General features: G+C 36.5%; 7 protein-coding genes, 2 long non-coding RNA genes, 1 other non-coding gene and 1 pseudogene across 18 annotated transcripts; 5 read left to right on the top strand and 6 right to left on the bottom strand.

The window, feature by feature from the left end:
* Positions 1-18,193: 18,193 nt before the first annotated feature.
* LOC125223885 (copalyl diphosphate synthase 2, chloroplastic-like) lies at positions 18,194-32,694 on the top strand. 4 transcript variants are annotated; one of them, XM_048127196.2, is made up of 15 exons: positions 18,194-18,290; positions 28,109-28,198; positions 28,250-28,302; positions 28,375-28,669; positions 29,260-29,446; positions 29,527-29,741; positions 30,171-30,291; positions 30,527-30,639; positions 30,735-30,964; positions 31,040-31,155; positions 31,231-31,329; positions 31,423-31,662; positions 31,764-31,863; positions 32,051-32,251; positions 32,329-32,694. In XM_048127196.2, the coding sequence occupies exons 1-15, from the start codon at positions 18,194-18,196 to the stop codon at positions 32,545-32,547; spliced, it is 2,376 nt and encodes a 791-aa protein (XP_047983153.1). In that variant the 3' UTR covers positions 32,548-32,694. The 4 variants fall into 4 exon arrangements, with proteins under 4 accessions (XP_047983153.1, XP_088926280.1, XP_088926283.1 ...); XM_089070154.1 differs by lacking the exon at positions 18,194-18,290 and adding an exon at positions 27,355-27,451; XM_089070157.1 differs by lacking the exon at positions 18,194-18,290 and adding an exon at positions 27,355-27,454 and having other exon boundaries at positions 28,115-28,198.
* A 3,477-nt stretch (positions 32,695-36,171) lies between these two features.
* Positions 36,172-39,139, bottom strand: LOC125223970 (receptor-like protein EIX2; annotated as a pseudogene). The gene is made up of 3 exons (XR_016137803.1): positions 37,842-39,139; positions 36,488-37,775; positions 36,172-36,369 (listed from the first exon to the last, which is right to left on the bottom strand). The product of XR_016137803.1 is annotated as a receptor-like protein EIX2 (transcript).
* A 6,370-nt stretch (positions 39,140-45,509) lies between these two features.
* LOC148934415 (small nucleolar RNA Z247) lies at positions 45,510-45,645 on the top strand. Its single transcript, XR_016134824.1, has one exon. It is a non-coding gene; the product is annotated as a small nucleolar RNA Z247 (small nucleolar RNA).
* A 6,158-nt stretch (positions 45,646-51,803) lies between these two features.
* Positions 51,804-71,196, bottom strand: LOC125223082 (tRNA/rRNA methyltransferase (SpoU) family protein). Of its 2 annotated transcripts, XM_048126049.2 has the most exons (35): positions 70,993-71,196; positions 70,465-70,558; positions 69,755-69,843; positions 69,089-69,645; positions 68,798-69,008; positions 68,397-68,708; positions 67,604-67,754; positions 67,347-67,484; positions 67,173-67,254; positions 66,194-66,465; positions 66,005-66,118; positions 65,662-65,888; positions 64,542-64,787; positions 64,308-64,463; positions 62,821-62,958; positions 62,464-62,706; positions 61,003-61,130; positions 60,418-60,541; positions 60,120-60,281; positions 59,888-60,035; positions 59,656-59,756; positions 58,711-58,872; positions 57,961-58,008; positions 57,496-57,603; positions 56,955-57,029; positions 56,271-56,321; positions 55,281-55,421; positions 55,064-55,194; positions 53,950-54,037; positions 53,205-53,264; positions 52,889-53,138; positions 52,604-52,755; positions 52,453-52,523; positions 52,140-52,296; positions 51,804-52,045 (listed from the first exon to the last, which is right to left on the bottom strand). In XM_048126049.2, the coding sequence occupies exons 1-35, from the start codon at positions 71,143-71,145 to the stop codon at positions 51,869-51,871; spliced, it is 5,517 nt and encodes a 1,838-aa protein (XP_047982006.2). In that variant the 5' UTR covers positions 71,146-71,196; the 3' UTR covers positions 51,804-51,868. The 2 variants fall into 2 exon arrangements, with proteins under 2 accessions (XP_047982006.2, XP_088926260.1); XM_089070134.1 differs by lacking the exons at positions 69,755-69,843; positions 70,993-71,196 and having other exon boundaries at positions 70,465-70,553.
* Positions 71,197-73,416: 2,220 nt separating this feature from the next.
* On the bottom strand, positions 73,417-78,734 carry LOC125223170 (calcineurin B-like protein 9). Of its 2 annotated transcripts, none has more exons than XM_089070123.1 (9): positions 78,456-78,734; positions 78,163-78,241; positions 77,431-77,513; positions 76,791-76,850; positions 75,404-75,512; positions 75,218-75,270; positions 74,493-74,573; positions 74,015-74,127; positions 73,417-73,935 (listed from the first exon to the last, which is right to left on the bottom strand). In XM_089070123.1, the coding sequence occupies exons 2-9, from the start codon at positions 78,239-78,241 to the stop codon at positions 73,872-73,874; spliced, it is 642 nt and encodes a 213-aa protein (XP_088926249.1). In that variant the 5' UTR covers positions 78,456-78,734; the 3' UTR covers positions 73,417-73,871. The 2 variants fall into 2 exon arrangements, with proteins under 2 accessions (XP_088926249.1, XP_047982139.1); XM_048126182.2 differs by having other exon boundaries at positions 78,163-78,264; positions 78,456-78,732.
* A 5,432-nt stretch (positions 78,735-84,166) lies between these two features.
* Positions 84,167-88,642, bottom strand: LOC148934414 (uncharacterized). Its single transcript, XR_016137015.1, has 2 exons — positions 88,469-88,642; positions 84,167-84,340 (listed from the first exon to the last, which is right to left on the bottom strand). It is a non-coding gene; the product is annotated as an uncharacterized LOC148934414 (long non-coding RNA).
* Positions 88,643-90,455: 1,813 nt separating this feature from the next.
* LOC125218876 (putative plant SNARE 11) lies at positions 90,456-95,493 on the top strand. The gene is made up of 10 exons (XM_089070104.1): positions 90,456-90,819; positions 90,936-91,028; positions 92,055-92,148; positions 92,248-92,285; positions 92,731-92,819; positions 93,583-93,662; positions 94,145-94,201; positions 94,294-94,386; positions 94,475-94,549; positions 95,108-95,493. The coding sequence occupies exons 1-10, from the start codon at positions 90,758-90,760 to the stop codon at positions 95,195-95,197; spliced, it is 771 nt and encodes a 256-aa protein (XP_088926230.1). The 5' UTR covers positions 90,456-90,757; the 3' UTR covers positions 95,198-95,493.
* Positions 92,523-95,275, bottom strand: LOC148934413 (uncharacterized). The gene is made up of 2 exons (XR_016137791.1): positions 95,145-95,275; positions 92,523-92,880 (listed from the first exon to the last, which is right to left on the bottom strand). It is a non-coding gene; the product is annotated as an uncharacterized LOC148934413 (long non-coding RNA).
* Positions 95,494-96,408: 915 nt separating the features above from the next.
* Positions 96,409-101,180, top strand: LOC148934412 (putative plant SNARE 11). The gene is made up of 10 exons (XM_089070110.1): positions 96,409-96,768; positions 96,885-96,977; positions 97,994-98,087; positions 98,187-98,224; positions 98,348-98,436; positions 99,209-99,288; positions 99,771-99,827; positions 99,929-100,021; positions 100,108-100,182; positions 100,773-101,180. The coding sequence occupies exons 1-10, from the start codon at positions 96,707-96,709 to the stop codon at positions 100,860-100,862; spliced, it is 771 nt and encodes a 256-aa protein (XP_088926236.1). The 5' UTR covers positions 96,409-96,706; the 3' UTR covers positions 100,863-101,180.
* Positions 101,181-104,011: 2,831 nt separating this feature from the next.
* On the top strand, positions 104,012-107,305 carry LOC125217871 (putative serine/threonine-protein kinase PBL19). 3 transcript variants are annotated; one of them, XM_089070095.1, is made up of 5 exons: positions 104,012-104,204; positions 104,310-104,690; positions 105,195-105,455; positions 105,814-105,936; positions 106,443-106,934. In XM_089070095.1, exons 2-5 carry the CDS (start codon positions 104,337-104,339, stop codon positions 106,932-106,934), a joined length of 1,230 nt encoding a protein of 409 aa, XP_088926221.1. In that variant the 5' UTR covers positions 104,012-104,204; positions 104,310-104,336. The 3 variants fall into 3 exon arrangements, with proteins under 3 accessions (XP_088926221.1, XP_088926215.1, XP_047975396.1); XM_048119439.2 differs by adding an exon at positions 107,006-107,305 and having other exon boundaries at positions 104,013-104,690; positions 106,443-106,919; XM_089070089.1 differs by having other exon boundaries at positions 104,012-104,690.
* Positions 107,306-108,418: 1,113 nt separating this feature from the next.
* On the bottom strand, positions 108,419-110,901 carry LOC125219018 (beta-amylase 3, chloroplastic-like). The gene is made up of 4 exons (XM_048120857.2): positions 110,343-110,901; positions 110,013-110,223; positions 109,690-109,800; positions 108,419-109,612 (listed from the first exon to the last, which is right to left on the bottom strand). Exons 1-4 carry the CDS (start codon positions 110,867-110,869, stop codon positions 108,821-108,823), a joined length of 1,641 nt encoding a protein of 546 aa, XP_047976814.1. The 5' UTR covers positions 110,870-110,901; the 3' UTR covers positions 108,419-108,820.
* Positions 110,902-112,045: the final 1,144 nt, after the last annotated feature.

Genomic DNA, 112,045 nt, shown 5'->3' with positions numbered 1-112,045 from the left:
TCCTCCCCTTCTTGGAAAGGATTTGTCCTCAAATCCGAGCCTTCTCTATTCCTCGCATCCTCGGGAGACCCTCTAGCTTTATTGGATCCTTGGCATGTCTTCTCTTTCATCCTTGGGCCCCAATCAACCCATGGCTCACGTCTAGCACTTGTGGTCATATCATCCTCCCCTTCTTGGAAAGAATTTGCCCTCAAATCCGGGTTCCGTACACCTATAAAATAGCACGAGATCAAATCAAATATCCAAGTAGGATGATAGAGATTAATACCACTTACGACTCTAATAGAAGTCACCATACCACGCGGTGGACACGCTCTATCAAGCTCGAAACTAATACATAAGTAATGTGAAACAAATACCTAGGCAATCTTTCACATTGAAGTCCCAAACAAAACCATGTGATGCATAGTCTTTGACAAAATGACAATAAAAGATGCCAATCCCATTGAACGGCTTAATTGTCATGCGTGGAAAACAAGTATTATGCCACATCACACAAGTATCACACAATTTGACCATTTTTGTCTCAAGCATTCTTAACAAGACTAGGCATACACAAGAAAGGGTCCTCATATGGTGCAAAATGGAAAATTATCAAGAGAGGCTTAAGCACAAAAATCTTATTCTCATGCTCATGCAACAAACAATCATTTTCAATCATAAACACATCATTCTTGCTCAAACAAGGAATACCCTTCCACAAATTGACAAACTTAAGTTCAACATATAGGGTAGGTTCATCATAATTCACATCAAGTTTGCAAGAAAGTGTCTCAACCAACAAACCAAGTTTATTACAAGGGATCTCACTCAATTATCCCAACAATTTCAAGAAATGATCAAAAAAATATGAGCAATGCATCCGTATACCTTCATGCACAACATGTAGAGTAAGAACAATACCATGCATAGGAAACTTGTGAGAAGAAACATCAAGTATCAAGAGAAATGTTTCCAAATTACCCCCACACAATTGCTCCAACAATTTTAAAATAATACCACAAACATGAGAACGATACAATTTTATGCCATTAATCACAACACCATCCACAAGAGACATATGAGTGGAAAAATCTTTCACAAAACAACCATAGAACACTCCAATCTCATTGAAGGGTTTAACCACTTTGCAATGAAGACATAGCAAACACCAAGTTCTAAAGTTATTATCCATGTTACTCCTCTTGGTCCTACTATCCTCATCCACATACTTATGAAGCTCAAAATTACCTACAAATGAAAGCTTAGACATCTTAGCATGAAAGAAAGTCACTCCAACAATCAAAGTAGAAGCCACAAGATAAATGTCATGTCTCTCATTGCTTGGATTTACCAAGAAAGGATCAATATATGGCGCAAAGGTAAATTTAGCATTCAAAGATTCAAGCTCACGAGACCACTTTTTACACAAGTCATCAATAACAAATCTATCAACATAAAGGGGCTTCTCTAATGTAATCTCATTCAATGAAACATCACAAGGAGATAAGGATAGTGCACTTGAACCTTGGGCAAGGAGTTCATCCACTTGCCCTTGTTCCTCTTGTTCCTTCTCCGGGTGAGTAGTTTCCAAGCCATGTACAACATGATGCTTCACTTTCATGCCTTCAATTAAATTTCCTACAAACTCATCAACACAAAAAGACATAGAAGAAGTATTAGTGGGTAAGGGTTTAGTTTCCTCACCAAGGGCAAAAGGCAAAGGATCATTTGGTGCCCACCCAAGGTTGACCTTAGAATCTAACAAGCACCCTTTACTCACTTGTGCTTGTGGTTTTTCTCTCATTTGATATTTTTCATTTCTCTCACCCCACCACTCTCTCTTGACTTTTGTACCTCACACTCTTGTCTTTTATCACGCTCTCTTGGCTTTTTAGACTCACATTCACTCTCAAGCCTTTTCTCTCTCTCTCACATTTTTTTTCTCTACTAATTTGGATTAAGCTCATCGAAAAGGAGAAATTTCCATATACATCAAGAGGCTTATGTGAGAAATGGAAAGAAGAGGATGTAGTCATAAGGCTTGATGAGTTACCTCTTTGGTTTGTGTCAACACCACCATGTGGGTAGGTAGGCCTCAATCGAGCTTTATATGAGACTTCTTCTTCAATTAGCCTCTCAAACCCATTATGGCTATCATGGTCTCTCAACCTCCTAAAATGCCACTCTCCATGAGACATGAGAGCTCGTATCCCTCTACTTCCCTTCTCAAGTCCATCTTCATGGTACCTTGTTTCATAGTCACCTTGATCATCACCATAGAGCTCAACTCTCCCTCGTTGATTGCTCATCCCAAATCTTGATCGGGGTTCCTCTTCATAGTACCTATCCCTCTTAAACCTATCCCCATAAGGCTCCGTCCCTCCGTGTTGGTTTCTGATAAGGCTAATTTCATGCATTGGTTATGTAGTGAAAAACATCACATTTCTGCTGGATCTAACAAGTTTTGTTAAGCCAGGTGTGTGTGTAGCGCTAGATCCAGGAGATGCTGGAGGAGGATATCTAGCGAGGAGCAGGAACGGAATCACGAGGAAAAGCTAGAGGAAGGAAGCCAAAAGCTGAGGGCAATCAAGTCAATCAATACCTCGCTGGGCCCCACCTCGAAGCTTATAAATAAAGGAGTGCGCAACAAGAATGGCAGATCGGTTACACTCCACACACAGTCACGCTCTTAGCACACACACTAGGGATATGGGAAATTTGGGGTGGTTTTCGTTTTCGTGAATTACGTATCAGTGCACCACCGTCCCTTGAGGGCGAAGAAACAATTGTTCTCTTAATTTCTGTTTACTACTCTGTTCCGTCTCGAACTTCACTTTTGGAAGTCGAGCTTGCTGTTTTTGTTGCTGGATTAGTTTAACCGTTCTGTTTACGTTTGATTTGCCTTGATGAAGTTGGATTTCGTGTTGATTATTATGACGCTTGCTATTTTGGTTTGTTTATTTGAGATGTTCTCTTGAATTTGTTGCTGAATATTTTAGGAGATTCGAGAATCGTGGTATTGAAGTTGTGTTCGGTTGGATTTTTGTTCGGATGCTTGGATCCGGAGTGGATTTAGCATCCGAAGTGTGGATCTGAACAGGGGAGGTGAAATTTGTGCATGAGATTATGGGGATTTTGTTCTGCTTGGTTTGCTTCGTCTAGTAGTGTGATTTCCGTCGTTGTTTCGTTTACCGTTAAAATTATGTTTCCAATCTACATCTGAGTTTGTTTTTCTCGATCTCTGCATTTATTTGTGTTCGTTGAAGAAGATGAAGTCATTTTCAGTTGATGCTTTAGTTAGTTAGGCTGCAGATTCGATTCTGTCCGTACTTACCTTTTTCAGAGTTTGGTCCCCACTTGATTTAATCTCCTTGGTCTAGATATGTTCGTAGAAGTCCCAGATCTAGTAGTTGATTTGACTTAGTTCTTATGCAAAATTCATTTTCGCCTAGATCTAGCAGTTAGCATAGCGTACTTTATTTCCAAATTCACTTAGTTAAATTCCTCAACCCAAAATATGCGTGGCAGCAGCCAACCCAAAAATAGTTTCCAATTCTCTACGCATGTATTTTACGAGTCCATCTCTGTGGGATCGATCCCTACTTCCCTGTGCTAGTTTAGTATCTGTGGTTGAGGGTTTTGAAGGTTTGCTTGCGTACCAACGACCAGACTTCCAGTCTTGTGAGTCTCTAGACCTTGTGATCTAGTTGATTTACTGGATCTAGGAAGTGTGTAATTAGAAATTGATAGGATACAGCAAGCAAGAAAATCAACTCTTCAAATGGCGCCGTTGCCGGGGATGGATGGCGTAGTTTGTTTATGTGTTTAGAGATTTGGTGTAAATAGTTTTAATCTTTTGAATTTCGCTTTTGGCAGTTTATGAGCAAGGGCTCAAGGTCAGGAATCTGGAGCAACCCATCTTGGTCAAGGAACGTGCAGTTGAAGTGGCAAGTTAAGGAATCAACATCCGCCATAACTACCAGATCGGGGTTGTCAACTGTAGATCCATTTCCGTTTGAATCAGGGAGTGAAGAAGAGTGGAATTCATCGGGGAAAGAGGATTCACGGTCGTCGTCAGAAACTGAGCATTCGGAAAGGGAGGAAGAGGAGTCTGTAATGGCAAACTTAGTGGACCTAGACCCAGAGATTGGTTCGCTAACTGCACATCTCGACGGAGAGCCAGCTCATGCCATAGTGTCAAATCAACGTCAGCGGTCTATTGAGATCAAGACGAATGTGCTGGGCGTTTTACCTACATTCTCTGGACGGAGGAATGAGTGTCCTTATGAGTTTTTGAACGAGTTTAGTAAGCTATGTAGCATCCAGAAAAGGCCTAACGAAACTACCGAGGAGGACTATCGCCTGCGAGCGATTCCATTTGCATTGAAAGGAGAGGCAAACACTTGGTTGCTGAGGCTTCCACCTGACTCGATCACCACATGGAGGGATTTCAAATTGGAGTTCCTGGACTATTTCTTTCCGTCCAATAAGACAAACGCTTTGAAAAAAGAAATTCAAGAGTGTAAGCAGGACTACGATGAATCTTTAAGCCAATATTGGTCTCGGTTTAAAGGCCTGCTTGACGCTTGCCCAAATCACAGGATGACGGAGGCTGAAACATTTTATCTATTCTACGAAGGGGCAAATCCTGAGTCCAAGGACTTAATGAATTCCTCGAGCGGGGGGAATTTCACCAAGAATAAGGCAAGCGAGGCACGCGAGATTCTGGGAAGATTAATCGACGCGAAGAAGGCGTATGACTGCCCGCGTGCTATCATGAGGAGAAGCTCCGCGAACACAGTTAAGGAACGAGAAGGAGAAGAGGTTAGAGACAGAATAGATCGACTGGAGAAGGCACTGCTAAATGCCATTGAAAAGAAAAATACCCCTGGGTCGACTGATAAGGAAAAAAACTCAGGTCAAGAGGAACATCAGCTTCAATTTTACAATAATCCCTCACTCGATGGAGATTTCCAAGCTCAAGTGAATGCAATGGGGAATTGGAATCAAAGTAATCAAAATACCAACTGGAACCAGTGGAAGATTAAGGAGGCACCATGGAGGGACAATCCTTGTTTCAGATGGGCTGAAGGGAACCAACAACCACAGTCACAACACCCAGGTCCAGCGGAGAACCAGCAGACATGGCCCAGCCGGAATCAGGAAGGACCACAGCATAATTCTAACTGGGCAGGGAAGCAGCAAGAGGGGCTGAACAACTGGAATTTCCGTAACCAAGGGGATCAGCATAACTGGAACAACAGGAACCAGAGCAACCAAGGGAATTCTTATGTGCCACCGCATCAGAGGAACAATTCAGGAAACAATCAAAATTTCCAACAGAGTCACCCAGGTCCAGCAACCCAGTACAACAATAATCAAGGAGGTCAGGGAAATTTTCGCCAGAACCAGGTGGTTGGAACCAATCAAAATCAAGGATTTAATCCCAGTTCAATGCAAGGTTTCCGACCACAGCGGAATCTTGATGACATGGTGCATGATCTGGTAAATTCCCAACAACACATGCAGAATAACATGCAGGCTAACAATGACGTGGTGCACAAAATTCAAGATGCCCAGCAGGAGCAGAAGTCTGCCATGGACATGCTGGCAAAGCAGATGTCCCAGTTGGCCACGTCGCTGAACGAAATGCGGGGAAATGAAGGGAAATTGCCTGCCACTGTCAAACCACCAGACCGAGCAAATATTAGTCAAATTACCTTGAGATCGGGGAAAGGCTATGAAGGACCGAAGCAAGTGATAAACGAGGAGACACCCTCACAGATGAACGGAGAAAAGGGGAATCAGAAGTCTCGAGGAGATGATCCTGGACTCAGAGAAATTCCTATACAGGATGACCTCCAGGAGGGAGATTTAAGGGGATCGATGCCTCGACTAAGTGACCCATTTTTCCTTGATCCAGAACCTGAGTTGGAACTTAAAGAGGGAAGCAGGAAGACAGGTGCAGCCCCAGCAGGGAGTTCCACGAATGCAGTAAAGCGACCCAAACCATTCCCATACCGAGGAGAAGCCAAGAAAAAGAAAGATGATACTGAGGACCTTGTGGAAATATTTAGTAAGCTGGAGATTAACCTACCCTTTTTGCAGGCTCTGAAAATACCCACCTTCAGCAAGTTCATCAAGGAATTCATAGCAGGAAAAACCAAACCTGATGGGAAGATTGTTATAGGAGAAAATGTATCCGCCGTGATACAAAAGAGGAGGATGCCGTCAAAGTGTACAGATCCAGGTATGTTCACTCTTCCTATTTCTATAGGTGATATTAAAATTGAGCATGCCATGTGTGATCTAGGTGCTTCGATAAATGTCCTACCGCTGTCAATATATAAAAAATTGGTGGGAGTCAGTTTGGTCGATACTAAAGTAGTGATTCAGTTGGCCGATAGAACATGCATATCGCCTGAGGGAGTATTGGAAAATGTCATAGTCAGAGTGCATGATTTCCTATACCCAGCTGATTTTCATGTGATAAAAATGAGGGGTAATGAATCTGCTGAGTCTAGTGGGGTGTTACTGGGGAGACCCTTCCTTCGCACCGCGAAGACTGTTATTGATGTGTTTGATGGAACCATATGCCTGGACTATCATGGGGAGAAATACACCTTCAACATTGAAGAAGCTATGAAAAAACCGCTTGATGTTGAAAACTTGCATGTTGTAGATGTAATTAACCCCCTAGTCCAAGAATATCTTGAGACTGAACTAATGCAGGAACAGTTTGACAATTCGGAGCTGAGCCAGACTGTAGAAAAGGAGGTGACAGGATGGTGTGAAACTTTTTTCACACAGGACTTGACAGATGATCAGATCAATGAAGCGATCATGGCATTCTGCCACCAGCCACTATCATTCCAATCAGCCAGATCTGTTCAGGAGAAGAGCCCAGACGAGGGAGCGAATCTAGAGGAAATGGCGCCAAGAAGTAAGGCGGAGAACCCTTTACCTCAGGAAGCCATCACACCGAAGAAGGAGTTGAAAACTTTGCCTGAAAATTTAAAGTATGCATACCTGGAGGAAGGAGAAACTTGTCCAGTGATAATTAACAGCCGCTTGACTGAAGACCAAGAGAGTGCGCTGCTGGAAGTAATAAGGAGGAACAAGAAGGCCATAGGGTGGACACTTTCTGACCTAGTTGGAATTAGCCCTGATCTTTGCATGCACCACATCAGACTAGAGGAAGGGGCAAAGGCTCGGCGTGATCCACAAAGGAAACTGAATCCAAACATGAGGGAGGAAGTGCTCAAGGAAGTTCTGAAACTACTGTCCCTTGGAATCATATACTCTATTCCAGATAGCGAGTGGGTCAGTCCGGTTCACATGGTACCTAAGAAGTCTGGAATACAAGTGGTGAAGAATGACAAGAACGAGTTGGTGCCTACTCGACTGGTCACTGGATGGAGGATGTGCATTGACTATAGGAAACTAAATGAAGCCACCAAAAAGGATCATTTTCCTTTACCATTCATTGACCAGATGCTAGAGAGGCTGGCTGGTAAACAGTATTTCTGTTTCCTCGACGGATATAGCGGTTATTTCCAGATTTTCGTGGACCCAGAGGACCAGGAAAAGACCACATTTACATGCCCTTTTGGAACTTATGCCTACCGAAGGATGCCATTTGGTCTATGTAATGCACCAGGTACATTCCAACGTTGTATGATGAGTATTTTTTCGGATCTACTAGAGGTATGCATCGAGATATTCATGGATGATTTCACTGTATATGGAGGCTCATTTGATACTTGTTTAGCCAGCCTTGACCTAGTGCTGCAAAGATGTCAAGAGAAACATCTAGTCCTGAATTTTGAAAAATGTCACTTCATGGTAACTGAGGGGATTGTTTTAGGTCATGTGGTCTCTGAAAGAGGAATACAAGTGGACAAGGCAAAGGTGGAAGTGATTTCGAAGCTACCTTATCCTACAAATCAAAAGGAAGTTAGAGGGTTCCTCGGTCATGCAGGGTTTTATCGAAGATTTATCAAGGACTTTGCAAAAATTGCGCAGCCACTCACTCATTTGCTGCACAACGATGTGGAGTTCGAGTTTGATGAGGGATGCAAGAGGGCATTTCAATTGCTCAAGGATAGACTAGTGTCCGCACCAATTATCAGGGCACCAGACTGGAATCACCCTTTTGAGATAATGTGCGACGCGAGCGATTTCGCTGTGGGAGCCGTCCTAGGGCAGAAGATAGATGGGAAAAACTACGTAATTCTCTATGCGTCCAAGACACTAAATCAAGCTCAGAAGAATTACGATACTACGGAGAAGGAAATGTTGGCTGTCGTCTACTCGTTCGAAAAATTCCGCCCTTATCTTCTTGGGTCAAGGGTTATTGTTTTCACTGATCATGCAGCAATAAAGTACTTGCTAGCTAAGAAAGAATCAAAGCCAAGGCTAATTCGATGGGTCCTACTTCTACAGGAGTTTGATTGGGAAGTAAGAGACAAAAGAGGAACAGAGAATCGAGTGGCTGACCACTTGAGTAGAATTCATCAAGGAGATACGGACGAGGCTATTCCCGATGTTTTTCCCGAAGAGCATTTGTACTATATGGACGAACCACCTAGACCGATAAGCTGGGAATCTGTCTTAGTTTTAACCGGTCCAGGAGAATCTGATCGAGGAAAGCGCGTACGTAACGCAGAACCATGGTACGCCGACCTGGCAAATTACTTGGTCACGGGAGAGGTGCCAAGTTCAGAGGAAGCTTCCCGGGCCCAGAAGATGAAGCTTAAAAGCGAAGCCAAATATTACTTCTGGGATGATCCTTATCTTTGGAAGATGTGCGCAGATCAGATAATTCGACGCTGCATTCCTGAATGGGAACAAAGAGATGTACTCCATCATTGTCACTCCTTGGCGTGTGGAGGGCATTTCGGACCAAGGAGAACCGCAAGGAAAGTTTTAGACAGTGGATTCTACTGGCCTACATTGAACAAGGATGCCTTTGAATACTGTCAATGCTGCGAAAGATGTCAACAGACAGGGGGAATCTCGAGGCGAGATGAGATGCCCCAAGTGCCCATAGTGATTTGCGAAATTTTCGATGTCTGGGGGATGGATTTTATGGGCCCATTTCCGTCGTCATATGGAAATGCTTACATATTGGTTGCGGTAGACTACGTTTCCAAATGGATAGAGGCGAAGGCTACGCCCACTTGTGAGTCTAAGGAGGTGGCCAAGTTTCTAAAGTCAAACATCTTCAGCAGATATGGAGTTCCTAGAGCGATTATCTCAGATCAAGGAACACACTTTTGCAACCGCACTATTGAAGCGCTCATGAGAAAATACGGCGTGCATCATAGATTGTCTACACCATATCACCCCCAATCGAATGGGCAAGCTGAAGTCTCTAATAGGGAGATAAAGAGTATTCTGGAAAAATCAGTTAACACCACAAGGAAGGATTGGAGTAAACGCCTTGACGATGCTTTGTGGGCGTATAGGACTGCTTACAAGACACCAATCGGGATGTCACCCTATAGGTTGGTGTTTGGGAAAATGTGTCACTTACCCGTGGAAGTGGAGCACAAGGCATATTGGGCCATTAAGAAGATGAATATGAAGTCTGTGGCATGTGAAGAAGAAAGGAAGCTGCAATTACAGGAGCTGGAGGAACTACGGCTAGAGGCATTCGATTCAGCAATGTGGTACAAGGAAAGAACGAAGCTCTGGCATGACAAGAACCTCCGGGTCAAGGAACTTCAGGTGGGGCAGAAAGTACTTCTATTTCAGTCCAGACTCAAGCTAATGCCAGGGAAGTTGAAGTCAAAGTGGGTAGGTCCATATACCATCGTTGGCCTCCGCGCACACGGAGCAGTGGAAATCCAGGGAAGTGCTCCTAACTCGGTCCCTTTTCTTGTTAATGGCCATCGATTGAAAGTCTATAGGGATAATTCTGAGCTATGCGTAGTGGAGGAAATACCACTACGTGCGCTCTCAGTTATCACTTAGCCAGACAAAGGAATATTCTCGATAAACTCCTGGGTCAAGAGAAATGTTTATGTTTTTACACACTGATCCAGGGGATTCGAGAATATTCAAAGGTAATTGTACATAGTTTAATTGCTTTAGAAGACAAAGAAAATCCAAACAAAATAAAAATTCAAAAATTTCCAAAAAAATTTTCGAAGACCCAAACTCAAAGGGGGTTTATGTCTCGTACTTTAACCTTGACCCAGGAGTCTGGGGTCTTCATATTTTTTTAGGTCGCGGTCAAGGGAATCAATTAGAGGAAGCTGAGGAGGCCATGCCAAGTGAAGAGGTGGAAGAGCTTAGGAAGGAGGTGCAGGAGATGAGGAAAGAAGTGCAAGACGTTAGGAAGGAAATGCAGCTGATGAGGAAGGAGATGATGAAGGAACTAGGTGGGGTACGAAAGGAACTCAATGGGAGTCGGGAGGAAGTGAAAGGTCTGAGCAGCAACGTAGCAGATTTGGCCACGAAATGTGCCAAGCAAAGTGAAAGAGTGGCGGAAGCTGTAGAGATATCTACGAGGATGTTGAAATGGCTGCATCAGACGCTTCCCTTGACCCAGTCGAAGTCGACTCCTGGGTCAAGTGGCGAGGCACAGAAGATCATCCACAGCAGTCCCTCGATCAAGCCATTCCAGCAGTTGACCACCCCGACTATTCCCGAGAAAGTTCCAAATCCACCGAGGACGAAAATGCTAATGAGGAAACCAGGACTCGATCAAGCTGCAGAAGGAAAGGAAGAGCTGGAGCAACCAGCGAAGAAGAAAGTGAAAACAAACCGCCCCAGTGTTCCACCACCGTCTGGCTCTCGCGGGAGCCAGCCCCAGAAATGAGCAATTTCCCCAGACCAAGTAAATTTTAGTTTTTGTGTTTTTTTTTCTGTGTTTTATTTCCATGCGTTGCTGTGTTTTATGCTATCTTCTCCCACTTAGCCCAATGCTTGGTCTAAGTGTGAGAAGTTCTATGTTTTCTGTTGGTTTATTCTTCTCCCACTTAGCCCGTTGCTCGGTCTAAGTGTGAGAAGTGAAATTGTTGTTTAATTCTGCATTGAATTCTCTGTTTTCCCCCCTTCACGACGATGGCTTGAGGACAAGCTTGAGTGAAGTGGGAGGGGGAGAGGAATCAATGCAGTGTTATTATGCTTTGAGGAGTTGTAGGTCTAGGATTGTATCGCATGAACTAGTGGATATAATACGGCAGATTCCCTTAGGGAGAGTAATTGAAAATAGGAGGTATTCCAACTTAGAAGCCTGATTCTTTAGTAAGCCGAACCAATCTGAATGAAGCAAGAACGATAGTAAATGCCTTTACTTGCCTAGTTGTGAAGCCCTACTCTAGAGGTGAGTTATAAGCCTGTGATAACACTTAGAGCTAACACATGTCAAAAGTCTGCCACTGAATGCTGAAGGAAAAGAGAAAAGAAAAAAATAATAAAAAAAAGGGAAAGGAGAAAATATATAATCATAAAATCTGGAGGTATAAGCTGGACGAAGTCCAGAGGAGGAAATAAAAAGAGAGAAAAAAATCAAGGAGGTATAAGCTGGACGAAGTCCAGGAAATCAAGGAGGTATAAGCTGGACGAAGTCCAGAAAGAAAGAAAAAAAAAAAAAAAAAAAAAAGAAAAAAAAGGGGGATAGTGACGGAGGATAGAAGGAGGAAATTCTCATAACCCGAGGCTTCAGTGGTTTGGCAATAACTTAAGAGAGAATCGGTCCTAACATCCCTGGTAAGGAATGAGCGATCGAGTGAATCTAACAATTGGGGAAGTAACAGGCTATCTTGACGAGCTGACAGGTTGGCTAGGTAGAGGGGAGAAAAAGGCCTATTTGGAGGAGTGCAGCCTGTTGGATTGATCTTAATCTTGTGGGGACGGTTGTCTAAAAGTTGAAACCAGTTCATGCATATGTGTTTATATGTTTTCATCCTATGTGATTATGTACTCTTTGTTTTAGTGTCTAGCTTTGCCTCAGTTGTGTCTAGGTGTAGGAGTTTTGTCTAGAGTCTGTAGAGTCGGTCAAGGGGATAACCATGCTTGAAATTCGCCTTATTCTTCTTTTCTTCTTGTCTTTATACTTGAGGACAAGTATGGTTTAAGTGTGAGCAGTTTGATAAGGCTAATTTCATGCATTGGTTATGTAGTGAAAAACATCACATTTCTGCTGGATCTAACAAGTTTTGTTAAGCCAGGTGTGTGTGTAGCGCTAGATCCAGGAGATGCTGGAGGAGGATATCTAGCGAGGAGCAGGAACGGAATCACGAGGAAAAGCTAGAGGAAGGAAGCCAAAAGCTGAGGGCAATCAAGTCAATCAATACCTCGCTGGGCCCCACCTCGAAGCTTATAAATAAAGGAGTGCGCAACAAGAATGGCAGATCGGTTACACTCCACACACAGTCACGCTCTTAGCACACACACTAGGGATATGGGAAATTTGGGGTGGTTTTCGTTTTCGTGAATTACGTATCAGTGCACCACCGTCCCTTGAGGGCGAAGAAACAATTGTTCTCTTAATTTCTGTTTACTACTCTGTTCCGTCTCGAACTTCACTTTTGGAAGTCGAGCTTGCTGTTTTTGTTGCTGGATTAGTTTAACCGTTCTGTTTACGTTTGATTTGCCTTGATGAAGTTGGATTTCGTGTTGATTATTATGACGCTTGCTATTTTGGTTTGTTTATTTGAGATGTTCTCTTGAATTTGTTGCTGAATATTTTAGGAGATTCGAGAATCGTGGTATTGAAGTTGTGTTCGGTTGGATTTTTGTTCGGATGCTTGGATCCGGAGTGGATTTAGCATCCGAAGTGTGGATCTGAACAGGGGAGGTGAAATTTGTGCATGAGATTATGGGGATTTTGTTCTGCTTGGTTTGCTTCGTCTAGTAGTGTGATTTCCGTCGTTGTTTCGTTTACCGTTAAAATTATGTTTCCAATCTACATCTGAGTTTGTTTTTCTCGATCTCTGCATTTATTTGTGTTCGTTGAAGAAGATGAAGTCATTTTCAGTTGATGCTTTAGTTAGTTAGGCTGCAGATTCGATTCTGTCCGTACTTACCTTTTTCAGAGTTTGGTCCCCACTTGATTTAATCTCCTTGGTCTAGATATGTTCGTAGAAGTCCCAGATCTAGTAGTTGATTTGACTTAGTTCTTATGCAAAATTCATTTTCGCCTAGATCTAGCAGTTAGCATAGCGTACTTTATTTCCAAATTCACTTAGTTAAATTCCTCAACCCAAAATATGCGTGGCAGCAGCCAACCCAAAAATAGTTTCCAATTCTCTACGCATGTATTTTACGAGTCCATCTCTGTGGGATCGATCCCTACTTCCCTGTGCTAGTTTAGTATCTGTGGTTGAGGGTTTTGAAGGTTTGCTTGCGTACCAACGACCAGACTTCCAGTCTTGTGAGTCTCTAGACCTTGTGATCTAGTTGATTTACTGGATCTAGGAAGTGTGTAATTAGAAATTGATAGGATACAGCAAGCAAGAAAATCAACTCTTCAGTTTCCTACCCCAAAACGACTATACCCCATATTTCCTCCTCCAAACCTTCCATTCTCCAAGTTGTTAACTCTATCCCGAACATTCGCTCCTTGCCATCCCTCATAGGCCTTTCCTTCATCAACTTCCTCCGGGACCTCATTGGGCATGGCATTGCCCATAGGAGTGGGAGGTCTAGCCCTCCGCTTTTCCTTCAAAGTGTTGAACTCTTCAACTAGGGTGTTTTGGGCGGCAAGCATACGAGCTTCGAATTCTTTTGCCCGAGCAGCGGATTCTCTTGCCCGAGTATCCATTTGGGTCATCACCTCTTGTTTGAATTATTTCATCATTCGGGCCATCATGCTCACAAGGTCCCCCTCGGGTGTAGGATGGATCATGCTTGTTTCCTCCCCTTCCGCACTTGTCCCCGCCATTTTGTTGGACCGGGTGCGAGGAGGCATAGAGTAAGTACCTACAAATCAAACATACACTAGGAACTAGTCCTAGAGGTTATTAATAAAATAAAAGAAAATTTAAGAAGATGAACTCAACCTTGATGTCCCAAACCCCCCTCAATTCACTCCCTAATAACTCTTGACAATGGCTTAGAATATTGTGAGAAGGTGGATTCACTCACACTCACAACTCCAATTCCAAGAATTAAGTGCTTGAGGTAGATCAATCAAGGTATACTCCTTGGCAAACAAAAATCAAGAAGACAAATCCATAAACACATAGTAGCAAGATGCAAGTAGGTTCAAGAAACACAAAACAAGGGATGAAACTTTTGCTGAAATTTGGCTGATCTTTATGAATTTTTTTGGTATTGGTCCCTGCGCTCAATTTGGATGAATTTTGGTGGATAGATTCACAAACAAGTATAGATCAAGGGAAAAATATCCATATATAGTCAGATTTGATAATTTGATATGTTTTGTATGGTTTTCCCCAACTATGCCAAAACAGGGCAATGATGTTAATCCCCACAGTTAACTAGGAAAACGATTTCGATGAAATTTTGCAGGCAGCTAGATCACATAACATAGATCATACACACCAAATTTCAGCTTAATCTAAGCACATTTGATCAATCCGATCATCCCATCAAAAACAGAGCAAAACAAGGAATAAAAGAAAAACACAAGGAAGCAATAGATCAAACATCTAGTGGGTACTAGGCTCTAGATACCAAATGATGTGGAATCTTGTATTTTATGATCCATTAACCCAAGATATATACCCATTGTGATACTTGATCTAGATATTTTTTATTTTTTTTTTTGAGAATTGATTTTCTATTTTATAAATAAGAGCAACCCAACAAGAAATAAGGAAACTAAGATGAACAAAGAAGGAAATAACATTGGATAGGGTGGAAATTGGGATACATAGTCATTGATGAAGCAAGTTAAGGCACTTACAACATAGCTAACATGTATTCATGGCTAGATCTTCAAGGAAACCACAAACCTCAAAGCATACCTCTACTTGATCCATGTTTGAACGAACTAGCAATTGATGGAAATCTCATACTTGAACTAGCAATTGGTGGGAAAAGCAACCTAGAAAACTAGGAATTGGATAGGAAACCCTCTTCAAGAGGAACAAATCTCTCAAGCATCTATTTTCATCCAAGTCTAACTATGAAAAATGAGGAAAAATATTATTTAAAAGCTTGGGTGGCCCGTTGGGCCAGAATGGGGTCCGAAAATGTCACCCGGCCGCGTGGAACTTGTCTACACTGCGCACCTTTCGTAAAACGGCCATAACTCCCTTCACCGGACTCCGATTGGGGCGTGCAAGGTACCTGCGCGAATCTCTTTCGAAGACGAACACATTGGTAGTAGTTTCTTTTGGAATTCATATGAATAGGCTGAATACTGATTGAAGCCAGCTGCAGGTACAAGTTTTGATGCATGACTTCCATGATCGTATCAGTAACGGTCCGCTAGAACTTGAAGTTGTCATCTAATCTAATAACATATTCACAAAACAAAAATGACAAACTCACATTTAAAATATAGATAACATATATATTCAAATTCATCATCAAAACAACAAAATATTATAAACCAAATGATTAACTCCTAATCCATTGATATCCAATCACTATATATTAGAAACTCCAATTTATCACAATGCATGATTTATAAGGCCAAATTTACGTATAACTCCTAAATTAGAAATTCAAAATTCATTCCACTTAAATGTATATATCCCTTTTAAATTATTATCATAGTCAAATTAAGTAGTCATTGCAAAAATTACCCAATATAATCAAGCCAATGAAGATTAAATACAAGAAACATTTCAACCCCTACTCTCTTCTCCAATAACAACCAAAATCACAACACCAAGCATCTCTAACATATCAAAAACTATACAATAGAATGAATTTCACCAATAAAATCCATTACAATTAACAAAACAACAAAACATCGGCCAAAATTGAACAATTTGTTATAAATCCTAATTTACAAAATTGGGAGAATATTGAAAGATTGAAGAAAACTTACCGAAATATATCATAATATGATGGGAAATCGCCAAGAAATCGCCGGAAAATCGCCTGCCCCTTTCTCTCTTTTTCTCGCATTCGAAGAATGATTGAGTTACTGCCTCGCGTCTGTTTTGATTTAAAATAGAGACACATGACCCTCACGTGTTTTACCCTAAGACGCATGACTGTCATGCGTCGTCTAATAAATTTTTAAAAAAATTAAAAAATGCATGAAGGTCATGCGTCTTGGGCTAAAACGCATGATTGTGATGCGTTTCATTGAAAGGTGACGCATGACCCTCATGCGTCTCTCCCAAAGCCAGAATTTAAAAGAATTACCCAGGTAGATAGTTTTTTAATGTATATTAAAGGAATTTATACACCCCTCATCAAAAGATACTGGACACCTTATTGTTTAAATAAAGAGTAAAAGCCAAAATTGGTCCTGAACATATGGTCATTTTACGTTTTTGGTCCTAAACATTATCTTTTGGATTTTTTGGTCCTGCACATATGGAAATTTGATCATTTTGGTCCTCTGTCAATATTTCCGTTATAAACTAACGGTCAACGGGTTTAAACCCAATTTTGACCAAAATTAACATTTTAATTCTGATTTTCTCCTTAATTAATTCACTGACTATTATAATAAATATTCTTTTAAAATTGGAAAATTAGAATTAAATATTATGAAGAAAGGGCGGATCGTTGAGAATGGTCCAGCACAGCCGCGGAGAAGTGCTGGAGCTCCGGGTGGTGGTGGTCGGCGATGCTGAACAGCGGCGAGGCAACGGCGGAGGTGTAGGGGTTCGCCGGCAGGTGTGCTTCCAGGCGGCTTCGGCGGGGGTGATGTTGGGGGGAATGGTGGTGGGGTTGTGGCAGAGGTGGCCGGAACTCCAACGGCTCATGTCGGTGCGCTCCTTAATTTTGAAACCAAACAGGGCCTTGAGCCAGCGCGCTACTTTTCCCATTTAGAGGTTCAAGAATGGAGAATCTAGTTCTAGGTAGCTAAGCTGCTGGTGTTTCGTAGAAAAGCTGCTTTAAAAGCACACTGTGAGAAAAAAGCAATAATTTTGTTTTTATATCACCTGCCGGCGAACCCCTACACCTCCGCCGTCGCCTCGCCCATGTTAAGCATTGCCGACCACCACCACCCGGAGCTCTAGCACTTCTCTGGCGGTGGTGCTAGACACTTCTCAACGATCCGCCCCGAGTTTCTTCATAATATTTAGTGAATTAATTAAGGAAAAAATCAGAATTAAAATGTTAATTTTGGTCAAAATCGGGTTTAAATCCGTTGATCGTTAGTTTTTAACGGAAATGTTGACGGATGACCAAAATGATCAAATTTCCATATGTGCAGGACCAAAAAATCCTAAAGATAATGTTTAGGACCAAAAACGTAAAATGACCATATGTTCAGGACCAATTTTGACCTTTACTCTTAAAATAAGAGAACCGTATTTTATAAGTGGGAAATAGTATCATTTTATTTTTTTTAATTTTAGTTAATATAGATAATTATAAGTCGTGTTCCTTATTTACAATTAAATTGTTTGACTGCTATTAATCTTCTACACCACTTACTACGAAACACATAAAACTTGTGTAGAAATTGTCAAATGATATAAATTGCATACTAAAAAGTTAAATATCACAGTGAAATTTAAGTGAAATTGTACAATCATCAAAATCTATTCATTTCAATGGTTCACACACAGTCTTTAACAAAAAAATCCATTGGCCTAGCTTTTGTGGTCTCTATAAATTAGTTAAGTTACCACATCTAATTATTTCAGAGAACACTCAAATAGAACACTATTCCCAATTATTTTAGCTAATTCAAAATTAAAAGACAAACTTTAAAACGTGAAGTTAATTGCTGCCATGCTGTTGTTGACTAATTGCATTAATGAACCTATTATGGGCTTTGGAAAATAAACTAATCTAGTTACATTTCTAGACCTCGTCTAAAATGTTACCATGTCACAACTCTAGCCAACTATATATACTCTGATATATTACCATTAACAACACGTAATTTTATTTTGGTAGCTAAAATGATAATTAGGTAGTTAATTGGTAGCCGGATTGCTACAGCTAGCTATCTCAAGCAAGGAGTTTTGGTCTTAACTCTAATAGTACTACCCTCCCTAATCATATTTAAAAAGCACAAATTTTCGATGCTTGACCACACTATATAAACTGTTTTCGATCAACTTCCCTCCAAAACTCAGGTAAAAGAAGAATGACCACTATGTCCCCTCTAAATTTGGGCCGAGCACCGGTTACCAGTCGCAGGTTGCAGCAACCGGCAAAAGTTTACATGCCCGAATTTTACACCGGTAACGACATATATTTCTGATTGTTCACACCATGTTATGTTAGTTAGACTTAGTTATTTACCTACTTCTCGTCATAGAAAAAAAATCTCCTAGTAATAAGTACCTTAGTATGTGTAGGCTGATAAATTCCCATGAGAGCTTTTTACTGATCGGGTTGGACTAACTATTTATCGAATTGACATAAATTTTTTTACTAATCGGGTTAGATTAGATCTCTATCGACCTGACTTATATTGTAGCACAAACTAACACATACTGATGAGTCAGCTATTTTTTTTTATTTTCGGTCAGATATATAGTGTTAGGATCGTTGACTGCACATTAGTTTGATATTATCCGCTTTGGGTCGAGCCTACTCCGCTTTTGACCAGGCTCGCCCGCACGGATTTGTTTTCGGGTTAGTCCCAAAATGCCTCAAATTTGGAGTTGGACATCACTTAATTATAGCTTACAACTTCTCTCACTCATTCGATATGGGATGAGTTTGTAACCCAATATACATATAAATACTCTAGTTATACTATGTTTCATGAAAGAACAAAACACATAGAGATCGATTGTCCTCGAGCCTCTGCATATCCGCAACACGTGGTTGACGAATATTCTTATAAAGTCTTTGCCTTTGCCTACTGCTGCAAGGGATCTAAAAGGCGACGAATCTTACTCTGATGTATAGCTTACCATAAGGGAACGTGTAGGGGTGATTCATCTGAGGAGTTACGAGGTTAAGGAGCTGGTTAGAGTTTTTTAGGAAGTTATGGAACACTTGAGAAATACTAAAATTCCTTTCTTGATTCCTATCTTTTTCTATTCAATGTTTAGCTTCTTTACGCCTTTACACAGGAAAGTCAACTAATGTTCATTAGGTTAGAGAAGCCAACCGGCAACTGTGTTGTGGATACAACTTGTCCAAACGGTCATCATTCATCAATATGTTAACTATTGTAAAAAGAGAGATTAGGGTAATTCTTGTGTATTGATTGTAATCGGTTCTTCCCTAGTTATAGGGTGATACAAATTTATTTTTAGTAGAGAATAATCTATTCTAATGTGTATCAATTACAAATCAATTATCAATCTTCCCTTCTATACTCTTCTCGTCATTTGGTATGATTTGCTTTTGGTAAGTTTGACACTCCCCCTCAAGCTGAGCAACTTGAATATCTTTGGGTTGACGGCTTTGGTGAGAATGTCGGCAAGCTGATCTTTTGATCGTACAAAAGGGAGATCAACTACACCGGCCTCAAGCTTCTCTTTTATGAAGTGACGATCGACTTCCACGTGTTTAGTCCTATCATGTTGGACTGGATTTTCTGATATGCTGATCGCAGCTTTGTTGTCACAAAACAATTGACTTTTCTGACTAGGTGGAAATCCAATCTCTGTGAGCAATCTTCGCAGACAGAGTACCTCAGTAATGCCACTTTTAATCCCTCTGAATTCAGCTTCAGCGCTTGAAAGAGCAACCACTTTCTATTTCTTACTCCATGTGACTGAATTCTCACCAACAAATGTGAAGTACCCTCCAGTTGACCTCCTGTCGATAGGGTTACTCGCCTAGTCTGCATCAGTGTATCCATCAACTTCAAGATCCTCATTCCTTCGTAGTAATACTCCATAGCTGACGGTACCCTTAAGGTAGCGAACTATCCTCAATGCTGCATTCATGTGGTCTTCTTGAGGTCGATGCAAAAATTGACTGATCACTCCAACTACATAGGCGATGTCTGGTCTAGTGTGTGACAAGTATACCAACTTGCCCACAAGTCGCTGGTATTCTTCTCTGTTGGCTAGTTTAGCTCCATCTTCAAACTTCATTCCATGATTCACCATCATTGGATTGTCTGCGGGTTTGCAATCCAACAACCCTGTTTCAGCAAGGAGGTCGAGCACATACTTCTTCTGTCTCAAGAATATGCCTTCCTTGGATCGCAGTACTTCTATTCCCAAAAAGTATTAGAGCGGACCCAGATCTTTCATCTCAAATTCTTGGAATAAATTTTTCTTCAAATTCTGTATCTCCTCTTCATCATCCCCAGTTATTATCATGTCATCCACATAGATAATTAGGCAAGCTACTCAACCATCTCTCTTTTCAGGAATAGGGTATGGTCTGAGTTGCTTTGAGAGTAGCCATTCTTCTTCATGACTTGTGCGAATCTCCCGAACCACACTCTTGGAGGTTGTTTAAGTCCATAGAGTGTTTTCCGCAATCTGCATACTTGACCTCCAAATTCTTCTGGGTAGCCCGGTGGTGCGTCCATATAAACTTCTTCCTTCTTCTTTAGCTCTTCATGTAAGAACGCATTAGTCACATCAAATTGGTGTAGTTCCCAATTCTTACAGGCAGCCACTGACAACAATGTTCGGACTGTGTTCATCTTGGCCACAGGAGAAAAGGTTTCTTCATAATCAATTCCATAAACTTGAGTGTATCCTTTTGTCACTAGCCGAGCCTTATACCTTTCGATGGATCCATCTGCCCTTCTCTTGATTGTAAATATCCAACGACAACCTATTGGTTTCTTCCCTTCTGGTAAGGGACATTTCTCCCAAATTCCGCTCTTAATCAAAGCATCCATCTCCTTTTTCGTAGCCTCCCGCTAATGCTTGTGCTTCATTGCCTGTTCAGCTGATTGAGGTATCTCCTCCTCTTCATAGAGAGTCATCTCAAATGCTCGGACCATTTCAGTTAGTGGTCCTTGCATGAGGTTGGCAATTGCATATTGGGCCTTGGGTCCCTTTCAGTCCGGTGAATATCGTTTGGGTGGTACACCTCTCGTACTTCTTGGTGGTAATCCAAAGTCTCTCCCGCTTACTGTAGGCTCATCATTCTCCCCACTCTCATGTCTCACATGGTTAGTATCATCAACTTCATTACTACTAACCTCGGGATCTCTTAACGGGGTTGATGGTAAGGCAGTGTCACTAATCTTTGAAGGTGTATCAAGCGTATTGGGTGGCCCAGTAGTACTGCTACTTGCATCGTCTGTTGGAGCAACTTCTGTCACAGGATTAGGCAAAGAAACGGACCGACTAAGGTTACAGGAACAGGTTCAATCTGGGTGTGGATGTGGGTGTGAGGCGTAGGGGCTGAAAAACAACTTAGCGGGTCATAATTTGGTGTTGTATCAGATATTGGTCTCTCCCCCTAACTGCTAAGTTGGTTATAGAAATATTCATCTTCAACAAAGTCACAATTCATGGTGATGTAAAGACGTTTATTTTTAGGGTCGAAGCATCTATAACCTTTTTTATCCTTCACGTATCTGATGCACTATTTATTAGCACTAATTCATGGTGATGTAAAGACGTTTATTTTTAGGGTCAAAGCATCTATAACCTTTTTTATCCTTCACGTATCTGATGCACTATTTATTAGCACTAAAAATACCTACAAGTTTACAGGATAGATCTAGTGTAGCTAAAGGTCAGTACCGGGATATCGAACACGGGGAATAAGATTGCAACTGTTTATCATACTAAGCGTCATATACTATCTAGAGACACAGAGTTTTTGGGTTTTGGATTTTATAAACTAGGCAAAAATAAATAAACTAAAAAAAGAAAACAAAATAATACAAAACAGGCTAAATAATGTAGAGTTTTAGGATCCAACCACTACGGCCTAGTGATGATTAATCTCATAGAACCTTTACCTTTATGTGTCTCTAGGATTATTAGGAAAGTTGCAATTCTAGAATAAGTCCTCTCTCGAGTGCACCTATCCAGTAGATTAGATTCTAACTATCAAAGTCTCCTTCCAATAGATTAGATTCTAACTCCTTAAGTTCCTAAAACTCAAGTCCTCACAAAAGGTTCCCCTCTCTCGAGTACAGATAGACCTATGTGTTGTACTCGTTCCTTTTACCACGTAAAACTAGCTATCTCTCGATAATCTAGTTAAACGGACATAGTTCTAAAGTTGGCCAGACAAAAGAACAATAAAAGCACAAGAACAAGCAAAACAATCACAAGAGCTAGGAAAAAGTTCAATTCAATAAATCAAAACATGTTCATAATAGTCTTCACCAAAAACCATACAAAAGATATTTAACTACTCATGGACAAGTAGTAAAAATCAATAAAAGTACTAGACATGAAAGAAATAGATCAAACCCAAGGTTGAATCTTCAATCTTCAGTCTCTCTTGCCTGGATCTGCAGAGCTCCGCTCCAATGGAAGATGGATGAATTATGTATGAATTATGGAATGGAGGAATGTGTAGAGGGAAAAGGATTGGAGGCTCTGAGATGAATTATGAATTAGGTTAAGGAGGTATTTATAGGTTGGAAAAAAGGTTTAGAATGGTAAATAATATCCTCCAATTAATTAAAAATATGATATTTTCGGATCCTTCAAATAAAAGGAGAGATTTGGGCAATAATATATTCCTTCCTTGAATTTCCGCCAGCTTTGACTGCACTGAGCAACGTTCGTAGAATAGACATAACTTTCTCCATAGAACTCCGATTGAGACGTGCGAGATATCCACGCGAAGCTCTTTCGAAGATGAAGAGAATGACATGTAGTAAGCACTGATTGGACTTCAAAATCGCTGGAAGAATGGGCTCGAACAGAGGCTATTGCACTTTGGCCTTTTTTTCACCTTTTTCTATCTTTTTCTATCATTTATCAACAAACACGTCAAAAATACCAAATGTATAGAATACGCAATTACAGAACATAATTTGCATGATTGAAATTTAAAACAAGTCAAATCTAGCCCTTAAAAACATGCAAAATCCGTGTTTGTCAGTATCCCAAAAAAACACATTTAATAGAACATGAGGAGAGCTTGGAGCGATCTGATTTAGGCATGTGGACAAAAACAGAGCAGCCAAATATTTTGGGATCGAGTGTGAGAGGTGAAGGGATTTGGTTTTGTGTTGAGAGAATATCAAGCGGTGTTTTGAATTTCAAGATATATGAAGGAAGACGATTTAGTAGGTAGACTGAGGTGGCTACAGCCTCTGGCCAAAAAGATTTCGGAACCTGAGAGTCTTCAAGGAGTGCTCTAGTCATTTCTAAGATTTTTCTATTTTTCTGTTCTGCTACCCCGTTCTGTTCTGGAGTATGAGGACAAGTGGTTTGGTGCACTAACCCTTTTTCTATGAAGAATTGGTGCATGCTTGAATTCACAAATTCCCCCCATTGTCTGATCTAAGAATTTGAATTTTCCTATCATATTGGGTTTGTACAAGAGTATGAAAATGAGTAAACTTTTCAAAATCTTCAGATTTTGATTTCAAAAAATAAACTCAAGTCATACTCGTACAATCATCAATAGATAACAGAAAATACTTAAATTCATAATTACCCAAAACAGGGGCTGGACCCCAAACATCAGAATGTATTAGGGAAAAAGATGTGTTCACACGAGAGTTATTAAGCTTATAGGAATGTCTGTGGCTTTTTGCCAAATAACATGTATCACAATGAAAGGAAAACTGGGCATTGGAAAATTTGGTAAAGAGCAATCGTAAATATCCAATGGAAGGGTGTCCTATCAGAGCGGGTCGCTAACTGTGAGTCAAATTTAACTGATCCAGCAGTATATCTGGGCCAAAATAAAAAAAAAATGACTAATCCGGCAGTATATCTGGACATAAAAATTTGGGCCAAGTAGTCCAACCGATCAAAAAAAAATTGGGCCGATTGTCCAATCGATTAGAAAAAAGTCCAACCCCTCCAAGGTTCACATTAAAGGGTTTGAGGGAGGGTGCTGGCAATTGAAACAAAAAATATAACATATAACTGTCTCACATCGGTGTCAAGAGAAAACTGAAACTAGTATATAAGTCTCATGTGCCCTTCCCCTATCACCAATTGGCTTTAGGATGGAACTCATGAATTTCATTAACAAGTAGCGGTAGCAGTTACTACTGATTAACAAATAAAATAAATATAATGTTGAAAGTATTTTAAGATGGTAGTACGTATAACGTTTTCTGATGATGTTTAAAGTTGACTAAATACACTAAGGAGGGAGACATCCCATGGGTTATTTTAATAAGTACTATACATCATTATTATTGACTCAATTCAATTTTCAAAGAGTGAAATATTGGTTGAGGGTATTTTAGGAATTCAATATAACTTATTTAATAATGTATATATGATTCTCATTTAAAAATCTATTAAAGATTAAAGTTTAAGCTGAAAAATGTATAGTTTATTATGGAATTAAATGTAGATACTACATAAGATTTTCTATTTGTGAAGAATCTGAATAGAAAATAAAAGGTCTTATTATTTTATATAATTATAAGTCATGGACTCATGGTTACTCATGGAGCGATAAAGCAATTCCACCATTTAATTTCATATTCTCTTATCCGTTGTTCGTAATTGGTTAATTTACACTAAATAGCAACTCATTTATCATGTTCTTGCTTGGTTTATGAATCCAATCCACAAAACCTAAAGGTTTGTCTTTTGTGGATTTATTTGGTTGTTTTAATTAAATGTGCACACATACCGATGAATTCATGAATTGAAAACTATTCTTAATTGCTGAGAATTTTTGGTTGATTAATTCAAAGTTCAATTTAGATTTGAATCGAGAATATATTTAGTTGACATTTATTTTCCGCTGAATGATTTGTATGCCTACTGCCGCCGCATCAACATGGAGGAATGAATTAAGCAACTTTGAGTTTTGATTTATGAATACAGCTGTCGCATCCTTGTGGATAAGGCCATCTCCAACCATTTACGTCAAACTCAAACCTATTTTTGAGTATACGTCACACAAAAAAGTAGTTTTACTCCAATCATTTACACCATCTTTAAGTTTACACCATTTTTTAGTATTTATCTAACAAAATTTTGGAGTAAACACCATATTTGGTGTTATTCCATTGAAAACTCTAAAAATGGGTTTGGGCTTGGGTTTGGTGTACGGTTGGAGAAATTATCTACACCAAAAATGAGTTTTGGTGTACGATTGAAGATGGTCTAATGATTTGATTTTGCATGCTTAACAAATCTTGTTTGTTGTTGAATTGATTATCAATTCAGGATCGGAGCGTCTTCATCTTGTTCTGGTCAAACATATTTAATTATTTGATTCAATTTGATAATGAAGAATTACGCATGCATATTCTTTTTGGATTGATCGAATTGATAATTCAATTCAATTGAGAATTGGATTGATAAAAACTTTTGACTAACTGTTCTGTTCTTTTTCAGTCATCAGGTTGTACATGTGCCAAAGTGTGATTTTGAATTGAGAATTCTTTATTATAAATATAAACAATAAATATCGAGATTGACTTTTTATTAATGAGTTGAGATTTTGATTCTACTTTATCGTGATATTTTTATTGTTGATGGATCGTGAATCAATTGATGTCTTCTAGTCGATTAATTGTGAATTAACTCATAATTGTCAAGTTTCTCAAATATTATTTGGTCAAATAAATGAGGATTTTTCTGATAGTTCAATACAGGTTTTAAACTGAAATTATTTGATGCTATCTCATGTTCCTTTATTTTTTTAATTTATATATTCAAAATAGATTAGTTAAAGTAAGACGTTGCAAAAATAACATTTTTTGTCTAGACTTGTTTATTGTCAGTGGCGAAGCCAGAATATTAACACTGGAGGGCCCAAATTACCATTAAAATTTATTGAGTGTGTTAAGTTCTAACGACGCAGAAACGTGAGCAATATAAAAAGCCGCGCTTGATAAACGAATGCTGAGAAAATTAATAGTCAAAGATTTTTTAGAGCATCGCACATACTTTACTAATATTATATGAAATATTTTCATATATATTAGATTAAAGAGTTGTTTTCTATTACAGAACTACTAAAAAAACCCAGCAAATGAACTACTTGCATAGCTTCAAAATCAAATTTACTAGTATTATACTTATAATATACTACTTATAATCATAAGTTAAAATTATTTATACAAAATTACTAATAAATAAAGCAAGCATAGAAAAAATAGTGAAGGTTTTAGGCAAGAATCGAACTCAATATCTCATGAGGTAAAGGTAGAAACCTGGGTCAAATGCGCAAGCATTTCATACACTATAAATTTTCGCATAAATATATTATACACAGTACTTATTCAAATGTCCGAGGGGCCAAGGGCCCCCCGAATGTCCCGACCCCACCCTGCCTCCACCCCTGTTTATTGTGGATATTAAAATGTTGATGTGTGTATTTTAATGTCAATATTAATCGGTTTAAAGAAGATTAATATTTGGCACGCGATACGTACACACATAGTTGTTGTGACAAAAATGTGACAATTGTCCAAATTTTCAATTGTAATAGTAGATTGATAAATTAGAGTTGAATAAATATACTGTGGAGGGTGACACTTTGGGGTAATTTTAATAAAAATCGATATTTTGACGACTCTATCAAATTTTAAAAAGTGAAATATTGGTTGATGGCGTAAATCTTAACAACTTGATGATAAGGCTGTTAGTACTTAGTAACATGTTCTAACCGTGGATTATAGATTAGAGGTTTATGTCATTTTTAGACATAGTAAGAAACCGTCATTGATATTTCCCCGTCCCACAAAAATATGCACTATTTCCTTTTTAGTCTGTCCCAAAAAAACATGCACTTTTTAATTTTAAAAACATTTTTCTCTTTGGGGTGGGTAGGACCCATTCTCCACTAACAATATTTTAATTATTTTGCCTCTCTCCCTCTCTCTTATTTTATCAATTCTGTATTAAAATCCATGCTGAACTTAAAGGGCATATTCTTTTTGGACGATAAGTATTATTTTTGTAAATAGAGAACGGAAAACTCAATTTTAATTTAGTGCGCATATAACCATCCCAAACAAATGTAGTGTCAAAACTTCAAATTTCCAATTAATTATTCCCATTTAAAAGATATGACAACTATTTATGACAATTTTTTATAAGATATGAAAACTATATAAATCGGCGTAGATCAAATCTAGCATGACAAGTTATCCCAATTTCAATAGGTAGTTGAGTAGTTAAATTGGTAGCCGGATTGCTACAGCTAGCTTATCTCAGGCAAGGCAAGGAGTGTTGGTCGTAAAAAAATTGAAAAAAAAGAATGACCACTATGTCTACTTTAAATTTGAGCACAACATCAGTTACCAGCCGCAAGTTGCAGCAACCGGCAGAAGTTCACCTGCCGGAATTTTACGCCGGTAACAACATATATCTTTCTTTGCTCAAACCATGTTTATATTTATTTACCTCTTTCTCGTCGAAGAAAAAAAATATACTTGTCAAATACTCCCTCCGTCCCCCATTAGCAGTCACAGTTTGACCGGGCACGGGTTTTAAGAAATGTAAAGAAAAGTTGGTTAAAAAGTTAGTGGAATGTGGGACCCACTTTTTTATATTGGTTTTATAATAAAATGTGAGTGAAGTGAGTTAGTGGAATGTGGGACCTACTACCATTTATGGTAAAAATAAAGTGTGACTCTTCATTGGGGACGGACCAAAATGGAAAAGTGTGACTCTTAATGGGGGACGGAGGGAGTATTCCGTAAGTGGTGTGATTAATGTCCATGAGACTTTTTACTGAACGAGTTGGACCAACTCTCTATTGCATTGACTTAATCTTTTACAAACTGGGTTAGACCAGCCCCCTATCGAACTGACTAATTAAATTGAAGCATAAATATTGTTTTTGGTCCAGTTATATACTGTTGGGTTAATTAAAAGTTTTAGCCTACAACCATCAATCGCTTATTTATCATGTAACTAAATTGGAGTGGCCCGTGAAACTTATATAATGGTTCTAATTCTCTCTTTTTACATTCACGTGAGATATTGATTGTTTTTATTTGCCGACCTAGTTTACGCATGGCTGAATAGTAGCAACAAACACGCCCGATTGAGTTGTCGAATTCGTCGTAAGCAGCTACCGAAATTAACTGAATGTCGAGGTACGTACCCGAGCAAACAGAGTTGTTTGACGAGAGCCTTAGTTACTGCAGTGGCAAGTTTGGATGCGTCCCATGTGAGTGAAGAATTAAACACTCATCTTCAAGTAAGCTTGAACTGACACATCAAATTCGTCACAATTAATCTTGAACCGAAATATATTGGTTTGTCTGTGAAGGTGAACAATCAGATGGAGGACTGTATCGAGCATGTCAAGAATCTGTTGATGACGTCGGGAGACGGGCGAATAAGCGTGTCGCCCTATGACACGGCGATAGTGGGCCTAATCAAGGACTTGGAAGGGCGCGAAGCCCCACAGTTCCCGTCGTGCCTTGAGTGGATAGCGCAGCACCAGAAGGCCGATGGCTTGTGGGGGGATGACTTCTTCTGCATATACGATCGGATTCTAAATACCTTAGCGTGCGTGGTGGCCTTGAATATATGGAACCTTCACGATGATATGATCGAAAAAGGTTTGTCTACTTATTTCTATATTGTTTAATTAGAAGGGTAAATAGCCAAAAAAACCACGTTAAAAAATTCTAGTAAAAAATGACCGATTAATCATAACTTTGACGAATTTCTGAATTGTCCCATGGATTTTTTTTAATTTGAGGGAAATTGAGCGTGGCAATATGAACACCGGGAACGTATGGCGTCAATGCCGTGGACGTACGGCGTGGAATAAATTATTAATTGACATTGTTTCACATTAGATTTACATCTTTTACACAAAATAGGGATGAAACAAGACATGCAAATTAGCAATTGTTGAGAATGATTCATATTGAAGACATAAATCTGAGGTAGAACAGTGTCGTTTAATACTTTATTCAATGTCATTCGTTTCTTGTATCCACATCACATGCATGTTCCTTGTATCTATGTCACACTCAATTTTTCACATATTCAAATCAATAGGATAATTTAGAAAATCATCAAAGTTATGATTTAATCGACCATTTTAAAAATTTATAGAGCTGATCAGAATTTTACCAAACTTTGTGATTTTTTTGCTATTTTCCTTAAAATAAATATGCTATGCATTGTATTTGTCGATTAGGAGTGGTGTACATCAATGAAAATGTGCACAAACTCAAAGATGGGAATATTGAGCACATGACATCAGGATTCGAGATCGTGTTTCCTGCCCTTGTCCAAAGAGCCAAAAACGTGGGCATTCAAGGCCTTCCCTATGATCATCCCCTCATCAAGGAGATTGCTAGAATAAAAGAAGAAAGATTGAAAAAGTAACTAGATAATTTCTTTTGAAATTGACGAGTATTGTGTAACCAATCAAAATTCAAATTTGTAACATGGCACTTGACAGGATACCCAAGGATATGATGTACCAAATGCCAACAAGTTTACTATATAGTTTAGAAGGGATGGGAGATTTGGAGTGGGAAAAGATGCTGAAACTGCAGTCAGCCGATGGCTCCTTCCTCACATCGCCCTCGTCCACCGCCTACGTCTTCATGCACACCAAAGACCTAAAATGCTTCGATTTCATCCAGAACGCCGTTAATAATTGCAACGGTGGTGGTAATTCTTATTCTCATTTTAGGTTAATTTTTTTTATCAATTTCACAAGTTATATAAAATAAACGACGGTTATATCATAACATTGATATTTTTCTTAATTTTCTTCAAGGGGAAAATTTCAACGTCCTGGCGTGGCACATACATTTATAAAAAATTAAAATGTGGTAGACTAACTATAGTAGATGACGCTGTTTTAATTATAAAACTAAAGATGTGGCTTTGGTTATATGTATTTTCCGTATACCACATCAGAATTAGTTTTTCCCAAATATGAGATTATGAGAAAATTGAAAAATAATGTCAAGATTATAAAGCCTAAAGTTGCAACATTGACCAGATCTAAATCGACCAAACTTGATATTTTTTCTAACAATTTATCTTTTAATTAATTAAATAGCTAATTTGTGGACTATTGCAACATATGTGTAGCGCCACATACATATCCCGTGGATATTTTTGCAAGACTTTGGGCAATCGACAGACTACAACGCCTGGGAATTTCTCGTTTCTTCCCGCAAGAAATTAAGACTTTTTTAGATCACGTCAAAAGGTGCGAATGTTTATACTCTCTCAGTCCCTAAAAATGCTCTTTTTGTTATTTTGTCCGTCTCACTTTCATTTTTGGAAACATTTTTCACACTTGATTAGTATTTTTTTTTTCTCATTCTCTTTTATTTTTTTCAATTTCATATTAAATTTGTGTGGTTCCCAAGTCTATGGTCAGTATATGATAAAGCGGCATTGATTAAAAACATAATTAATCAGTGTTAATTTTTGGAGCACAGTGTTTGGACAGAAAAGGGTGTTTTCAGCGGGAGAGGTTCGCAATTTTGCGAAATTGATTGCACGTCCATGGGCGTCAGGCTTCTAAGAATGCACGGATACAATGTCGACCCAAGTATTTATATATATTTTTCTTATGCATATATAATTAATAATTCAAATATTTCGAAACAAAATAATTAATCCTATGGTTTCACTTCACTTGATTAGATGTACTTGAACATTTCAAGCAGCAAGACGGTAAATTTTCTTGCTACGGTGGTCAGATGATCGAGTCAGCATCTCCAATATACAATCTCTACAGAGCTGCCCAGCTGCGATTTCCCGGAGAAGAAATACTTGAGGAAGCTTCACAATTTGCATATAACTTTTTGCAACAAAAGATAGCCAACAATCAACTTCAAGAAAAATGGGTCATATACCACCACTTCATCGATGAGGTCATTACATATTCCAAATTAAATTATATAAATTCCTTTTGATTTTCATATCAATGAATCTTCATATTCAAACAGGTGAAGCTCGGGCTGAAGATGCCATGGTTCGCAACTCTACCACGAGTTGAGACTGCGTATTATCTACAAGATTACGCTGGTTCGGGCGACGTATGGATTGGCAAGGTTTTCTACAGGTTAATTAGCATCACAAATAAATATTTCTTCTCTTTTGGTGAACTGGTGATCCTATATCTAACTTATACATACAGGATGCCGGAAATCAGCACCGACAGATATAGAGAGCTTGCGATATTGGATTTCAACAGATGTCAAGCACAACATCAGTTGGAATGGACTTACATGCAAGAGTATGCCTATAGTCTCAGTTGATCATACAATTACCTAAATGGAGTAATATCTTACGTGCAATTTTGTACATTCGTGATAATTAACTTGTGCAGATGGTACCACAAAAGTAGCGTTAGTGAATTCGGGATAAGCAAACGAGACTTGCTTCGTGCTTATTTTTTGGCTGCAGCAACCATATTCGAACCCGAAAGAACACAAGAGAGGCTTGTGTGGACCAAAACCCAAATTGTTTCTAGGATGATCACATCATTTCTTAACCATGGAACTACACTATCTTTGGAGCAAAAAACACAAACCGGACACAACTTTGATGGCCTTGATGAAATAATAGGGTACATATACTATCCTATTTTTACATAAAATTCTAGTTTAATTAGTGCTTAAACCTCAACCTATTTTCCTTAATTTTCTTGAATTGCTTCATAAATTATAGTACTATGGAAGATCATGGACTGGCTGGAACTTTGTTGACAACCTTCCAGAAACTTCTAGATGGTTTCGATAGATACACTCGCCATCTACTGAAAAATGCTGTGAGTCCAAATGTTAAATGTTATCAATAAACCCTAATTGTGGACTATTAATGATCTCAATCAAGGATTAATAAATTAACTTAAAATGGGATTGATAATTAGGATTCATATTATTTTCAATATAACATAAAAATGTGATGGAAAATACTAATCATTTTCTATTTGTTTTCGCGGAATTGATGCGCAGTGGAGCAAATGGTTCATTAAACTGCAGCAAGGGGAGGCGAACGGTGGGGATGAGGCGGAGCTCCTAGCAAACACGATCAACATCTGCGCTGGTTTCACTGCTTTCAACGGAGACGTATCGACGCACCCTGCAGAATACACGACTCTCTCAACCCTCACTAACAAAATCTGCAAGCGCCTTAGCCTAATCAAAGATAAAAAGGTTTGTTATTATCTTTGTGTTTCCTTGCAAGAAAATATAATATATGTTGCGAATTATTCTTGACTCAACATGTTCAGACAATGGAAGTTGTGGACGGGGGCATAAAGGACAAGGAGCTCGAACAGGATATGCAGGCGTTGGTGAAGCTGGCACTCGAAGAAAATGGAGGCTGCATGCACAGAAACATCAAACAAACGTTTTTAGCAGTTTTCAAGACTTTCTACTACAGCGCCTACCACGATGACGAGACCATCGATGTTCATATTTTTAAAGTGCTGTTTGAACCGGCTGTATGAATACTTTCAGCTCCGACAGTATTGTTAAACATGGACTGAGGAAGAAGAAAGATTTTGAAGCCACTGTAGAAGGTTTGAAGGAGTTGATTTGTTGTAAGTGACTCCTGTTACAGTCTAAAAATGTAACCTTACTAATTCAGTACAATAATGAATCTTAGCGTGATTAAAATGTAGATCAAACTACTAAGTACTCCCTCCGTCCGCAAATAAGAGTCTCGTTTTTCCATTTTATTCCGTCCTCGAATAGGAGTCCCGTTTTTCCATTTTAGTCCGTTTTCGAATAAGAGTCCCAGTTCTCTTTTACCATAAATGGTAATAGGGTTACACCTTCTACTAACTCATTCCACTCACATTTCATTTAAAAGTAATATATATATAAGTTGGACCTCAATTCCTCTAACTTTTTTCCATCAACTTTTTGTAACATTTTTTAAAACTAGTGCCGCCATGAAATAAGATTCCTAATGGCGGATGGAGTGAGTACTTATTAAGAAAGGTTGGTTCTACACAATCCTATGAATTGTCATGTGGTGTTGATCTTTTGACTCAACCTTTATCCTCACTTTACAATGTTCAATCTGGTTAACATGGAGTCCTGAATTGGTGTTAGATGCATTTAGTTTAAATATCACCAATACCTTCTAGAGGAACATTCATTTCATCTTGATGAAGTATAAAGAAAGTTGTCACGATCGCCCTTTCTAGAGTTAATAAATGCAGGTGGTCGCGACTAATAGGACTTTAAGAAAGAAAAATATTCTAAGGTTTCAATAAAAAGTTTGACTAAAATATTTAATATTCAAATAACGAGAGAAAAATCAGAATAATGTATTAACATTTAAATCCAAGGTCAATAGATATCATAATTAATAATTCAAGAGTAAATAAGATTCAAAACATAATTGTGAAAAATAGTACTATCTCAGCGGAAGCGTTTAAGAGAAAGAGATACGTCATATATGAAGACAAAACTTCAATTTAAGCTCAACACCACCTAGCTCGTCGCCGCTCAACCTGCACATAGGGAAAACACATGCAAGGCTGAGTACTACTCCCTCCGCTTCTTCATAGTTGAGTCATTTTTCCATTTTTGGAAGTTTCTTCATAGTTGAATCATTTCCACATATGGTAACTTTTTTTTCTTTCTTACTTACTCTCTCTTACTTTATTCTCTCTACTTTATTCACTTTATACTTTATTCACTCTACCTTCTCCTCTCTTTTACTTTTTTATCTATTTATTTAACACACTCAACATTCATTTCTAAAACTCCGTGCCGAAAAGTTCCGCCTCAACTATGAAGAAACGGAGAGAGTATAAAATACTCAGTGGACTTATGCCAAAAACACAGTTATCAAAAAAAATATTATATCTATCATGTCATTGTCAAGTAACCATGAGTATTTTAGCTTTAGAAAGGCCCGAGGCACCAAAATATTTCATCGTTCAGAATCACAGCTGCATAGCCAATTTCGCATAGACATTTACCATATTTGCTCATACAAGACTTGGAATGTGGCCACAAACTAAGTCACTAGACCCGCCAACCCATAAGAAGACACACGGTCTACCATAGGTGTACTCTAATCCAAGTAAGGTTTGCGGCCCTACAAGGATCCGAATTCGGTTTACATAATAAATGGCAAAACCATTTCAAATAGGCACGCTAAAACCAAAATACGGCATGATAAACATATTCACATTTCATTCCCATCGAGAAAATAATCAGGACATTATCCTTGTTTAAAAGAAAGCCCACCTCGAATGTTTAATCCGAAATTATATTCTTTCCCTTGCGATCACGATTCACTTGCAAGATATCACCTTTAGAATTTAAAATAACACATAGATCAATATAAGAAATCAAGTAATAATTAAGATGAATGAATCCCTGGGCTTTGATTATTTTTATTGATAGGATTACAAATTTTTCCAATTAGATATTTCGATTAATTTTGGCCGCCCAAGGCGTTGCAGTGATGCCAACCGGCCGCTCATGTCCCCAACATTTTGGAAATAAAATCGGCTCACAAGAAAATATTTTAAAGAGTGAACTATAACTATGGGTTTATCTCGCCCATAGTCCCTGAACTTTAAAAATATCGCTAGACATCCCTGGACTAAGGGTTTATCTCGAAAATGGTGCATTTTCGGTCGAAAATACCTTTTTGGGGTGTTTTGGGGGGTTTATGCAATTTGGTCTTTTTACACTTTTAATATTTTAAATCTGATATTATTTCAATTATGTACTAAATCTGATATTATTTTAAAATTATCATTCTTCTTCCCTTTTGTCATCCTTTACTTTGTTTCTTTATTTCAATAATAGATTTAATTTTACAAAATTAAATTTTAAATTTCAATTTTTAAATATCAATAAATTTTTTTAATTAAAAAAATTATTGTCAGCTATAATTTTTTTAATTCTGACCCGTTTTTCATATTGAATTGATTTATAATTCTTTTGGTATTATATGGAATTAGAATTGTGGAATTGGAATGGATGGAATTAGAATTCAATTCCAAACCCACACATTTTTGTGATACTGAACAGCGGAATTGGAATTCGAAGCTCCAATTCCAATTCCACGGCTTGAATTCCGTGGTACCGAACGCACCCTTAGAAAATTCGTTCAATTTGTATGCTTCTTCATCAGATTCAATACCCAAAAGTCGCATATTTTTAGTTAACTTTAAAACTTCATCGTCCTTCTATAGATATAAAGTATTAATAGTAGCATTCACAACATCTTGTCGACTGACCTTAGGAACAACCGGTAATATCTGCCTAAAATCACCGTCAAACACTACCGTCTTCCCACCAAATAGCTCCCGTCTGACGCCACAACAAAATCGCCCAGCTTCTAGGATTACATGTTCAGCCCACTTAGTTTATTATAGTTGGCCCAACACTTATATAAAACCATTACATTAGCCCAATCCAAAATAAATTAATTAATAAAAACAAACAGGAACATAACCATATTAATTGATAAAAGAAAACAAAAAGGTGGAAGTCTGGAAACCTTTGAGCGTGAAGAGTTGCGGGATAAAGATTTCTGTGGCTGTGACTTCTCTCGTCAGAGTCTTTGGGTGCAAAAAAAGAGGAAATTAGAATTTGGGCTCATATGTGTAGGATTTAAATTAGTTAATTATTTTAGCCTAAACTTGCATTTCTTTGTATTATTTATTTAATTTATCGGGATCAATATGAAATTGGTTCCAATAAATATTGCTCAAAGAAAAGAATTATTTTAATTTGAAATTGAAATTTTTCCATCCCAATTCGCAACTTGTAAAAATTCTGAATACTCGAATAACAATTAAATTCACCAAGCACTAAATAGTCTACACGTCACGCCACTTAATAAACGAAATTGATTCAGTCAACACACAGTCAAAACTCTAAATCAAATTAGGTCACGAGAATGATCAACTGACCATTTAACTCGTCATTTAATCCACAAACTTTACGGCATTAAAAGCATTAAATTCAAAACAAATAGAATATGAAAATTAGGATTCAAAAAGTGGAGCGTTACAAATGTCATTTTGGATTTAGACTATTTACAGTTTAAATAAATTAAAGAACATTCGTTATTTTGTTGTCCTTTTTGGTATAGCTTAGAGTCGTAACCTTATTTCATTTTGTTAGAAGAACCAAACACGACATAGAGTATACTAATGAAAGTTAAAAAAAAAATGAAAACAAAGTGAAAGTATAAAATAGTAGGACCAATACAAACCCAATTACATAACTTAAAAAATTTATCTCTCCATGCGTTTCTTCACACCTTGATTCATAATTGTGTGGTTTCACTCCTGAAAACAATAGGGGTGTTATTCTATAAAATGAAATCTTGGAGACAACATTCTAAAATAAATTTTAGGACAATAAACCTACAAATGATTTAATCACATGATATGTAGTTAATATTACCTCTATTAATTTCAACTTGGTCTGAATTTGGATACAAGCACACCACCTTTGACGTAGAACCAATCTCCAGCAACATCCAACCAGTGGAAGAATGCATCTCTCCATGATTTCTTCAGTACGAATGAACCAACAACTCCCCAAAATCCAATAATAAAACCAATGACCATTGATATATCAACTTCTTGCATAAGAAAGAAGCTATTGTTTTCTTTCTCATTCATGTTATCCGGTGGACTACTAGTGGTGGATGGCCTCAAGCTATCTTCGGGACACTCTGGCAGAGGATCGCCACAAAGTCCATTATTACCGGCATAAGCGGATGCATTGAAGCTCTGAAGTTGAGTACTTGTTGGAATTTTTCCAAACAAACTGTTGTTCGACAAATCAAGAAAACCAAGAGTGTATATTTCTGCCAAACTTGTTGGTATCTTGCCAGAGAGTTGGTTTTGTGATAGATCAAGAGAATCTAGCATCTCCATTTTACCAATATCTGGAATTATACCTCCCGACAAACTATTTCTTGATAGATTCAAGGAATTTAAATCCCTCATGTTGGAAAATGATTTGGGTATGTTCCCTGTCAATCTATTACTTGAAAAATCAATGAGTTTGAGAAACTCGAGATTTGTCTTGTATCCTGATTCCTTACCTTTCCATAGAAATGAGGAATATCCATAGTGTTTATTTTCATTGTTATTATAAAAGTATATACTAAAGAGAAATGGATCAAGATATGTGGTACTCTTACTAGCCAAAACAATAAAATTGTTGAAGCAGTCGGGAATTATCGAAGACAAGTTGTTTATCGAGAAATCCAGAACTTGAATATTAGTAAGATTGCATATCTCAGGAGGAATACTGCCATGCAATATATTTCCACGAAGGTTTAGAAATTGCATTTGATGCATTTGGCCAATCCAAGTGGGGATTTCTCCTGTTAACTTGTTCCCTCCAACATCAATGATTAACAACTTTTGGCAAAGACTCAAATTGTAAGGCAACTCACCGAATAGATTGTTACCATGCATCTGCAGTGCAACAGAGTTTTGTAAATTTCCCAAAGAAAGAGGAATTTTACCCGAAAACTTGTTGCTAGCCAAATTGAGGGAGTGCAAGTTCGGAAATTTCTCCCAACAGTCGGGAACCTTTCCTGTCAACTGATTATTGGAGATGTCAAGGAATATAAGGTCATCATGGCTAGTTTTGCAAATAGATGAAACTGATCCGGAGAACTTATTTCCACTGAACTGAATATCAATAGCGTTGGCAGGGAATAATGGTATATGACCTGAGAATCGATTGTAACTAAGATCTATGAACTTGATGGATGAGGATGAGAGATTCGGAACTGTACCACTTATTTGATTGTCTGAGAGAAATAAGCAGTATAACAAAGATGAACTACTCCACAACCAACTCGGGGTTTCATCTGTTATATTGGCACCACGGAGATCAAGGACAGACAAATTCATCTGAGTTTGAATCCATTTCGGAAAAGATGGGCCGACATTGCACCTGCCAAAATATATACTTTCCAACTGAAAAGGAGGGCTCCAATCCGATTCAATATGCAAGATCAATGAATTGAAGGATAAAACTAGTGTCTTTAACTTATCAAGCTTGGAGAAGTGAGATTCAGAGACTAAACCTTCTAAAGAATTAAAAGAAAGATCTAGAGTTTGAAGATTTGAGAGTTGGCCAATACTTGGAGGAACTAAACCTTCAAAAGAATTTAAAGAAAGATCTAGAACTTGAAGCTTTGAGAATTTGCCAATACTTAGAGGAATGTAGCCAGAAAAATTGTTTCCGCTAAGGTGCAGTTCTGTCAATGAAGAAAATGCTCTAAGGTCGGGCATCGATCCATTCAGTTGATTATGAGACAAGTCCAGTATTTCGAGTGATTCCAATACTGAAACAATTATGGAAAGAGACGTGGAACTCAAAGAGTTATCAGAGATATCAAGTGTGCGTAGGTTGGTAAGGTTCCCTATATTAGGAGGAATAATCCCATGAAAGTTAGAATCCTCAAGAGACAAGTGTTGTAATTGCTTCATGGAACCTATGAACTGTGGTATTGGAATGCCTCCAAATTATTCCCACTGAGGTCAAGATAATTTAAATGATGCAACTCGAGCAATGAAGAACGAACCTCGCCTTGCAATCCGCAGTAATCACATTGAAGGGTGATAACATGGCTAGTGATGTTGCTGCACTCAACACCATACCAATCACAGCATTCGTTGCTTTGCCACGACGAGAGAACACCACGACCATCGATGAGGCCATTCTTGAAGGTGAGAAGAGCTTCTCTCTCCTTATCTATGCATCTCACTTCAGCATCTCCTGAAACAAAAACACAAAAAAGAACAACATGAAGAAAATTGATTGCTATTCTTTTAGCAGAAATCATACTCTCTTTATTGATGTATTGAAGTGAAGTGTATTTGTGGGAAACTCCACTATCTCAAGTGTAACGATTTAAATAGGTAAAGATAAAAAGAGATTACAAAATAATATTCATGCATAAAAACAAAATTTAACGTCGGAATTGCGTCTAAAACCAATGAAAAAAGACATTAGAATAGCGATGGGTGACTAAACTATAACCACTTAAAAACTGCATAAATTGGAAGATAATTCGTGATGATTATACTGCACGTATATATAGACATTTCTCATCCATTGTACATGATATTCCAACATATATATAAACAAAATTAATTCACGTTGAACGTTTCTCATCGATTGTAGCACATGATTTTCCAACATATAAACAAAATTTCACGTCAAATCAAAGAAAAAGGCAGAATAGTAAAGCGAAGGTTGACTAAATTATTACCACTACATCTACAATTATACAGTACATATAAATGGAGATAATTCGGTGGGAAATTGCCGCAGACCGTAAAAGTTGAGATTTTTTTTACCAATTTTCAAATTTACAGGAAAATCAAAACATGCCCCAAGTTAATGAAATTATCAGCTATTACCTCAATATTTAATTCACAAAACAACACTAAATAAAAAAATATTCAAAAAGCAAATGCTTTATATTTAGTGGGACAGAAGAAGTATTAATTTTTTCTAATAAAAATTTATATATTTCTCCCGTTTCATAATAGTAAAGTTATTTTGTCATTTTGGTACGTTCCATAGTAATAGAGTCATTTTTCTTCTTAGTAAAAAGTAGTAACACATTTCTTCTCACTTATTTTACTCTCTCTTACTTTATTATCTCTTTATCGCTCTACTTTTTTTTCATTCTTCATTTACTTAACCACTTAGCACAACTTTTCATAATCTCCATACGGAAAAAAATGTCTCAGCTATTATAGAACAGAGGGAGTACTAAACTGTTGGATTAAATAGGAATCGATCAAAATAAATAACTGAGACACATAATATGGACTGAGGGAGTATTAATGATGAAACACAATACTCCTCCAATTTCAACCAACAGTTCAGAGATAAAAGTCACCCAAGTTCAGTGTGGTATTTAAAGTTGGCTCGTAGGTTGATATACAGATATATAGTCATCTTTGTAAATTTTAAATATTACTGTACGACAGATATACGTCATTTTTCTCTATGTTATTTTATTTCTTACATCATTTTTTCTCCGATTAACTCAAAACAACAATACATAAAAAAAATGTTTCACCTTAAGCATGACAAAAGTAACATTATTTTAAATATGTGTGTTGTGGATGCGGTCGCATGGTTGGAACCCATTGGCACAAGCGTGCATTTTGGACCGTGTGTGCAATTTGTGCTCGACATTCAGCCAGTGTGCCCCATGCAACAGCCCCTTTGTGTGCCGCACCGCTGGTCCAATAATGTTAGTAATTTATAGATATAAAATTAAATCAATAAGACTTTTAAGCAATTTCTAGAATATTTGAGAATTAGATAATGTGAAATATGATTATAAAATAGGGAGTCTGATCAATTGCTAACTACAACTAATTAGAGATCATAAGATCTTTAGAGATTTAGTGGTCTATAATTCGCAATGTGTAATTTTATTTTTTATTATTTAAATTTACAAAGATAAAAAAAACTATCATATTTAGGGTTTTGGATTAGAATGTCAATATAGTATATTAAATATCGAATTGACATTTTATACATATTATGTTGACATATGATGATAGTTACATTGACATTAAACTGCTCCATAAAAATACGAAAATTGAATAATATTTTTTCAAATTTTGATATCGGAATATATACAAGTGAGATCTCGCTAGAATCCTTACAAAATTATCTTTAATTTGATATATGTTGTGTGCAAAAATAATTTAAATTGTGGTAGTTATATGCATTTCAAGTTTTGAGATAATTTTAAAAAGTTAGTCATAACTAATTTATTGTTAATTTAACATTAATACTCTCGATGACATTTTTTAATTGATACTCGAAGTTGAATGATCTTAGCCTTTAATTTAAATATATATATTATTTAGTTATAGTCAATAAGATTAATCTTATGATACAGTAGTATCTATAAGGGTAATTATCAGTAAATAAATTAATCAAGATCTAGCCCATATTATTGACCAAGTTACCATTTGATTTTGATGTGTGGAAAAGAAACCATGGAAATTGGAACGGTGCGTGTTAAGAAAAGTAAGATTTCTTTCTTTTTTTTTTCATTTGATAAGATTGTGTAAATCTTCTGTGTGTCTTTTACACACAGCAGATCCTCTGATTTGATTTGATTCTCTTCTCTTCTCTTCTCTTCGCTTCTCTTCTCTTCTCTTCCACACTCACATTCATGCATAATCACATTCACGGTAGAAATCACAAAACATAAATCAAATTAAATATAATTTGATGAAAATTCTGACTAAAAATTCATGGTCATTATAAAAATAATTTTTATTATGAATTATATTGATTATTTTTTTATTACTTATAATGTATTGCCTGAACGAAATACTAAATATAAGGTTAGGAAAGTAACCGTGGGTAGGGATGTTCGTGCAGTCCAAAACTTGTGGACTGACTGAAAAAGCCCACAGAGTGTTAGCGTTGAAATTTTCTACCCAGATAAAATTACAACTTTATTAGTCCACAACCCTAGTAGAACAGACCCGATCGATCCAATAAGGTAAACCCAGGTGCAACTGTTGTTTATTGTTACGTTATGTTGGAGCCTAATTAGACACTTCATTAAAATAACTAAGTTATAAAACATGCTTTAATAATAGATAAATGAGTTAGAAAATCCAAATTCATTATTATTTTAAATTTAAACCATGCTTTATAGGTTACTATATTCTATTTATACAAATTTTAAAATAAATATATAATCATGGTTGAGTTCAAGTATATCTCAAAATTGTCATAATTAAACATTTTAAATTCTATAAATATGAATAATTTTCTTCACTATATCTATGTATTGGATTGATCATATATTTTAATTTTAATTTATAGTTTTCAGGACGGACTAAAAAGAAAATAATTATGATTAGCATATAATGATAAATAAATGGCCTTATTAGTAACATTACGAGTAACAAGAATCAAACATATGCAAAGAGTCTAGAAATTAGAAGAAAAAAATTCAATTTAGTTTTGCCAAACAAACGGTCACGAGTTTGTGTACTAATTGGCCTATTCTCTTATAATTTGCAAACGGGGCGAGCCACCTATATAGGAGTATTGGTCTGTTCTCGTAAAAGAGGAGAAAAGACTAAGACGACGTCTTACTCTAGACAGAGCAAAACAAATTGAGTTGGTTTTAATCACTGGTGCACGTGGAATCGGAAAGACCATACTGGCAGCTAAAATGTTACGCAATTCAGAGGTTCAGAATCACTTCACCAAGCTCATTTGGGTTAGTGTTCCTAAATTGAGCGGCAGGGACAGCGAGAGGTTATGATGGTAATGATAGATAAATAATTAGATTATGAGTGAGAGATTATTAAAGATATATGCAATGGTCATTAAAATCAACCTCGCCGTCGAATGAGCCGACTACATTGGGAAACTGGCGACAACATCGTCTTTAACTGCTGATAAAAGCGTTCTGACTTTAGGTTATCTCCGATCATTTACTTCAAAATCAAACTTATTTTTTAATATGGGTCTTACCAAAAAGTAATTTGACTCCAATCCTAAAAGAATATTCCATATTTATGTACTTTTTATACCTTTTCAATTTACCTACATATTTATTTTAAATTACGTATTAGTTCCACAATATTTTATTAATAATTTATATAAATTAAATAAGTATGCAGAATTTCTTATTAATATATTTATGTACTAAATATACCTTAAATTCAAAAAAATTACACTTTCTTTTAAAATTAAAATACACTTAACTACTATAATAAAATTCAAATATAAATTGAAACACATTTAAATATATCGCATTTACATAGAACATATCACGATAAACATAAAAAATAACTAAAATTCAAGACTCAAAATTTGTTTATTGTTCCCATAAATGATCGACTAGCGCATTTCGAAGTTCCAGATGAACACTTTTATTTCCCTAGTACAACAAGCTAACATATCTCTACTCAATATGTGCAAATAATGCAAATAATGCAAATAATGCGACTAATTCAACTATCTAAGCAGTACAAAAATAATGGTCGTATAATTATTCAATTATAAGGACTACTATGCGATATATAAAAAAATTTTGTAGTAAATACTCAACTTTGGTGTTTATTTTAAATTTGGTGTTGTTTTATTAAAAAAAATCTAAAAATAGGTTTGGGTATGGAGTATGGTTAGAGAATATTTTTTCACCAAAAATGGGATTTGGTGTATGGTTGGAGGTGGTCTAAACTGCGTAACACCAAATGGAGTATCATTCTTTTTCATATATTTATAATTCAATTATTTTTATAATAATTTTTAATAATTTTGTTAGCTATTAATCATGACTTTTCTTCCAATAAGCAAATGGAGTATTTGCTTTTTAAAATAAATAAATTTAGAAGTAGACTAGTAAGAACTAATATTATAAATAAAATAATTATAAATGTGTAAAAGAGAATGAATTTTGTGAAAATAGTGGTGAAAGTAAAAGCTTAAGGCTGTGTTTGGTACACAGAATTCAAACTATGGAAATGGAATTGGAATTGGGAACTTCAATTCCAATTTTTTTGTTTGGTACTTGAAAAAAAAGTGGATTTGGAATTGAATTATAATTCTAAAATTTTGAATTCCATGATTTAAATTCCAAAATTTTAGATAAAGAATTCCAAATCCAACATCTCAATTCCGCGGGTCAAATTAAAAACACGCGGATCCTAAGCGGGTCGAAAAAAAAAACGGGTCAAACCAATTTCATTCTCCCTCTCTCGCTCGCCTCTCTCTCTCTCGCCTCTCTCTGCGACAGAAACCCTAATCTCCCCTTCTCGGGAGCTTCCTTTGTCTCACTACAATCAGTCAGGTATTATTCGGAATCGAAAATTTGTTATTCTTATCACCATCCTGTGTCGTGCTTGATTTTGTTTCAATTTTTTTAAATCTCCATTTTTGCAGATCTGTCAAATTTTTGTTCAAATTGATTGTAATTGTTAGCTAGGGTTGATTGTGTTACTGTCTCGAGATTGAGGGTTCGAGGGTTTTGTTAGCTAGGATTTGATTGCCACATGCTTTGTGAGGCTAGTAATTTTACTTATTCCCAGAATCAGCTGAGTTGTGCCATACAGACAGAAAATGGAAAGTTGATTTCTTGATTATTTTGATCTTTGTGGATCCATTTGTGGCCGTGATCAGCCGCCACTTTCCCAATCAAATTGAACATTATTTATTTACTACTAGTGAAATAGTTAAGCCATATATGAGTTGGTTAATCATCGAAGCACACCCTTCACCATAATTGTATATTTCATGTGACATTTTGAAGAAGAGGTTAGTCTACAGCCCTTGATACTCATTCCCCATCTCACCACCAGAAGCTGCAAAATTACAAAAGCCATCTTCACAAACTGATGTCCTAATCCAACAAAATTCATTACCTTTTTTGCTAAATATCTATCGTCCTTTTTTGCTAAAGCTTTCTTTTGGTTTTATAGAGGTGAGAGTAGCAATTACCAGCAAAGCTATAGTAATTGTTAGCAGTGCTCCTATGTCGAGCAATGCCGCCATTGAAGAAAACTAAAACTCTGATCAAGAAGTAGCCAAAGAATAGCAAGCTGTCATGATTCTGCAATATTAACGTTGGAAAATATGATGAGCACCAATCTCGCTGAGATTATTTGTTACCATGTTGAGTTAATTTGTTACCATATTCCTTTTCCATTAGACGATCTTAATTGATTTTGACAGCTAGGCTTTGGTCCCTTTAACCTAGCAATTCTAGCTATAAATATGAGACTTGTAGTACTCCTTCATTATTGAAAATCAAAATAAAAATTCAGATCATATTTTGCCTTCTTTCTCTCAATGAATGTTTACAGCTTATCTTTCATGGTATCAGAGCGCTAGGTTCCAAACCTAGCCTCTGTTACCTCTCCTTTCTTTTTCTCCCCTGTATCTTTTTTGCTTGGCAATGGCAGACAACAATGATATATCAAATACCACTCCTACTTCACCTGTTTTCCTTCATAATCACTCTATATCATCCAAACTTTCAGATGTAAATTATCTGTCATGGAAGTAACAGATTTTAGCCACAGTTAGAGGCTACGGGCTTGAGGGATTTCTCACGGGAGATTCTGTAGTTCCTCCTAAAATGATTCAAGTTGAAGGTTCCTCGCAAAGCACGCTCAACCCTAAGTTTGTGACTTGGCATCGCCAAGATCAGTTGTTATCTGCGTGGATTCAATTATCTCTTTCAGAGAGCACTATGGTACTAGTTGTTGGCCTAAACTCCAGTCAAGAGGTATGGAAGGCCATAGAGACTAGCTTTGGCAGCCAATCCAAAGCTAAACTAATGCAATACAAGCTACAATTACAGACTATGAAGAAAGATGCATTGCCGATGAGTGTGTACTTGAGCAAGGTAAAGATATGTTGTGACTTACTCGGATCTACAGGATGAAAAATCCCTGAAGAGGACCACATTCTTCACATTCTTGGAGGTCTAGGTTCGGAGTATGATCCTGTTGTGGTGGCGATTACATCCAAACCTAATGTATGTTCTGTAGCTGATGTTGGAGCTCTACTTCTTAGCTTCGAGTCAAGGCTTGAAAATTCGAAATCTAGTACTACATTCAACAGGGATGGATCTCAACCCACAGCTAATCTCCTACACTCTGGTGGGCAACCAAGAGATCAACCAAGAGGAAGTGGACATACTTATGCTAGAGGTGAACGAGGAAGAAGTGGATTTAGGGGAGGCAGAGGTGGCCGAGGCAGGTTTGGAGGCAATCGTTTGATCTGTCAATTATGTCAAAAGCCAGGCCACACGGCCGACAGGTGCTGGAACCGTTTTGAACACAATTTTTCTCCTCAAAGTGCTTCTGTGAGATCTCAAACTCCCACTCGCGGTCCACACTATGCTAATCAGAATCCAGTGGCTCACATGGCTCATATCAGGCCATACCAGAATCCTCAAGCCCATTCTTCTTATCACACTCCATCCGAGTACAACTTTGACAGCATGTCTTCTTCGACTTCCACTTGGTATCCAGACTCCGGGGCTTCACACCATGTCTCCAATGACATATCCAACCTCAATTCTGCTTCTGAATATCAAGGAGGTAAAGCTCTCTATCTTGGAAATGGTGCAGGCATAAAAATTTCTCATATTGGCAACTTCATTATGCATCATCCTTCATCATCTAACTCTAGATCCTTCTCACTTAAGAATCTACTTCTTGTCCCTCAAATCACCAAAAATCTTCTTAGTGTTTCAAACTTCTCTAAAGATAATAAGATCTTTTTTGAATTCCATCCTGATGTGTGCTATGTGAAGGATCAGGTTTCCAAGGCAACCCTCCTCAAGGGCATACTTAATCAAGGGTTATACAAATTCACTCTTCACAAGTCCTCGAGTTCTCCTTCAAATTTCAATTAAAGCAGCTCCTTTCCTTCAGCATACTCCGTGTCTCTGCGCACTTCAACTCCAGCTTTCCCTGAAGTGCCTGTTGGCAATACTACTTCTGTTAGCATAGACCTTTGGCATAAGAGATTAGGCCATTGTGCTTTTCCTACCGTAGAAAAGATCTTACACAGTTGTAATGTTCCTTTTACTTCAATAAAAAAGAGCATATTGTGTCATCCTTGTTGTGTTGCTAAAAGTCACCGACTTCCTTATTCTCCATCCTCTTCTTCTTGTACTAAACCTCTCATGCTCATTCACAGTGATTTGTGGGGACCTGCTCCCATCGCTTCCCGTAATGGCTTTTTATATTATGTTGGTTTTGTGGATCAATATAGTTGATTCACTTGGATCTATTTTTTAAAAGCCAAAAGTGAAGTCCATGATGTCTTCATTAACTTCAAAAACATGGTCGAAAATCAGTTAGATCACAAAATCAAATCCTTACAAACTGATTGGGGAGGAGAGTATAGAAGCCTAACTATCTTTCTCCAAAATTCTGGTATTCACCATCATGTATCATGTCCATACACACCCCAACAAAATGGACTTGCCGAACGTAAGCACCGTCACATTGTTGAGATGGGCTTAGCTCTTTTGGCCCAAGCTAGTCTCCCCACCAAATTCTGGGATGATGCTTTTGCAACCTCTGTTTATATAATTAATCGCTTTCCTTCCAACACCATCCAACATCTCTCTCCTTTTGAAAAGCTTTTGCACACTAAACCTTCTTATCATGATCTTAGAGTCTTTGGGTGTCTATGTTATCCACATCTCAGACCATATACTAAGCACAAACTTCAACCTCGTTCAGAATCAGCAACTTTCCTTGGTTATAGTCTTTCCCACAAAGGATACAAAGCCCTCTTGTCCTCTGGAAAAGTTGTCATCACTCGCGACATTCTTTTTGATGAGTCTATTTTCCCTTTCCGTGAATATCCCATGAATAATCCTTCTCATGTTCCCAGTCCAATCTATATTGATCCTCCTCCTCCTACCTATTCTATATTTCCCACTCCTTCAGACCCTCCCTCTTCGTTGGATCTTCCCACTCCTGTAGACCCTCCCACTCCCTTAAATCCTCCAACTCCATCAAGCTCGAGTGGTACCAGCTCTCCTTCTCAGGCTATTGAGGTGCATTCTCCTATCCCTCTCACTACCGTTCCTTCCCCTCAATCTACTCACTCTACTTCTTCTAAATCCTCATCATCATCTCCTCCTACTGTTTCCACTCACCATATGACGACGAGAAGTAAGGTAGGCATATTCAAGCCTCGTGCTCTCACTATTTCTTGCAGCAATGATCCATCTCTCACCATTCTGAAATCGGTCATTGTTGCACTGGCTATTAAATGTTGGAGGCTGGCAATGAATGCCGAGTATCTTGCTCTTTTACGCAACAAGACTTGGATTCTTACTTTTCTACCTCCGGGAAAGAACTTGATAGGTTGCACATGGGTATTCGAATTAAGAAGGATTCAAGTGGCGAGATTGCTCAACACAAGCTCGTCTCGTCGCCCAAGGTTTTTCACAAGAAGCCGGGTTTGATTACCATGAGACTTTTAGTACTGTGGTAAAGCCCAATACTATTCGTGTGATTCTCATTTTGGCTGTATCTTTCGATGGTCTGTTGTTCACTTGGATGTGAACAATGTTTTTCTACACAGTGATCTACATGAAGACATTTACATGCGCCAACCTCCTGGCTTTGAAAAGGGCCCTCCTGGTATGGTTTGTAAACTGAACAAGTCTATATACGGTCTCAAGCAAGCCTCTCGGTCGTGGTTTCTTGCTGTGCAGAAAGTCCTTCTCGGGTTTGGGTTTTCTCAATCACGAGCTGATACTTCTTTGTTCTACAGAATCCGTGGCAAGGAAGTTCTCTACCTATTGATTTATGTCGATGACATGCTCATTACTGGTAATGATGCCACTTCAGTTCAGAAAGTCATCTCCGACCTCAACTCTCATTTTTCTCTCAAGAATCTTGGTGAAGTTTCACATTTTCTGGGCATTGAGGTCTCTAAAACTGCTGATGGTTTGCTTCTTAGTCAGTCTGCATATATAAAAGATATTCTTGTCAAGTCTCAAATGCAGGATGCTAAAGGTGTTGCTACCCCCATGATTTCCAGCTCTCAACTCAGTAAAGCTGATGGCAGTCCTTTGGTTGATGGGAAACTCTATCGCAGCGCTGTCGGAAGCTTGCAATATGCTACCATCACACGACCAGAGATCAGCTTCGCTGTCAATAAAGTATGCCAATATATGGCTTGTCCTCTAGATAATCATTGGAAGGCGGTGAAACGTATCTTGAGATACCTTGCAGGCACCATTGATCTTGGACTCCATATTCGGAAATCTGCCTTGGAGCTTACTGCCTTTTGTGATTCAGATTGGGCGACTGATCTTGATGATCGACGCTCGGTTTCTGGTTACTGCGTCTATTTTGGGAAGAGTCTCATTTCTTGGTGCTCGAAGAAGCAATCTGTCGTTTCCCGCTCAAGCACCGAAGCTGAATACCGTAGTTTGGCCCAAGTAGTTTCTGAAGTAACCTGGTTGAGTTCTCTTCTACATTAACTCAGGATTAAGCTTCCTGCTCCTCCTATTGTTTGGGTTGACAATCTCAGTGCCATTTCCCTCGCATCAAATCCTGTTCTTCATGCTCGGACTAAGCATATTGAGCTTGATATTCACTTTGTTCGGGACAAAGTTGCAGCTGGTGCTGTTGATCTTCGACATATTCCATCCATTGATCAAATTGCCGACATCTTCACAAAAGCTCTATCGTTCCAATTCTTCTCCCGGCTTCGCAACAGACTTGGGGTCTGTTCTACATCCGCGATCGAATTGCGGGGGAGTGTTAGCAGTGCTCCTATATCGAGCAATGCCGCCATTGAAGAAAACTAAAACTCTGATCAAGAAGTAGCCAAAGAGTAGCAAGCTGTCATGATTCTGCAATATTGACGTTGGAAAATATGATGAGCACCAATCTCGCTGAGATTATTTGTTACCATGTTGAGTTAATTTGTTACCATATTCCTTTTCCATTGGACGATCTTAATTGATTTTGACAGCCAGGTTTTGGTCCCTTTAACCTAGCAATTCTAGTTATAAATATAAGACTTGTAATACTCCTTCATTATTGAAAATCAAAATAAAAATTCAAATCATATTTTGCCTTCTTTCTCTCAATGAATGTTTACAGCTTATCTTTCAGTAATAAGGTATGGTTCTACATATTCAAGTATTATTGTCATCCCTTTGCTATTTCTAGAGGTTTTTTGGTAGCACTCTTGCCAAACTTTATTTTGAAATGGTTAAAAGGCAGTAGCTACTGCTCTGTTATTGTCATCACTTTGCTGCTTTTTTTCTTTGCAAAAAATGTGTTTAAGTTTACATTACTAGATTATATCTAAAGTGAATCTGATTGGTGTGGTGGTCTTCATTTGGGAGTCTTTAATGGTGATTTATTTGCATATATCATTTGTGATTTTTGAACAATAAGATAAGAGTTTCTAGTTATAACTTAATTTGTAGCAGCTCATTCTCCCTACTTATATATAATGATTCTGTTTTTCACTCTTTATCACATAACACATTTATATAATTGGAGTGAAGCTTCATTTTTTTAGTTGCAATGGTTGTTCAGTTTGATATATGACTTTACTTATAAATTTTTATTACCTTTTAGCTTTAGTATATGGATATCCATATGTCTGGGTCGGATGAAGAAAGTGACAATGAGAGTTATTTAAATAAGATATTCATTACTCATCAAGGTGATGATCATGAAGAGGAAGAGAGTCAACCACATATGGCTGATGATTATCATAATGGGATGGAAGAGACTCAACGCTCGGATCGAATTACAATTGTTCAACTGTTCAAGTTATAATATTTTGTGTTGTGTGAAGATTCTTGTAGTTTTTTTGTGTTGTGATTATTGTTGTTTGTCACAATTTTTTCACAACCTTTCTCATCCCCATATTACATTGATTTTAGATGTCCTACTGGAATTTTTTTATCAACAGATAAGAATATTATTACTATTTATTCAACTTATATAATAAGATAATTATTTTAAAATGATGATAGCTAATTACAAATCAATGTCGATTATTTGAGATGCTAAATAAAGTAGTATTTGAAATTATAATCTACCATTCTATATCAATTCCTTAATTATACCAAACAAAGGATTTGGAAATGAATTGCAATTCTATATCAATTCTTTAAATATGTCAAACAAAGGATTTGGAATTGAATTGTAATTCAATTCCATCCAATTCAATTTCACAGAATTTCAATTCTAATTCAATTCTATTTCCAATTCCAATTCTGTGTACCAAACGGAGCCTAAGTTTAAAGCAAGAGTGGAGCAAAATATTAAAGTAAGACTGCGAAAGAGAAATAAAAAACGTTTGTGCATAAAATGTTGTATTAAACGATCTAACCTATGACCCCGCTAATAGCAAGACCAATGAGGCAATGAATCAACCCCTTCGCTGAGAATTATAGCATAAATAAGTATGAAATGCTGGGGGGCCCAGGCCCCTGTGTGGCTCTGTCACTATTGGTTTCACATAAATATTTTGATTAGAAATTGAATTATAATTCCAAATCTCTCTATTCCTTGAATTTCATATCTAAACTATATAAATGAAATTCCAAATAGTTATAAATAGATATATTCAATACATGTATCCATAGCAAACATTCACAATTCACACATACTACGCGTGCACACACACATCCACAAAATACACGTATTGCATACATTGCCAATGTGTGCCGTTAGCAACTGTATGGTGTGCATGTTTGTATGGTGTGGCAATAATTTTATTATGCTACTCCCCTCATTCATAAAAAATAATCTCATTTTGTCATTTTAGAATGTCCAAAAAAAATAGTCTCATTTCTAAAAATAGAATATTTCTCTCTCCTACTTTATCCACCTTTTCCCTTATCCCACATACTTTACCTACTTTTTCTCCATCTCTTTACTTTCCTTGCTTTTTTTTTCTCTTCTCTTATTTTACCAATTTCTCTTTAAAACTTGTGTCATCCATGGGATTATTTTTTGTGAACCGAGAGAGTATATATTTATAAATACAAAAATTCAATTTTTCCAATTTAATATAAAAAAATTGGCAGTGATTCAGTTTGGTTCTATTTTCTTCGTAAAAAATGTACATTAATTTGTGCGTGTGTGTGTGTATGCTGTGCATGAGTTGTAAATTAAAAAACGCTGCAGCTTAGAAACAGAAAATTAATTTTCAAAATCTAGCGCCAAAAAAATAACAATGGAAAGTTTTCTTTAATGTTTAATATAGATGAAGATTAGAGTTGAAAGCTGACACAAGTTATGTTGAGTGTGAGGTTTGCCTCTGCTGGCGAGTATACTCCCAAAGCGCGAGGGCGCCACTGACATGAACATTTAACGACCTAACAATACCTAATTGCGGGATCTCAATACAAGCATCCAGCATGTGGATTATCTCCACAGGTATTCCTTCCTTCTCCCGACCCAGAACTAATACCTGCAAATGTTGAACTCTCATAAAAATTCTTGCATTACTTCCCACAAACAATCACCATACTAATCAAGCCAGTGCGGGGGATGGGATGACTTACCGTCTTTACAGGGAATTTGTACTGGTCTAACGGTATGCTATGTGCAGTTTGCTCGAGACCTAGGATTGCAAAACCTTGTTGTTTCTTTTTCTCCAAGAATACTTTCATACTTTCCACTGGGACTTCCATCATGGGAACCCACTTATCTGCTGTTACACTGATCAAACAACCCCAAACATTTACAAATGCCATATAGTACTTCTTTAGATTGTACTAGATCATTATGATGAATTTTACTTTACTAGAATCATAAAATGTGATAAGACAGTTCTAAAGAAATACAGTAAAAAAATATGACAAGATTTATTATTACCTGATAAGTTGAAACTGTTTGTCATTAAGTACATTCTTATTAGCAATGGCTAGTCCAGCTGCTTTAAATACCTGGGATATATAATAACCGTCAGTAATTGAACACGGCAGAGATGTGAGCACAAGTAAGAAGGTAAACAATGTCTAGTTACCTCACAAGTCCGTGCCAAGCCAGCCAAATTAGGAATCCGATCTATTAGGGATGCTTGAATGATAATCTGTTGCCTGCTTGCCTTTAACTTCTCACCTATCTCTCCCCTTGTATTTAGCAACTGGTCAAGAAGATGATCTTCATTTTCCATGTCTGCGTTTCATGATTCAAGAAAATCATGTTATATATCTTCATAAGAAAATCAGCAAGATAGAGAAGAAACTTGTATGTCTAACATGCTTTTAAAGTAAGAATGAGAGCAGTCAAGTTATTCATGTTGACGTACCCAATAATGATCCACGAGATGTCCCTTTATCCAAGAAAGTTGCTGAGCCCGTTTCTAGCTTCTCATTCTTGGAAAGGGAAATTTTTCGTTGGAAGTCATATAGGATTTCTTTTCCCAACTGGTTTTTGGAGTGTCCTCCATTGGAGTCCAGTGTTTCAGGACATTTAGGACGTTCATCAATATGGATGCTCTCACTCTGGATAGCAGCTGCATCTTTAGCCATTGATGACCTAAGATCTTCCCTTGTTTCCTGTAAAAATTAATTATAAGCCACAAACCTAAAGGAAAATGTAAAATGCAGTAGCTAGGTGCTTACGTTCAAAAAGTCTATAACTCGGTCCATAAGTGTCGCTGGAACGCATTCAAATTCTTGCTCCTACACAAATATCATCAGTATGGAGCATTAAGAAGTGAGTAAGAAAGAGCCAGAACTACCGGCAATACAAGCAATGGACCATATAACTAAGGTAAAAATGAGTACAGCTATGGACAAGCTACTCTAATTTGGTTTATGAAAGCTCCTTTAGTGGTTTCATTCGCATGAATGCATCAAGCTTGTGCTTGATATTAGTCGGTATGTTAGGCAGTTAGCAAGCTCACATAAGGTAGCTCGAAAATGTAAATTTAAGATTTACCTTGTATAATTATACTTGAATTGATTACAAGTATATAAAATATCCAATTAACATTATTGTTACAATCACAGTGTATATTTTATTCGAGTCACCTCCTCTAGAGAGAGATATGGCATGTCATAAGTAGTTATTTTCCTTATACAAAGGAGAAACATTATCCTGAAATACATGAATATGTGGATGGCGTACCACCAAAAAAAAAGGATCCAAAATGTCCCAACTCTAGCAGGGAATTTAGTGTCAACATCAGTAGGCAAAGAAAATAAATGTCCCAACTCTAGCAATTTGATTTGCTAGTCACTCGTTTTTATCAATAGCATATTTCACTGAGAACACGGCATCTAAATGGCGACACGCTACAGGCAATCTATTTTCGCATAATTAAACTCTAAAAGCAAGAGCAAAAAAATGTTCATCATAACTCACCTCCACCCTGTTAGTAAAAATCCCAGCTGGAGATACAGATTTAATAGGATCAAAAGAATCAAGAAAACTGTCCATGGAAGCTCTTAACCTGCATTGATAATTGATAGAGATCACTAACAAAAGAATGAATCACAGCATATGCAGCCTTCAATACCAACCAATAAGAAATATAGAGCAGTACCAAGTTTAGACCTACTCATGTCCAGACAACAATATGAAGAATCAAGATTGTGGGAAAAATCTGTTGTATTTGATAGTACAAGAGTGTGCAGGGGCCCTTTGAATTGGATTTTCCTACTTAAATTTACAAATAAGTACACATACCCATGTTCAGTTATTCTCCCTATCTGGCAACTCTTACGAAGTAAAAACGAAGTTATTCTGAAGTCTGACTATCACAATAGTAGCATACTATTTCAACCAAGTTTAGGTCACACAAGATCTTCTATTTTAACTACTCTTGAAATTCATATACCTGAGCAATGAACTATTTTCGGAATCCTTACATTTTATAAACCAACAGCCGACTATTTTATTATGTTAAATTCAGGGAAATTATGTTTTGTAGCCTTTTTCTCGATCACTCAAATTGATTCCTGCAAGTCAAGTCACCATTGATCCTCTGGGACTTGGCCTCTTTGTCATGATACTGATTTAGGATACCGCATATGTTATATTCAGACGCTGACCACTGAATGCACATAACACCCATAGTTCAGCTCTGATATTGTTAGGCTTAGCTCTAAAGTTTCAGCACATAAATGTGAAGCAGTTCTGTATGTCACTCCGTAGAACATATGACCTTCAACATAAAATGATAAAACACCAGCGAGAGAACGAACCACATAAACTGGTGTCCATATGAAATTATATTATTACAGCACACAAGAACTTAGATGAAACTCTATTACTAAATGAAAATTATGTAATTAAAGATTAATTCCAGCAACCTACACTTTAATATTACTAATTAGACGGAATAAATCAATACACTAGTGAGAGGACGACAGACTCCAATATATAAGGGAAACCTTGTGGTAGGACCAGTAATAGGCAACTCGCACCTAACCTTCATAGAAGGAACTCCAAGAATTGCTTAATAAGATAATCATACCGTGTACAATCTGAGTTGTGCTCCAAATAGTATCTCAAATCCACAAAGCACCTCCCTTCCAAGGACATGGAAGAGCAGGCCGCAGGATTTGAATCAGGAAACATTTTTTCAAGGACATGGTATAGCAATATCTGCAATTTAATACTAATGATTAAATACAATATTCCAAGGTCCACATATAGAGAATAAGAAACATTCTCCATTTATGAAGTGTGACCTGTGTAAATCCCCGTAAAGTGTGATGATGAGATGTGAGCAATGGAACTATTGGAGGAAGCAGTTCATCTAGATGCCCAGATTGAATCTTTTCCCCATGAAGAATGACATTAGCTGCTACAAAAATATATGATGACAAAGCCTGCATTATAGAGCACTGTATAGGTAAGAATCTTGGGGCCATCACCAGTTTTACCTAATATAAGCCATGTATGAGATTTTAAATATTCAATAAATATAAGCTCAATAATGATGAAATGAGCCCAACAAGGATCCAAAAGTGATGACAAGAGACCCTAATACCACCTGAAATAAGTGGATTGCATACAAGATATTAGGTTGAGACTCAAACAGTCAAACTAGGACCGAATTCACGATTCTTTTAGTTATGGTGATGGTGTGGCGCACAGTACTTTTCTGAAATATGGTCTCGGTTTTTCAGGTTACGAGACACTGGTGCTTACTCATAGTAGAAAATTCTGGAACTGTCAACTTCAAAACCAAGGAAATAACATGGAATGAATCAAAAGAACAATAACATGGAATGCATCCAAGGAAATTCTTTTTGATACATGCATAGTGCTAGTAAACAGTGAACTACAAAGACTTGTACAAACACTTGAAGAACTTGATACTAAAAGTTCCAATATGAAAATCTTACAATATAACTATTTTTAAACATAGCAAAGTTCAAACATTCACTATATCTTCTTAGCGAGTACGTTCAAAGTCCTACAAAAGACTTTGTTAGTTAGGGATCAAAGAGGCATGTATCCCACCCACTTAACTTATATTGAGGCTAAACTTCCTCAATTTTATAGATGTCAGAAATATAAATTCAGGAATCATGTGTAAACCAATGCGAGATCAAATCTGGGACTCTTTGTGCAGGGTGTTATTGTGATGCATATTTCATGATATTGAAAATTAATAACAGAAATTTCAACCAGAAACAAAAAAATATACGGAGTAGCATATAGTTTTTCCTCACCTGAGGCCGCAAATCATAATTCCTTAGCAGAGGAACTAATTGTTGGCCAACCTGTAAAAATGAGGAGAAGGAAAAGGCCTAAGAATGAAAATTTTGCAAGTTAAAGACAGAAAATTGAGCATAATACATCAGAAAAACTATACATCTCTCAACTTTTTCAGTAACGGCCATCTAAAATTGTCAATGCTGCTGCATTTTCAATTCATTATCGATTACGTGATCTCATTGTGTTTAGTTTACTCTAGTTTAACAGATAATTCTCATTCCCAAGACAAATATTAGACAGCCTCCTCAGAAGCCTACTTTAATCCCTATATCAATAATCCGATATTATCAGTATGCTGGACTTTCGAATTACATATAATTCTTCAATTCTAGCCACCAATTTAGAGGGACCCAATATAGAATATTGAAAGTAAAATAGGCCAAATATACTCTCATTCTCAATCTATAAATCTTGTTTCTTATCAAAAAGTAAAAAGTACCCACTAGGCATCACCCAACATTATAGTCACAGAAGTTCACATAGACGGAAGAAAACAGCAAGGAGAAAATAGTAGGCTAATTTAAAAATAAAGATAGTAAGCACAGCGAGAAAAGAAACTTATCTATGAAAATGACATTGTTTTTTTCAACTTTAAAGTGGAGTAGGGGCATAGGCAAAGCAAAAAGTTATGTACTCACAAGTGAAGGGAACTTCAAATATATATATATGGCAAAAGTTTCCATGTACTGCCGAACTGAGGGTAAATTGTTCCTCTGCAAAACACATGAGAATGAATATCAGAACATCAACAATTATAATTCAGAAAGGCAGTGCCTGTGCAGCAATTTTCCTATGAGAAGCAAGATTAAAAGAGTCAAGAATACTTCTTCACCACCATATCCCGGAATGCATAATCAAGTATTGGGGTGAATCCCTAAATGATAAACCAAAAAATTGTACCTTTCAATGCGCAAAAAAATGTCAAGAACTTATCAGCCTTAATCCATTTCCCACCTTTCAAGTTTCACTGGACAATAAATGAACACGAGACGTTCCCTGTGCTACGGAGCTAAATAAATTATTTCCTTTTTATTATTCCGTTTGTCCCTTATATTATCTACATTTCCAACCACGGAAGTATTGAACCTATCAAAGACTCACAGCAATTAGAGCATCCAAGCCAAATTTAATCATGGCAGCTGAACAAAGAAAACTCGGAATTGGAGAGAAGTTACTCACTTGAATTGATGTGTGCAAGCTTAATGTCACTTCCTCAATGATATCTAGGTCAACAAAACGAGCCAACGCACATATCATCTGCCATGCGCGAACTTTCCGTCTATGAATCTGAAAAGAGTAAAAAATGGATAAGGAAAATTATGTTCATTTTGTTGACCACCATCAAGCAAGAATTATGAATATGATAACGAAAAACTAATATAGATTTTGAAATCCCATACGTTTATTGAACTCACTCCCAAGTGTTTTTTATCACATATGTTAAAGCGCAACACTCGTAAATAGAAATGGATAAAGATGAGGAAAGACCAAAGAAAATTGTATTTTGAGAAAATGACATCATAAAGAAAAAGATTAAAAAAAAATCCTAGGGGCATCCAGATAAAAAATAAAGTCGAACAGTTCATAATTCCTCAACTAGACATATTATTGCACTTTGATGTCACGTCTCCACCAGGAACTTACCGCACTATACTTTTTGTACAACTCCTTAGAGAGATCTTTTTCATTCACCTGACAACAAATCAGAATAAGCAGTTGATGAGCGCTCACCTATATCCATATCCAATAAGAGTGGAAACAATTATGATGTAGCATAAAATAACATGTAACTAGTAAATAATGCTGTTGGGAAACAATGCAAAGAAAACTACAACTCAGAAGGTTGTATAGGATATTTTCTGAATACGATTAAAGGTACAGGCATAAAGACTAAAGGTTGTCCTTCACCTACCACAAAAAGATAAGCATCCGCAAAAGAAAAACTTCAGAGGACTTAAACATACTATCTCCGTCCCTTAAAAATTGAAACTATTTCCATTTTGGGATGTCCCTTAAATATAGAACCTTTCTAAACTTTCTATTTAGGACATGGACCCCACAATCCACTAACACTACTTCCACTACCTTTTCTCTTCTCTCTTACTTTTACCAATTGTGCATTAAAACTCATGCCATTCCAATAGTTTCTATTTTTCAAGGACAGAGGTAGTATTTCTCAATGGAAGTGAAATACTGCATTCATTAGTTATTTGAACTTGAGTGTAGCAAGTAGTCATATCTTAGTTCAACTGTCATCTTTGCATGACAGCACATGAGTAAAATATCTGTGTATGTGCAATCCACTGACAGAAGACCAGTGCCTACCCTCTCACATTGAAACAACAAGACGACGGGTTAGAGGACTGCTAAACAACTACGAAAAAAAAAGCATACCACAGAGCTCAGGAGTTCAAGCAAAAACAATTTGCCAGATGAGATAATTGCACACTTGTCTTCGTTTGTAGAAGTACACTTGTCTGAATACGCAATGTCCGCGAGTTTGGAAAACATCACGGCAACTGATACGCGTGCATACAACTCTGTGTTGATAAACACCTGATCAGAAGCATTGTAGTCTTACTTAGTCAGAAAAGATATAGCATAAGACAGAAGCTCCACCCAATTCATAGAGGAGATAAACAACTAATTTTAAAAATAAAGCAAATACATCTTCGAATAATCGCATTGGATTGCAGGATCATCTATCAGCCTACATTGCAAATATAATCACCAAAATGGAATACGAGCGTTATTCCAGAACTTGCTTCAAGTACAGGCATCATGACTTTCCTACCACTAATATTGATGCTGAAAAGTCAAAATCGACCACCATGGCGCCACGCCCATGGCAGCCGCCACAAAAAAAAACGCTAAAAACCAATGTGGTGATGGTGTTTTCACCAAAAACTGCCTTGGCATAGCGCCATGGCACCGACATGGAAGATATTTGACAGCATTGCTAAATTCCATGTTGGCGAATATGAGCTAAACCATAAAATTGTACTCACTCCATCCCACCGAAGATGACCCACTTCCCTTTTCGTGACCACTCTTCAAAATAAGGGTGTAAGCACTTATTATGATGCCCAAACTTAGGTTTTTTCTATTTTAGGGTCAATCCAAGAAAAAGGTTCCCAAAATGGGAACCTTTTTTATTTCCAGAAAAGGAAAAAAATGCACATGTCGTGTGTGCGTTTAAAAACATAGGTGAAGTTCACTTTCCACGGAAGCACGGTTAACAAATGAATCATTTTCCTATGATTAAATGAAAAAATGAAACATCGAAGTAAGCATGAAACATGCAATTGCGGAACTGATACATCAAATTTGGTAACTTACATCTGTTAACTCAGGATCCAGGCTTCTCGATAACAGTGAAACCTCAGCCCTTGCATCATGATTTTCAACCAGTTCTGCTTCAAAATCCTCATCAAAAGCAACTGTACAAAAAGAGATGTGATAAATCGATAAATAAATCACAAAACGAGATATGTTCTAGACAGCGCAGCCTGTCACGGAATATTGTGGACAAGGCGCAACGGATAATGCTGCACTTAATAATATAGCATACCAGAACCATAAGAAGTTAGCAACTTCAGCTCCTTAATATAGTATTGCAACGTATTTGGATAGGCTAGCCAAAGCCCACATAAATGTAGTGCGGCAAGACGAATTGTTCGTGGACTTTTCGTCCCTTCCTCGAGAATTTTCTCAACAAACTGCAAAATGATGATGGTTCGCACACACATGTCAAAAAAGAAAATTGACCTCATTTTGAGGGAGAAGGGGAGTATAAAACATACCCACTTCATAGGTCCAGGACCATCATCAGATTTATGCATGAGCTGATCTCCAAACGTTGATTGATGCAAGACAGATGATAAGAGTGCAGCAATAGGAGCCACCCTCCTTTTGTTGCAGTTGATATGCAGTATCCATGAAGAATTAACCAAAAGCCACATCATCTACAAAGACAAGCATTTACAGGAAGTTAAGCCGTACAGCTCCAATGAATATTTTGAGATTATATGGCTTACAAAGAAAAACTGAATATTATTTCATTATATAAAGCAACGTATTTAGTTGAACCGCAGAGCTTACCTCAATAGATATTCCACCACGGAAAAATTCTGCTGGATCCTGTATCTGGGAAGCCAACAGTTCAATGTTTAACCTAACACATCTGAGCATGGGCAAGACCGAAATCTCCCCAGCATTTTCAAGGCTGAAAACTCAAACAAAAAAGCAAAGATGAGCCTACCGCAAAAAAAACAGTAAAAAACATACTAAAAGCTCCGATGAAGCACAATGAAACTACATAATCTTTTCCACCACTAATGCATTCAGAAAATAGAAATTGTAAAAGGACTAAAGAGATAAAGATATAGTACTGATAATAACATTACTAAAATAACTATGGACGGATAAGCTGTTGATTATTTTATTACAATTGCCCCTTTAACCAAACTACTTCAAACACATAGTTCAATGCATTTGTCATGTAGGTAAGAGGCATATCCATCCCCCAAAACATGTCTTCACATGTGATATAGATATGCGGCATAAGCCTCTTACCTACTGACACATGTGATAGAGCCAACTATTAGTGGATGAAAGTAATTTCCAACAGCTACTCTGAAGGAATAGCTTTAAATGGCAGCCTGCAATCATCATTTAGATTCTTACCTTCCAACAAGATCACCAAAAATATGTTTGGCAATTGCGTTTGAGAAGAAAGATTTACAGGTCTCCAATTGAACTCCATTGTGAAGTGCATTAATTGGTATGGATAAAAGAGATTCTGAACAACACCACTGAAAAGTGAAAAAACTTTACTAATCAGTACTATGAATTGACTAACAAGTCATGAATGGTCCAGAACTATGAAAAGAGATTCTGAACAGACACCACTGAAAAGCGAAAAACTTTACTAATCAGTACTATGAATTGACTATAAAGTCATGAATGGTCCAGAACTGCCTCGAATCACAGAAGAAGAATATGAATGTTCAGATGGCCAGATGTCAAATTATTACCAAAGCAAGTACCTATGCCTGTTTCAAGACTCGGTGACATTTATTTAAGGCACCCCACACCACAGACATCAGACATGAAAATAAATATGTGACGAGTATGTGTAAAAAACTAAAAAGAAACAGAAAGATGAACAAATTTGTGATTTGCAATTTTCAAATCAAAGAGAGACCACTCTAGCTAAGCTGAGTTGTCTTCAGAAACCCCAAAGAAGGGTTCCTTAACTTCACCAATATCACTGGAAGCCTTTTTCATGGAAAGTTCATAGACATCTCCTCTGTATGTATCAACTATACAACAGCCCACATAAAAAGGTACTAAAGGATGACCACAGGAAAGGGACATCTGGTATTTGCGAGTAGCCATATGCTTTCCCAGCACAATGCAGCCATCTTGGTCAGAATCCACAAGGCCCTCTGTAAGTCCTACAGTTATGATTATTTTGTAGGCAAAATTAATCTGACTTATTTTATTTTATTTAGCATTTCATTTTGAATATTTAATTCAACGTTGAATCATATACAACAATGAACAATCACACTGGGATCATTCTTTTTCTGCATTTGGCTTGCTACTTGCACGGTTATACTTACTACAGTTAAGGCTTGTGGAGCATTAAATAAACAAAATGTCTAGCTTTTTGTGATAGTAAAGGCTTTTTGCAGAATGTATCTACTTCGATTCTTCATCCAATGTGCTCCTATTAGAACATTAGGCTTCTTAACCACTACAAATGTTAATGATACAAATGTCAGTCAAGGATGTGCATGCCTGTAACGAACTCCAGGGTTTGAGGAATATAAGGTTAATTATAGTATGATATTTGAAGAAAGCAAGCACTATAGAACTATAGTGATCCTCATCTCACCACCAAACTATTTATACAAGCGAAGTCTTAGCCACGGAACTTCTACCTAAAATTCAACACCATGAGTAGGTTTCACAGATGTTGGAAAAGTGAAATGCAAGTATAAGTTGCGCATTCTACATTGTTATATATGCGAGCTACCTCACCCTTTTTTCTGCTGCATAGTGATATCAGGTATTAACATTACATAGGCATAATAAAATTACTCAAGAGACTATTAGAACAAGATGAAAGGGTAGTATTACCTTCCAATTCATCAAAACTGCCCTTCGTGTCCGAGCCAATTTTCCCCCATCAATAATTTGATTGATATTATGCATAAAAGTGCTAACAAACATATCCAACCGAGCATTGTCGTCGGTTTCTGATTGAAATATACCATCACTCTCTGTCATAATATCCAATGTCACTGGGGAGAATACAGACACTAAGTCCTTCAAAGCATAAGCACATGCTTCATAAGCAGCTATGCGTATTTCTGCTTCAACCTGCTTTACATGTATTCAGCAACACCACTCAAGCAAACAATATATTAAGATTAAAAATAAATACACTACAACTAATTAATCATTTCATGACAACTATCAAATTTCTTAAAACACCTCTGATATAGGTGCTGGAGTTGTGATAATCTTCCAGCAGAGCTTCCAGAGTAAGCTTTCAGCTGAATGAACCAGCCCATCTGTTTTGTACTGCACGCACCATCTCAACACAGAAGCAAGAGTCCTTACGGCTGTTATCTGAGGAAAGAGAAATGAAAATCTTAGGAAAACTAAATGGAAAAGTAACTACTTGACAGTGTAATTAAAACTTGAAAATCTAAAATGCTGTTGACAAAATTAACTAAATAAATAAACCAAAAGCAAAGCCAGCATCTGGCTCCAAGTACAATATACAAATATGTTGACATGAATCACTTTGACATCAATTAAGAATACTTATTTCAAAGCACTCTCATAAACACAGAACACTTCATCTCAATTATCAGTAAATACATATGTTTGTGATATTACAACATCTCCATTTTGATTGTAGACATTCATTTTATCACCAGTTCTGAACAAACAACAACCTTCTCATGTTCCGTCGTGCATTTTCTCTCTTTTGTTTTGGTTTTAATTTTTTGGGTGGTGGGATAAGAGACAAAAAAATTGACTAATAAGGATGAGAAATGCAAAGGCACAAATGATCCATAAAAATCAAAGGCAATCCAGAGGATGGAACACCAATCATTAACAAAATCAAACACAATTGGTTTTTAAACTTAATTGTGATTTGAAAATCACAATACCATCCTAGATTTAATCCTTCTAAAGACCTTCCAAAACTCCATATCCACATGAATCATTTAAGCTTCCTCCATTCCTTTCAAGCTAGATAACGCCCCATAATACTATGCCCCTTTTGTTAACAGATCCTCCCTGATTAGATTGAACCAGCCACGTAACTGAACATGGTTAAATATTGTGCAACCAACTCCAACATTCAACGGATCCAAAAATTTAGAGAATAATAGCAAATCAAAAAGAAACACTCCATATCTTCAGACTAATTTACACAGAAGGTCTTGAAACTCATCACGACTGAGCAGCTTTTTCAACAACTTTGAAAAAACTGAATCTGCCAAGCAAAAACCTTCCAAACAGATTTGGGGTAAGGGGTGGATGCAAGAATCATTGGGAAAGAAGGATTCGATCTACAGTCGATTCATCACCTTGCTGCATGAATTTGTAGTCGTGGGATCGAATCCCACAGGTAACAAAAAAATCAAATTTTTGAATTCATACATTAGCCACCGAATTCATACATGTAACATGTTCCACAGAGAATGAATGGTTTGTATCCTAACCCTTCCCTATGCACAAATATATATATATAACACAACTCTCAACTGCTACTTACTCAACTTTATCACTCACACTACTTCCAGAAAATCTGTCTATCTGTCATCACTTGTTATGGACAAGTTGAAGAGTCAACGGGTCATTAAGGCAGAAGCTCGGAATACATGAAAAACTATAACCACAAAAAAATGAAAGGCTTTGAAATGACAAGGAATAAAATGCAGAGAACATATGAACTATCTTACAGCTTCCAAAACAGAAGTACATGGAGAACTGGGTAAGCGCCTTTGACTCGGACCCCCTAGTCTCCCTCTAATTGAACCTGGCAGGGCCATGTCCTCTATGACCACAGATGACCAAAAGACAGAACACGATAATTTGGTAAATGACATCAATTCTTCCTGTCAAACCATATGAACAAACAATATGAAGCTGTTCCACAATTTTATTAAGCTGAAAACTATAATGGTGATCCATACCAAAAATGAAAGAAATACTACTCCAAACTTGTCAAAGATAATTGATTCTTCCATGAAACTGAAGTTATCTACAATTGTATGCATGTTAAGATCTTCATTCACTATTCTTGTAACTGGAACAATAGCTACTTTCTCTTTGATTACTTGAAGTTCCTCAATCAAACTAGGAATAAGAATGAGAAATTTCACTGCCGTCAGCTCTGAATTATTCTTTTTGAAGACGGCATGTCCGTGATCTTCAATGAACTGCAGAAAGGTTTAATGCACACAAAATTTGAGAGAAATCAGGAGAAAAATATCTAAATACATCGAGGTTCAAACATAGCTGGAAGAACTGACCAAAATGTGAACTTGGAAAATGCTCTCTATGATTAACAGAACTATTTCAAATATCTACTAAGTAAGATAAAGTAAGTTCAAAAATATATTAGTAAATGTCCATTCTGGAGACCGTTAGCTATGAATGAGTCTTCCATCCTCACATGAGTCTACAGAGCGAAAAAAAAATTGCATCACAGTAAATTCAATATTCTGCACTTTCTTTGGGGGTCAATTTCATTATAGAAAAATTCCTATGTATATTCCTGTAACTAAATAAATTTTTGAGCACCAGGCCTTTTGACTCCTTCAGTTTTGCTTCAACAATGTAAACTGCCCAGGCAAATATTGTGTAGAAGTGATAATATGGATTCATCAGGCTGTGCTTACTCTGGACCCATTTCAGATCAAGTCATACAATATCTTGGTTATTTGCACTACTTCAGAAGTTGAGCTGGCGAACATGTTCAGAGTGGGACCAGTGGGTAAATCATTATATGTCTGCAGCATATTTTTTAACAGAAAAAGGTGACATGGAACCATTCATTGTCAGCTTCAATTAACTAATTAATGAATCAACAACTTCTGTCATAATATAGAACTCACTTGTAATGTTCAGAAATATGCCAGATGTGCAAGTTTTCCAGACCCCAAATAGCATATAGACTCTCATTTATGCTTACTTTCCAAGCACGTCAAATTGTCTATGAAATCAATAACTTGATAGCAAGTTCAGGCTCGTTCACTACAACATCATATACACAATGAACACATGCAAACACATTTTCATGTATATAAAAACCTTGAAAAGTGGTCTGATGTGCTCCGTACTGTCTGCTACAAGAAAAAGAACTCGAGCCCAACGTTTTGCTTCAGATCCCCATGCCTCCAATTCTTCATCGTCAAAAGTAGATTGTGAATCTTGTGACTGGTGATAGGTGAGAAAGTTCCCAGGAAATCCATTAAGAGCCTTCAGAAGTTGAAAATCAGGGCCACGGAGCCATTTTTGAACCACATATCTCAATGAACCTAAACAAAAGGAGTTGTAGAGATGTATCCACTCAGAAAAAACAAAAACATCAGCCAATCTACAACAGTTTATAATGCGGGTAAAAACTAAACATTAGCACACAACCTAGACATACCACCATAATCAGTATATTCACGAGGCAGGCTAGAAATGAAGTGAGAAAGGATCTCCAAAGGAATATCACTTCCGCACATCACTGAGGCAGCAGCTGCTAATATCTTTTCGCAAACTAAAACAGAGCTTAAGGTCAGAAAGACATTCTTTAGCAGAAAGATGGACGAATAAGACAGGACTAGTTTGGTACCTTGACGACGGTATTTAGTATTAAAATGTTGTTTGCTGCACTCGAGAATAAACCGCCAAACATCTAATACGTGACCTCTATCAATTTGACAGAAGTTTGCCACTGATTCACCTATGATCACATTACTGGTAGCATCAGTATCATGATTATCAGGTTTGGGATCACGACAAGCAGCAGCTGCTATGCACTCCACAAGGCAAATAAGCCCAGCCCGTCCAAAAGAATGCATTTTAGGAACAAGAGACAGATCGACCAGAAACGAAATGTGCTGCCTGAAATAAGATCAGATGGCTTCAACTATATCTTTAAAAATAATAACATAAACAAGTTCTCAATTTAAATAAACAATGTAAACATCATTTTATATTATTTTTTCTTGATTGGTTTGCAAATCGAACTTTTTCCAACTTTTGGGATTTTAAGGAAAACGTGAAAATTGGGGTCACCAAACCAGATTAAACAAAACAAATCGCTCACTCAATGTTTCATCATCGGATCACGCCAAGAGGAACATAAATCAAACTTGAGGGGTTTGAAAAGAAAAACATAGGTTGGGCTTGGTCGCTTGGGGACACAAAATATGATTAGCCCTTAAAATAAAGGCCATCTTTTCATATTTCTTTTAGTTTCTTCTTTTTTTGAAACCAAAGTACAAAAGAAATCTGAAATATTTGAACTCGGTCCCATCAAACACGCTTTACATGTTTTAAAGAAGTCGTTAAAATAAGTACATAGACATCAATGATGGACTTCTTTTTACTTAGGCGAAGATTATTCCACATGCCACACAGCTCAACTTTAAGTCAGTCAATTATTGATTTGTTAAATAGTGGCAAAAGTCGTAGCTTTGGGATTAATCGATCCCACCAAGACTTCACCCGCACAATACCGGTCTTCCATATAGTTAACAGTCTAGCACAAAAGTTTTATATGCAAGTTAGTTTGAAGAACTATTGTGTAAGCCTTCATATCATCATACCTGTCTTCCATATAGCTAGCATATAGACAAAGAAATCTTGATGATGCTTCAATTGCCCAAGAAGAATATATTTCCTTAGCACCTATGACAGAAAATATTTTGATGAACTGTGCATGTCTGAATGGAAACATAATTTACTCTACAATTTGTAAGTCATAAATAATATGAACAAACCAAATTCTTTGTGGTGCACAGGATCATTTAATGCTCGAATAAATGGACCAAGTATGAAGCTTGTGGGCACTACTCTTGCGCAGCATCCATAGTTATCCCATTTAATGGACAAGAATGATTGCATAATAAGGCATCGCACTGCAATAAAAACCAATTACTGGTCTTCAGTAGAAAAAACATATATACCAACATAGACAAGAGAAAAAAAGAAGCAACATCTATTAACGAAAATCAGAAGCTACAATAATCTATTGTACCTAGAGGATTGTCATGGAAAAAGCCACGCTCCCATAAGATTGCTAACCATTCAACAATTTGCTCAGCCGTCGCCATACGACTGTGATAGAGTTCTTCATTAGCAGAGCACACAGTGTTTTCTGATGGAAGAGAACGAAGCAAAAGCATAATCTACGAAAGCCAGCAAGAAAAGGAGAAATGTTAAAAAAAAGTCAATAATGGTCATTCTGCCATAAGATAGTGGCTGGCAGGTGGCAGCACTACATTACAGCACACTATAGGTCATTAACGCAACAAAGATTAAAATTAGCAACCAGGAGGAGTTCAGTGCATAACTGCACAAGTTAACTCACATAATGGGGCAGAAACGGGAAATTTAGTAACTTAAGCACGTTGTAAAGACAAACTCAAGGACAATGACATCACTTATATATGCCAGTCTGGAGGTTATGGAAAAGTGCTATTTCCAGTGAGAACAGGGGACATGTTATGAACAATATAGTTTCCCTCTAACTATTACTACACCTCAAGTGGCTGCATTTTAATTGTTGAGGAGATCAGGAGAACCACATAAGAGGCAAGAAATGAAGCAAAAAACATGAACATGCTATTGGCATACTTCAACAGACAGACATTATTGAAATCAAAGATGGAAACTCCCATGTTTTCATGATTTATAAACAGGGGTTTGCGTATTCAAGCTAACTCAACCACAAAGATTTATCTGTCAAATTAGTGCAGAAAGTACATGAACCACTTTGTTTAAGAAAGAAGAAAGGAACTTAACATGGTGAAAAAATTAGGACTTCAAACCTGGTGATTCCAAGCTGCCTCAACCAAATGAGTACCATATTCTTCGAGCATTTCATATAGAAAAACAAAGGCCTCCCACCTATACCAGCCAGTGGAAATTACTTCATTATAGTTGCATATTCTTCCTACGCCCAATGACTGGGCTTCTTTGTCTGCCCACCTCCCTCTTTTGCCCATTGTATCAGAACGAGAACCTTTCTCCTCGGATACTTCCTCAAAAATATCAGAGTAGTATTTCCTTTCCTTGCTCAAGTTTAAAATTGTCTTTAGTATCAGCAGTGATTGCTTCCTCAACAAGCTCTCCTTATCAAGCTTTAGAAGGAACAAAAAAGCAATATGCACATTATATTTCACAGAAGGCTTACTCAACAAGAAGATACATTTATACAAATTGTGTTTACCAAGCCTCTCTTTATCTCATCCCAAAATGTTTGGTCATCTCTTAAATCAAATTTTCCCTCTCTTCCACGTATATCCAACTCTTTATGTTCATCAGCTGGTGATGGAAGAGAGAAATAAAGGGAAAGTATATCATAAGCATCTCTTCTCTCCAAAGATCCCAGCACAAACAATAACTTACAACAATTCCAAATTTTTACAAAATTGTCCTCCCTGTAACACCAACAAAACGCTAAAATTTTAAAACAAAATCTTAGGTAACTGCAGAGAATCAGTGATACAAACTTATATACCTAGTTAAAACATGAGAGGTCCCAGGAACTGCTACTTTGAATGTATATTCCCGTGCGAATGCATTAAAAATCCATGGAAGAAGAAATTTTATTGCAGTTGACCGATGTTCTGAACTTTGCATAAGCATTTTAAGAGTCAAACTAGAAAGGTCCCATAGGATTTTCCCTGCAAAAGTTTTTGCCAAGGATCCACTAGCTACACTTGACTCTGGTATAACATTTTCATAAGTACTCCAAAGAGCAGCATCCAAAGTTAGAGTTAAAATATTACAAGCAATCTGTAATGGGATACCATAAGAATTACATACTAAAACATCTTTTGGTACACAGTTCTCTGTTAACTTGCTGTGAAAGTCCCCAAGCGGTTTGAGTTTCATGCCATCATCCATGGAACCATTAGAGATCGGATTTTCACTCCATTTGTATATTGCAAACTGCTCACTTTGACTCATACCCATTGATAAACCAACTGATCCTAATAGAAGAGGAACCATGGTCTCTTCTAGAACATCCCAGCTGTTTGTTTCTTTTACAAGATTAAGAAACAGACTTGAAACCTGAACTCAGATGAAGGGATAAAAGCATTAAACAGAAGCAGGGTAAAGTGTCATATACTGATTTACAAATCAGGAATGATGGTAAAAAGACAGAAATTGAATGATCTACCTCGTTAAATATCTCACAGTCACACGGATAAACTAACTTTAGTAAGGGAATCCAAATACTACAAACAAATATATGCATGTCATGAGGACCTGCAGGAAATTATAGCCACAAAACAATCAAACAAAGCCTTTGAGCTCTAATCATCTAACCATCCTTGCAAATTGTAAAAGATAATGTCATCTATTCAGTAGCTCGAAAGTAGCTTTCCGACAAAAAAAAAGCACCGGAGCTTCGATGGTGTCTCAATCAAAGTGTCACAAATTTCCTAATTCTCAGCTCAACCTAATATACTATTAACAGTTAGATACTTCCTCCGGCCCATAAAAATAGGGACTTTGCAGGCGCCACAGGTTTTAACCCGAAATTGGTAAAGTAAGAGAGAGATGGAAAGAAAAAGTGATTGGACTATTGTTAGTGGAGAATGGGCCCACCTCATAATAGAGAAAAACTTGCCAAAAATGGAAGTAGACTAATTTTGTGGGACAGGCCAAAATGGAAAAGGAAGAATATTGTTTGGGGACAGAGGGAGTATTTACCAATGCTGACAGTATGAAAAATAGACTTCATTTCTGGTTAAAAAATATATCGACTGCTACCTAAATTCAGTCAAAAAGGAGCATTTTCCATTCAAGAAGATAGGCATAACATCATATACAAAAACTGAAAAAAGACAATGAAATGGAAGTATCTTCAATAGCAAAATTACTCACCAGACTTCTTTACCAAGTGAGATAGGGCAGCCACATAGGTTGTAACAGAGTTACACTGCTCACTGTCCATCTGTTCACCTTTTTGCGCAATATCCTACATGAAAATCGCATCTTGGTTACTGAAAAGGTAAGTGCTGGTTGTTTAAGATTTTATAAAGTCAAGCAAGCTTTCTAAGACTTCCAAGGCTCTTCATATAACGAATGCCATCTACCTAACCTCAAACATCACTTTGGAAGACAAGGCACTATGGCATTGAAGTGGTTCAATTCCATAACTCATGTTCTTGCATCAGATGCATATAGGCTTTCGCACTTCTAGGAAAATAGCCACAGTGAATGCAACTTTTTTGACATTTCCTCGTCAAACAAATAACTAAACGGGATATGAATCAATTTTAAAGCATGATAATTACTTTGCACAATTAATTACAGTTCAATTCAAATTCGCAAAGGCAGATAAGTAACGGAGAACAATTTGATGTGCAAATGGTTGCGAGGAGAACAGAAGAAAAATGGTAAAAATGGCACCTTTGAGATGTGGGGAAATTCATCAAGAAGACGATGGAAAAATGAGGATGGAGAGGCGGCGGTGGACGTCAATATGCAGTCGAGCACTGCCGGAATGGCCGCCGGAGGAACCCGTCGGAAACTGCTCAAAAGTGAAGCAACGATAGAGTCCATTGAATTCAGGCACCTCTACACTCTGCTGCTGGTGTTTGATGCTTCAGCCTTAAACCCTAACACTGGCTAAGGGGGTTTGACTTTGATTTTTTTTTTTCTTTTTCTAATTTAGTTTGACTTTGACCACTTATCTAAAATCCATTTTTTCAATGTGTAAAATAGCATTTTTTTCAATGTGTAAAAATGAAGTGATAAAAAATCAAAATAAAACACTCTTTCAGTTAACCATTTAAAAACTCATTTTAACTCGTTAAAAACAAATGTTTACTTTTATAGAAATGATATGATCTTAAGATAAATTAAAGTACTTCATTCTAAATATAGATATGATAATCTAGTAATGAAAGCTGGATGTGCTCTTAAGATCTTTAACTTGTACTCCCAATTGCCTTTATATACTGGATTATGTCTTTCCAAAGGTCACCCAACATTTACATTAATAAGCACAAACCAAAGAAACATTTGTATAACATATTGTAAGTCAATTCTTGTCTTTGCTCGTTAAAGTTTGCAGCGCGACTGCATCGAAGTTGTTTTATCTTTAGGGATGATTCATCGAAATAAAAAATGCTACCGCAGCATGATATGTGTCTTACATACAAATGATTTCCTGTGGCCTATTTTGTAGTAGGATTAAAGTAGGACAAGGGTCCTTATCCAGACTTTTCATTGTGTTTTGTAAGCTGGATTTCTCACATGGCCTAAAATTTGTGATAATGGTTATTTAAGTTAGATTCTTGGTGGATGCACCTTGAACAGTGGGTATGTTCAATGCGTGAAATCAGTGATATGCTGAAGAAGTGTATGGCTTTGGACGTAATTAGAAAAACAAAATGATTATAAGGTCATCATTGGTGTTATAACCTATTATGACATTACATCTACAAAACATATGACAAGGAACTGAGGATATATATCCCGGAATATACTAATATGCTAACTAAGTTACAACGTACATCCAATCTCGTGCTGCCACGTGGCACGAAACATGCAATATTGTATACACTAAAATACATTTGTAGAAGTTATAAATAGATTTCGGCATATTGCATTTTAGTTATAGATAGATTGCATTTTTTATTGTTGAGTTTTGCATTTTAGATATAGACTGTTTAATTTGCATTTTATATATAGACGGATTGCATTTATATATTTTATTTTGCATTGTAGACAATTTATGTTAAAATGCAAAACTTAACAATATAAAATGCAATTCATCTATAACAAAAATGCAATCTGCAGAAATCCATCTACGACGTCACAAATGTATATTGCATTTTTTGTGCCATGTGGCAGCACGAGATTGGATGTACGTTGTAACTCTAATTAAGGATGCACTCTAATGCTCCCCTATATATCCCTTTTACAAAACAATTTTGAATCTGGATTACTAACATTACAAATCCACTAAACTAATCCATTTAGCAATCCATATCATCATAATCCTAACCACACTACAAAACAGGCCCTTAATACTTAGGGCTCGTTTGGTAGCTATGTCATGTTTCGACTAGACATGATACCATTATGATAGTAATCATAGTTTTGATTAGTTAATTTACATATATTGGGTGTTTGGTAGCTTAAGATAATTTTGAGCTATCTTATTGTAGTGTTTGGTACAATAAGTCACAAGCAAGGATTAAAATTATGATTGCCAAAATTATCCTCATTAATTTAATTTAATTACTAAACTATCCTCAGTGTTGCCCTAATAATTCCTATAAAATGAGACAGCAAGTTCTTTGCTTTTGAGCAGCCGTTCATTCTACCTCACAAAGAATCCGGTGAGTTTTCTCATTCCGTCTGAAACATTCTGCTTATTTCGTTTTTCATTGCTTGATACAAAGAGTCCAGTCAATTTTACAGATTGCTTCTTCTACTTTGAGTGTCCGGTCAATGCGATCCATATCTTTGTTTTTCTAATCTAGTAGTAGTATATGACTTTGATTCGTAACCTCATATCTAGCAAACCGTTGTGAAACTAAAATAAATTAAAAGTAATTGCACCTTAAATCGTTTAACTTTCTTAGAATTCGATCAATTCTCTACACTTAGTTTTTCAGTTTTTCAGTTTTGCCAAAGTTAACAAAGAAACTGAAGCAAAAAAAAAAAAAAAAAAAAAGAATTTAAGTACTGGGAAACTTCATAGACCCAAATATACATTATCACTGCAAGTAGTTGAAATTAGTCTGCAAGTAGTACTTGCACCTACACACAATTTTCCATAAGCACTTGAATTTATAAGACAGGTGAAAAACAAGAAGGAAATGGCAAGGCAAGTTATATAAATACATAGCAACTCATGAATAAGAAAATTGTTTCAGACTGACCACAAGACCACTACCTTCTACAGCCTGTATTGTGATACACTCAGGTCTAGTCTAAGGTCAACAGTTTTTCTTTCAAGACAAAAACATTTAAATCCATGAAACGTTTGAGGTTTATTGATGCAAGAAATGCTTCTTGGTAGCAAGGTACATCAATTACTAAACACTGTTAATACACTGTGGAATCTACAAATGTGAAGGGGGCGGCGCATGGGCTAGGGGGGAGAAAGGTGCTAAGTTCCACGCAGTCACAACCTCGTCAAAAATCACAAGGCGGCATTATCCACCTAGTCCATCAAGAGCCACATCGCTTCAAAGTGTCAATGCCTGCTGTAATTAGAACTTGATACGTCCTCTAAACTAATGGTTCACAAACAGGTAGAGTCGCATCATTTTTTATGTGGCAACTTCATCAACCTCTGAGTTGAAAACGAAGCTAGGAAAAGTCGTAGTTATATCCCTGCGGACCATGAATCACTTAAATTTGTCTGTCTAGATAGTTGAGAGATTGTGGATGGATGACACACAATAAAGATTACCTCAGATATGGGAGTGTCATGATCTTCAACAATGAAGGATTTCGAACCACAAAATTGTGCCATTCTGACTTGTCTATTTTTCCATCCTGGTCAATGTCGGCTTCCATAAAAGTCTGTCAAGGATTGCATAAACAAGCATGATTACCTAAAGATCTTGACGTCGTCAACCAACAGTATGTAAAGTGTTCACACCTAGTGAGCAGTTTAACAAAGCCAAACTAGTGAAGGGAGCAAATAATATCCATTAAAAAGGGGCACGGTAACAGAAATTACAGTATAGCAGATCACTGAATTGCATTTTCCAAACACATCAACAATGACTTAGAATCCGTATTGACACACAAACACACATCAGCCTTTTCCCTCAACCATCTAATATCACATATTGAAGTCATGGGGAAGAGAGTAGTGCAGCAGAAGGAAGCATAAAAAACGTCACAGCAATGAACTTATTAAAATTATGTGTAACTCCACTTACTTTATCTAATATCATCTCAATAGTTTCATCAGCCAGCTTCATATCTGACTCACAAAGAAGTGCAATCAACATTTGTTTAACCTACAAAAAACAGGTAATGTGAAGAATACTGGAGTTGATTTCAAGAGAAAATAAATTAACAAAATAAACTCAATTTCCTCAGTGTGCACTTAATAATAGATAGTCTAACAACATTCAAGAATCAAAGCCCCAATACTGAAAGTTCACTTACCCGTGAATGAATAATCAAGAACTAAAAAAAAGCAATGAGTATAATTTGCGGAGAAAATTAATTCAAGATTCAAGAATGTCTAAACGAAGAACGGTGACTAAATAACAAATTTTTGGGGCAAAATCAGTGGTAGTATTTAATTTGGAAAGCAGTGCCTATTTGTATAACAAAATTTGTTTTAGATCAGTGTCTCTTACCTAATGGTTTATACACACATATGTCCAATTTTATCTAAGCACCAAATTGAAAATTGAGCTTCTCAAGTTGGGCACAACAGTTATGTAGATCTGATATTCAAAATTTATAGACTTAGGCCTTAGATAACATGCACAAAGAGCCAAAAAGGTAACATAATACTCAAAGAAAAAAGATCCAGCATAAGTCCAGAACTATCAATCATCACACTTTTGACTCCATTCTAGCAACGAAGAGTATCCACAAAACAGGGCACATGTGGAAAGTACAAAAGGTGCAAATAGTTACAAATAAATACCTCTTGGCGTTCAATATATCCACTTCCGTCCATATCATATAGCTTAAATGAAACTGCAATGCCCAATCCAAATACAAGAGAGAAAAGAAGCAAGTTATAGCTACTTTGTGTAGCAAGTTATTGACTTTAAAAGGACAAAAAGACCAAAGTGGGCAAACTATGTCAAAGACGAAGATGTCATCATACAATTGATTTTATCCTCTTGCGGAGCATTTGGATGGAAAACATTGAGTGATCTAACAAAATCCCCAAAATCAATTACACCTTTTTGCTTCACATCGAATAGATCAAAAATCTGCAAGTGAGAGATGGACATACAGACTAAGAAAAATAAAATAGCATCAAAAGAGAATAATAAAACAGATGATACCATCTCAAAGGTACATTGAAAGTAGCATCAGCTGGGAGTATTACAAAATTTGCCAAAGATCCATCAATATATAACTGAAGATTAGAGACTCGTTCCGTCATATTTTATCCATGTAAAAATTGCAAGTCATTTCTATAACATTAAAATATTAAAATATCAAGCATCATAAATGTAAAAGTCAAAATATTCTTCAGTCTCATGTATCTTGTGAGAGAGGAAGCTATGTTCTCATATTATCAATAGTGGCAGGAGGCCAAATGACATATCTCAAGAGTTTCTAAGTCGGTGTAGAGGAACAATGAAACTAGAATCAAGTTGCTAGAGTGGCTGAGTGCCAATTTTGATGAACTCATCTTCTATAGATAGCCTTGTAAAGACGGTTATAAGCTAGTTCACTTAATACAAAGATATGGAAGTAACTATATGTCATAGGAATTAGAGTCAAGTTGCAAGAGCATCCAAATATTTCTCAGAAAATTTAATAGGAAATGATTTTCATGGGTAATACACTGATAACTAAAAAGAACTAAGAAACTGCAGCTGATATTCATCATTGTTTCTATGTTTGGAAAAGACCACACTTCACTGTCTGGAAACCTGGGTCTATTTCATTTCTTAAAGCAACTCTGTCAAACAGTGCATCTGCTAATTCTTCTAATTCTTGGTAACAGAAGGAAGTGAAAGTGTTTTATAGGAATTTGATGTCTACATCAGCCTTTTTCAGAAGTTTAAGTGTCACCATTAACACTTCATTGAGATAGATTGGTTAAGATGGTAAGGCAGCTAGAGAACAGAGGCTGAAAGAAGATCTGAAGGTATATTACTTCGAGATTGTGTACCTTCATCAGCAAGTTCAGGGCATGTCAGTAATTTTACAAACAAGAGATTATATCTCAATCATTTATTACTTCACATAGTTTATCCTTATTTCCCATTGCCATCCTCATCATTTGCCATCAATTTAAGAAAAAACATTTTACTATCAACATGAACTGACTACTCAAAAGAACATACTTTATCAACAGAACCTCTAAATTTTATAAGTCTAAGCATTTTCAACCTAAGAATCATTAAGTTCAGATTTTCTCAAAATTACTCTTTAAAGAACCTTCCATGACCTATATAGAAGCAACCATCCAAGTATTCATATGTTACAATCTAAAAAATCAAATATCGTGGAAATAACCTGAGTCAATCACCTACCCGATTTGCAAAAATATTCTCCTTTTTCCTATTCTTGAACAAAGCCAATTGAAGATCTTCCTGCAAACATAGACATAAGTGAAATGGAGTGTGTAACTGTGTATATATCTGCACAAGTGGGACCAAACATTCTGATATGCACAGTAAATATGTACTACTATTTCTTGAAGGATTGACAAACCCGTGAAACTATAGAGAAAAATCAGAAAATTATTGCACATGGTGACATAAAGCCACTGATAAGTCTGATATTGCAAACAGAAAGACAGTAAGAGGGACGAAGGAATACTTATCACGGGAGCATTACATGTGAGTTCATTAAATAGGGGGGCATACATATTATAGAACAATCTAGAAAACATAATGCATAGTGCCAACATATCGCGAAAGAGTCACCTTTGTAGCTCTATTTAACAAATTGTGACAATTTTACAAATTACTTTTTGATTCACAACTATATAAAATAGAGAAGAAAAGATAGATTACACAGAGGACTACAACTGTTTTCCATTTATAGTGATTTTTTTGTTATACAGTTATGCTAAATTATTACTTGTGGAAATCATACTGTTCAACGACTACGAAAGGTGCAGTATAAAAATTATGAACAAGGCAAGCTCAACATTCAGTTGGAAATTACCTTATTAATAAGCCCATCATCAATAACGGAACTGCTAATGCTCTTGAACAGCTCGAATAATGCTTCAACTTCACTCACACTAACTGCAAAGCAAGACTGACACATAAGTTCTTCCTGTCTAACTACCGAAAAAGGAAAGCACAAACTGAACTGAAGAGACTCATGAATTTTTCATGCACAAAAGATGAAAACATGCAAGCAAAACAATGTGAAGATCAACACCAGCAACTAAACAAGCATCGGTAATTTAGAGATCAAACGATCAAAATAGATGGCATGTTTTCATTCAGGCTGTCAGGCCATAGTTAGAGAAAAAAGAACAGAAACTCAGAAAAAAGGCAGATGCAAGAGGGAGGGGAGGGGGGTTGAGTGCTTTAAAAAGTATTCTTCGCGAATTCTTTGACTATTTGAACACCCAGTAACGCAGCAAGCGAGGAAACAAAACTGAGTAATAGGCTAATAACTGACTCGCTTAACGAGATTCCTATCCACATTTAATAGGACTAGCCAAATAAGCAAAATAGGAAACTTGGCTGCCCTAGCACCCGAGCTTCCAAGAAAACTACACATATGGTATATTTCACGGGTCGGTAAGTTATAATTGCACATAACTTTTGGACTGTGATTCTTATCACATGCTTTAGCTACGGAGCCGTTCTTACTTAAAAAGTGAACAATTTAAGATTAAATTATTCAAGCAATCCACATAAATGGGAAAAGGAAGTTACTTACAAGCCGTTTGGGAAGCAAGTAGAACAGGATCTTCATGTCCAGGAAACTGCTTTCGTGTTGTAGAATGAAAACAGCCCATCTAAGGAATAATTCACCACAATACTACAATACATAATCAGAAATCACTTAACCTTGCAAAATGCCCAAGCCAATCAAAAAAAAGTAACATGAAATACTCAATGGGTGATTATCAGGATTAGTTAAAGTCTCAATAGATAAACTATCATATTGGGCAAAACGATTAGCACTACAACATAAAACCCTGGATTATATACACAATGGACGAATCATACCAAAAGATATATGGATAAATACAAGAAGCGGCGCCGAATTCCTCAACAAACAGTGAAATCGAGCAACAGAAAAAAAGTGATCACGCGCCGACAAAGTGGAAAAGGCAAAGGGGATTGAGTAGTGAACTTATAAGCTCTTGAGAGGCGATATGCACATCAATTTGTAGGTATGGAGAAGCTCTTTTTTTTGGAGAGGGAATCAGTGATGGAAACGAAGCACAAGAAAGGATACATTGCAAGGAAAGAAAGTGGAATATTCCCCTTTGAAATTGAGTCAATTATGACACGAGATCATTTGCATTCAATTCACACCTCAAGTATTTAATTTTAGGATAATGGAGATTAATGAATTGATTATCAAATAAGGCATGTTATTATTATTCAAATAAAAGGGACTGGGAGTTATCAATTGTTAACTGATTAATACTCTCACATTAAAATCAAATATTAGCTATTAAATTAGGAAATTAAGCGATTAAAATAATATCATAATTAAAAAATTTATTAATTAAAATTAAGGATATTAAAGTTAATTCTCTCTCATTAAAATCATCTTAAAACTTTAAATTTACGTAATTCTTTCGATTTAATTTATTTTTTCACAAAAAATATATCAAATTAAAGATAATTTTATAAGGATTCCAACGAGATATCAATTGCATATGTTCCGACGACGTTCGGATGATGAAATTTGATATTTTTTATTTTGATTTCCGTAAATATTATAACCAGATTTTTATAACAGATACATCAAAAAATTTCAATATAATGCATATAAAATCTCAATAAAATCAGGTAAAAATCTCAATAAATATGTGCTTATATTTTGTTGTACATATTCTTATGTCGTATTGTTAATATTTGTAATACACTATGTTGATATAAAAAAACCCTCACGAAAATTATCATATGATAACATAATGACGATATAACTCTTTTGTTGATATTTTGTCTACTATTTATTGAAATTCGTAAGGTTCAATCTCAACCACTCATTTTAAAATCTAAGGATCTAGATTTGGTCTTAATTTTGGATTATGATGCTATAAGCAACGGAAGATATCCCAAATAAAATATTGATATATTTGCTTATTTTTGAGGTTTTGTACGAATAAGCAAGAAAACCGAAAATATGATTAATGAAGTATAATAATTGATTTTTCCCTCGATTTGTTTATTTTGGTATAAAATTACATAAAAGATATGCCGTTCAAGTAATATCCACAATATTTGATAGTGAGTAGCAAGATTTTCTAATTTGTGTATATTAATTTTTTTCTAAATCAAAAAAAACTTTTTTTATCATGGTTAATTAATGGATCATTGGTTAATCCAATTGAATTTTAAGTTAACCAGTATTAGTTTTTTTTTTTTCTTTTTCATGATTTATTCGATGAAAAAAATTATTCAGTCGATATTTTCAAGTGATAAACGGTAGATGAAGTGTGCTTATATATGCATTTTCTGATGTCTCATTATTTTATGGAGTATATTAATTAGTTTGGTAAAACATCGATTTTAGGCATTTATTCAAAAATGTCATACTTAGGCAATTATCATTTAGTATCTTTTTCATTTTAGTGTACCTTTTGATACATAGACCGGAATAGTCATTCTTCTATTACTTTTGAAAGAGATTGGGATATAAAATTAGCATTCGATAGTCAAGTAATTATATCCTTAGTTAGTGCTATTCCAACTAATTTTATCAATTAAATTTTATGACATAGGAGTTTCCCTCGTAGCTCCACTAGCTACTTTAGACTTTGAACTTGTGGAATAGCTAATTCGACTAGACTTATTAATGCACCAACCATTGATTCATGTTCAACCTTAGTTAGGTAGAGTCACTTAGATATTTACATTTAAATTTCTTTTGGTGTGACACCCCTAGTTTAAGAGTTTCATTCATTTATTCCTTTGTTGGAAGACTGTTTACTACTCCAACCATTCTATTATAATTCTGACATTTCTATTAAGTACAATATCTAAAAAGAATAGTGTCTAATGAATTAAACACAATAACTTGAAAGTATGAAAAAAATATGTAAGTATATAATAAGATTAGATAGAGAATAAAGTAAATTAAGTTAATCTTCACAGTGTAATTTTAACTCATACAGTATATTAATGAATCAAGAAAACTTTCATTTTTTTAATTTCAAACCTGAAAATGTTAAAATGGTATCATCTTTATGTTCTTATAATAAGGATACCAATAAGATTTATTTTCAAAATGTAAACATGAGTATGGAAATAAAACAAGCCAACTGAACAGCTTTTAATGGTAGCTAATCAGTGTCTATAATGGTAAGCTTGTAATTGTCAAATTCACCACCAGCTTCCATTTTAAGCCAACAAATAATTTATAATCTGGGATAGGCACCTAATATAATCGTGGAGTTGCACGTCTTCATCAATTAAGAAACCAAAGTGATCACATAAGAAATGAACTGATATGAATCCGGGTATTCACAATCATAGGATGCAACGACATCGAGGGTCATGGGTTGATTGGGGTCCGAAAAGAAGGTGGAGATATGACAAGGAGCCAAGCCGGATTCGGAGGTCTGACTCAAACCAGAATTTGCCTATCAAAATGATGTCCAAATTCTGTTCTAAGACCACCATTATCTTCATCGTCAAAAGAGCTTCGCGTGAGTACCTTACACGCCTCAATCGGAGCTCGAATGAGGAAGTTATGGCCGTTTGACGAAAGTCGCGCAGAACTGCCAAAAATGCCCGGCCACAGAGAAAACGCCCGGGAAAGGCAAAATGCCATTTTTTAAGATTTTAAAGACTATTTTCCCTATTACTTTTGTTTTAGTATAAATACTGTTTTGTAGGGTTTTCATTCTCAGCTTTTGAATATTTGTAAGAGACCATTTCTCCATATTTGAGAGCTCACCTTCTTCATCTTTTGAAGACTTATCAAATTCCTTCGGGTTGCATTCGATCTTTTGCCGAGCTAAGGTTGATTGTAAAGGTATGCTTGCTAGTTCTTGTGTTGCTAGTTTGTGGAGCCATTAGGTGTTTGTATGTGAAAGTGCCTTTGAGATTTCTTTCTTGTTCTTCACCTAAATTATAACACTAATCCATCCTCTATCCTTTTATCCATTTTTCTTGTTCCATTTCTTGGTTTATCTTGTTTATTTGTTGGGTTTATTTACAAGAATAAGTCCGGGGCAAATTCATGAGTCTTCAATCTAGAAGATTCACATTATGAACCATGGAATCATTGATCGGCAAAAGAAAGTAACAGTTCAATCAACACTACTCACACTGCTGCCATAACATATATTATGGTCATGTTTGGTTGACGAGAAAATAAAATTGACAAGAAGAATGATTTATGGGAAAATAAATTCCAAGAATGCTTCCCAACAACTTTATTTTCCTATGTTCAGAAATATCAAGATTTTAACTTTTTTATATGATTTAGACACTAAACTAAAAATAAAATAACTACTTTTTATTAATAAAATATAATAATAATAATAATAATAATAATAATAATAATAATAATAATAATAATACAAGATTTATTAAATAAAAATAACAAAATGATAATAATTATATTATTATACATCATAATAATAAATATAATAATATAATTATAATGAGAGTTATTTCCTGATATTACAATCATTAAATAATATAATAAAATAAATATAATGATGATTACTATTATAATATTTATTGATATTATAATATTTGGTCTATACTAAAAGTTTGGAATCCGCCAGTTAAATCAAGAAGTTTCGATTTTTCTCGTTTATCTTACGAGTCGAATTTTAGGTGGAATCTTTGTTGACGTGGATTGAGATTTCAAGATGGACTAAGATTTAAATAACAAAAAAGATGCGTGTATAATCCAAAGTGTAATCTCATTGAGTTTGATCTTAAAGTTGGATTGAGATTTAAAGATGAATTTTCAGTGTAAAGATGCAACTATTCAACCTAAAATTTGACCCATGAGATAAACTATAAAAATTGAAACTTCGTGACTTAATTAGCAGATTTTAAACTTTGTGGGATAGACCAGATTTCGACCGAACTTAGTAATTTAAATGGCTATTTCCCCAAAATTATTTAATATTAATCATAGATGTATAGTTAGAAATTTATACGGTGAGAGGTGTTAGGGTTGGATCCGCCCCTACTATACATTAATTAATGGGAGTTCCATGCCAAACTTATAATAATAGTATTTTTCATGTTGTTCTGATCGGGGAAGTATGTGCAGTGAGATTGAGAAGTCATTGTTGGACTAAGCTTCCATGATTATTTCTTCGACCATTTGCAAAGTGGACATGTATATGTTGTCTCTAGTTCGTATCATGTAGACAATCATTGATGTGCATAAAAATTGCATTGACAATGCATGAAGAGTTTTTCTAACAATGGTCGGATGGACTCGTGCAACAATGCCTTTCGATGATCAAAATATGTACATAACGACCGAACAACTCGCAACTGAAGAAACTTCCTAAGGTCATCCGTAACGTTGTCTCTTATCCGTCTCTTAACCGTCTCATCTCTTCACTATTCATGGGCCCCACTGTACTTTTCAGCTCATCTCTTAACTAAGAGACAACGCCTGCATCCCTCCATCTCTTAACCATCTCTTAACTATTCATTCAATTTTATTTTTTATTTTTAATTCCAACAAATTCAATTTTAATAAAAACAACTTCATTAAAATAAAATAAATATTACAATTTAAAAGCCTAAAAATTAAAAAAAAAATACATAATTTAAAATCCTAAAAAATAAAAAAAATACATAATTTAAAATCCTAAAAAATAAAAAAAATACATAATTAAAATACTCTAAATGAAACTATAAAAACTACTCCGCCGCCGAATCATCATCTCCCGAAGTCGGCGGTGCAGCTATACCAAGTTGAGCTCTCATATACTCAATTCCGGCCATATGGGCTGCAACTTGGCCAGGATTCATTTTTGAAAGGTCCGCCATCGTGGCGACTAGGTACATGGACATTAGGGTGTGCGAGCCCGTGCCCGTGCCGGAGCCCGAGCCCTCGCCCGCCTGGCTTGGTCCGCCGCGGCCCATCCCTCTCGCTCTCGCTCCCCCTGGCTCTAGCCGCCTTCGCCGCCTTGGTCCCTTGCGGCCGACGTCGTGCACCGGAAGAAGACCCCCTGCATCATCGGTTGGCGTGCCCTCACGTGAGGTGTTGCCTTCACCGCCATCACTAGACGAGTAGTGGCCACGCGCCGTGCGCTTCGTGCGTTTCGAGCCCGACTCGACACCGCCAGCCCACCTTTCAAGGTGGTGGACTTGCGACCAAACATCGACAAGCTTGAAATCTTTGCCGACGTCGTCTTTGAAGACCCGCAACGCCGCTCTCAGAATGTCGGCTCCACTGGCTCCGCTCTGATAATTCGCCTCTTCTTCCTTGTATATCGCGCAAAAATTTTTGACATCTCTGTCGCTTCGGTCCCAATGACTGTGGAGCATCTTCACGTTGCGGGGAACGGTATTCGTCGGCCTTCGTGCGTTGTAAACTTCGGTGACTTTTAGCCAAAAACACTTGTGGGTTTGTTGATTTCCGACGACAGGATCGTACGAGACGCTGATCCAAGCGTCGTACAGAGCCAACGTCTCGGCTTGGCTGTATGGATGACGGCTGCCGTCTCCCACAGCCTCTGCATCCGCTTAAAAGACATCGAATATCCATCAAAAGACAATTTAGAAACTGAAATTAAATTTCTTCTAAAAGATGGTATCAACAAAACATTCTTCAAAATAAAAAATCTATCACTAGAAAAACGTAAATAAACGTCTCCCACTGCAACGGCCGCCACTTTCGTAGCGTCGCCCAGCTGGACTTCGATCTCACGATCATGTAGCCGTCTTGTCACCTGCATTAAGTCAGGATCAAAACATATATGATCAGTTGCTCCAGTATCAATAACCCAAGTATGAGTAGATGTCGAAGCCAAACATGACTCGACTACTAGACCATGGTGCATAAATTCTGATTGAACCAAGCTATCTCATAAATTCTGATTGAACCCTGAAAATTGCAGTTCCTTAGGATTATTGTCCCCACTTTGCAGGTGGCAATAATATTGGGAACCACTTTCTAGTTCATTTTATTTATTATGTGAGAAGTCCGCCCTTATGAACTTACCGTTTCCGTAGGATTATTGTCCCTACTTTGTAGGTGGCGATAATATTAGAAAATCAGCTTCACAAAATTTGGCAGTCCAACCGATGGAGACCATATATAAACCTTAAGTTCATAATTATCGCTTAGACATTTTAGTTATGGTTTTTCATTAATTATCCTTTAGCCTTAAGGCAGATTAAGACTAATTAAATTCTGTTGGTATTTAATTGACTGGATAATTAAATCTTTTATAATCTTTAAAGTCTTAGTATAGAAATTATTAATCTAGGATTTAATTCTTATTCATGTCATACTATAAGATATATCTAAAATAAAGTACATTATTTATAATCTTAATTAGACATGAAAAATTAAATTCATATAATTTCCAAGTTCAAGATTAGGAAGAATATTAATTATATTATTTAATGTAATCTTATATATATATCTATCTTATTATAGATTCTAGATATATTATATTTAGGAAACTATTAAATTATTCTCATCTATATCATCTAGGATATAAAATATTCATAGATATAGAAACTAATCCAAATATTCCTAAAATCTAGGGAAATCTTCCCAAAATATTTTATTTCATTAAATAATATTATTTTTAATGATATCTATTAATTAAAGAATTAAATAATCATTAAAATAATCTTTCGTCAATATCTTGCGATTCGAGGTTGGCACGAATCTACACTACGAAGATTTGAACGCATCCTCCGGAGACTCTCGCCGGAGCGGCGAAAATGCCGCCCGACAGCCGCCGGAAAGTCGCGCGATTGCGCGTCTTGCTTCCTCCTCCCTCTGCGGCGAGTTCGCCGCGATATCCCTCCGTCGCTTGTCATCAAGAAACGCGGCCGAAGCCGCGGCTTTTCCGGCGATCTCCCACTGCTCCGGCGATCCTCGCGAGAACCAGCAGCCGCCTCGAGAGGCATGGCTGCTCTTGGTCCGGCGACGTCAGGGCTTGGCGACTAGGGTTCTAGGGTTAGGGTTAGGGTTAGGTGGCGCCTCGGCAACTCTCGGACGAGCCACCGCGCCGGTTGTTCACGCGACAGCAGATTCCGGCGAAGGGCCACGGTCTCCACCGGCGGCGCGCACGAGCCCATGCTCGCCAGCGCGTCGCCGCGTGATCGACGGCCCTCGCAACCTTGTCTGACGCCGGCGAAACGTCGAACTCCGTCTGGGCCGGCTAGGGTTTCATCGGGCTTGGCTGGTGGCGCGCGCGAGACCTTCCTCGCCGGCGCGTCGCCTCATGCCCGTCGCCCTCGACTCCCACTTAGTTCGATAACCCACTCCGATCGCACGTAGTGCGATTCGTCTCGGCGCAAGCGCCGACGAATCGCACGTCTCGTTCGTTCGAATAATTCAAGTTCTATGATTCGAATGTTCTTGAGTTCAACATGCATAAACAAAAATAACAAAAACGCAAGAACATGCTTCGTAATCAATTAATACATGCATACATGAATTTCGCGAAATTTAAATCCAAATAATCAGAGCCAAAGACTAGCTCTGATACCAATTGAAGGTGCTGGCAGCGGAAGCGCATGCAGAATAAATCACATAATTTTCAGATCTATTTAGCAGATTATTTAGACAAAACCTATTCGCGTAATTATCACATGTATCATGCTCAAAACTTGAATTAATCATGCTTTAAGAATATTGAAACCTAAAACATGCTTTTCTACGGAGCAGAAAAATACCTAATTAATTCTCCAAAGAATTGAAGATGGCTAGCTTCTTCTCCACGTGATGCTTTGAGTACTAAACCACAAATCTTCTCTCTGGTTCCCGAACTGTATCCCAATATCAGTGTGGGCTGATCTTACTAGAATACTAGGACTTAAATAAAGAAGACAGAAGAAATCCTTTTTGGAATAGGAGAAGATTTCGAAAATCTCCTCAGCTTAGGAGAGGAATTTCAAAAATTACACTAATCTGAATTGTGTTATTTCTGTCTCATTTATTCTCCTATTTATATTAAGTTCCTTCTGGGCCCAGACATGGATCTATGGAAGGCTTTGGATATGGGCTCATCCAATTTACTTTTTACTAATTAAATTGAACCCACAATTTAATATAAGTTATAATTGGAATATTACGAGCAGCCACTACAGAAGTAATATTGAACTCTCCCCATCCAAATCCGAAATTATAAGTAATCCGGGTTTCTGTTTAACTTTCATTTCCCGTGCTTAAGATTAAAATGTCCATTAATTAATTAATGTCTGCTATTGACTTAATTAATTAACTTCTTATTAATTCCAAGAGTGGACTTAGCATGAAACGCTTATTTATTATTCATAGAGTAATCACACTCCAACTAGCTAGGTTCCGAATAATAAAACCTCGTTTCGCGCTCCTCTTGAGGACATTATCAAACGAGACTCAGCTCGTGCACGATTCAATATAATAGCAATCCTAGCACCGCTAGGTATCGATCACCACTACCCAATATATCAGGATAATTGGGTTACGAAAAACCCGCACCATTTGATAAGTCAAAGCAGTGCATAATCAATACCGTATGCTCAATGCTAACCTACATTGATTAAGAAATAAATATTTATCAAGACCTCACCTTTCAGTAGATAGCCTAAGGCAAGTCTTGCTGTTAGATCCGTTCAGTGCTATACCACACCAATGTCATCTTATTTCAGTAAGGCTTAGAAATATGCGGACTGACATTGCAACCTTTCTCGATGGATAGTCCAATTCCATCTAGGTTGTGAAATTCATATTTTTCTTTGTTTAGAACTGACCGTATTACCTTAAAGTGGACGACGCCCACAACCGGTCTACTGAAACAAAGACTTAGACTTCGTTAAGTTAACTTATACATTTAAACATGCATTAACATCCATTAAATGTAAAACATAACAACATTATGACAAAAATAATTTTTTTATTCATTGGAAAATAATATAAGAGTTTTACAGTATTCAATCACTCGAAACGTGATTTCTAGTATACAAACTCTAACAATGCATCCACATCAAAATGTGGTGTTTGGTACGCCGGCGGGGTGGTCGAGCCTTGGGTACCCGGCGACGAACCGGGAGTACCCAAACAGTTGTACATGCTCGCCCAATCGTCGAACGAGTACAAGTCGAACCCGCCGGAGCGCCGCTTGCCGGAGCCGCCGCCGCTGGAGTTTCCATCGCCGGACATTTTTTCAACAATTTGAGAGTAGTGTTTGTGTGTAAAATGGAAGAGGAATGAGGAATGAGAATAGTGTTTGTGTGTAAAATGGTGAATGGAGTATGGAGTATATTTATAGAAGAATTAAAAAAAAAAAAAAAATTAAAAATTCGACCGTTTTGTTCCCAATGGTCATTTGACCGTTTGAATTTTTTTATTTTTTTTTATTAAATAAAAAAAATTATTATGTCATAATTACGACGCCCACTCGCGGGCCGGCGAGTAGGCGTCACGCAAAGCTCCAGCGCGCGCCACGTGGGCGCGCGCGTCGTCTTGGCAGCTCGAGGCCGGCCTCGCCGGATCGCGTCGCGCGACGAGATATTTCGTCTCGTTGAGACGAGACGAGCCTCGCAACGCTGTCTCGATGCTGGCTCGTCTCGTCGAGACGAGACCGAGCCCGCATCGAGCCCGCTTTGCGGATGCTCTAATATATTTGATAAGTACTCATATGTTGCCAAATCAACACCATGAGAATGCGTGAGATGATTTTGTAGTTGAGTTCCGTAATGCATTAAGTGTTAAATTATTAGAGTGATTTGGTACATTATATACAATCATATACTAAATTCCATTGATAAATTGATATATTCGAATCACTAATACAGGATAAACATTTGCAATTTCTTAAAAATAATATAAATATATGCGTCATTAGAGCACTTACAGTGGGCATAGGGGAGGGGAGCTATCGGCGCGCGACTCCTCCATGTGTCAGGGACGATCTCAATTCTCAGGGACGGGTGTGGGGACGATGGAGGGCGCCGCGATGGGCATCGGAAGAGGCGTAGCCTATCCTGACGCCCACTGTAGACAGGGGAGTTGCGCCAAAATGGGAGGTGGCCCGTGGGGTGGTTTTAGGGGGATGGGTTTTGGATTTTTTTTTTTAAGTGAACTTAAAAAATGGTCCATGGACTGTGAGTTTATCTCGCCTATAGTCTCTGGACTTTAAAAATATTGTCAGTAGTCCCTGGACTAAGAGTTTATCTCGAAATTGGTCATTTTGGCTTTTTTTGGTATGAAAATGCCCTTTTGGGGGTTTGGGCAATTTGGTCTTTTTACACTTTTAACATTTTAAATCTGATATTATTTCAGTTATGTACTAACCTTGATATTATTTTTTCAAAATTATCACTCTTCTTCCATTTTATCATCCTTCACTTTATTTTTTTTATTTCAATATTAGATTTAATTTTATAAAATTAAATTTTAAATTTTAATTTTTAAATATTAATAAAAAATTTTAAATAAAACTATCAATACATGGATACTATAAATATTGATTAAAACTATTAATTTTTGTTATTTAATATAATATTCAGCTGAATTGAAGAAGTACAGAAAAATAATATTAATCATGATGGAAAAATAAGAGCTATTCTATTTAGCCTTCGTTCGTTCGGTTGTTATAATTGATTGTGATTAAATATTATGAAGTTGACTAAAAACTTGAACCTACTAAAAATTTTATATAGGAGTGTTTTTATTGAAATTTTCTAGTAAATTTTGATTGTTTTCAAATTAATAAACGAAAATTATATTAGTCTTACATTAGATGCATATTTATTTCAGAATAAATTATGTTATATGATTTATTTATGATTAAAATTATTAAATATTGACTAAAACTAAGACGTTGTTATACCTTATTGATTAAATAGTATACACTATCAAATGTTGATTATGACTATTAATTTTTGTTATTTAATACTTTTTTATAATTAAAAAAATTTATTGATATTTAAAAATTGAAATTTAAAATTTTGTAAAATTGAATCAAATATTGAAAATAAAGAAACAAAGTGAAGGATGACAAAAGATAAGAAGAATGATAATTTTGAAATATACCAGATTTAGTATATAACTAAAATAATATCATATTTAAAATGTTAAAAGTGTAAAAAGACCAAATTGCCCAAACCCCCCAAAACCTCCAAAAGGGCATTTTCGTACAAAAAAAAGTTAAAATGACCAATTTCGAGATAAATCTTTAGTCCAGGGACTACTGACAATATTTTTAAAGTCCATGGACTATAAGCGAGATAAACCCATAGTCCAAAAACTATTTTTTAAATTCACTCTTTTTTTATTATTTTTAATTTCAAATTGTATAAATACCTTTCATTCTCCGTTCCATGACATTCTACTTCATTCACAACTCTAAGAGAACTTGATCGAAGTGATGTGGACACGCACAAATGTTTCCCAGCACTGACGTACCTTTTTTTACTCTTTTTCTTTGTCAAATATTAATTAAGTTATTTTGTGTTATATATTGTCCATTTTTATTCAAGACATAAAATAATAAAAAATGTAAGTAAAATATTCTGGTCTGGGGAGATGGTCTATTATACGAGTTGTGATCTCGGATAGAATTGAGGAGAATAATGATGTGACATGCATTTATGTGTCCTCTTTTCAAGATTATATTATAATCTTAATTTTCTATTATGAGATCACTCCTTTAATCTAAGCAATTTAAAATTTTAATTATTCGAATATCTCATCGAAAATTCAAACGTAGGCCGAATCCGACAGGAAATCTAAATTAAGTAAATCGCGACGGAGACAACCTCTTTCCCTCCATTGGCAAAATGTGATTAATAAATGTATATGTAAAATAGTTTTACACATTATTGTTTGATTATATTTGGATGATTTTTTAAGGTTAAACAATGGCAGAAATATTTGTCAATCATGAGAGTTGAGACCGCCAGCTCATAGCAGAGGCTGTCTCTCTCTCATCTTCCCCCAAAATTTCCAATCAGATCCATCCAACACCCACCTCCACCATCACATTGCTCCAAATTCCAACTCTTTCACCGTTGATGCCGCTGTTTTGATCCATCTTGACGTTGTTGAATTTTTGATCGGACTTATTATTGATTTTAACGGCTATTTTTGCGGTGGAATTTTGTCTTTGATTTGAACATCTCCGATTGACTCCCTGCAAAAGATGGTGAGCGAAGAGCTCGCTGAGATCGAGGGCCAGATTCAAGATATATTTCGAGCTCTATCGTAAGCTTTCGTTTTCAATTAATTTTCCCCTTTCTGATTGATTTTCTGAAGGTAAATAGATGTTGAACCTTTTATCGGCACTCGATGTATTGATTATTATTGATTGCATTGTGAAGGAATGGATTTCAAAAATTGGAGAAAATTAAGGACTCCACCCGGCGAAGCCGGCAGCTGGAGGAGCTTACCGATAAGATGCGCGAATGCAAGAGGTAATGGATTGGAAGATGTTTGCTTTTCTTCTTGTTGACCTGAGTTGATATGTGAGCTTTCGACTTAGCTTTTCGCAGGAAAGTGCTTTGCTTAATTGCAATTACAAGTAGGTGGTTTGAGTTTAATACTATTGAATATCGTGTGGTGAATGGATGGATGTGTTTTTAATTTGGTGCTCAGATTGTGCATGGTAAGATAGTGGAACTGGTGGTGATCCACTTTATGAATGTGCATTGGAAGATATATGCCAGGATTCGATTAGAGAGTTCTAATATGCTTGTTGTTTTTACTTGAGTCGGTTGGGACCGTTGGGTGTTGAATCTTGTTTATGGAGGTAGAATCGATTGCAGTGGTTTCTTATCTTCACCGTGGACCTGATGGACAAGGTTGAGTCGTTGACACCAATAGTCCAATACTAAGATGTAGAAGATATTGATCAACTTTCGGGTTTTTCAACTGTTAAGAAAACAAGAGATGCTTGATGTATCACTAATATAAGCCTGTGGAAAATCAAATAACGGTGTTAAAAGTGCTCTTACACATTTTATTAATCTAGGGTGATTTAAATATGACTTCAAAGAAGCATTAGCACAGGCTTATGGTTGAAAATGTGTTTATGTTCATAGTTTTTTTGCTTGATGTGGTAAAGTTTTGTTGAGCCCATAGAAAATTGAACTACCGAGTAAAAAATTTCTTTGTACATGAAGGTTGAACAGTTTTGCTCGTAAAGTTTATAGAGGCATGGTGGTGTAATCCTGTACAGGTTATCATGTAAAAGAAAAAGTAGTTTTAACTTTGAACTAACATAACCATCTGGGAAGCCACTTAACTGTCTTTTTTTTTTTTTACCTAGAAAACTAATTACTTAGTTTGATATACCGACCCCAACATATCTATCTCTCACACATTGGCACACGCACACTGACACACACACAAAAAATACCCAGAGATCCAGGGAAATATGCTTGTACATATACACATGTTGAGAAACCATAAGTCTGAAATGATTTTTCTTGCTACCTCAGGCTTATTAAAGACTATGACCGAGAACTCAAGGACTCAGACTACAAAAATGACCCTAGCACAAACAAGATGCTTAATGAGAAAAAGCAGTCAATGGTGAGTTCTACTTTCTGAAACCTTTATTTTTCTCTAGATCCTAGAGGCCACTTTTCTTTTACTTAAAATATCTCTGAAGTTCCCTGCCTTATCTTGCAGATCAAAGAGTTGAACTCATATGTCGCTCTCAAGAAACAGTAAGTTCCTTCAGGATAATTGGAATTGGACGATGACACATTTCATATGTTATTCTAAGTTTCTAACTCAACTCAACTCACTGTTGTTTAGCAGTAATAAATTTTTATTGTCATGGCTTTCAAGGCAGTAAATTACTGACATAATTCCTATAGTATTTTTAGCATATGTACTTTTGTTAAGCTCATCAACTTGTTTCTTTTCAAGACAATGATGATAAGTAATAATATAAGAGAGTATTGATTAGTAAGTTAAATCTTATAGAAATTACTACAACAAACAATGTTCAACCTATGAACAATTATCCTTCCTATGAATATCTGATTCACTGGATACACTGATTCAAATAAAACAACATGAGCGAGTTGTCTTGAAGTCATGATGACATTGAGTAAAACAGACGCATGTACTTGTAATTTTAACGGTTTTTCTTTTACAATGTCGTAGGTATTCAAGTAGTCTTGAAAATAAGCGAGTGGATCTCTTCGAAGGCCCGAGTGAAGGGTTTGCAGAAGATAATGTGTTGCTTGCTTCAAGTAAGAACCATCCATCCAATGCTTGATAGACCATTCATGTTTGAAAATATTTCCAGTGATCCTAGAATCAATTGACAGAAAAAGGGAATTATAGTGATTCCCACTTGCAATTTGGTCTGGTTCTGTTATACTCCAAGGAGTGAGTAGCAAACGCTATGAGATGTAGATCAAAACTATTGGGATATAAATGATATAATATGATATTATTGTCAAGTGTCAACATTTTGTTATCCTTCACTATGAATAGATCGCTTTGATTGCAATGCATAAAAAGTAAGGGTAAAAAGAGTACTCTCTGGGCATATATGGCCTGTTTTCAGCTTGTTGAAAATGATCTGCCTCAAGGAAGAAACTCAGAGCCAATCACTAAAGAACCTATTAATCCAACTCCTACTAAGTAGTAGTACTAATTACTTTAAGATTTCATTTTTTGAATTGTGAGCTTGATGATGAATCATCTTGTGATTTCTTCACTTTCTTTTTATCTTTTTATCCTTTCTTATTCTCTATTTCACTAAACATTGTTTGGTAGCTAAGGTGTATTTTATCCACCAAGAAGCTGTATCAGAACGTCTGGCTTCTCTGTAATAAGGATAGTTCTATTCTTGCTAAGGTGTATTTTATCCACCTCATTTGGATTCTTATGTTTAAGAATCTGGACACAGTTTACAGTGGCAGAAACAATTCAATGCATTTTTATCCATTTACTTTCCTTCTAGCTAATCCATATGACTAAGACGAATGTGAATTTTTTGTATTGCAGATATGACAAATCAGCAGCTTCTGGATCATGGAAATAATATGATGGATGAGACTGATCAAGCAATTGATAGAGCTCAAAAGGTCTATAAATTAGAATGCCCAATTGCAGTTCAAGATTCTTTTATTATCTATGATGATTCATAACTTCTCCTGCTATATGATCTATGAGGTCAAAATTTCCTTTTACTAGTTCTGACAACAATAATAAGTGGAGGTCTGCATCTTGCCATTTAGACACATTTTAGTTTGATGTTGTACTGTCTATTACTGGTTTTTTCTTGTATAGCTAGTAAGTTGTAACATCTGAAAGGTTGGTTTGAATATTAGCAACTTTGTTTCATGTATCTGCATCACTCTATAAATAAGAAAAAGCTTCTCATTTTGATCCTCCTTCCGAAAGATCAGTGATACGAAAAAATCTTACTAGCTGCTAAGGCATTGTTATATCAGTATTCATTGTCTGCTACTTACTTTTAATTGGATCAACATGTGGTAAATTTAGTATCCGCTAGAAGTTTGATTCATAAATCCCTAATAAGATCCACGCTCTTCTTCTTTTTTAGGTTGTTCATGAGACCATTAATGTGGGAACAGAGACTTCTGCCGCACTCAAAGCTCAGGTGTGTTTTGGATCGAGAAGAGGTCATTTTTCCAGGAAATATCTTATACCTGACTGTTGCCTATAAGATTTTGCATCTTGTGTTATTTCCAGACTGAACAGATGAGTAGAATTGTAAATGAGCTGGACTCCATCCATTTTTCAATTAAGAAGGCCTCTAAGCTAGTAAAGGAAATTGGTAGACAGGTAAATATCTTAAATGAACACCAGTCTGCTTTAATATGTCTTAACTCTTTTCATTATACAAGTTAAACTAATTTGGTTTTTTATTTAGGTTGCAACTGATCGGTGTATCATGGCTCTCCTTTTCCTTATTGTTGTTGGTGTCATAGCTGTCATTATAGTAAAGGTCAGATACCTGTTTGCTTTTCATTATTTTGTATTTGGCTTACAATTAAAAAGCTCGATTTTTCTGATCATTGGACACATGTTATTGTGAAAATTGCCTGTTTGAAAATTTTGTTCTTTGACCTATAATAAGTAGAGTCACGAGTATATTGGCATCTACTGTTTATATATGATTTTTTGTCATGAATATATTCTCTGAATAATGGACTTTTTTATCCGACCAACATGTTGTTTTGTAAGTCACTTGCACTGAATCTACAAACCTACTATGTTATATTTTACCAAATTTTGCATTCAACAGATATCGCAAATTCACGAAATAGGGTTCTATAAGTGACCTATAGGTTCAGTGCAAGTCGCTTATAGATGCTAATTTTTCGAACCACGTCCCTGAATAACATGGGTAACATTTGTAACATGTCTTCTTATTGTGTTGTTTATGTTTGCTTATAAAGTTGTATGAGCAATGCAGTCTGATATGGTTTCCTTTTTTAGCGGTGTGTTATGATTTTGTATGTGGTGGGGCTTTTCTAAGATGTTGGTGTGATTGAATTTTCAGATTGTGAACCCAAATAACAAAGATATTCGAGATATACCAGGATTAGCTCCTCCTGCACCTGCTCGGAGACTTCTATGGATTTCTGATTGATGAATGCAGAATCTCATGGCTACCAAGTATCGACTATCTGGAGTTTGAATGGACGAAATTTGATTGGCTAGGTGGTCGAGCTCTTCAAAGTCAGGGTTCGACAGGTAGATCAATTGATATAATTGTGATCTTCTATTCATCATCGCATATTTTTTAGGAGGCGGCTACCATAATTTTCAACAACATATTTCTATCTTGCATCTTTTCAAAGAGTTGATTCTTTTACATTTGGATGAGGAATATTCGGTGTATATGCGGCTGGCATTCTTTAATCTTTATATATATGTATTTGTTCATGTGTTTTGTTAGATGATGATGATGAATCGATTGTCGAAACAACACCATCTCTACCACCTTTCACTTTGATGGATGGTCACACTCTCAAGTACTCTAGCAGCAAAGTGGCCAAAGGAAATTAACGACAGGGTGTTAAATTGATTATAATTAACACTCCATTACTTTTACTTTCATTAAAAAATAAATTTCCATTTTGCAATTTCACCTACATAGTTCGAAAATGTTAAAAAAAAATGGGTTAGAAACTTAATCGAAAGAGTAGTATCTTTATGATGAAATTTACTAGAGTGAAAGCTGCATATTTTTACTTTTGTGGATAGAATTACTCTTTACTTAAGCAAAATGATCGTTTAGAGATGTTGGCACTAGTATATGTATATAATAATGTTAGTATTTATAGTTCGGTTTGAATCATGACAAAATACATCAAATCAATATCTACATACCCAAAAATTTTTTTGAAAGGCCAGAATATGTTTATCGTGTCTCCATTTTTTGTCAAATTATTCTGCCTAGATCTTCAATTAAATAGGAGTACCAATTTAATTAACACAGACTTAATAAAGTAAAATATCAATATAAGGACATCTAGTAGTTTTAAAATTAATATACATAAGAATTGCTAAAATGCTAGACTTGACATAAGAATTTGGATCAATAATAAGGGATACGTTTGCAATTTTTTAAATAGAACTTAAATATATATATATGCAATTATTATCACTAATTTTTATGCATTTATGTATGCTCTTTTCAAGATTACATGAATCCTAAGCAATTAAATTTTTTAATTATTTGAATCTTTAATCGAAATTTAAAACCTAGCCAGATAAACAGTACTACCTCTTTTCCTCCGTAGCAAAGGAATAAATAGAGTCTAGAATAGTTATTGTTGTTTGATTATTTTTGGGTGATTTTTTAAGGTTAAACAATGACAGAAATATTTGAAAATCATGAGAGTTGAGACCGCCAGCTCATAGCAGAGGCCGTCTCTCTCTCATCTTCCCCCAAAATTTCCAATCAGATCCATCCAACACCTACATTGCTCCATATTCCAACTCTTTCACCGTTGATGCGGCCGTTTTGAATCCATCTTTACGTTTTTGAATTTTTTATCAGACTGATAATTCCAACGGCTATTTTTGCGGTGGATTTTTGTCTTTGATTTGAACATCTCCGACTCGCAATCCTGTTATTGACTCCCTGCAAAAGATGGTGAGCGAAGAGCTCGCGGAGATCGAGGGCCATATTCAAGATATATTTCGAGCTCTATCGTAAGCTTTCGTTTTCAATTAATTTTCCCCTTTCTGATTGATTTTCTGAAGGTAAATAGATGTTGAACCTTTTATTGGCATTCGATGTATTGATTATTATTGATTGCATTGTGAAGGAATGGATTTCAAAAATTGGAGAAAATTAAGGACTCCACCCGGCGAAGCCGGCAGCTGGAGGAGCTTACCGATAAGATGCGCGAATGTAAGAGGTAATGGATTGTCAAATGCTTGCTTTTCTTCTTGTTGACTTTGAGTGAGCTTTCGGGATTAGCTTTTCGCAGGAAAATGCTTCGCTAAATTGTAATTACAAGTAGGTGGTTAGAGTTTAGTGTTGGATTTTTTTTGTGGTAAATGGATGATGTCTTTTGAAATACTATGTGTTAGATTGTGGATGGTGGTGATCCACTTTCTGAATGTGCATTGCTTGGAAGATATATGCCTAATATGCTTGTTGTTATCACTTGAGGTGGTTGGGTGTTGAATCTTGTTTATGGGGTGGAATCGATTGCAGTGGTTTCTTATCTTCCCTGTGTACCTGATGAACAGGGTTGAGTCATTGACACCAATACTAAGATGTAGAAGATATTGATCTACTTAGGGTGTTTTCAACTGTTAAGAAAACAAGAGATGCTTGATTTATCACTAATATAAGCCTGTGGAAAATCAAATAATAGTGTTAAAAGTGCTCTTACCCGTTTCATTAATGTAAGGTAATTTAAATATGACTTCAAAGAAGCATTAACAGAGGCTTATGGTTGAAAATGTGTTAATGTTGACAGCTGTATAGTTTTCTGCTTGATGTGGAAAAGTTTTGTTGAGCACGTAGAAAATTGAACTACTGAGTAAAAAATTCCTTTGTACATTAAGGTTAAACAATCTTGCTGGCAGAGTTTATAGAAGCATGGTGTAATCTTGTATAGGTTATCATGTATTAGATAAAGTAGTTTTAACTTTTAACTAACATAACTTTGGGAAGCCACTTAACTGTCTTTTAGTTTACCTAGAAAATTAGTTACTTAGTTTGATATACCAACCCCAACACATCTCTCTCTCTCTCACACACACTTACACGCACACTCACAAACACACAAAAATACCCAGACATGTCCAGTGCACACCCACACACACATGTCCATGTGCACATCCAGGGTCCAGGGAAATATGCTTGTACATATACACATGTTGAGAAACCATAAGTCTGAATTGAATTTTCTTGCTACCTCAGGCTTATTAAAGACTATGACCGAGAACTCAAGGACTCAGACTACAAAAATGACCCTAGCACAAACAAGATGCTTAATGAGAAAAAGCAATCAATGGTGAGTTCTACTGTCTGAAACCTTTATTTTTCTCTAGATCATAGAGGCCACTTTTCTTTTACTTAAAATATCTCTGAAGTTCCCTGCCTTATCTTGCAGATCAAAGAGTTGAACTCATATGTTGCTCTCAAGAAACAGTAAGTTCCTTCAGGATAATTGGAATTGGACGATGACACATTTCGTATGTTATTCTAAGACAATTGAGTATAACAGACGTAAGGACTTGTAATTTTAACCGTTTTTGTTTTACAATGCTGTAGGTATTCAAGTAGTCTTGAAAATAAGCGAGTGGATCTTTTCGAGGGCCCGGGTGAAGGGTATGCAGAAGATAATGTCTTGCTTGCTTCAAGTAAGAACCATCCATCATATGCTTGATAGACCATCCATGCTTGAAAATATTTCCAATGATCCTAGAATCAATTGACAAGAAAAGGGGAATTACAGTGATTCACACTTGCAATTTTGTCGGGTTCAGTTATTTCTAGATGGATAAGGATACTCCAAGGTGGGAGTAGCAAACACTATGAGATCCTGAGGGAAAACAAAATTATTGGGTTATAAATGATATATTATGATATTATTGTCAACATTTTGTCATCCTTCACTATGAATATATTGCTTTGATCCAATGCATAAAAGTAAGGGTAAAAAGAGTAGTCCCTGGGCATGTAGTCTGTTCTCAGCTGGTTGAAAATGATCTGCCTCAAGGAAGAAACTCGGATCCAATCACTAAAGAGCCAAATGATCAAACTCCTACTAATTAGTACTTTTTATGAGCTTGATGATGAATCATCATGTGATTTCTTCACTTTCTTTTTATCTTTCTATCCTTTCTTCTTTATCATTCTCTATTTTACTAAACATTGTTTAGTAGCTAAAGTGTTCATTTTATCCTTCAAGAAGCTGTAGTGTAGAACTTCTGCTGCTCTGTCATAAGGATAATTCTATTCTGGTCTCGTGGTTATTCATGGTGGCATAGCACACAACCTCATGTGGATTCTTATGTTTAAAATCTGGACACAGTTTACACTGGCAGAAACAATTCAGTGCATTTTTATCCATTTATTTTCCTTCTAGCAAATCTATATGACTAAGATGAATGTGGATTTTTTGTATTGCAGATATGACAAATCAGCAGCTTATGGATCATGGAAATAATATGATGGATGAGACTGATCAAGCAATTGACAGAGCTCAAAAGGTCTATAAATTGGAATGCACAATTGCATTTCAAGATTATTTTATTATGTATGCTGAGTCATGACTTCTCTTGCTATATGATCTGTGAGGTCAAAAATTCCTTTTACTAGTACTGACAACAATAATAAGTGGAGGTTGGCATCTTTCCATTTAGACACGTTTTAATTTGAAGTTGTACTGTCTATATCCTGCTTTTTTCTTGTATGGCTAGTAAGCTGTAACATCTGAAAAATTCGTTTTAATATCAACACCTTTGTTTCATGTTTCTTCATAACTCTAAGAATAAGTAAAGATTCATATTTAGATCCTCCTACTGAAAGATCAGTGATACGAAAAAATCTTACTAGCTGCTAAGGCATTGTTATATCAGTATTCATTGTCTGCTACTTACTTTTAATTGGATCAACATGTGGTAAATTTAGTATCCGCTAGAAGTTTGATTCATAAATCCCTAATAAGATCCACGCTCTTCTTCTTTTTTAGGTTGTTCATGAGACCATTAATGTGGGGACAGAGACATCTGCCGCACTCAAAGCTCAGGTGTGTTTTGCATCAAGAAGAGTTAAAAGGTTCACTTTTCTAGGAAAAATCTTATACCTGACAGTTGCCTATAAGTTTTTGCATCTTGTGTTATTTTTCAGACTGAACAGATGAGCAGAATCGTGAATGAGCTGGACTCCATCCATTTTTCAATTAAGAAGGCCTCTAAGCTAGTAAAGGAAATTGGTAGGCAGGTGAATATTATAAATGAACACTGGTCTGCTTTGATACGTCTAACTCTTTCATTATACAAGTTCAAATAATTTGGTTTCTTATTCAGGTTGCAACTGATCGGTGTATCATGGCTCTCCTTTTCCTTATTGTTGTTGGTGTCATAGCAGTCATTATAGTGAAGGTCAGATACCTGTTTGCTTTTCCTTTTTGTATTTGTCTTACAATTAAATGGCTCGATATTTCTTACCATTGGACACATGTTATTCTGGAAAATTGCCTGTTGAAAATTTTCTTCTTTGACCTACAATTGGTAGAGCCAAGATCATATAGGCATCTACTGTTTATATGATTTTTTTGTCATGACTATATTTATTCTCTGGAAAACGATGGACTTTGAGACTTCTAGTTTTATCGGACCAACATGTTTTGTAAGTCACTTACGCTGTATCTACAAACCTACGCTATATACTGTACCAAATTTTGCACTTAGCAAATATTGCAAATTGACTATATAGGGTTCTATACAAGTGACCTATAGGTTCAGTTCAAGTCGCTTATAGATGCTAATTATGTTTGTACCACATCCATAAATACGATGTGTAGTTTGAAGCAGATCCCTGAATAACATGGGTAACATTTGTAACATGTTTTATTGACTTGTTTATGTTTGCTTATAAGTTGTATGAGCAATGCAGCTCGTTTTGAGTGGTGTATTGTGATTATGTATGTGATGGAGCTTTTTCTAAGATGTTGGTGTGGCTGAATTTTCAGATTGTGAACCCAAATAACAAAGATATTCGAGATATACCAGGATTAGCTCCTCCTGTACCTGCTAGGAGACTTCTATGGATTTCTGATTGATGAATGCAGAATCTCGTGGTTACCAAATATCGACTATCTGGAGTTTGAATGGATGAAATTTGATTGGCTAGGTAGCCGAGGGGTCGAGTTCATCAAAGTCAGGGCTGGACAGATATATCAATTGATATAAGCGTGATCTTCTTCTATCCACCAATCACATATTTTTTAGGAGGCAGCTTCCATAATTTCCAACAACATATTTATACCTTGTATCTTCTCAAAGAGTTGATTCTTTTACATTTGGATGAGAAATCTTCGGTGTATATGCGGCTGGCATTCCTTAATCTTTATATATGCATTTGTTCATGTGTTTTGTTAGATGATGAATCGAGTATTGAAACAACACCATCTCTATGAAAGAGTACTTGTGAGTTGTGACTGAAGTCCAACTTTCAAAGTCTATTTTGGTCTCCTGTGAGGTCTCCTCGCAACTTTCGATCCATAAACACGACAAATGCCCGTTGACGACGAATGCCCGTTGCATCAACGTTATAAAGCCCAAAGCACAAGACAAGCTCAATGTTTGATTAGGAAATATAGTGAATTCCCTCCAAATCATCAATTTTATCTGGAAGCAATGCCCCTCCTCAAATATCATTTGTGCATCAAGTTGAAAAGACGAATTAGTAGTAATTTTTAATACATTAGATTTCCCTAAAAAAATAAATTCCTTTATGCAATTTTACTTGCATAGTATATGAAAATGATAAAAGAATGGGTTAAAAACCTAATCAAAAGAGTAGTATCTCCACGATGAAATTGATTAGAATTAATACTCCATACTTTTACTTTTGTGGATAGAATTACTCTTTGTTTAAGCAAAACAATTGTTAAGAGATGTTGGCAGTAGTATATGTGTATAATATTGTTAGTAATTTGTTGTATTTCTGTTCGAATCAGATAAAAAAATTTCAATCCATTGTCCTACATGTCTAAATATAATTTTTATTGAAAGGCCAGAATATGTTTATAGTCTCAAATTTTTGTCAAGTTATTTTGCTTGACTCTTCAATTAAATTGGAGTACCTAAAAAGGCTAAACTCACAAGAATCACATGGCCAGTAAAACTTAATTATTTAATTTAATCTCCCAGCATTAAGGAACAATTACTCCTCCTTGAATGTGATGTAATCTACAAGTAAAAAATAATTAAAAAATGATGTAGTCTATGGACATCCCATCCCCAGACTTTTTTATTGTATATAGAAAGACTTGATCAGCAATCAAGCTTAACGACTAAAATGGTCAAACTTAATAAACTGAGGGACCTCGAGTATTAGACATTTCAACATATTGGTCAAGCTCAAAAGCATCAATGATCTCAATTTTCAAATTTCAAATTGAGGGATTGTAGAAGGAAACCAATTTCCAATTATTATCAGAAAATGACTAAAGATTCAAGTTCAAACTGAGGGGGGGAAAGGAATAATCATATTCCACTTATTTGAATGTGTGTTCAGAAATTAACCACAAGAGTTCTAGTGGGTAATAACATTCTTAAAGCTTTCAGCAATGCAGGCTGACCAACCCGTTCCGTCGAACGACAGTGAGCCAACGCAAAGAAGGCAAAGGGACGGGCAGTTCGCATATGAGAGAATAGTGCCGACTGGCGAGCCGTCCTGTGTGTATTTTGTTTATAGGCAAACGAATGGACATTTAAAGGTCCTTTCATGGTGGACTCTAACCCGAGATCTTTGGTCTCTGAGATTAAATACTCAACTACTAGGTCAATCACATACTCAGCACAACCTACATATATATTATGTTCTCTACGTGAGTGTCTATGTTCCATTTTGTTATTATTTTATTTTTTCCATCTCTTTATTAATTTGTACGTATTCGCGTATTGTATTATTTTATCTTTTTTACGTATATTATGTATTAAACTAGTTAAATAGGTATTTTAAGATTTTAATTATAGAATTTCAATCATATATATTATGTTCTATTGCTGATACCCTAAGGATATGTTGCTCGTTCATACAACATTGTACATAATTGAAATCGATGTGATACTATAATTTTATTTTTTGAGGTAGGGGGACTGGATGAACTCTAAATCTCTACATTTTAACATCTTGGATTATTAGAAAAAACATAAATAATGTGAATATACTACTATTCAACAATGAAGACGGTGGGTAGTTGAATAAAAGATGATAAAGAGGCAATGAATATTTGGGAGATAGAATTGACCAAAGACCAAGAAACATATTCAGTCAGCTCACGTACAATTGCGTGGGCACGCTTTCTTCTTCACTTCAATCCTTTTCACGTCCATAATAATTTAATTCCTTAACACAAGTTTTTTTTATTTCGCTTTAGTTTAGTTTTATGATAGAAATAATGATGTATCATACACGTTTGCTAATTTTTATTAAATGCAAATAAAAACATCACATTGCAACTTCAACATCGCTATCAAAGCGCAACAAATTCATACTCAACCATACATTATTTATGAATTCATAAATTAGCTCGATGACATGCGTAGTGTGTGACAAATTATAATCGCGGATTTAAATACAAAATATATATTACTCCATGTAATTTTGAATTATATGGAGTATATTTTTTAAAGGAAACATTTTTTTTCCGTGAACTTTGCTAAGTAATCAATTTTGGTATGTAACATTTTCAAAACCTTTTCAGGTTCATTAACTTCAATGTAATATCTTTTGAACTACTTTCTTGCTATTTCAAACGATGAAAATACTCTCAGGCTCATGGACATTTCAATCTATTTATTCTCTCTTCTTTGCTAAAAGATTTTATTTATCTCTCTTAATTTTTTTTTTCTCTTTATTAAAAGAATACAAATCAAAATTGATACTTTGGCAAAAGTGGCGATAAAAAAAAAAAAATTTCCCTCTATTTTTTAACCATATCTATATTAAATAAAAACAAAATAATACTACTCCATGTGATAACTCGTAAACAATATAAAAAAAATTAAAATAAAATTATCATCCTTGAAGAAAAATTACCAAAAAAAACTAAAATAATGTCAGAGTCCATCTCTTGGAATGAATTAACACTAAATTAACTTTGTTAATTACCAATATTATTATTAATAAGAAAAAAAGTGTTTATTATTACTTGGAAATTAGAAAACATCCCAAAATGGAAACCGCAGTTCGAAACAGATAGCATTTCCACTATTCATTTGACTAGTCCATTTACACGCTTTCTCTCCCTCTTTCTCCTACGCTTGTGTTCTCCAGTTGCTTTTACCTCTCATATACGTTTCTATTGCCATTGCATTTCTATCAAGTTCTGATTTTCTTCTCACCCATCAATTCACTTATCTTTCTACATGCGGAATTCTCACCATTTTGATCGGTAAAACAGAGCAATTCTTTTAACTTTTTTTGTTTCCCACTCTTCAATCCAACCTTCATAATCATCATCAATTCATCATAATCTTCACTTCTCTCCGAATTTCAGAGCTGAGTTGGTTGTGATCGCAAAATTATGAGTTGCTTCTACATATTCAAACGTAAGTGCAAAAGAGGCGGGAATTCCGCGCCTGAATTAGGCGCCACCAACAATTCAGGCGCAAGTGGTAATCGCGTGGCTAAATCTACTGGTTCTCTGCCGTCTTCCTCCGCTCGGAGCATACCGGAAATGTACAGAGAGAGGGAGGGGAGCCTGAGGGTTTTCTCTCTCTCGGAGCTCAAAGAAGCAACCAATAGTTTCAATAGGCTGCTTAAGATCGGAGAGGGCGGGTTCGGGAGCGTGTACAAGGGCTCGATCAAGCCCGCGGATGGAGGCGACGGCCCTCCCATCATTGTTGCCATCAAGAAGCTCAACACGCAGGGCCTGCAGGTATTATTCTATTATCATATGCTGCTCAGCCTGCTTCTCGCAGAATTAGGCATTGTAGCCTTGAGAAGAGTTTGATATACAACTACCTATTGATCATTATTGTTGGGAGTGAATTTTCGAATTTCAGTCGTCTTTATTTACCAGAAATTCATCAAATAGAGGATATATGAATATATACATGCAACATTGTAACGATACTTATCTATACTCTTCAACCCTTAGTTCCTGAGAATAGTCATATTCCTTAAACTGGAAAGATAGAACTTGCTGTCACATCTGCAGAATGTAGGAATGGAGGGTTAGTGACCTGTCTATAGTGTCCCGAAACGCTCGAGCTGGACATCTCTTTAGCATTATGAATGAATTCGACTCTGTTAGTATGGTGGAATAGACTAGAGAAAAGTGCCACTTCATGTTGTATGGATTTTAGGCGTGAACTATGTGAATATCAAACTCAAACTTAAGCTTTATTTAGCTGATATTCTCTTTTCATTTGGCTTATAGGGCCATAAGCAATGGATTGCAGAGGTACAATTCCTTGGAGTGCTAGATCACCCCAATCTAGTCAAGCTTTTGGGATATTGTGCTGTGGATGGCGAAAGAGGCATTCAACGACTGTTGGTTTATGAGTACATGCAAAATAAAAGCTTGGAAGACCACCTATTTAATAGGTCTGTGCCAACGATTCCTTGGATAAGGCGACTAAGCATTATCCTTGGAGCTGCTCAAGGAATGGCATATCTACACGAGGGTTTGGAAGTCCAGGTACATATTTGGCAAGAATACAGGGTTTGTAAAAGCTTTTTGTAGGCTAGATGCGTTTATTGAACTTGAGTTACTTGAATCCATATATAATCCTGAAGATATTGAACTTCGATCTTATAATGTTTCTATAAGATTCTAGTGTAGCACAGCCATCATATGCTGTGTCATTGTATATGTATATTACTCTTTGGGATTCTAATGTCATAATAAACATACAAAAGGTACTCAAATGTTAGACATAGATCACTTGGTGAGGCAGACATGCATTAACAGGGTGTCTAACGTCCATGTATACTATGTCTCACATTTTGTTTTCATAGGAATTTTTCTTAGTTTATATTTACGCGTACATGTATAGGTGATTTATCGAGATTTCAAATCATCTAATGTTCTACTGGACTCGGACTTCAATCCCAGACTTTCTGACTTTGGTCTAGCAAGAGAAGGCCCTACAGGAAACCGAACTCATGTCTCTACTGCGGTAAGTGGATGGAATGCTTGATAGTTGAATACTGCTTTTTAGAAACTATTGAAAACCATTGATTTTAAACACTTCCTTGCTTGGGGGGTAAATTCAATCTCAATGTTGTAGTTTGAAAGCATTGTTCTGTTTCTTTTTGTCGTGGAATATGGAAAAGTTTGATACTGTCAAAGAGTTTATTGATATTTATGTTAAATATAACATATCTTGTAATGACTCTATGTTCTCTATTAAGTGAAGCAATATAATGACATACATTCATATCCCTTTAATGTTATTCTAAGGAAATTCATAGATTGCTCAGTCATTTTCCACTTTTCTACTAGATATTTGCATTTTTATTCTTATTGATGCTACAGTTATCAATGCTGTTTGCTTCTTATCTAATATGCCTGACATACTTAGTGCTTCAGTTGCAGAAGTCATATACCCGAGAAGTTAATCTAGCATACATGTTTTTTCTCATTAGATCTCATGTTTCTTGATTTTGCCTCCTTCGATGTTAGCCTGTAGGCACACGTGGATATGCTGCTCCAGAATATGTTGAGACCGGCCATTTGTCAGTCAAGAGCGATATATGGAGCTTTGGAGTTGTTCTGTATGAGATACTCGCAGGGCGACGGACCTTGGACAGAAACCTCCCATCAGCAGAACAGAAACTACTAGGATGGGTGAAACAGTTCCCTGTGGATGGTAAGAGGTTTAGCATGATCATGGATCCACGTCTCCAAAACCAATACTCCCTACCCGCTGCGAGAAGAATCGCAAAATTAGCTGATAGCTGCTTGAACAAGAATCCAAAAGATCGGCCAAGTATGAGTCAAGTAGTGGAGATCTTGAAGCAAGCACTGGAAGAATCCCAAAGGAGTTCTTCAGTTCCAACAGACTCCTCTTCACCTTTACCTACTCCGTCTGCCCTGAAAAAGCCATTCAAAAGAAGCGGAGATGCTGGTACTTCCAGACAGGTGCCTCAAATGGCTAAGGTAAGTCATTCTTGATTTGGTTTAAGCTAAAGAATTTGCAGTATCTGTCCTCGTAAACTTAAATCACCTCTGCTTTCTCCTGACAGGCTAAAGGTTGATTCATGGATATTTTGATGCAAAATACATAATGAAGAGCATTTTTTTTCTTGCATATATGTAGAGCTTGAGTCGGTCTCCGTCGAAGTTGAGGTGTTCCACTAGTAAATACGACAGAATCTGCCAGTCTGTGCGGCTACAATTTGCATTCATTTTTGTTGCTCATATAATAGAAGAGTGTTATTATTAGAAAGTGGGGAGAGAAGAGTTAAGCTCATTCTTGTAGCAACTACGTCTTTGATTGATTGTAAGTAGATTCATTAGTATTTATTTCTTTTATTGCCCTGCAACTACTCTCTTGCTCCTTGTCACCCATATTGGTACATATTTTCTTATAGTTGGAGAATAAGTTATTCTTTTTAGATGTACACTTTACTGAAGATGATTAGCTGAGAGAACCACCCTCTATCATGATTTCGGACAGTTAACTAAGTTCCATCTTATCGTCAAAGTCGTCAACTTTGCACATGCATCCTTTTTCGTATAAAAATAAAGTGTGAAAACGAAAGAGAAGCCGCACAATAGCTCCCTTGCAGTGTAAGAGGAAAGGTGGTATGACGAGAAGTATTATAGGTACTCAACGGAAAGCATTGCACACAAGCAAGCAGTGCCAAACTGAATTGCAGAAAATAAAGAAACAACTTGACAGCGTTGATCCTCCTAGGCCGGTTCCTACTCAATACTCGCCGACCACCCATCTCTCAAACCTCAAGAGGGCATAAAAATTATACATCTAAATAAAATTCTACTCGATAGATTATAAACTAGAATAATGAAGTGAAAAACTTGAATACAGCTAATCTATTCCTCATAATCTTGGATCACTTGTGTTTAGTAATTGCACCACGTTCCTTCGCCCTTCACCCATTGCTTAGCTACTGAATTCTGTTGATAGTATAATTGGGTTGCAGAAACAGTGCATGTTTGTTTTTTATTAGTTCAATGGATACTTTTAAATTCTAAAGACCACTCTACAAGCTTGCTTGCAGACTTGGCTATTCCCTAATAAAGGGAAGTCCCAGTAAAATGAGATAGTGACTTTATTATAATTCCATCTTTGAGATGGGTAGTTAACTACTAGCATTTTTCCTTTACATCATTAGGAAGCATTATGTTTGCACATATATTTTATCTTGATGTGAAATAAGTTGGGAATGACACGAGTTTTGGTTATAGGAGAATACAAGAAGAGCATCATGTATCTAGCTGAGAAACCATTTAATGAATTGCTTTATATATATCTAAACTCTGAAGCTGCCGCAATTCCATAACTTGATTCATTGGTTGCTAGTAATGATGTTAAAAAAGGAATTTATTTCTATGCTATTGTAATGTTGAAGGAACCATTATCACAATGATCAACTGCTGGTGCTTTTCGGTTTTTAAAGAGTACAAAAAGCATGTAAACAATTATTCATACGACTGTCATAGATCAGGTATGAGCTTTGTTTCTTCATGAAAATCCTATAATCCAATTATTCATATAATCCCAAAAATAGGTACACATTTATCAAATGTCCAGAGGCATAAAGAAAGAACAAATAGAAATGCTTTATGCACAGAAGCAGTAGCCAAATGAACTTCTCCAGTTCTCACTGAACACTTTTGGGAGTTGCCTTTAGCTGCAGCCCTTTTGGAACAGTTATGTCTTGCTTCGAGCGCTCATAATTCTTTCCCATCTTCTACCGAGATAGTCCTGCAACCATATTCATTGTCTGGCTTATGCTTAATCTACATGGATCTGTATATTCTTGTAATATATGTTTGTCTTACTTATGAACCTATACATATATACATGTGTGCAACTATACGAGAGCTGCTTCACTTTCCTTCCTCATATTTTTTTGCTTGATAAATCCCACATACAGGTCAGTCCCGACCCTGTCACTGTCCGGAAGCCTTGTGGTTCTACCTCCTTCAGACATGCTTCTGACAAATTCAACCATATTCCTCCAGTTATCTGCTTCGAATAACCGCTTGTTCATCCTCAAATAAGTAAATGCACTCAATGCATTTCCTGAATCCGATCTACTAGTCGCCAACACTTGCGAAAATGCCCCTCCATCATACCTCTCCAGTGCATTCTCTCCTGCCAGCTCTGCTCCTGCAAGTTTAGTTGCCATCTTGACTTGCCTGACTAGACCTTCCGGCGAGCAGTTAGCTTCGTTTGGTTGCTCTCCGTCCCTCATCTCCATACAAGTGAAGTTGAAGACTACACCATGTTTTGCCATCATTCTTGCTATCGGTAGATAGCCATCTCTATGCCTGGTATTGTAGTATCCTGCTGTTAGCTCTGCTGCATGAGACCTTGTCTTGTAATGCCAGTGAATCCCGGCCACTTTTCCGGATAGTTTGGCTCCACTGCCTTGAAATATTATATTTGCTGCTCCGAGGATCTTTTCTCCATGGTCAAGTAGCTTACTGGAGTACCACTCCATGAAAAACTGCCCGTACTCACTATTCCATGTACCGTCCCTCTGAAAAAAGCCGGTATCTTCAGGAAACTGGTTGTATTGTCCAGCATCATGAGGCCCGCGTTGTCCCCATTCATCTTTCCCAACTGCCTCTGCTGCTGCTGCTAGTGATGCTCTCATATACTGTTTTAGATACATAATTCAGTAATGACACACGAAGAATACGAGTCCATTTTGTGCTATAATCGTTAAGGAATCACCTTGTCATAGCACTGGAATTCCCCTATTCCAGGAAATCTCCAAGTGCCATTGCTTTCTGGATAGGAAGGGTATCTCAGCTCTCCACAGGGCCCCATCCCCACTTGAACTTCCTGATTAAACAAAACAAATTGGATTTTTAGGATTTTCATAAGCCTAGAATGAACTAGTTACATCATAGGAAATATTTGAGCAAAGAGCACCAATCCAATAGCTTGTCTCTTATTTCATTTTGCACTACCATTGGAAGTCTTAATCATTGAGTGATTCAGTAAAAAGTGATGAGGAAAAGGTAATACAGATAGAAAAGATCTGGAAGCCTTACCACTACAACTTCTCCAATGTAGTCCTTGAATCTCTTTCTAAAACTACTCATGAAATCAGAATAGACCTGGATTGGTGTTCTTCCTCTAAGCACAGCTACTGAATCACAACCCAAGGATATATACTCGGGGTTGCGACGACCTGATTTATCCGTGTAGACAAGGTCAGGATTTTTGCTAATCTCTTCAAGTACCCATGGTGGTAGAGGAATACTGCAATGACAGAACCAGATAATAGTGTTAATCATGAGTATTCATCTTTATATATTCTGCTAAACTTATGCATAAAAAGTTAGATCAGATCAGAGAGAAAGAGGTAATATGATACTTACGAGCAAGAATCTCCAACATTTCCTCCACACTGATGAAAAGACATGACGACTTGAAGCTTCAAACCGACCTTCTTGACCATGTTCATGAGCTCAGCATAGCCTTCCCAGTTGTATTTCAGAGGTCCATCTTTTTCCACCAGTCCCCACCACACATCCACCATGACCCCTTCAACTCCTGAGGTTTTCAAGGCCATCAAACTAGCTAACATTGCTCTTGGTTTGTTAAGATTCCCTCCTAGAGATACCGTGTCAAGCGGTAGCATGACGAAAACAGGCACCCTCGAATTGCTGTGGCTATGAAGAGCTGTCATTCCATGAAGTTTCTCCACCAGCTCATTCATTGCTTCTGAATGGGAGGAGATTCCCTCTGCCGGTGAAAGTTGGGCTACATGCGTTGCTCGGAGCTGGCTTGATGGCTGTTTCGTCTGAGTAAAGCTAACTGCACTAGTGAATTCATCAGAAGCTCTAGAACTTCTGTTATCTTTGGATTTGATAAATGAGGTGGAAGAATGAAGTGTTAAAGCCATTTTTTTTTTCTGAGAAAAGAGGTGTGGAAAGTATGAAGGGTGCTGGTGTTTATATATAAAGATAGATAACCTATTGCTGACACTAACAAGACAATTTTGGTGGGCTCTAGTTTTAAGAGAAAAAAGTGCAAAAGATCAAACCTTTTCAAAGTCTTCTTTTACATTTTTCACACATCATACAGTGTGAAAGAATCTGCTGTAATTTCAAGATTTTCCTACATAAGATGCAGGATTGAAAATATGTTGTTTGACTTGATTATGTGGTAAGAAAGTTGCATAGTTATATTACAATGCATTCCGCCCTTGAAACTATCATACACATAAAATGTTGTCAATCACTTTGCTTTAACTTTGTTACATTTTAACTCTGAGTGTATTTACTTCCTCAATTGATATCAAGAAAGATATTTATTAGTGCCTCCAGATATTTATTTATATTTTTGGTTGAGGAATCTATGTGGAAGAGGTTAAACCAAAGTGTTGAAGTAAAATTAGGTGTTTTGAGTCTCAGCCATATCTCTATGATGACTAATGAGTGGCTTTCTCTTTTTGTGGCCTTTGTTAAACAAGACTGAATATGAGTGGGTGAGAATAATCTGACATTTTGTAATTTTGTTTGTTAAATTGTGTGTTAGGATAAGCATGAAAAAAGGATCTTCCTTTGGGCTGGAATTTGTGGCTCTAGCCAAAGTCTATGCTTGTTGTTTACGTAGTTAAGTCGGACAACCACTTGTTGCGCGTGCCTTTAACCGAGCGTATGCTGTTAGCGAGCTGCATTAAATGAGCTCGAAGCTTATACGATAGAGCCAAACTTGGAATAACTCAGGGGATGGCTAAGCTTGGTTCATTTACAACTCTAAAAGTGCTTCATATAGACAAACATCAAAACATATTAAAGTGTAGTATATGGTTTCCAAAAAGTGAGAGAAAATGAAAAAGGTGTGCAGATATTGTTGGTGATCATAGTTTAGCAATTTGATTGTACAAGAAAATAAACAAAGGCCAGCTGCCTAACATTGACAGTTTGGAGGGATTATTTCTTAGGTTTTGGATGTTAGCAATAAAAATGGTGTGGCAATGTGTACCATGACTTTATTTAGTGGTAGGAGAGGATCTTATCTTTATTTTGAAATTTCCTCCCACTCGCTTTTATAGAAAATTTTCTCCACCCCGTAA

This window comes from Salvia hispanica, chromosome 1 (genome assembly GCF_029641045.1).
Source record: "Salvia hispanica isolate PSC_SH4W2 chromosome 1, Shi_PSC_v1, whole genome shotgun sequence".
Lineage (NCBI taxonomy): Eukaryota > Viridiplantae > Streptophyta > Magnoliopsida > Lamiales > Lamiaceae > Salvia > Salvia hispanica.
This window is presented reverse-complemented; position numbering and strand designations above follow the sequence as displayed.

Bases quoted from the DNA above. Each gene is read 5' to 3' on its own strand.
- LOC125223885 (XM_089070151.1), top strand. From the start codon at position 27,355: ATGACCACTATGTCTACTTTAAATTTGAGCACAACATCAGTTACCAGC. The intron at 29,447-29,526 runs GTAACTAGATAA...GGCACTTGACAG, and splicing joins AAAGAAGAAAGATTGAAAAA to GATACCCAAGGATATGATGT. The intron at 29,742-30,170 runs GTAATTCTTATT...ACATATGTGTAG, and splicing joins TAATAATTGCAACGGTGGTG to CGCCACATACATATCCCGTG.
- LOC125223082 (XM_048126049.2), bottom strand. From the start codon at position 71,145: ATGGACTCTATCGTTGCTTCACTTTTGAGCAGTTTCCGACGGGTTCCT. The intron at 66,466-67,172 runs GTATGATGATAT...ATCTTATTTCAG, and splicing joins GCTAGCTATATGGAAGACAG to GCAGCACATTTCGTTTCTGG. The intron at 54,038-55,063 runs GTATGATTATCT...TTATCAATGCAG, and splicing joins CACAACTCAGATTGTACACG to GTTAAGAGCTTCCATGGACA.
- LOC125223170 (XM_089070123.1), bottom strand. From the start codon at position 78,241: ATGGGCTGTTTTCATTCTACAACACGAAAGCAGTTTCCTGGACATGAA. The intron at 75,271-75,403 runs GTATGATGACAT...TGGGCATTGCAG, and splicing joins GCAAGAGGATAAAATCAATT to TTTCATTTAAGCTATATGAT. The intron at 74,574-75,217 runs GTATTTATTTGT...TGTTTTTTGTAG, and splicing joins GATATATTGAACGCCAAGAG to GTTAAACAAATGTTGATTGC.
- LOC125218876 (XM_089070104.1), top strand. From the start codon at position 90,758: ATGGTGAGCGAAGAGCTCGCTGAGATCGAGGGCCAGATTCAAGATATA. The intron at 92,286-92,730 runs GTAAGTTCCTTC...ACAATGTCGTAG, and splicing joins TATGTCGCTCTCAAGAAACA to GTATTCAAGTAGTCTTGAAA. The intron at 92,820-93,582 runs GTAAGAACCATC...TTTGTATTGCAG, and splicing joins TAATGTGTTGCTTGCTTCAA to ATATGACAAATCAGCAGCTT.
- LOC148934412 (XM_089070110.1), top strand. From the start codon at position 96,707: ATGGTGAGCGAAGAGCTCGCGGAGATCGAGGGCCATATTCAAGATATA. The intron at 96,769-96,884 runs GTAAGCTTTCGT...TGCATTGTGAAG, and splicing joins GATATATTTCGAGCTCTATC to GAATGGATTTCAAAAATTGG. The intron at 99,289-99,770 runs GTCTATAAATTG...CTTCTTTTTTAG, and splicing joins CAATTGACAGAGCTCAAAAG to GTTGTTCATGAGACCATTAA.
- LOC125217871 (XM_089070095.1), top strand. From the start codon at position 104,337: ATGAGTTGCTTCTACATATTCAAACGTAAGTGCAAAAGAGGCGGGAAT. The intron at 105,456-105,813 runs GTACATATTTGG...GTACATGTATAG, and splicing joins ACGAGGGTTTGGAAGTCCAG to GTGATTTATCGAGATTTCAA. The intron at 105,937-106,442 runs GTAAGTGGATGG...CTTCGATGTTAG, and splicing joins GAACTCATGTCTCTACTGCG to CCTGTAGGCACACGTGGATA.
- LOC125219018 (XM_048120857.2), bottom strand. From the start codon at position 110,869: ATGGCTTTAACACTTCATTCTTCCACCTCATTTATCAAATCCAAAGAT. The intron at 110,224-110,342 runs GTAAGTATCATA...CTGTCATTGCAG, and splicing joins AATGTTGGAGATTCTTGCTC to TATTCCTCTACCACCATGGG. The intron at 109,613-109,689 runs GTGATTCCTTAA...TATCTAAAACAG, and splicing joins AATTCCAGTGCTATGACAAG to TATATGAGAGCATCACTAGC.